The sequence below is a fragment of the Pinus tabuliformis genome, chromosome 9, assembly GCF_031772625.1.
Source record: "Pinus tabuliformis cultivar Carrire ecotype Pingquan chromosome 9, CPIR1, whole genome shotgun sequence".
NCBI classification, from domain to species: domain Eukaryota; kingdom Viridiplantae; phylum Streptophyta; class Pinopsida; order Pinales; family Pinaceae; genus Pinus; species Pinus tabuliformis.
The window spans coordinates 524,347,212-524,491,390 of record NC_142307.1 but is presented as its reverse complement, the minus strand read 5'-3'; the positions used below and the strand labels follow the sequence as shown (position 1 = coordinate 524,491,390).

Here is a 144,179-nt window from a genome sequence, read left to right as displayed (position 1 = left end):
TATTCCGAGGATGAAATGATGCTTTTGATCCTGCAAAAGAACTTAATTCAACCATTTAACCGAATCCTACAACAAGAAATCATTAATAATAAATGTAGAAATAGAAAAAATACAAGAGAAAGAGATGCATGTGAATAAGAAGTGAAAAGAAGAAAAGAAAATGATACAAAAGAGCTCTGAGGCTCCTGGATGGCCAAGCCTAAGGAAACTCAGATTCCTATGGAGGAGACCAAGATTTAGAAGCTGAACATGGCACAAATCTTCATTATTTTCATCAATACAATTACATCCCTGCAAGAAATGACAATGGAGCTGCAAAAATACGAGTTCTCTCCACAAGAAGACTAATAAAAATCAACCCCTAGAGGAAAATTCGACTTGGTACTTATAAAAAATTATTAGGAATCATTCCCCATGAAAGGAGGAAGCTTTCCCCACCAAAATCCCTTGATTAGTGGATCTGGTTGCGAATACTAGGAATATACATTAAATGGCAGGGAACACATTCCTAGATTTTCTCAATCATTGGAGCTCCAAAATCCGTGCCACAATTCCACAATATCTTGTTGATTTATTATTTTATATTGATCATCTTGTAGTAGGGAGCATGTCCCTAGATTATATCCTCCTCCAAATCTCCATAATCTGCCCATTATTCTCATAATATTCCACAAAAATAAATAATATTAGGCACAAATATGAAATTATCCATAAACCTTCCTAATGAACATATTAAATTTAAAAATACATTATCTAATGCAAAAAGAGATGTTTAATGTGCTGAAGGATGGTCAGGTGGGACTTAATTTATGTTTAATTTAGAGGCATGGGCCTTAATTTATGTCTAATTTAGAGGCCCATTAGTCATGTAAGTCGAAAAGTCACAAGAAGTAAAACAGTCATGAGGGAAGTTGAAGAGTCACAAGGGTCAGTTATCCCCCCTTGGCTATATATACCCCCTCATTGTATGAGCAAAGGACTTTTGACCTTGGCTCCTCCCACGTGGCCTTGAGAGTCTATAGTTTGTTCTTTAAGGAGCACGGAGTGGCTCCAATGTCCCACTACTGGGGCTAGTGATGTATGGTGTACATATGTGTCTTAGAACTTTTTATTAATTCAGAAGTCTGTCTCACGCCAACACATTTTCACATATGTTTTGTGTCCATTTGTAAGACTATTCTTTAAACGTTTGTAATGCATGTTTTCTTAAGCTATACTAAGATAGTTGAACTACTTCGGTTATTTTAGTACTTACATTGTTGAATATGTGTTGTATTGTTTATCGTTGTTGTCTCGTCCATGTGGACTACTCCGTCAGACATTAGACATACCATCTTTGTGATTTCTTGGTTATAACAACCGTCACCCCCGTGTGGACTATTCTATTGAACGATGTACGTGTTTTCCCTTATACTTTGGTCTTAACGACTGTCGCATCTGTCATGGACTATTCCACTGGATGCTAGATAGATCCTTGTTGTTTTCACATGTGTCTCTCCCTAGGTGGTACTACTACCTCTCATCTAGAGGCTCACTTTTACCCTCTCCCTTACAATAAGAGAACCCAGACACAAAGTTACATTACGCACTCACCAAGCATACTCACCTCGCTTTCTTGAAGTTACAAGCATAACAATCTCATGTGTTGAACAACAAGAGCTAAGGAAAATCTCTAAGATAATGGAAACCGGGCCATCATACTAGATGGGACTCCTACACCAAATAGTGTGAGGTCTAGTTGGGACTTCATACCGGGGAGATCCCCTAAATGTTGGCGGATCCAGCACCATCAACACTACCATATAACAAAATTAAGTTAACCTATAACGTACTCGTAAACAACATATAACATAATCATCAATTTATCTAACTTAAAACAACAATAGCAATGCATACAGCCACATGTTACTATCATTCATGACTATTCGACACATGTGCATATGACTACACTAATCAACTAACATCTATCATGTATGTAACCATAACATCAATAGACGTACATAAACCTAATGTATGTAAACCTAATGCATATAACAATCCATTAACTAACATACTTGCACGCCCAACATCCAAACCTGTATGACGACATGCTCTTGCCTCGAGGCCCAACGCTGCAACTTTACTTTAATGGTTTATATCTCCTCCTCTATCTCAGCCAACACATCAACATCATAATAACCAACAGCATCATGGTGACCTAATTTTATACAATGACTTCACAATGCATGGATGGCCTACCATACATTCATAACCATAACCATGACAATGCATGCATATAGACACCGACACGCATAATAATGCATATACACCCATACAATCATGATGAAAAATCCCACATCAACACCATCAAACTTCACATGGATACATCACTACAACCATGATTAACACCATTCAAATGCACCAAGCACGTGGACTACCAGCATAAGGAACACATATGAAACCAACATGAATGCATGACCAACACACAACCCATCTAGTTCAAGGGGTGAGCCATGCTCTGATACCACTCTGTAACACCCTCCTCCCACATCTACCCAAGAAATCGACTAGCCGGTGTAAGCATGTGACGAGAGGCCACTATGATATGATTCGATCTCCTATGTAACGTTAAGGAAGTGGAACTGATGGAAACGCACCATACAAACATTCAACATTAGCATTAGAACCCTCAGGAACTAATACAACCTTTCAAGAAACCAGCCCCTGGGTCCCACTAAAAGTTTTGGACAACTTGACCTCAGGACGCTCTCATGCTATGGGAATTCCAACGTCCAGGGACCTCTGGATGCTCTCACAGACCTGCAAGCCAATTTCTAGGGACCATTTTTCTTAGTTATGTGCTAGCGTCCCTGGGATTTATACCACATTTTTAGGCTTAGAGCCCAGGTCACTGCCCATAATTGAATGAAACCTTCAGAACAATAAGATAACATGGAAATAACAATACTAATGCATTTACTTGAATAAAACTTTGACTAGATCCCTACTAGCCATGATAGGAATTTTGTCAAACATATCATGAATATGTAATCTACAAGTGTCAATAACAAATCTGAGCATAGGGGTCTCATACTTATCTGAGATTCACTATGAGGCATTGTTTCCTTGTCACTTTAGTTGTAGTTTCATCCATTAGGCCATAGGTAAATTGTTCATTCATATACAAGTAGAAACATGATGAGAGACATACATAGCTACTATCATAAAACATAATCATAACCAGCATAATAACAACATAAATACCAAGGAAATCACAGCCATATAGTCCACATATAAACTAGTATAATAGTCATAGAAATACAGTTAGAAATAACCTCATATTGGTGATGCAAAAGAAAAGCCTGAGATGGGACTTCCATGTTCCACCCAACTGTAGAATGGTTGAGAAAAATCTCTCTTCAACCATTCACCCTCATGCCATATTCCAAGCATGAATGTGAGATCTCATGGAACACGTCAATCCAAAACCATCAGGGGATTCTAGAGGCCAATCACCTTAACCCATCAAACAGTGATTCCACCTCATGGTCAGACATCACAAAACCATCATTAGATCGGTCTCTATCCAAGCCTTCCAGGGCTCTAGAGCATTTGTCCAACCAAGACTCCAGGACTAGTAACTCAACCCACAACTTTTACCAGGCTCCAGAGCATTTGTCCAACCAGGGCTCCAGGACTAGTAACTCAACCCACAACTATTACCGATCTCCAGAGTGTTTGTCCAACCAAGGCTCCAGGACTAGTAACTCAACCCATCAAGGGCTCTAGAGCATTTGTCCAACCAAGGCTACTGGACTAGTAACTCAACTCAAGCTAGTACATGGCTCCAGAGTGTTTGTCCAACGAAGGCTCTGGGACGAATAACTCAACCTAAGCTAAGGAAACATGAGAACCAACCAAAATAAAGCAATGAAAATAAACCCACAATCTCCTATCCAGGAAATGGAAAGGCTAGGCAATCCACTGTAAATCCTATCTACCCTCCATTCCAATGACATATCCCAACCAAAAAACCACATGCATATGCCATGCATGCCAGAACTAGTGAGGAAGACATACATGCAACTCGGTGCTTGCAAGAAATTCCTGATGTAGCTGCTGATCCTGATGTCTTCTTGCACTTTCCTACTCTTCCTTTGCCTTCTTACTATAATAATCCAAGTATGCCACACCCTCCAAGAGTGCTCCAAGAAAACTCTAAGTCTCCAAGAATATGAGAGAGAGAGAATAGAAGAGAGCTCCACCAAAACTGGACTGACCAAGCTTACCCACTGATCCTCAGAAGACTTTTTATTAATGAGGCCTCTATTTTCTTCATTTTCCATTATTTTCCTTCAATTTCCTCCTCACATGCAACTTGTGACCTTTCACCTTCATTTTCTCCTAATTTCCTTTATTTTCATAAATAAAATGCCAATTAATGCCTCATGCCTTTCCAAAGCCTTTGTCATTTCCTTTGTCAATTTCCTTTAGCCATAATAACTGAATGAACACCCACTAGGATGTTTTCCTCACCATTCATCTTGGAATACGTGTCCCATCATTGTGGTCTTATATATTTTTACATGGATTTTTAACCAAGGTTGTTACACATACTACATTTTGTTCTTTCACTATCCCATAATAGATTGATTATAGGTAGGTATACTAGATTTGGCATGCATTGAGAGACCAAGAGGAGCCTATCCAAGGTAACAAAAGCTTAATTTTATTCAATAGCATGATCAATGGATGACTTCTCAAATTGCCATAATTATGGGCACCATAAATTAATTGAAACATTAGGCTTATGTCCTGAAAGTTGAATGTAACATGTTACACAAAATTACCATTCATGTGTCAAAAAGAGAAGAGTATCTAACTATTAGAATTATAGCAAGAAAAGGATCCATTGGACTTATGCCTTAGTCAAATGGAGAAATTCTATTTTTCCATGTCAGCAGGATGACTTGGATTGGAGTTAGTTGCAGTGACATGATTTTGTCTCCTAGTTAAATTAGAAAATTCGATTTTGTAAGCTTGTAGTAGATTTGTGCATGGGTTGATTGCTATAATATAGAAATATAGTGGAGTTGTTATTAGTTAAACTTAGTTAACTAAGCTCTAGTCACTAGTTGATTCATTAGGAGTTTAATTGAGTAGTAATGATTGTTGTCAACTCACTAATATCTCAGTTAACTAAACAATTTAATAAAAATAGTCCCAGTCATGCATGGAATTCAAATTTCCTAGTTGGAGTGGAGGAAAAGGCACATTATAATTATCAAATGTATACTAGTTGAGTGTACAGGTTTTGCATTAGAGCGGATGGTCAATTCCTCTAACAATTGTGTAAGGAACTAGGGAATTTCCCTATCTTTTAGGAGATAATTTTCCTCAAGGATTTGACAAGGAAATAGGATGAAGGTTGAGGCATATTTTGGCTAAGTGTTGGTCAGAGAAGGTCAATGAGCAGAAGATCAGAATTGCAGTGTAGGGTGTTCTTAAGGATTGAAGAAAGACGTTGTAATTGATCCATAATCTCATATGAATTAATGCAAAGAAGTGAAGGGGTTTTTCCCAATGGGATTCCCTTATAAAATTAATGTGTTCCTTGTGTTTTTATGGTTTCTTGTTCTTGTATGTGTTTCTATTGTGTGTTTTCCTTTCCACAAAATTGTAGAAGAATTTTTTGTCTCTTGTTTTTCCTTCAAATTCAACAGCAGTAAATTTATTTCCATTTCTACATGGTATCATATCCTTGAAAACTACATAGAAATGAACTTCTTGGTCTTCTCTCTTAGAAATTTCGAATTGCATAGATTGTGAAGCAAAGTTTCTTGAGTGCAGGAAAAATGTCTTTCAATGGATTGAAACTTGAGTATGTCTTGGAGTGAAGCTTGAATTTCATAGCTTGGAAGGAGAAGATGGAAGTTGTGTTGGATGACAATGGAGTACTAGAATATACAAAAATTGATATTGTAAAACCTCCAGAATCTGGCGCATAACAATTGGCCCAGTGGAAGAAAGATACTGCAAACATCAGGAGGATAATCCTAGAGGGTGTACGGGACCATATATTTTCAAATTTACATGGCAAGGAGATTTATTTTTTTATGTGGAAGACCCTCATATACCTATTCGAAAGTAGCAATGAGGCCAAGAAATTGGCATTGAGAGACAAGCTCAGGAACATTCTAATGAAAAAAATGAAACTATTGTTCAACACCTCTCCAGATTCACTAAGGTTAGATATGAACTTGGAGGAGATGGATAAAATGTTCGACCATCAAAACTTGTGAGTTTAGCACTCATTTTCCTTCTGAAGTTCAGGCATAGATATCAATATTCAATTAATGGAAGAGACAAGCTACGAAATTGGGAGATACTTTGGTATGATTTGGTGTAAGAGGAGATCAGAAGAAGCACTAGAGATGGTGTCACATTTTGAGTTGAGGAGGAAGAAAATTTTTCCTTGGTTGGAAAGGGAAGGAAAGTCAAGGGAAAGAAGGCCCAAGGCAAGGCAGAATCTAGCCATAACAATGGCAAGAAGAAAGACCTCAACAAAATAAAAAAATTTCACTGCCATGAGTATGGATAATACGCAACCATGTATTTGCTCAACAAATCCACTAAGAAGGCTGCATGAGGAGCAATAGGTGATTCTCTCACATCACAATTTGAATTAGATTTCACCCTCATTGCATGCATGGCAATACTGTACGAGGCAGTGTATGGTACTTGGACTCTGGAGCCTCAATATTTCATATGATAGGAAGCAAAAAGCTATTCAACGGCCTAGAGGAGAAGAATCTCCAATTACACATAGAACTTGGATATGATGGGAGGTATAGTACCAAAGGGATTGGTACTATCAACTTTAAAAGGGAGTCAGGATCCCATCTTCACCTGAAAAATGTAATATATATGCCTGGTCTGAAGAATTTATTTATTTATGTAGCTGTATCGGAGTACAGAGGATATGATGTGGTGTTCAGTAAGGGGAAAGCTTTTCTAAAGCATGTTTCTACTGGAAAAGTGAAACAAATTGGTGTTAGAGTGAAAAATATCTACAATCTAGAGGTGGATGCTTGCACTGCATTGAGTAGCATGGAAAAAAAAATTCAGAGTCGAGATGTTGGAGCACTATAGCATAGGTGCATGGGTCACCTACACAATGGAGCCTTGAAAATAATGCAATAGATCACCAAAGGACTTCCAAAATTCACCCTTGACCAACATGATTTTTTCAAGGGAAACACTCTTGGAAAATATGTCAAATCCACCTTCCAGAACCGAGATAGTAGAGTTGGAGCGATCTTGGAGTGAGTTCAATCTGATGCATGTGGACCATTTTCTACAATCTCAATTGCACAGAACATGTACTATGTGATTTTTGTAGATGAATTTTCTCGCAAATTCTGGATCTACTTCATGAGAAAGAAGGATGGAGTTTATTCTAAATTTGTTGAATTTAAAGATATATTTCAAAAGGAGACTAGTTAGAAAATAAAAGCCCTGAGAAGTGATAATGGAGGATAATTTATATGTAATGCCTTCAAGGAATTTTGTGCCAATGAGGGTATTAGAAGAGAACTAATTGCACCCCACAACCCACAACAAAATGGGGTAGAAGAGAGGAAAAACATAAGAATTGTAGGAGATGTAAGAGAAATGTTTCATGATCAAGGATTGTCATTACATCTATGGGCAGAAGCATGCAATACTACAGTTTATTTGTAGAATAGGAGTCCTCACAAAATTCTTGGCATGATCACACCCGAAGAATATTTCTTTGGGAGGAATCAAGATGTATCCTATTTTTGAATTTTTGGAGCTACATTCTATTGCCATGTCTCCAAGGATAACAGGAAAATTTTGGAGCCTACAACTGAGATTGCGATATTTGTAGGATACACAAAGATTCCTCATAATTACTGGTTGTATTTTCCCTCACTTAGGATGAATATGATGAGGAGAGATTGCTGAAAATACAATAAGAAAAACCTAATTTAATTTTTCCCTTGAATTAAATTAGGAATAAAATTGTAATTCCACATCACAAGACAACTTGTACTAGTTAACCAAGTTAAATTGACTTAGTTGGTTCAATTAATTTGAGTTGAGGATCTAACTAGAGTCATGTAGAGTGTATCCTACATTATAGGAGCCCTCATTGAGTTTATTTTGAGTGGTAATTAATTAATTCAGTTTAACTGAGTTAAAGTTAGTCAAACTAGTTCCAACTGACAGAGGAACTAGTAGGAGGCCAAACAGTGGGGTGATGCTTCATGTGTACAACCAGTTAACTGATGATTCACTCATAATAACTCATGCATGTCATATCTGAGAGTTACCTAGTTGATATTGGAGTTTAGGGATAGTGTATTATTATTTGTATAATCATCCAAATTGTATAGGTGGTGCATGCAGTCAGAGGAAGGCATATGAGGATTGTACAATTCATATTTAGGAATTTCCCTAATTAATAGGGGGTTAATTCCCAAGGAAACAATGCAATGAAATAGGGACTTGGGAAAGCCAAAATTTGGTTAAGGGCTTGTCTAGGAAGCGGAGAGACAAAAAAAGATAGTGCAAAGGATGTTAGGGCTTGAACAAGGCATTGTAATCTTCTCATATTTTCCGACTAATGCAATATAAAGATAACAAGGGTTTTTAGTTGTGGATTTCCCCAAGAAATCATTGTGTAATGCATTGATTGAATTATTTCTCTTGTATGCTTTAGGATTTCGCGATCATTTAATTGTTTTTATTGATGAGTAGAGTATATTTAAGTATATTGTTTTAGTAAATTACAATGATTTGTTTGAATCTACAGGGAATTTCTACATGGTATCAGAGCATAAATTACTTGAGAAGAGGAGAATACAAGTTTGTCTTTTGCAGGTGAAATTGAATTTGCAGTATCATTCTTCAGAACTAACAGGATATCGTTCTACAGATTGAGACTTGAATATGCCCTTAAGGGTAGTTTGAACTATATTGCTTAGAAGGACATGATGGAGGCAGTGTTGGAAGACAACGGGTTGAAGGAAATCATAGACAAAGATATTCCTAAGCCTCCAACAACTGATGCTAAAGATTTGGTGAAGTGGAAGAAATGTGTTGCAAAGGTAAGAAGGATCATACTAGAAGGAGTTCGAGATCATATTGTCTTGAACCTCCATGGGAAGGAGACTCCATATGATATGTAGAAGGCCTTGACAAACCTTTTTCAGAATAGTAGTGACCACGGGAAGCTAGAACTGAAGGACAAGCTTCGAAAAATCAAGATGGAGAAGGGTGACACAATACCACAGTAATTGAGGAAGTTCACCCAATGTCGGCATGAGCTTGGGGGTGTTGGTATTGCAGTTTTTGAAGATGAACTCATCAGCCTAACACTTCTAGGCCTTCCTAAGAGCTAGCACAACTACCAGGATTTGGTAGATGGGAGGGAGAAGCTACCAGAGTGGGAGAGTTTGTGGTCTTACTTGGTGCAAGAAGAGATAAGGCAGAGCACTAGAGATGGAACCTCATCTAAGCATGATGATGAGGAGAACTGTATCTTAGCTAGAAAGGTGAAGAAAGGGAAAGGAAAAAAATTTCAATCCAAAGGCAATTCCAGTCATGGCGGCAAGAAGGACTTTTTGAAGATTAAATGTTTTCACTGTCATGAGTTCGGACACTATGCCGCGAAGTGTCTGCATAAGAAGGGTGGAAATAAGCCCTTAGAGGGAGCAGCAGGTGAAGTTATTGCTTCACAATTCGAGTTGGATTTCACCCTCATTGCTTGCATGGTGACATCAATGATGGGTAGTGTGTGGTATCTAGATAGTGGAGCCCCATTCCATATGACCAGAAACAAAGAATTCTTCAGTGACTTGGAGGAGAAGAACCTCTAGATCCACATCAAAATGGGAGATAATTGAAGGTATAGTGCAATCGACATCGGTACAGTTACTTTTCAGAGGGAGTATGGTTCTCCTCTCACATTAAAATATGTCATGTATGTTCTAGGTCTGAAGAAGAATTTGGTTTCAGTTGCTATGTTGGAGGATTGTGGCTACAATGTGATATTTAGAAAAGGAAAGGCTTTCCTTCATCACATAGCCTCAGGACAAGTGAAGTGTATCATGGTTCGGGTGAAGAACCTATACAAATTGGATGTAGAAGATTGTGCTGCTTTGAGCAAAAAAGAAGAGAAGGTGCTTAGATGAGACATCAATGAATTATGGCATAGAAGATTGGGCCATCTTCAGCATGGATCTTTGAATATCATGCAATAGATTTCTACAGAACTTCCCAAGGAACATAGTTACTGATCAAACGGGTACTTTAGCCCAAAAATCCCAAAAGAACATGAAAAAACAACCCAAAAATAAAAAGTGTTGATTCTGCATCACCATTTTTTTTTTCACGGTAACATTTCAATCTTTTTTAAAAATAACAGTTAAAAACAATTAAAGCCATTTTGTTTGGTGCAGAAAACACCTTGAAATCGAGAAGTGTTGATGCTAGAATAACGTCTTTTTTTTCAGGGTACATTTTCAACATCTTTTAATAATGATGTTAAAAATAAAATATCATGACTTTGAAAAACTTTAAATTTCCAACAATTTTCAAGCATGGCATTAATGATAAAATATCACGTCTTTGAAAAGCCTTAAAATTCCAACGATTTTTATGCATAACATTAAATTTAAAATATCATTGTTTTGAAAAACCTTAAAATTCCAACAATTTTCGAGCATGGTGCTAAGAAAAAATATTTATAACTATTTTCAACCATAACATTAAAGATAAAATATCACGATTTAGAAAAACATTAAAATCTTGACAATTTTTCAACCATGGAATTAAAACCAAAGATTATGACTACAAAACAATCTTAAATTTTTAAAATATTTCAAGCATGACATTATGGAAAAAATTTATGACTAAAAAACTTTAAAAATGAACACCTGAATGAAAGAGTTATTATACCAAGAGTAATTTTTTTTTAAATGTTAAATGTATAGCGATTTTAAAATCTTAGCCTAAGGCAACTTGGTATGTTGCAAAAAAAAATTAAAAATCAACTATCAAATTGCACATACTGGGATTGGGTTGCTAGACAAGCACTGACACTGACCCTATATATATATATATATATATAAGAAAGATACATAAGAAAACAAAAATTCAAATATTGAAAAAAAAAAAAAAAGTAATAATAATAACAAGTAATAAAACATTAAAAAAATGACAAAAAAATCAAATATAAAAAATATATAGTAATGACAAAAAAAACACTATAAAATGTAAAAAAATTTAACCATACCATGTGAAATTAAAAAAAGAAAAAGAATCAAAGAATAAAATAAAATAAAAACCAAATAAAAAAAAAAATAAAAATAAAAAAACATTTACAAAAATAAAATACAACATTAAAAAAAATTAAAACTTATAAAAAATAATAAATAAAAAAAATCCCCAACCACCCTGAGGCCCAACCGACCAGAGGTGGCAAGGGGATGATTCATGACAAAAAAAAATAAAAAAATCATAAAATATATAAAAGAAAATTAAAAAAAACAAAAAAAACCATAAAAATGTAAAAAAAAAAAACCAAAATTAACTTGTAAAAATGAAAAATTTAAATAAAAAATAAATAAATAAAACAAAAGATAAATAAAAAAATTTTAAAAAGTCACAAAAATTTAAAATATATATATAATTTAAGAAAAAACAAATAAACATTAAAAAAAAACCATTAAAAAAAACATATAAAAAAACAATTGAAAAGGAAAAATTCATATTAAAAAAAATGATTAAAATAAATAAATAAATCGTATTAAAAAAAAAAACAATAATTTATCCTCCGCTCACCACCTCTCCCTCTCCGCCTCCTCCGCTCACCACCCGACCTTGCCCCTCCCTCCGCTCTCCCTCGCCCGCACCCCTGGCCCTCTCCTCCCCCTCCTCCCTTCCCTTCCACCCCAACCCTCCCCTCTCCTCTCCACCCTGCCCCTCGACGCCACCCTCCTCCCTCACCTCCCCTCCCCTCCCCACGCGGCCAACCCTGCCCCCTTGGGCCACTGGGGCCCGGGCGGGTGGGGAAGGCCGCATGGGGAGGGGAGGGGAGGTGAGGGAGGGGGGTGAGGGTGAGGTCGGGGGGAGGGGGGAAGAGGGGAGAGGGGAGGGCCGGAGGGGTTAGGAAGGGGTCGGGTGGGGAAGGGAGAACGGGGAGGAGAGGGTCGGGTGTGGGGGGGTAGAAAGAGCAAGGGGGCGGGCGAGGTGGGGTGGTGAGCAGAGGAGGGGGAGCGATATTTTTATTATTGTTTTTTTTAATATGTTTTTTTTTCAAATGTTTTTTTTAATACAAACTTTTTTTATTGTTTTTATTTTTTATTTTTATTTTTAATTGTTTTTTTAATATGTTTTTATTAATATTTTTTTAAATGTTTTTTTAATTGTTTTTTTTAATGTTTTTTTCTTTAATTTTTATATTTAAATTTTTTTAATTTTAATTTTTTTTAAATGTTTTGAATTTTTATTTTATTTTATTTTATTTATTATTATTTTTTTTTTTTGTTATTAAATTCTTTGAATTTTTATTTTTTAATAGTTTTGAAAATTTTTATTTTGTTTTTTAATTTTTATATTTTTTTTTGGTTTGTTTGTTATTTTATTTTATGTTATTTCTTTATTTTTATAATTTTAATTTAAAAAAATAATTCTTAAATTTTTATTTTATTTCATTTTTAATTTTGTTTATTTAAATTTTTTAATTTAAATATTTTTTATTTTTTTGTAAGTTTTGGTAGGACCCTCTCATTTTCGAGTTTTTACATGTCCGTTATTCACCCCATTTCCGGGGAGGGTAGCACAAGAATCGAGCCCAAGATCTCCGGTTCGATGAGACTTCATTTCCACAACCATCGCCACTTGAGCTACCCCTTGCGGACAATAATATTTTTTTTTTTTTTTTTTTAATTGATTCTTTTTTTAATTTCAATTTTTTTTCTTAATTTTTTTTGGTAAAAGTGTTTTTTTTTTTTTTTTTTTAATGAGGGTTTTTTATTATTTGTTTTTTTAACTTAAAAAAATTGTTTTTAGATATTTTTTTGGTTTAATTTTTTTCCTTTAAATTATATATGTTTTTTGAAAAAATTTCATTTTTTTATTTATTTTTTATATTTATTTATTTATTTTTCCATTAATTTTTTATTCAATTTTTGTATTTTTACTAGTTAATTTTGGTTTTTCTTTCATTTTTATAGGTTTTTTTTTTTCTTTTTTTTTCTTATATATATATATATTAATTACTAACATGAAAATCACCAACTTTTAAAAAAAAATATCCACACTTAATTCATTAGAAAATTTAAAGTGTAGAAACTAAGCCCTTTAAACAAAAAGGGTTGACGCTCATCAGCACTTTTCAAAATCAAGATGAAAATCACTAACAAAAACAAAAATGTTCACACTTGATACATTAAAAAATTAAAAGTGTAAAAGAAAGCCCTCTAAAAAAATGGGTTGATGCTGCATCAACACTTTTCAAAATCAGCATGAAAATCACTAACATTTAAAAAAATTGTCCATATTTGATACATAGAAAAATTTAAAGTGGCAAAAATATGCTCCAAAAAGAAAGGTGTATTCTGAATCACCATTTTTCAAAATCGAGTGATTTTTTGCTACCTCAAAAACATGGGTACTAAGTCATTTTCTCGTTTGATTGGTAACTATGTTAAGGGTGCACTAGAGAAGAGAGATACATGCAAAGGGTGTACATTGGGGAAGTACACCAAAGCCACTTTTCATGATAATGACAGTCGAGCGCATTGGAGCAAGAAAAGCAAAGAAGGCAAGAGGAAGCAAACATCAAGCAGGGAAAGGCAGGATCAAGCAGCTACATAGGATTCATTGCAAGTATCGATTGACATGTGTATTTTCCTTGCTAGATTTGGCATGCATGGTATTGCATGTGGTTATTTTATATCATGGCATGTGTTTTTCCAGGTGTAACAATGTTTTCAGCCTAGCCTTTCCATTTCTGGATAGTCAAGGTGTGATGGGGTTCTCATGTTTTGGTTGAGCTAGATTGTCAAATGGATTCAAAGCTGAGTGGGGTGAATCTCTTAATGATAGAGCACATGGCCTAATGGTCCCTGAACTAGACTGTCGATCACAGTAAAGCCACTCGTCTAGTGACCCCTGAACCAGACTGTGAGTTGCAGTAAAACCAAAATTGTGTTGCCTCGGTGGGCCTAGGAATCCTTGTCAGTGAATGACAAAAAACACGGTAAAGCTAATAGGTGGTTTTCTCTCTATTGGGCCTAGTAATCTTGGGTTTGGGATATGCAGTAAAGTCTTGAGAGTGGGTCCGGTTTAGAGCCTAGTGATATGGGTTTGGATTGTGGTAAATCTTAAGAGATTAGGAGATAGAAAAATTCCTCACGATGTAAGTGGAGAAATCCAGTGGCATCCATGCTTGTTTAGCCTAGTGATTGGGTGGAGATTACGGTAAATCTTTTTATGATGTGTTCATTATGTTGGCTTAGTGATCCAGGATGGATTATGGTAAAGCCTGGTTTCTATTAATGAGGGTGAGGTGGTTTAGCCTCGGTATGCTCTGGTTGGTTCTTTGGTTTGAGTCCCACATTCATGTTTGGAATATGGCATGAGGGTGAATGGCTAAAGGGAGATTTGGCTCGGTCATTCTATGGTCAGGTGGAACGTGGTAGTCTCATCTCTAGTTGGTTTATTTCATTCATTAATAAGAATTCATTCCCTTATTTTCATGTGTAAATGTACTGATGTATATGTGGATTTTATGGTTGATATGCTTATGATATTTATGTTCCTATTATGTTGGTTATATGTATGTTTTATGATAGCAGCTATGTATGGCTCTCAACATGTTTTTACTTGTAAATGAATGGATAATGTATCTATGGCCTAATAGATGATAATGCAACAAATGACATGAGGGAACAATGGTTCATAGTGATTCTCAGATAAGTATGAGATCCCTACACTTAATTATGTTGTTTACACCTGTAGGTTACATGTTGATGATATATTTGACGAAATGCCTGGCATGGCTAGTAGGGGTTTGATTAAGGTCTTGTTTAACTTATTTCTTTTGCATCATTGTTTCCCTGTTCTTTGACTAATCTTAAGCTATCATTCCATTCTGGGTAATGACTTTGGCTCTGGGCCTAAAAAAGTGGCTCGAATCCAAGGGTCATTGGCATGGCACTGACAAATTTAGTCTCTTGTTGCTAGCAGGAAAGCATGTGAGAGTGACTTTGGGTTTCGGGGTGCTCTCCTACCTATAGCATGCGAGCGACTGAGGCTTAAGATGTTCAGAACATCAGTGGGACCCAGGGATAGGATGTCTGAATGGATGACATGTCTTCTGAGGTTTCTGTTTCTGATGTGGATAGGTTGGTTGATGTGTTCCATCTATTCCACTTCCTTAAGGTCACATAGGAGGTTGAACCCAATCATAGGAGCCTCTCATCGCATGCTTACCCCGGTTGGATGGTTACTTGGGCAGATGTGTGAGGAGGGTGTTACAAAGTGGGATCAGAGCATGGTTCACCACTCAGATTGGATGAGCAGTGTGTGTTGGTCATGCATGCATGTTAGTTGCATGTGTGTCTCTTACACTTGTATTCCATGTGCTTGTTGCATTTGCTTGATGTTGATCATGATGGTAGTAAGGTTATCATGATGAACTTGATGATTGAGTTTGTGGAATGCATCATCATGAGTATATGAATGGTTGCATATGGTAATATGTTGCTTGACTACATCCTTGTATATCAGGTTCATTCTTGTGTATTTTGATTACATGTATTAATCTTGTAGGTTGATTACAAGTATTGATCACTTATGCTCGACTACATGCATTTATGTGTATGCGTATTTGATTAGGAATTTATTATGCATGTTGATGATTACATGTGGTAATGTGTACAATGGAGTAATGGTTGTTGTCATGCATGAGGTCATAGCATGAATTGTTGATATGGCCTTGAATTGATGAGTGGAACCTAACTAGAGTGATGTTTATGTGTTGATGCATTTAATTGTGTATGTCTATATGTTGTTATGTTTATGTTATACATGTATCATGTATCATGTTGATCTTGCAGAAAAGGTATCCTCCCCGAATTATGCTAAGGTACATTGATTATTGTGATTTGGTTTATCTGAAATATTATGCATTGCAGGAAAGAGACCAAATGGCTAGCAAGGTGGTAGACTACATACAATCTCCCTATGAATCAGATGTGTTGCGTGGTGTGGGGCACTCTTATGATTTGGTAGACACATTGAAAAGCTTGAAGGAAGAGATAAGAAGTTGTAAGGCAGATAATGACCGGATCATACAAGCACAAGAGAAACAATCAGAAGTTAATGATATACTTCTTCAGAGTTTGACAGACTTGCAACGACAAGGGTCACTTTGGATCAACCATGGACATGAATGTAGAACTAATGGGGCATATGGAAATAGGTCTCTTGGTAGATATAGGTCAGATAGATTTGACACGGTGAGAGATGTCAGGTTGTTGGAAACTCCGGATAGGAGGGGTGATGAGGACAGGTACTATTCTATTTCCAATTCTGATAGACATCATGATCGTCATCGCTATCATCCTTACAAGAGGAATGGTAGGGGATACTTTCCAGATGAGTTTAAGAAAGCGAGGCCACCTACTTTTGATGGATCTGATGTGAAGAAGTTAGAAGATGCAGAGGATTGGATACTTGGGCTGAACAAATTCTTTGAGTTGCATCAGTACAAAGATAACATGAAGGCCAGAGTAGTGATCTTCAGCTTGAAAGGTAAAGCAAACATTTGGTGGGAAGATGTTAAGCGGGTCAAAGACATCAGGACAAATGATTTGAGTTGGTGGGAGTTAAGCAGACTTTTCAGGAAGAAGTACTTGTCAGAGAGGTACTACAACAATAAGGCAAAAGAATTTTATGAGCTAAAGATGGGATCAATGATAAATAAAGAGCACACGACCAAGTTTCTAGAGCTATTGAGGTATGTACCATATCTTACTGATCAGATGGCTAAAGTTTAGTTATTTTTCAGTGGTTTTCCATTAGAATTTAGAGATCGGATTGAGTATGATGAGCCTTGGTCACTTGAGGAACTTGTTGGGAAATTGAAGCATTTATATGAACAATAAAAGTGTAGAAATGAATCTCAGCAAGGATGGAAGGGAAAAGACAAAGGTAAAGGTAAATGGAAGCCTAAGAGGACAAGGCCTCGGCATGTAGATGAGAAAGAGAATGTGGCATCGCAAGAGAGATTTAATGCAACTGGGTAGGGACATGAGTCATAGTAGCAACATAGAGGTGTTGGTACTAGTCGGTTGGAGTGTTAGACATGTGGCAAGGAACACCTTAAGGGAGATTGTCCACAGAATCAGGGCGGTAGGCCTCAGATATACAGTGTGCAAGAGGCACAAACTGTTGGGGATGTTGGGCAGATAATTCCTCGTATCTATACAACATTGGACAACAGACAGGCATAACACCAGGCATCTATCATTGAGATGGACGGTAAGCTTTGTGATCAAGTTATTTCTATTTTGATTGATCCTGGATCTAATTATAGCTATGTTAGTCCTGACTTGGTGGATAAGTGTGGTTCGAGTAAGGAATTGCATGCAGAGTCTTGGTTTGTGCAGTTGGATACAGGTACAAACAAGTGAGTTCATCATTAGGTAAGAGTTTTTGAAGTTGATTTAAATGGTATGCCTACCACAACACATTTGAATGTATTACCATTAGGATCATATAGTATGTTGTCGAGCATGGATTGGTTGTATCTTCATAGAACCAAGGTAGACGAATATGACAAAGTCATTGAGTGTGTTGATGACAATGAAGAAGCAAGACTCTTGCGGGGTAAGAAGAAAGCCACATCAGTTAGGATGGTGACAACTATGCAAGCAAAGCGTAGCCGCAAGAAAGGGTGTATGTTATTTGAAGCACACATTTTTGGTGATAAGCGCAAGGAGGTTGAGGATGCAAATGTTTTGAATAGGTACCCAATTTTGCATCAGTTTTAGGATGTATTTCTTGAGGACATTATAGAGTTGCCACCTCACAAGGAGGTAGAATTTTTTATTGAGTTAATGCCAGGGGAAGCTCCAGCATCAAAAGCACCTTATAGGATGAGTACACCTGAGTTGGTCGAGTTAAAGTTGCAGTTGAAGGAAATGTTGGACAAGGGATACATTAGGCCAAGTGTATCACCTTGGGGCACACCGGTATTGTTTGTGAAGAAGAAAGATTGTACTCTTAGGTTATGCATTGACTACAAGCAATTGAACAAAGTGACCATAAGAACAGGTACCCTTTGACAAGGATTAGTGACTTGTTCAATCAGGTGAAGGGAGTAGAAGTGTTCTCTAAGATCGACTTGAGATCTGGATACCATCGGGTATGTATCAAAGAGGAGGACATTTACAAGTTTGCATTCAGGACCAGGTATGGGAATTATGAGTTTGATGTTGTTCCATTTGGCTAAACTAATGCTCCAGCTACATTTATGTGTTTGATGAATATTGTGTTGTGTCCTTATTTGGATAATTTTGTTATTGTGTCTATTGATGATATATTGTTATATTTTAAAAATGAAGAAGAGCATGTCGAGCATTTAGCAACGATATTGAGGTTGTTGAGAGAACATGAGTTGTATGCTAAGCTCAACAAGTGTAGTTTCTTTCAGATTGAGGTACATTACTTGGTACATGTGGTCTCCAACGAGGGAATTGTAGTAGATCCATAAAATATAAGAGCCATCATGGAATGGGTAGCTCCAAAGAATGTGGATGAGGTGAGATCTTTCATGGGTTTGGCAAGTTATTATAGGAGTTTCATCGGGAACTTCTCATAGATTGTTTATCCTATCACGTCATTGCAGAGGAAAGGTAAGAAGTTCAAATGGACAGAGAAGTTTGAGGCTAGCTTTGAGTAGCTAAAGAAGTTATTGACACATGCACCAATGCTACAGATTGCAGATCCGGACAAAGAGTTTGTAGTATGAACATATGCTTGCAAGAGAGGACTTGGTGGAGTCCTTATGCAAGATGGACAGGTGGTATGCTATGAGTCGCAAAAACTAAACAAGCATGAGCAGAACTACCTGACACATGATCTTGAGTTAGCAGCAATCATACATGCACTGAAGATGTGGAGACACTATCTTCTTGGTAGGAGGTTTGTACTTATGAGTGATCATATTGGGTTGAGATATTTGTTTGACCAGCCAAATTTGAACACTAGGTAGGCTAGATGGTTGGTCACGATCAGTGAGTTTGATTTCGAGATCAGATACATCAAAGGTAAAGAGAACAGGGTGGAAGATGCTCTCAGCAGGCAGATACAGGTAAATCACTTGGAAGCTATGAGTTCCTATTGGACAAATCTATAGGATAGGATCTTGTAGGAAGTTAAGTAAGATGTCAGGTATATGGAGATTGTGCACAGGTTCCGCAGGGTACTAGTATAGGTACAAGTGGTAGTACAGGTACATGTACAAGTGTATGTACAGGTACAGGTAGTGGTACATGAACAGGTACATGTACATGTGCACAAGGTATGGATTATTGTCTTACAATGGATGGATTGGTCAAATTCAGAGACAAGATATATGTGTTGGATAGCAACAAGATCAAGAAGATGATCTTGAGAGAGTTTCATGTGAAACCTTATTCAAGTCACCCAGGTTATTAGAAGACATTAATTGTAGAGAAGAAATTCTATTATTGGTCGAATTTGAAGAAGGATGCAACGGAATTTATCACTAGGTGTTTTGATTGTCAGTGTGTGAAGGCGGAGTGTAAGCACCCAGGTAGTCTGCTACAACCAATTGCAATTCCATAGTGGAAATGAGAGGTCATTTCCATGGACTTCATTACAGGGTTTCCTAAGACAGTGAGACAGCATGATTCCATCATAGTTATTGTGGACAGGTTAACAAAGGTTGCACATTTCATTCTGATGAAGTCCAAATTCTTAGCTAGCAATGTGGCATAGGTATTCATCAGAGATGTGGTCAGATTGCATTGTGTTCCAAAGAAGATTGTGTCAGAAAGGGATGTGAAGTTCACTTCCAAGCTTTGGAAGGAGTTATTTGTAGGTTAGGACATAGATTTGGCCTTCAACACGACTTATCATCCACAAATAGATGGACATACATAAAGGGTCAACAGGATATTGGAGGACATGTTGAGGATGTTTTTGATGCATCAACAATAGAAGTGAGAAGAGTATCTCCCCTTGGTACAGTTTGCATACAAAAATGCTTATCAGGATTCATTGAGGATGAGTCCTTTTGAGTAATTTTATGCATGGAGTTGTAACACTCCCATCAGTTGGAGTGATCCAGTTAACAGCGTGTTGATTGGACCAGAGATGTTGGCAGACATGGAAAAGGAAATGCAGGTTATAAAGGAAAATCTAAAGGCAACACAGGATAGGTAGAAAAGCTATGCAGATCAGAACGGGTTGTTCAAGGAGTTCTAGGTTGGGGAACAGGTATACTTGCACATAAAAAATAAGAAGATCTCCTTGTGGATTGGATCATGTGCCAAGCTGGCACCACGGTTTTATGGACCCTTCAGTATTTGAGAGGATTGGTCCAGTAGCCTATCGACTTGCACTGGCTCCGACAGTGAAAGTCCATGATGTTTTCCATGTATCATTGCTTAAGAAGTATGTTAAGGATGTTGATCATGTGATTGTCTGGTTTGTATTGCACATGGAACCCGACAGAGAATTCCAGCCATAGCCTTAGTGTATATTGCAGAAAAAGGCGCTTATGCTCTGGAACTGAGAAATTGAGCAAGTTAAAGTGCATTGGATTCACTTTGGGCCCGATGAAGCTACATGGGAGATGACATATCAGAAACAGGCTATGTATCCTTCCTTGTTTTCCAATTGAGGAAAAGTAGTTTTGATTTGGTGTTTTGGTGTGATTTTGGTATATGCTTTGGTATATGTTTTAGTGATGTTTCTATATGTACACATGTATATGGATGTAAATACTGCCATGAGATAAGCTATAAATCTCCAATAAGCGGTATGGGTGTCATGTTATTACTTTGTCATGTTGTTATGTTGTCATGATGGTTTGCTTTGAGCAAGGTGATCATTGTAAATACTGCATTGATTTATGTTATAAATCTCCATGGGCAGTATGTTTTCTTTTCAATGGTTTTGCTGAGGTCTTGGTGTGTTCTAACACTGAGGACGATGTTCCCCAAGGGGGAGGGTTCTGTAATAACCTTGGTGAAAATTCCATGTAATAAAAGTTAATAAAGGAAAAAATAATAACCACGGTTGATGGGACACTTATTCCAAGATGAATGTTGGGCAAGACATCCTAGGGGGCATTCATTTGGTTGTTTATGGCTAAGGAATTTGGAAAAGGCAATGGCTAAGGCTTTGGAAAGGAAAAATGGCATTTTTGGTACATTTATTTATGAAAATAATGGAAATTAGGAGAAAAGGGAGGTGAAAAGTCACAGGTTGCATGTGAGGAGGAAATTGAAGGAAAATAATGGAAAATGAAGAAAATAGAGGCCTCATTCATAAAAAGGCTTCTGAGGATTAGTTGGTAACCTTTTGGTCAGTTGAGTTTTGGAGCTCTCTCATTATTCTCTCTCACTCACTCACTCTTGGACACTTAGAGTTTTCTTGGAGCAATTTTGGCATTCAAGCAAGAAAGGAAAAGAAGGAAAGAGGAAGCAAAGATCAAGCAGGGAAAGGCAGGATCAAGTAGCTACAATAGGATTCATTGCAGGTATCAATTTTCATGTGTATTTTCCTTGCTAGATTTGGCATGCATGTTATTGCATGTGGTTCGTTTCTATCATGGCATGGGGTTTTCTAGGTGTAACAATGTTTTTAGCCTAGCCTTTCCATTTCCGGATAGCCATGGTGTGATGGGGTTCTCATGTTTTGGTTGATTTGGAATGTCGAATGGATTTGAAGCTCAGTGGGATGGATCTCTGAATGATAGAGCACATGGCCTAATGGTCCCTGAATCAGATTGTGGATCATAGTAAAACCACTAGCCTAGTGACCCCTGAGCTAGATTGTGGGTCGCGATAAAGCTAGGATTGTGTTGCCTCAGTGGGCCTAGGAATCCTTGTCGGTGAATGACAGGATATACAATAAATCCAAGAGGTGGTTTGCGCTCTGTTGGGCCTAGTAATCCTGGGTTTGGAATATATGGTAAATCCTAGAGAGTGGACCTCGATTTAGGGCCTAGTCATCCAGGTTTGGATTGCGGTAAAGCCTGAGAGACTAGGAGACAGGAAAAATCCTCATGGTGTAGATGGAGAAATCCGGTGGCATCCATGGTTGTTTGGCCTAGTGATCGGGTGGAGATCACGGTAAAGCCTACTATGATGTGTTCATTGTGTTGTCCTAGTGATCCAGGATGGATTATGGTAAAACCTGGTTTATATTGTTGAGGGTGAGTTGGTTTAGCCTCAGTATGCCCTAGTTGGCTATTTGGTTTGAATCCCACATTCATGCTTGGAATATGGCACGGGGGTGAATGGATGAAGAGAGATTTGGCTCAACCATTCCATGGTCAGGTGGAACGCGGTAGTCCCTTTTCTGGTTGGTTTATTGCATTCACTAATGAGAAAATCATTCCCTTGATTTTCATGTGTAAATGTATTGATGTATATGTGGATTTTATGGTTGATATGCTTATGATATTTATGTTCCTATTATGTTGGTTATATGCATGTTTTATGACAACATCTATGTATGTCTCTCAACATGTTTCTACTTCTAAATGAATGGATAATGTATCTATGGCCTAATAGATGATAATGCAGCAAATGACATGAGGGAACAATGGTTCATAGCGATTCTCAAATAAGTATGAGATCCATACACTTAATTATGTTGTTTACACCTGTAGCTTACATGTTGATGATATCTTTGATGAAATGCCTAGCATGGTTAGTAGAGGTGTGATTAAGGTCTTGTTTAACTTATTGTTTTTGCTTCATTGTTTCCCTATTCTTTGACTGATATTAAGTTATCATTCCATTCTGGGTAGTGACCTGGGCTCTGGGCCTGAAAAAGTGGCTCAAATCTCAGGGTCATTGGCATAGCACTGACAAATTTAGTCTATGGTCGTCGGCAAGCAATCCTGTGAGAGTGACTTTGGATTTCTGGACCCTCTCTTTCCTGTAGCATGGGAGCGACTGAGGCTTAAGATGTCCAGAACATCAGTGGTACGCAGGGACATGATGCCTGAATGGTTGACATGTCTCCTGAGGTTTCTGTTGTTGATGTGGATAGGTTGGCTTATGTGTTTTTATCAATTCCACTTCCTTAAGGTTAGATAGGAGGTCGAATCCAATCATAGTAGCCTCTCGTCGCATCTTTACCCTTGATGATTGGTTACTTGGGTAGATGTGTGAGGAGGGTGATAGAATTTTTACTGTAATGTCACCAAGGATGTAAGGAAAAAGCTAGAACCAATAGCTAAGTTGGGCATATTTTTTGGGTACACCGATACACCTCACAACTATTGGGTGTACCTTCCATCTCACAGGATGACAGTGGTTCGTAGATATGTGAATTTCGATGAGGAGAAGGCCATGAGATGTTCCCTTGAGAGGGAGCTTCAATTACATCAAAATGAGGAGCTTTTAACTCCAAAGGAAGAACCTCAGGATGATGTGGAGTAGCCACATGAAGAGGAGCAGAGAGTGAAAGCACCCACTCATGAAAAGACTTCCAGAGATGGGAGGAAGAACACCATAGAGGCTGATCGATTGATTCATGATGATAGAGAGAATGTGGGATCACCCACATCACAGCGTATACAGAGGAGGTCACCAGATCGGTACACTAGCTACATGGCTCTAATGAGCGAGAGTGTAGAGATTAAGCCATCCTCATTCGAGGAAGTAGTGCAACAACCAATATGGGTTGATGTCATGGTAGAGGATTATGACTCCATTATCAGAATCAGTGTTTGGGAAGTGGTCCCAAGACCAACAGACAAGCCATTGGTGAGTTCCAGATGGCTTTCTAAGGTAAAGCAAGAAGAAAATGTAATGTGGAGAAACATAAGGCCGAATAAGTGGCCAGTGGGTTCTCTCAGATGGAGGGAATTGATTACGAGGAGACCTTTGCTCCAGTAGCAAGGTAATGTTCAATAATATATATTATATCACTTTCAGCACAGATGGGATGGAAGATACATCAGATGGATGTGAAGATGACCTTCCTCAATAAATTGATTGAGGAAGAGGTGTACGTTGAGCAGTCGGAAGGATTTGAGACCTTCAATAGAGAGTCACATGTGTGAAAACTCAAGTGAGCATTGTATAGATTGAAATAAGCACCTCGTTCTTGGTACACTAGGATTGAAAACTATTTCACTGGGTTGGGCTTGAAGTAGATGTGAACCTTTAACATATTGTGGTTGAAGGTAAATTGTTTATTATAGTATTATATGCCAATGATTTAATTCTAACAAGTGATGAGAGGCTGGTAAAATCTTGTAAAGAGGATCTTGCAAGAGAATTCGAGATCAAGGACCTGGGGCTCATGCATTATTTCCTTGGTATGGAAGTATGGCAAGGAGATGAGGAATTTCTTGTCTCTCAGGGAAAGTATGTCAATGATATATTAAAGAAGTTCCACATGGAGAGTAGAAAACCAACAGAGACTCCTCTAGTAGGAAACTAGAGGAAGGAGAATGCTACATTGAGTAAAGTAGTGGAGACTACTATTTACAAGAAGCTTATGGATTCACTTATGTATTTGGTGAACACACGACCAAACATATGTTTTGCAGTTAACCAACTTAGTCAAGCAATGGTTAAGCCAAACAAACTCTATTGGAAGGCAGCTAAACATGTGTTGATATACCTCATAGGCACCACTCAGTTTGGTCTTTGGTATAGATGGATAGAGGGAGTGAAGCTACAAGTTCATAGATGCATATTGGGAAGTGAATCCATATGATAGGAAGAGAACATTAGGGCAAATATTCAATATTGGGTCAACAACAATTTCTTGGTACAGTAGGAAGCAAAGATTAGTTGCACTCAGTTTGGCAGAAGCAAAGTACATGGCTGCTAGTCAAGAATCTTATGAGGCTATCTGGATGAGGAAGATCCTTGTTGGGTTATTAAGTCAGCAGATGGACCCTACAGCGATTTACAGCGAAAATCAAAGTTGTATCAAACTCTCTGAGAATCTAGTTTTTCATGATTGGCCCAAGCATATTGACATCTGGTATCACCATCTATGACATTGTGTGAATAGGAGAATCATGTTATTGGAGTACATTCCTACAGAGGAACTGGATGCAAACATCTTGACTAAGGCATTTTCAAGAGGAAAATTCGAGTTCCACAGAGGCAATATTGGAGTATCTAATAATCCCTTTCTTGTCGAGAGGGAGTGTTGAAAATGAAACAAGAAAATCCTAATTTAATTTTGTCCTTAAATTAAATTATGAATAAAATTGTAATTCCACATCACAAGACAACTTGTACGAATTAAATAAGTTATATTGACTTAGTTGGCTCAATTAATTCGAGTTGAGGGTCTAACTAGAGTCATGTAAAGTGTCTCCTACATTATAGCAGCCCTAGTTGAGTTTATTTTGAGTTGTAATTAATTAATTCAGTTTAACTAAGTTAAAGCCTATTAAACTAGTTCCAACTGATGGAGGAACTAGTAGGAGGTTAGGAAATCGGGTTTTTCTTCATGTGTTCAACCAGTTAACTGATGATTCACTCATAAATAACTCATGCATTTCATATCTAAGAGTTACCCAGTTGAGATTAGATTTCAAGGAAAATGTACTATCAGTTGTATAATCATCTGAATTGTACAGATGGTGCATGTAGTCAGAGGAAGGCCTATGAGGATTGCGTAATTCATATTGAGGAATTTCCCTAATTAATAGGGGGCTAATTCCCAAGGAAAAAATGAAAGAAAATAGGGACTTGGGAAAGCCAAATTTGTTTAAGTATTGGCCTGATCTTGTCTATGAAGTAGTGAGACAGATAGAGATAGTGCAAAGGTTGCTCGGGCTTGAGAAAATCATTGTAATATCCTAATATTTTTTTACTAATGCAATATACATGTAGCAGGGGTTTTTAGTTGTGGCTTTCCCTAGAAAATCATTGTGTAATGTGTTGATTGAATTATTTCTCTTGTATGCTTCATGATTTTGCAATTGTGTAATTTTTTCCGCTGATGAGTAGAGTAGATTCAAGTCTATTGTTTTTATAAATTACAATTAGCTTTGAATCTACAAGGAATTTCTATAGAGATGTCATATTTGATGACGAGAAGTATATGAGAATCTCTCTAAAGCGAGAGTTGAATATTCCACTAGAGGAGGAGCCTCACTTAGATACTCAGGATGTTGTGGAGAAGCCACATGTGTAGGAGCAAAGAGGAGGCCGAGTCAAGGCACCCACTTAACCAAAATATTCCAAAGAGGGGAGGAAGAGAACCAAAGAGGCTAATAGGTTGGTGCAGGATGCAAAGGAGCATGTGGGCACTCCTACATCCTTCCGCAGGGAGAGGATATCGCCAAACAAATATACTTGTTATATGGCACTCATGAGAGAACTCATTGATTCTAATCCTTCTCCATATTAGGAGGAAGCTTCCCAACTAGTGTGGGTAGTTTCCATTGTGGAGAAGTATGACTCCATCATGAAGAACAATGTATGGGAGGTGGTGCCAAGACTAGAGAACAAGTCAGTGGTTGGTTCTATATGGATATACAAAGTGAAACATGCAGCTGATGGTAGTATTGAGAAGTACAAGGCCAGATTTGTGACCAAAGGTTTCTCACATGTAGAGGGAGTTGATCATGAGAGGACATTTTCTCCTGTGGCAAGATACTCCTCCATCAGAACCATTCTAGTATTAGTTGTGTAGTTGGGGTGAGAGATCCACCAAATGGATGTGAAGATTGCCTTCCTCAATGGAGTGGTTGGGGAAGATATCTACATAGAGTAGCATGAGGGGTTTGAGATATTTGACAGGGAGACACATGTGTGTAGACTCAAAAGAGCCCTTTATGGTCTCAAGTAGGCACCTTGTTCTTGGTACACTCGTATAAACTCCTATCTAAGTGGACTTGGCTTCACTAAGAGTGAAGCAAATGCCAATCTCTACTACATTGTGTTAGATGGAAAATTGCTTATCTTAGTCCTATATGTAGATGACTTGATACTGAAAGGTGATAATAAGCTAATCTAGTCTTGCAAGAGAGTTTGAGATGAAAGACATGGGCTTGATGCGCCTCTTCCTTGGTTTGGAGGTGTGGCAGGGAGATGGCAAGTTGTTTGTGGGTCACAGGAAGTATACATCTGACATACTTTAGATATTCCATATGCAAGACTATAAGCATATGGACACTCCTCTAGCTACCAATTGGTAGAAGGAGGATGCTTCTTCAAGAGGCCGTAGATGCCACCATCTATAGACAACTTGTGGGGTCCTTGATGTTTTTGGTGAACACAATACTTGATATATGTTTGTAGTTAATAAACTTAGTCAATTTATGGTGAAGCCTACCAAGCTTCATTAGAAAGCTACAAAACATGTGCTCAGATACCTCAGAGGCACAACAAATTTTGGTTTATGTGTTGAAAATATCAACAAGAAATGATAAAAATAGAATCCAGAATATTCCAATTTTAATTTGTCCTTGAATTAAAATTGTGAATTAAATTTGAATTTAGTCTCACCAGCTGCTTGGAAATAATTAATTAATTCATTATGGATTAATTAGTTGGAGAAATTCAAGTTAGAATTCTTTCTGAAGTCGTGCAAGAGTTATCCCTTAAATTAAGGAGATTATCCCTTAATTAAGGAGATAAGATTGAGTTATATTTGAGTTGTAATTAGTTAGCTCAGTTTACTGAGTTAAGTCTAGTTAAATTAGTTCCAAACTGTTTGAGGAACTAATTGTGAGTCATCAGTCAATTGATGCATGCATGCACTCAACCAGCGTACTCGAGATAGCTGAAGATTCCCTCATCAGAAACTCATGCATGTTTGTTCAGAGAAAGACCCAGTTGAGCTAAATGTCAAGGAAAGTGTACTATCAATTGCATGTGTTTTCCTATAAAGGAAACTCATGCATGCAGAAGGATCAAAGTTCCTTGAGGAATGCGCAGTTCTGACAGGGTGTAGGATCAGTGTGAGTGATCAGTCTTCCACTTGGTAATAGGAGGATCACCCAGAGAAACCGCGCAAGGAAATAGGAGCTTGGAGGGCAGAGGAGAAGGCTTGTGAGAAGCTTTGATTGCCTGTTGAGAGTTGGCTAGTTGTAAGAGCTAAGGATTTGTATAATTCTGATGTATTTCCACCTTGTATGATAATACAGATAGTGGGGTTTTTAGCTGAGGCTTTCCCCAAAGTATTTGCATGTGTATTGTGCATTGATTCTTCTTCTTCTGGTTATATGTGTTCAACTCGATCTTTCTCGATCTTTAAGCTTCCGCAAATTGATAGTAGAGCTAGGTTATAGTATTTTTCTTTGGTTATATTGCATTATCGGGTTAACCTACAGTCATATTTTCTACAGAGGTCTCAGAGCGAGATTTGTAGAAAATTTGAAGAATTTCTACATGGTATCAGAGCCAAGTTTATCGAAGCCAAGTTTATCAGAGCTGTGAACAGTATACAGAGAAGAGAATTTGAAGTTTGAAGTTTGGGGTTGCAGGTGCAAATCGAATTCATATCATACTTCAAACGAGATGGGACATTATACGACTAATTGCCCATCGAAAAAGTCCAAGAAGGGATCCTCGGAAGGATCAGAAGGTGAGGCATTAGCCTCTCAGTTCAAAATGGACTTTACCCTCATCGCATGCATGGTGTCATCGATGATGGGTTGTGTCTAGTATATTGACAGTGGAGCCTCATTCCACATGACCGGTGAAAATTTTTTATTCAGTGCCTTGGAGGAGAAAGACCTCAATATGCGCATAGAGATGGGTGACGACGGAAAGTATAGTGTTTCAGAAGTGGGCACGGTTGCTTTTCAGAGGGAGCATGGAGCTCCTATCACCTTGACAGATGTGAAGTATGTGCCTGAACTGAAGAAGAACTTGGTATCGGTCGCGATGTTGGAGGACAAAGGCTACAATGTTGTCTTTTGTAAGGGAAAGGTTTTCCTTAGACACATCACCATGAGACAGGTGAAACAGATTGGTTCACGAGTTAAGAACCTGTATGCTCTTGAGGTTCAAGATGCATGCAAAACCTTGAGGAGCAAGGCAAATGTTAGAGACTTGGTGTTTGAGAGGGAGAGTAAATTACCTCTCAACATGCAGTCCCAGAAGAAGTCTCAGACAATTGTGGAGGAGCCACAATTAGAGTCAGCAGAGGGATCACATGCAGCCATACCTCCAGGTGTGAGGTGGGGCGATGTGAAGTGATAGTCTCAAGAAGGCTGAAATTGGGCAGGGTCCATTGAGAGGTTTTATCTCATGGATTGTACCTTGCTATGGGAGCACAAAGTATGTAGTAGCGGGAGGAATCAGTGGGATTGATGCAGCCAGAGGTCAAAGTGACAGGCTAGATCAATCAGATACTGAAGAGCGCAAAGAAGGATTGAAAACATTGCAGAAAGGATGAGTCAACAGAAATGCAAAGTTTTCAGTTGATAGAGGCAATCGCAGTCAGAGACTTTGATGACAGATGCATCATACTAATTTAGGTTGGATGTTTTTTTTGTTCCTGGAGTTGCTGGAGAAACAACACTAGAGAGAAGTGTTGCATGCAGAACATTCCAAAGGTTCAGGATTGGGATCGAGTTGAATTCCTTTCTTGTTGAGAGGGAGTGTTGAAAATAGCAACAAGAAATGATAAAAATAGAATCTAGAATATTCCAATTTTAATTTTTCCTTGAATTAAAATTGTGAATTAAATTCGAATTTAGTCTCACCAGCTGCTTGGAAATAAATAATTAATTCATTATGGAATAATTAGTTGGAGAAATTCAAGTTAGAAGTCTTTCTGAAGTCATGCAAGAGTTATCCCTTAAATTAAGGATATTATCCCTTAATTAAGGAGATAAGATTGAGTTATATTTGAGTTGTAATTAGTTAGCTCAGTTTACTGAGTTAAGTCCAGTTAAATTAGTTCCAAACTATTTGAGGAACTAATTGTGAGTTATCAATTAGTTGATGCATGCATGCACTCAACTAGTGTACTCCAGATAACTGAAGATTCCCTCATCATAAACTCCTGCATGTCTGTTCAGAGAAAGACCCAGTTGAGCTAAATTTCAAGGGAAGTGTACTATCAGTTGCATGTGTTTTCCTATAAAGGAAACTCATGCATACAGAAGGATCAAGGTTCCTTGAGGATTGCACAGTTCTGACAGGGTGTAGGATCAGTGTGAGTGATCAGTCTTCCACTTGGTAATAAGAGGATCACCAAGAGAAACTGCGTAAGGAAATAGGAGCTTGGAGGCCAGAGGAGAAGGCTTGTGAGAAGCTTTGATTGCCTATGAGCATCCAGGAGGATTGTACTGAGAGCTGGCTAGCTGTGAGAGCTAAGGCTTTATATAATTCTGATGTATTTCCACCTTGTATGATAATACAGATAGTGAGGTTTTTCGCTGAGGCTTTCCCCAAAGTATTTTCATGTGTATTGTGCATTGATTCTTCTTCTTCTGGTTATATGTGTTCAACTCGATCTTGCTCGATCTTTAAGCTTCCATAAATTGATAGTAGAAGTAGGTTATAGTATTTTGCTTTGGTTATATTGCATTATCGGGTTAACCTACAGTCAGATTTTCTACAGAGGTCTTAGAGCGAGATTTATAGAATTTCTACATTATGGTATAGGAGGACTAATGGTGTGAAGCTTTAAGGCTTCACTGATGCATATTGGGCAGGGAGTCCATCAGACAGGAAGAGCACTTTAGGAGCTATCTTTAGTGTTGGGTCAGCAATTATTTCTTGGTATAGTAGGAAACAGATATCTGTAGCACTCAAATCAACTAATGCTAAGTATTTGGTTGCTAGTCAAGTAACACACAAGGTCATTTGGATGAGGAAAATTCTTGTTAGTCTCTTCAGTCACGAGATTCATCCTACTATGATTTACTATGATAATCAGAGTTGTATCAAACTCTTTAAAAATCCAATATTTCATGACATGTCCAAGCACATTGATAACATGTACCATCACTTAAGAGATTGTGTGCATAAGTGAATCATGATGTTGTAGTACATTCCCACAAAGGAGCATGTTGCAGATATTTTGACAAAGGCATTGTCAAGAGGCAAATTCAAGTTCCATATGAGAAAGATAGGGGTGATGCAGAACCCTTTTCTTGCTAAGAGGGAGTGTTAGAATTGTAGCAAGAAAATACTCCATTTGACTTGTGCCTTAGCCAAATGGAGAAATTTGATTTTCCACATCAACAGGATGACTTGGATTGCAGTTAGTTGGTTTGTCTCCTTATCTTTTAGGAGCTAATTTTCCTCAAGGATTTCACAAGGAAATGGGAGGAAGGTTGAGGCCTATTTTGGCTAACTATTGGTCAGAGCAGGTCAGTGAGTAGGATATCAGAATTGCAGTGCAGGGTGTTCTTCAGGATTGAAGCAAGACATTGTAATTGATCCATATTCTCATCTGAATTAATGAAAAGCAGTGGAGGGGTTTTTCCTAGTGAGGTTCCCCTGTAAAACAATTTTGTTCCTTGTGTTTCGATGGTTGCATGTTATGGCATGTGTTTATATTATGTGTTTTCCTTTCTGCATAATTGTAGAAGAAATTGGTGTCTCTTGTTTTTAGTTTGAATTCAGAAAATTTCTTGCCATTTCTACTCTAAAGTGGTGTAATCCATCAATGAAAAGTGTGGAAATCTTGTGGAAAAGGACACAATCCATCAAATTTCAATGAAAGCTGAAATTGTCAAAGTGTGTTATGAAGCAATCTACCTAAAAATACTCTATCTACCTACTTCAAAATTTTAGTCTATTTCTAAACGTTTTCTAATAACTAATCTATAGTTATAGATTAGTTGGCTATATATTTAAAAAAACACATAAATAATAATCAAAATAAAACAACGGCAATGTCTTTGATATATGACTATTTGCACACACCAAAAACACTAATGAGTTTCTATTACTTAGCGGCTTGTGCATAAACATATGATCTAATTAATAATATAATAATAATTAAAATCTTCATAGGACAATTGATTGTGACATGGTAGCATCTAAAGCATAAGTTCAAATTAATAATACCATATTATTTAAAAGTAAATTATTTTCATTGAATTCTAACCAACAAATTCAAAAGGTTAGTGATTGATGATGAAAAGTCATAAATTTAAATTAAAAATTCGGTAAAACTAACTCAATGGAGTGCAGCAAAATATTCATTGCACCGAGAGGCACTCTACAACCAAGTATAGGGGAGATGTGTAAGCATTAGATGTTAGAAGTAATATAAGTATGCCAACATTTTTTAAATTTTGGCTTTGTTACATATCCCATATGGTAGAGATACACATAGAAAAATATACAGTCGGTCAAATAATAAGAGTTTGAAACCATAAGGATATAGATATTTGTTAATACAAACGACTAAATAATTATCCCAGCCAATGTTATTAATGTTTCTATATCAATATCTCGGCTATAGCTAAGTTAATATATGTGATAACTAGGTTGGTTATATATTATAAGTTGATATTGTAGCACATAAGATCCATATGGTTAACAATGAGCATAATCTATTGAAAAAACACAGAGAGAATGTGAAGATGTTATAATTGTAGCAAGAAAAGGCTCCATTTGACTTGTGCCTTAGTCAAATGGAGAAATTTGATTTTCCATGTCAGTAGGATGACTTGGATTGCAGTTAGCTGGAGTGACATGACTTTGTATCCTAGTTAAATTAATGAGTTGTAAACTAGAAGTAGAGTTGTGCATGTAATTAGTAGAGTCGGTAGGAGTTCAGCTAAGTACTAATGACTGTTGTCAACTTGCTGATATCTCAGTTAACTGAACAATTTACTAAAAATAGTCACAGTCATGCATGGAATTTGAATTTCCTTGTTTGAGTGGAGGAAAAGGCACATTGTAATTATCAGTTGTATACTAGTTGAGTGTACATGTTTTGCATTGGAGTGGGTTGTCAATTCCTCTAGCAATCGCTCAAGGAAATAGGGAATTTCCCTATATTTTAGGAGCTAATTTCTTCAAGGATTGCACAAGGAGAACGTTGGGGCCTTTTTTAGCTAATTATTAGTCAGAGGAGGTCAGTGAGTAGGAGATCAAAATTGCAATGCAGAGTGTTCTTCAAGATTTAAGCAAGACATTGTAATTGATCCATATTCTCATATGAATTAATGCAAAGTAGTGGAGGGGTTTTTCCTAGTGCAGTTCCCTTGTAAAATCATTATGTTCATTGTGTTTCGATGGTTGCATATTATTGCATGTGTTATTGTGTGTTTTCCTTTCTACATAATTGTAGAAGAAATTTGTGTCTCTTGTTTTCAGTTCAAATTCAACAACAATAGAAGATTTCTTGCCATTTCTACACTAACTTGGTGTAATCCATCAATTAAAAGTGTGGAAATCTTGTGGAAAAATGCACAATCCATCAAATTTCAATGAAAGTTGAAATTGTCAAAGTGAGCTCATATTCACCCATAGCTTATAAAGTAGTTAGATATATTGAATTTTATTGTACCAAAATATACTTAAAGTTGTTATTTAAGTTTTACTTGGCTATAGCTATAGATTAGTAGAATTTTATATCCTTATCCTTTTTCTTTTTCTTTTTTGTTTAATCTTTTTGAAACAAACTCTTGATATAATTTTATACAAAATTAAGTATAATGTTTGCTTAATATAAATCATTCCCAATTATATATATATATATATATATATATATATATATATATATATATATATATATATATATATATATATATATATATAATTTGTATTTTTGTCTTAGTGAAACAACAATCATTAACTTTTAGAAGCTAGATAAAAAGAATAAAGATGATAAACATTTATAATAGTATATAAATAAATTTGATAAATTTGATTATAAATTCTATATATATATATATATATATATATATATATATATATATATATATTAAATTTTTTATTTAATAAAATAATTATTAAAATAATAAAAAAATAGCTAATGAAGTATGTAAATAGAGGATTGTTAGGTGGATTGCTTCATAACAACAATCCCCTATCTACCTACATCATGAGCTATTTAAAAAACTTTTATTATTTCACTAATTATTTTATCATATTTTATAATTATAAAAGGTTTTTAGATAGTTCATGAAGTAGGTAGATAGAGAATTGTTAGGTAGATTGCTTCATAACACCACAATCCCTTATCTACTTAATTCATGAGCTTTTAATTTTTTTTATTATTTCACTAATTATTTTATCATATTTTATGCCATTATATAGATATAATAGTCTATTTCTGAAAGTTCTGTTTTTTTTCAACAAAGCTACCATTTAACCAGGTTTAAAATAACATAACACTTTCTTCTAAACTGAAATTACAAAAGGACAATGAATAAATAAATGAGCAATAGACTTCCCATTATTAGGCATAGAACATAAAATATACGGAACCAACTCATCAACAACCAAAGGAACAACATGCATTTAAGAGGGCTTTGTCTTTTCCAAACTAATTTGTGCCACCCTTTTGAAGAAGCAACAAGGTTGTCTTGAATTAGCCTGTCATATCTAGATCTAGTTGTTATAAATCCACTTTATTTATTCTTAGACCACTTGATGATGACTTCTTTCTCCTCCTTAATTACAATGCTAGCTTTACCCAAATTTAATACAAAAGAGTTCTATTCACCTGAAAAAACATGAGAAATGCCTAAATCTTGAGCTAAAAACCACTCTTGACTATCTAAATCTGAACAACAACATCAGAGATAGCAATATAACCCGACTGATTTAAAAATTCCACCAACTTATTAGAAAGTTTATGATAATCATTACATCTTATACATAATTCGACCCAAACAAATTTTATCCCCTCTCCCCATCTTCCAAAAAACCATTTCTCCAATTTTCCAAATCTTGCAAACTACTTACCAAATTCTTTCAAATCATAAAACATCCTAACTTTAGGCTCTTTCCTAAACCAATCTATTCTTTCAAATCATAAAACATCCTAACTTTAGGCTCTTTCCTAAACCAATCTATTTTACAGTGCAGGACAATTGTTCTGACTTCAACAATGCTTCCTTTCTTTGGTCTTTGGAACCCCTGACGAAGAGTTCTATCAATCCCTTGGCTTCATCTTCCATACTGCCACTGCATGACGACACAATTTTTCTTCCACTTGTTGTGATTGTCTTTCCTTCTTCATCCATCAAAATCATCCATGGATTTTCATTATTCCAACACTGAAATATCTTTTTCATTACACTTATTTGCTCCGTGTCACGGTTGTGCATTTCAGGCATCTCTTTCTCCAAAAGGGCAATGCGCCGCCAAAATCTGAAAGCATCATGCTGCGATGGATTTAACAAAAGCATGCCCTCCATCTCAGCCTGTGCCAATGTGGACATTTCCAAGGGTTGATAATACCAGGTTATGGTATCTGTCACTTTGTAAGTTTCTTTAGCTTTCAACTTAAAACGGGGAATATAGATGATGTGGATGTTGTCCTTTACACTTATAAACGCATTCCGTATTAAAGCTGTAAACTCTTTCATGGTATTCTCGGACTCACTCCCGCCGTACAAGCATACCACTTTTTGATGAAGCATCATCTCTTTCACCTTTTCAACATCAAATAACAAAAGTGGAGATTGAACGAATCGGTTAGAAAACCATTTATACATCATTTTCCCTTTTAACTGCGTCAAGGACCTAGAGACTGTAATGTAACATATATCAGAGATGCATATTAGCCTTTAAAATAATAATAAACTAGCATACAGCCATTTAGGATTTCTCAATTAAAAAGATTTGTAATAGCATACCCGAAAAAATATAAGACACTTACCTGATCTGAAACACTTTCCAACCCATTGAAAAGAAATTCCAAGGTAGGCATTGTCTCCATTTGATTCCATTCTTCTTTTTCTAATTCTTCAATTTTCTGGAGTGTAAAAGGGTAAGCTTTTGCCCCCCACCTATCCAGCAAACCCATTACAGGCTTAGAAGCTGTAAATATTCTACCATTAGATTCTATTATCTTGATCTCGCTTGGAGACTCTGATTCTCGTTCATGCTTTGCTAACAGGGTAAACAGAAAATACTTGACTGCACTTGGTATCGCCCATGGATTTTGGATGACCAGCCACGGAATGTCTCTTGAAAAGTTTTCAAAGACATCTAATGTTGAGCTGCTACTTCGGTGCACAATTGGAATCGATATAATTTCTAAATTAAATGTCTCTTTCTTTGTATTATATAGTTGAATCAAAGACGCATGGCGGAGATCACAGCCCTCGTTCAGAGCCCTGATTTCTAATAAAATAGTTTTTCCTTTCAAATCTTCTGCTGTACAACTCAAAGCTGGTTTCAAACTTCCACTTGGACCCTGTATTTTTATTCCGACATAATAAGTGACAATCGATAAAATGAAACCGAACATTGTTACACAGATAGAGATAGTTTGTTTCACAAATAAAATAAAACAAAAGTGAAAAATTGAATACCTTCAGGAATGTGAAGGTTTGGTCCTCTCCTGCTGCAAACAATTCTCTTAACAATTCTGTACTGCTTTCTTGACTCGTTTCTGCAAGTTGCTTTAATTGGAGGTATTTCCTACAGTTACATAGCAGGAATTCTTCCATTTCACCTTTTCTCATATGTTTCCAACAAGGACGGCATTTGCCAGTACCACCTCCTCCATCTTCCACCATACTTAATTGAATAAAGAAGACACTGTAATTCAGTTGACCTAGTACTTGCCTCATGTTAATCTCCATACGGAGCACCTCTGGTTTCTCAGGATTGTCAACATGTCCCACAATGATGTTCTTAGCTTTTGGAGTCAATTTATCAAAATGACGGCCGATATAAAGCATTTCAAAATTTATTGGGATGTCATCTATAGTCTCCTCAATTAAAGGCCACGGGAAATTATCATCGAAATCCGTCTGTTCATCGAATACGACAAAAAGGACGGGGGCTGATGGATGGAATGGCTTTTCTCGTCCTTCACTGAACAGAAACTCCAACTGGGACAGCATCTTCCTTTCGATATTTTCCCTGTCAATAGTCTGTATAGATATTTATAAAGTCAGCGGAACAATGATATGGCTTATTTTTTTTATACGAGGTTTAATAAAATACAATTAATGCTAAATATAAAAATTAATAAAAGTAAATAATAAAAATATGAGTATGATAAATATGGATGGATGAATGTTATGATCACCTGCCCTGTGACCACCACCTCTTGAAAAGAAGATGATTCATCACTTTCTCTTTGGATTTCCGCCCATCTATCCACCAACATTCCGCTTCCTTCGATTTCCACATTCTTTAATGTTTTAATTTTTAACACACTGTCCATCGATTTTCCTTCCAACATGTCGCAATAACATAGAATCAAATTTTGCAATGAGGGAAGACAACGGAAATCTTCAGGGAGCTTCTCTAAACTTACGCACCCACTCAAATTTAGGAACTGCAATGATGCGAGGCAATGGAAGTCATTACATAACTCTTCAAGGCTTGTGCAACCCTGCATGGCTAAACCCTCCAAACACCTAAGTTGACCAAAGCTTTCTGGAAGCCTCTCTAGGCTACTGCATCTATAGAGGAACAACCATCTTAAACTTGCTAATTCCCCAAATCGAGTTGGAAGCCTATGCAAACTCGTGCACCTTAGTAACTGAAGGTGGGTGATAAAGGAAAGGTTGCAAAACCCATCTGGTAATTCAGTTAAACTTGAACAATCTGCCATGTCCATAAAGGGGCCCGTGAGCTTCAGTTGTCCAATAGAGTCTGGAATACTTCTTAGTTTACGACACTCGCGAAAATATAATGCAACAACTGATGATAAATTTCCCAAGCCACGAGGAAGATCCTCTAAGTTTTCACAATGAGATAAATTCAATGATCTCAAGGATGAAAGTTTTTCAAAAGTACTAGGAAGTGAAGTCAAGCCTGTGCATCCTTCTAAATTAAGTTCTTGCAGAGAATTCAATGATCCAAAATCTTCTCCTAGTTGCCTCAAGTTCAAACAACCCTGCAAATTAAGCTCTTGTAAAGATTTCAGTGATCCAAAATCTTTTGCCAATTGCCCCAGATTCGAACAGTAATCCATTCTCAATAATCTTAAAGATTGAAGACTTGAAATTGATGTCGGTAGTTCCTTTAGTGATTTACAATGTGAAAGAGAGAGTTCTTGCAAAACTTTTACTTGATCGCCTATACGTTCAGGCAATTTTTTCAACTCTTTGAATTTGATCAATCTCAATATCCGCAAATTCTGAAGTTGTTGAAGACAGGTGGGAAAGATTTGGAGAGCAGGAGACTGTAATCTTCCATCAAATTCCATGTGCCTGAGGCTTGACGGCATCTACAAATCATGCAATTAATATGCAACCACAATGAAATGAGATTCAAGATTTTCTAGAAAAATGAATGAAAAACACGAGGTTTCGAATATTGTGATGGAGACTTACCTTAGGTAGAGTCAAATCTTGGGGTTCATATTTCAAGTATCTTAACTTCTTTATTTTTGACACATCAAATGGAAGCTGGGTAATTCCACCTTGAAAATAAACCAAATTCTCAAATATTTTATTACATTGACCTTCCACTTTTGTTAAGTTTCCAAGGTCAACAACTCTCAATGACTTGCACATTGAGTCTAGTTTTGATGATGATATGCTGCATGGATCTTTATTTTCACCGAACCATATACCTTTGATGTCCTGCACCCCATTATTCAGTAAAATTGAGTCAATCATGAGAGTCAAGACAATCATTGCATGAAACAAGATTGTATATGACAGATTTGGTACCTTCACTTCATTGTGATGGAGAAACTAGTCAGAATTGAGTTAGTGATGAGAAGCAAGACAATTATTGCATGAAACAAAAATGCAAATGATTTCTTTAAGTTATGGATTTGATACCTTTTCTTCATCCTGATAGAGAAACTCTTCGAATTGACTTGCGCTGGTGAATTTGAATCTGGTTCCCTCTGCCTTTTGGTGACCAATTGTCAAAATGACGTCATGTACTGATGCAGCGCTATCAATACCTTTGGTGACGAGTGCTCTCTTTTGTAGTATATCCAACTCATCCTCTCCAACAATATCTGCCACTGTGTCCCACTTCCATCCTTTGAAAAACAAACAGACATCAAGAAATGGATCTTTGCATTCATCAGGGAGAGAGTCATATGCAAAGAAATATTCCTCCTTAACCCCCCTATATGTTAGAGCCTCCACATTCTGTTTGTGCTGCATAACCATATTGTAAGCCTTTTGCTTGTCCTCTTCGGAACTCAATACTTTCGCTACTAAGGTTAACATTAGTGGAACTCCACCACATATATGTATTAAGTCGTGGACTTGGCTAGAATTTAGTTTTTCCTTCATGTCATCTAACACTTCCCTTTCTAAAAAACTCTTTGCAGTGCTATTTGAAATTGTTTTCATATCATAAATTTTACGGGACGTTTTTCCTGGTAACGCTCTACTCACATCTTGGTCACGAGCAGTGAAAAGCAGCCTCAGCTTCTTTGCTTTTTTCACATCCTTGGGCAAAAGCTGTTCAAACTCCTTTCCACCCAACACATTATCGATATAAAGAAAGGCTGGCACCTTTGCTAAAATGTCACCCAATTCTCGCTGGCCATCCTCATACTTTCTGATCTCTGGAACTGTCTCTTCATGTTCCATTAAATCCTTTAATATGCATTTCTGAAGCTCTATGATATCCGGTGGTGATTTTATATCCTTAAATAGTTGAACCTCCGAATATTTACAACCTTCAAAATTAGCTCGTGAAAACACAGCATCTCCAAGGGTAGTCTTCCCTATTCCTCCAAAACCATGTAGCATAACAGCCACCGCTTTTTCTTCACTTTCCCAATCCAAAAGTTCAAGAACTTTTTTCACATGCTCCTCCATCCCAACTGTTTCCACAATATCAAACGTCACCCCCATGTTTATGTTAATAAACAACAAGAACAACGGTTTCCACAATATGAAACATCACACCCATGTTTATGCGACTTAGCAATAAAAACAACAACATTAATCTGAAAATATATATTCACCTGCGTGTTCCGGATATCCTCGAGAAAGTCGTGGCTTCTTAGGTACATTGACATCATAAAGACTCATACCCATTTGGGCATTCATATGCGTGTACATGTCCCTCAACTTTTGTCGAAATTTGGATAGGTCTTCCTTGTCTACTGACGTTGCCAAGAACCTAGTGCATTCAATAATAGGCCTTAATCCACCCCTCACACATAAGAGACCTCTCCTATAAAACTATAAATGCATGAATAAACAATTACACCTTCAAACAAATAAGATTGGAGTTTTCAGTGCTCACTTGGAAAATCTTGAAGACTTCATTTGAGTACAACATAGAATGGAGCCTTCCACTATCAATTCAGTGGCTTCTTTAACGACACCAATTATTATTCCATTAGTTCCCATCAACTGAGGACGTTCTTGAAACTCCTTAACCAATTGGACCAAAAAAATCATTTCCTTAAGAAGACTGATGCACTCATCTTTGTTGTCCCCAACATCGCCAATTCTTTCCAAGATGCTGGCGACCACAACGAAGGGTGTAGTAATCAAGTCTGCAGCAACCATGCCCTGTAAGACAACGTTAACAGCTGTCTTGATCGCCTCGCCCGGAATAACATCTTTCTGAAAGCCATAACATAATACAAAAGATAAATCATAATTTAGGCAATCATGAAAATATATTTGTAAAAGCCATACAATAAAATGAAGAGCAATGATCATTTAGACAAACATTATAACAAATTAAATGATTGGAAAATTATGAAAAAGCTTTGATAAGCACAGTGACATTTACTGCTTCAAAGAGGAACATTTTTAATTTGGAGAAGATTTTTGAAGTGGTGGGGAAATAATCTTCAGCCAGGCGTTGCAGCTGCGATGATGAAGTCTTCGTCTGTTAAAAGAAAAACAATTAAAAAACATTCATTTCACTAGCTGTTTTTTTATCACTTGAATATTGCTTTTGAAATAACATGTTAAAAAACATACTTAAAACATATAAGATATAATATTGTTTAAGGAAATAATTTCTTAAAATCTGTTTCGTCATATAACTAATCACTATGGGTTAAGTGTGAAGATTTGCAGCAGTATGGACAGGTTAGCTAAAGATGGAGGACTGCTTGTCAACAACCTCGTTTTGTTATTTATGTACTGAACAGTCAAGTCTAGGATATGTAATCAACACCATGGAGGCTTAGTAGACTTCATTCTTCTAGAGGCTTGGACACCATAACTGGAGAATCTAATCGAGCCCAAGTTCGATGTTTTCCACAATGAATACCTTCTACATCCTCATCGAAACAGGTCCATGCCAATATTGGGATTTGTTAGAATCTGTTGTGTCAATGTTATGAAACTAGCTCACAAAAAGTTAGAAAAGATAGATCAACGCCTTAGAATTCAGCCTCTTTGAGGGGGAAACCTCCTTTACATTACACAAATGAACAATTCTTGGATGATACAAATGACAAGACCTCCTTTCTGTATATAGGAGTCTAAGGGGTCATAATATAATCATAGTTGACATAACAATAATAATGTAAGGGCACAATAATAACAATAGTGGGCTTCTATGGGGCACAATAATAACAATATGGGGACTACATGGGCACAAATATAATAAGGGGGTTGTACTAATAACAATAAGGGGTTACACTAGTAGTATAGGGACCTAACATGCCCCTCTCCTTCAAAAAGTGTTGTCCTAAATGCTTGAGTAGTTCTTGATACTTCTGTATAAATTCTTGTCCTCCCATGTGGAATCTTTCGTAGGTAAGTTCTTTCACTTGATGAGATACTCTGAAATTGATCTATTTCGTAGCTTTCGATTTCTCGGTTCTGTGACTACTTTAGGTTCCAATATGATTTTTCCTTCCTTGCTAAGTTCTCGCAATATTGTTTGAACTGGGATCTTTTGCAACTTTTGAATGAGTTCCCACTCATTTGGGCATATGGACATATGTAAGGCCTGATGTTTGGAGGAACACTTCGTGGAATCAAATGAATAGCATGATCATGATCACAAATAGGTGGGAGGCCTTTGGGAGTCTCAAATACCTTGGAATGATTTTCCAAAATGTTTTGGAGATCTGGAGAAATACATGATTTCGATGTGGGATCCTCTAGTGAACATAATTGTGCAATTACACCCCATTGTTCTTTATTTAGAAGCTTTGTCATGTTGTTGGAGTTGATTATATTTCCAGGTTTTCCTTCGATACCCCTCAATTCAACTTGCTTTCCTTCCCAAAATAATTTCAAGAAAAGTTCTTGAAAATTAAAAGCTATCATACCCAAATATTGTAGCCAGTAAAACATCAGCACCACCCATTGGAATGGAAAGCATTGGGCTATTCAATACATATTCTCCCATGGATAGCTTGATATTATGGCACTTTCCAGAGCAATTTATGGTTACTCCACTTGCAACCATCACTTGACACTCTGGTGCTGGATATACGAAGTAGTTCAATTCCTTGGCTATCATACAATCAATAAAATTATGGGTACTGCCCGAATCAATCAACACTCTTACCTTTTTCTTCTTGATATGTCCTTCTATCTTGATAGTTTGAGGAGTGGTAATTTCTTCCAATGCATTACAAGATATGGTTGGATTGATTTCTTGAGACTCGATGTGATCTTTCAATTCTTGAACATTTTTCTTCATGATATGTCCTTCAATATTGATAGTTTGAGAAGTGGTAATTCCATCCAACGCATTACAAGATATGGTCAGATTCATTTCTTCTTTCTCAATGTGATCTTTCACTTCTTGAACCTTTTTCTTCTTGATATGTCCTTCTATCTTGAGACTTTTAGGAGTGGTAATTCTTTCTAATGCTTTACAAGATATGGTCGGATTCATTTCTTCTTTCTCTGGGGTTGGTTCCTAGTGTATATACACTTCTTTTGACGTTTCTTGATCCTTTTCTTCCTCCTCTCCACAATCAATGTAAAATAATTTCTTCTCAGCACACTTATGACCTTTAATGTATTTGTTATCACAATTGTAACAAAGCCCTTTTTTTCTTTTTTCTTCCAATTTTTGTGGTGTAACCCTTGTAGGTTGTGGAAGGCTAGGAGAAACAACACTTCCATATTTATAGTTGTGAGGGGTAGACTTCCTTGTTGCCATAATCTTGCTTTCCACTTTTTAACAAAGCCATTTTTGTCTTTTTTCTTCCAATTGTTGTGGTGTTGCTCTAAAGAAGGTGTTGCTCTTTGTATCCTCATAATGTGCTATTATTTCCTCCATGAAAATTGACCACGTAACAAGTTGTTTATGAGAACAAAGCCCTTTATACCATAAAAAATGATCCAGTTCTAAATAGGAAGATGCAATACATACCTTTTTTAATAGTGGTACACCATGTAGATGAAAATATTGCTCCATCTGTAGTATCCAATTTATTGGATCCTTTCCATCAATCTTCCTCTTATCGCATTTTCTTGATTCTAAGAGCTCGTTCTTGAAATGATTGTAACTTTGTACTTTCAGATCTCAAAGTTCTGAAATTGTCTCTTGGAGTAGCCGTCTCAGTCGTCTTTCTAACCCCGCAAGTCTGATCAGAATTTGATTCTCCAAGAAAGAGTTATGCCCAATGTCCTAAAATGACCTGATTATATAATGTTTCAGTAGAGCGAACTTGTACGACGTGCCACGTGTCACTCTTTCAACCTTCAGTTTTGAAAACTATGCATAGAAAACTACAATTTGTCCTCTTTTTGTAACTTCTTACTAAATTTCACTTTGTTGCTCAGAGAGAAAGTTATGATGATTTTCCCAAGGTCACCTGTTTAGGATGTAATTCGGGAGTCTGCAAAAACCCTAAATTCCTCAGATCATATATCTGAAAATATAGTGAGACAAGATCTGCGATTCGGACCCACGATTCAGAAAGATTTCTTATCAAATGGGTTTTTTCTTTAGCTTCTGAAACTTCGTAGCGAAAATGTTATAGAAAAAATACCACGATGACTTGTTTCAGATGAAATTCTAGAGCTTGCAAAAACCCTAACTTCCTCATATCATTTCTCCTAAAATATAGTTATAAAAGATCTGAAATTTGGACGCGTGGTTTAGCGAGATTTCTTCTCAAATGGGTTTTTTTTTAGCTTCTGAAACATCACAAAAATAATGTTATAGCAAAAATACCATGATGACCAGTTTGGAGTAGCGAAACCCTAGAATCCAAAGCTCTGATTCCAAATGTTATGAAGCCAACTCACAAAAAGATAGAAAAGATAGATCAATGCCTTAGAAATAAGCCCCTTCGAGGGGGCAACCTCCTTTACATTACACAAATGAACAATTCTTAGATGATACAAATGACAAGACCTCCTTTCTATATATAGGAGTCTAAGGGGTCATAATATAATCAGAGCCGACATAACAATAATAATGTAAGGGCACAATAATAACAATACGGGGACTACATGGGCACAACAATATAATAAGGGGGTTGTACTAATAACAATAAGGGGTTACACTAGTAGTATAGGGACCTAACAGTCAAGGAAAAGGTTGTTCCAGCAATCAGATCTTAAAATCTAATTTAGTCAATTCGTTGAATTTGCCATGTATGGTTTATTGTTGTTCTAAACATGAATTGATGCCTATAAAGGCTAGTATTGTAATGAGTTAGTGGCTGAGAAGGTTGTTATTGCAAACTATTGAGTTACCAAGTATTGTTCATACATTATTATTCATAATCGAAGACTCTGTTATGGTTATGCATTGAGATTGAATAATTTCGAATATTGGTTTACTGTGAGTTTTTGATTTAAATTTTTTAAGATTTTCTTTCCTGCAAGTAGTCTAAGCTTACCCAGGTGTGGCGAGGCCCACCATTAGCTGGGAATAGGCTTCATTGTTAGTCTATAGGAGTATAATTGCGTGTTAATTCATTTCAGTTGTTTTTATCGAATTCTAGTGTGAGTTAGTTGAAGTTTCTTGTACAAATGCATGAGGAATTTCATTAATTTTCGATTAATCTTAAGTGTGATAACCTTGCATTCATTGCTAGACACCTCAATTAGGAATTCTGAGTGCGTAGATCCTTATGTGTCATAGAGACTGTGCGTAGATCCTTGACATAGAGTTATGCTTTGTTCTTCATAAATGTTGAGTTGTGTTCGATATTAAACCATGCTCTGTTATGTCATTTAAAAGCACATTCATTTATATTTGTGATCGGAATACCTGTGATAAGTAAATCAAATTCATTTTTGGAATTACTTAACATGATCTTTGTGTGTCTAAATCGATGTGTCGATCTCTTTAATGAGGTTTATGATAAACGATAAATCGCGTGGATTGCTTTGTGTATAACAGAGAGTTTCATGGTATGGTTTGGATTTTGTTTTCAAATGAATATTAATTAGTCACAATAAGAATTGCATTGTCTATTTCCACCATTGAGTTGTTTGATTTCTTTTGGACATTTCAATTCAGTTTTCACAGTGTGATTTATCATAAAGCATTTCTTTACAGAGCATTGATTGGAGTAGTTAAATTATCTTAGGATAATTTAATTTCATTCTCATATAATATATTAAAGATTGATTTCCACTTTATTTAATGTAGAATATAGGTTTATTTCAAGCATAGATTTGAGTGACTCATGTTTCCAATGTGATTCTATCTTTTACATTGCTTTGAGTTGTTTGAATATAGTTATAGACTAGGTTTTCATTTTAATACAATAGCTTATGATTTGATAGCACCAGACTTAGATACTTCTATCGAGATTCCATTCATGTAGCATTAGTTTCTATAGTCATTTAAAGTACAGTTTAGAAAGTGTTTCATTTTCAATTAAAGGCAATTTGATATGAGTAGATTGAAGATTGAAGATAGAAGAATAGGATTTTATTTTAGAATTATAGTTTAGTTTCCTTGTCATGTTTTGTTACAAGTAAAATAGGTGTTTGATTTCTTTCAATAGCTAAAAGTTTGAATCCTCATTTAAGATCTGTAGTTGGAGTGAATTTCATTTGGTTTTCATTTTCAGTAAGTTTGTCCTTTGATTCTAGAGAATTAGAATAAAGAGCATAGTGGATTGAGTTAAGTAGAATTCTTTCAGATTTCTTATGCTTTTTAGGAATGAGATGAGTACTTAATTAGTATTGTTTCTTTTACATCATTCTGTACTTAACGATCAAAGGAAAATCACATACTATAAATTTAATCTTGAACCAAAGATATAGTACAAATCGTGCTTACGAGTCCTGATTGACAATTAATAGTAAGAGATTTAATCACTAATTAAAACTCCTTATAGAGTTTGAAAGGTATTGTAGGCAGCCAGAGCGCGGAGAAAGTATGGTAAGACGTGAGTGAAGAGCCACGCATCCACTATTGTGGGGTTGCTCCAAAGTCTGATCGTCTTTGCTTATCTTTGAACTTTTATTTCCTTTTCTTTATGCGTAGAAGTAGAAGTAGACCTAGGGATAGTCAAGGCAGATTTATTGCTAGTTCAAAATTTCCTACAACTTTTGGTCCAGCAAACACACCAATCACTAATCCTACTAATCAGTATGTAGGAATAAAGCAAGAAGAAGGAGGTGTTGACAGCAAAGTGGCTTTGGAAAGGGAGATCCTGAATCAAGACGAGGAAACAGTTGAACATATCATTTTTGGAAGTACGGAAGGAATTGTATTTGAAGATCTAGAATCAACTAATATTAAGGACCACCCTTCAGTACCTCTTGTTGACCAGGTAATCATCAGAGGCCTCTTCAAGAACCTATAGCAGACATGGCCAATTAGGAAGGTGAGAATAGAAACAACAAAGAACGTTTGGGACAAGGAGAAGGTCAACAGTGTAACATATTAGGACAGAACAATGAGGAACATCAGGGGGAAGGAGAAGGCCCACATCACAACATATTTGGAGGAAACCATGAAGGACCGAGGGGAGGACTGGAAGAAGAAGAGGAAGAAGAAACCACTTTTGGGTTTCCTATTCTAAATGTAACCAGGAATATCACTATGAAAAACATACCGATGGCATCATTTCCGCTCTTCGAAGACCTCTGAAGACCTAGATGCCTTCTTATTTGAATTTGACATTCTATGTAGGAGTTATAATTATTATGAGGATGCACATAAGCTCAAGCTATTCCCAGCCACCCTGAAAGATGCAGCCCTTAGATGGTTTATGAGCCTAGGTGAACACACCATCTACTCCTGGGATGATATGAAGTCTGTCTTTCTCAAGAAATACCAAGACTTTTGCAAAAGTAGGGATGTGAACGATATTCTTAGGATGCAACAATTAGAAGATGAGACCCTAGAAGAATATCTTGAACATTTCTTTTATAATTTCCATAAATCCCAGGGGGCACATCTAGATGAGAAGACTGTTAGGACTATATTTTTAAAGGGGCTAAGGGATGAATGTATCAAAACCTTAAATATTCTAAGCAGTGGGTATATTTATAAAAAAAACTTTTTCTAAAGTGGCTAAACTATGTTGCACTTACTCATGAAGTCAGGCTAAAGTAGGCAAAAAGCTTTGTGACAACTCCCGAGATTATGTGTCAAGAAATCAGAAATTTGTACCTAATGTTGTCACTAGGGTGGAATTAGGAAATCTATTGGAAAAATTCAAAACGGATATCCTAAACACTATTGGTAACCAACTTGACACAATAAAACTTAAAAAGAAACAAGAAGATGAGAGGGCTTCCATGGCAATCTTTTGTCCTAAATGCAGAAACAAGCATGCTGAGAGAGAGTGTCCCATTAATGTTCTTGAGGTTTGTGGGATCTATGCTTTAGAACATGCAACCGAGAAGTGTCCATATCTTCCCAGTTTAAAGGATATCTACAAGGGTAATGCCAAAACAAATGATTCATCACAAACAAGCAAGAAACCCTCTTGGAGAAGCTCAAATCAAAATATGTTTCAAGATCCTAGCTCTCAAGCCTATGGTTAGAACCAACCTTGGAATTTCCAGCCATCTTATCCTCCTTGGTTTAATCCTCAATCTCAAAACACTCCTTGGAATCAGTATTGGAGGGGAAATCCTTATGGAAACACTTTCCAACCCCAAAACCAATCCTATCCTCCATACTCAAACATGCCTAGTATGTCCTACAATCCAAACATTCAACCTTATCAGTAGGGGTACAACCCAAATCATTATCAACAACCCTCGCTACCTCTTCCTCCTTTCCACCAGCTTTTACCTACACCATCTAACCCATCACCTTCGCAGGCACCACCATCATTGAACCTACCTCGTCCTACTTTGTTGCCTGCGCAACCCATAGCTAATCCCAACCATAATAAACAACCTCAGCCTGTACAAAACATAGAAGCACAACCTTTTCCTACCTATATGATCACTGTTGTCCCAATAAATGAGATTCAACTACGATCTGGGAAAACAGTCAATAAAGGAAAATTGGTTGTCATTATTCAGGAAGAGGACCCTCAAGAACAAAGTGAAAATCAAAAACAAAAAGAAGAACCAAATGAACCTCCTTACTTGGGAAGATTACTTGTTAAGAAGGAAGAGATTCCAATTGAATATGTTTTACAATCATAATTAAGGAATGTTTGTATTAAAATTCCACTACTACAAGACATTAAAGACATTCCTATCTACACTAAAATCATTAAAGACATCTTTATTAAGAAACCGGGAAGGAAAAGACACAAGAATCAAAATGAAAAAGTCATGAGTGAAATGTCCAAGATGATCTCAGATTTATTGTTAAAATATAACGACCCAGGAAATCCCATAGTGGCTATTGAAATCAATGGATTACTTCTACCAAACACCCTTGTAGACTTAGGAGTAGCAATTAATTCCATGAATTTTAAAACCATGACATCTTTACAATTGCAAGGGATCAAACCTACACCTATTATTTTAGAATTGACAGATAAATCCATTATCAAACCCATGGGAACCCTAGAAGACATAGTGGTCACCATTTCTTCCTGGCAATATCCCATCGATTTCATTGTCATTTCTCCTAAAAAACCAGGACACCCTGTAGTACTAGGATGCCCTTGGTTAGCTACTGCAGATGCTGTGATAGGGTGCTAAAGTGGAGAAATGGTCATTTCCAATGGATTATATAATCAAACCTTGTCAAATTTCCCCCTTGCTCAAACTGCTATTGAAGTACCATTATGGCTAGAGAGTCCTTACAGAGATGGGGATTTTATGTTTCCTTTGTTATCATTAGAACAATCTAGAGGACTCCATGAATAATCAAAAGATCATATTTTGCAAAAAAATTATCTGATCATTCGTATATTGATTATCCTATTTCTTTTACTGGTTATCAGCATGTTTTCAGTGATGAGTTTCATGAAGCTTTTCATCCAACTATATTTTCCTCATTCATAGCAATAGAGGACAACAATAAGCTCACTACTGAACCAATTGAAATCAGAAAAGGAAAATTTTTGTACATTGGCAATGAACTAAACAAAGAATAGAGGCAGCAATTGTTGAGCATGGTTCAAGAGCAATCCAGAGCTTTCGCCTGGGACTATTTGGACATGAAGGGCATACACCTAGATACATGCATCCACCACATTTACACCAATGAAGAAATGAGACCAATCTAGCAGCCACAGAGATGCATGAACCCAACCTTGAAAGAAATTGTAAAAGAGGAGTTGCAAAAGTTATTGGTTGCAGATTTTATCTATCCTATTTCAGATAGTAGATGGGTGTCACCTTTGGTGGTGGTTCCGAAGAAGAATGGTAAGTGGCACATATGTGTTGATTACAGGGAGTTAAATAAAGCTACCCTATGAGATTACTTTCTGCTACCATTTATCGATCAGGTACTTGACACACTCTCTGGTAAGAAGTATTTTTCTTTTCTAGACGGGTACAATGGGTATAACCAGATTCAAATAGCTGAGGAAGACCAAGAGAATACCACTTTCACTTTCCCTTGGGGTACCTATGCCTATCGAGTCCTCCCTTTTGGCCTTTGCAATGCCCCAGCTACCTTTCAGCGAGCTGTCCTAGCCATATTTTTTGACTTGATCCATGACTATGTAGAAGTCTATATGGATGACTTCACCGTATATGGAGATGATTTTTCCCAAGCTCTGGCAAATCTAGAAAAAGTATTGATTCGATGTCAAGAAGCCAACCTAGCCCTTAGCAGTAGCAAATGAAAAATGATGCAAACTAAGGGGATATTTTTGGGCCATCATGTTTCATTTGAAGGAATTAAAGTCGATCCAACCAAGATTGAGGTAATCTCGCATATTTCCATTCCTAGTTCACAAAAAGAGGTAAGAAGTTTCCTAGGACATGTAGGTTACTATCATTGATTTATTGAAAATTTTACAAGAATTGCAACACCTTTATTTAAATTATTAACTAAGGACGCTGACTTTGTTTGGAATGATGATTGTCAACATGCTTTTTAGGTATTAAAAGACAGGTTGTCCACCGCTCCAGTATTGAGGGGACCAAATTGGTCCTTTCCATTCCACATTTGCACCGATGCTTCAGATACCACACTTGGAGAAGTTTTAGGACAAAGGGAATATCACTCACCTTATGATATTTATTTGTTAGCAAGAATATTTCCACTGCTAAACTAAATTATACCATTACTGAAAAGGAATTGTTAGTAGTTTTTCATGCTATTAGAAAATTTAGACATTACTTAACCGATTATGAGACTTTCGTCCATACTGATCATTCTGCCATTAGATTCTTGATGAACAAACCTATCACTAATGGTAGGATCACTAGATGGTTGTTGCTTTTGAAAGAATTTAATATAACTATGATTGATAGGCCTGGGCGAGATAATTTGGCAGTTGACTTCTTGTCTCGAATGAATGTCATGTAGGGAAATGTACCAGATCCAGTACTAGATGATTTTTTGGATGAGGAATTGTTTGTTATATCTACCATTACTCCTTAGTTTGTTGATGTTTCCAACTACTTGATGTCGAGGAAATTGCCTCAGAATCTGTCTACCAGGGAGAAGCATAACATCATACAATGAAGTGCCAACTACTCCTGGATCGATGGGGACTTGTTCTACACTGGACCCGACTTGATCATGAGGATATGTGTGCAAGAAAATGATATATTTGATGTGTTTAAGGTCTGCCACAGTGAGCCTTATGGGGGACATTTTGCAGACAAAAGGACATCATACAAAGTCCTTCGTACTGGGTACTATTGGCCCTCGCTTTTCAAAAATGTTAAAATTTTTGTATCTAGTTGTGACGCTTGTCAGAGGATGGGGAGACCAGTTCCTTTAGATGAGATGCCCCTTCAGACACAAATATCCATCGAACCTTTTGAGAAATGGGCATTAGATTTCGTGGGACCTATCTCCCCCATGTCAAAGAAGAAGAAGTATATTTTAGTTTGCACCAACTATGTTACGAAGTGGGTGGAAGCCAAAGCTTTGTATGCTACAACCGAGAAAGAAGTAGTGGAATTCCTTTTCGAAGACATCTTCATTAAATTTGGAGTATCCCGAGAGATTGTCACCGAGAAAGGCACACAATTCACATCAAAATTGGTCAAGGCTCTCACTGAAAAGTACTGAATTAAACATTGAAAATCTACTCACCACCCCCAAGAAAATAGGCAGGTGGAGTCCACAAACAAATTTTTAGAATCCATCTTAACCAAGACCATTCAGTTGCATCACAGAGATTGGGCTGACAAGTTGTTGGAGGCATTATGGGCTTACCACATCACTTGGAGGAATGTGATAGGGCACACCCCATATGAGTCAGTTTATGGTAAACAGGTGCTACTGCCCATCGAGTTCCAAGTGAAAACATTTCAGACTACCATTTAACTTGGGATGAATCTTAATGAAGCCTAAGAGAAAAGGTTAATACAGCTGAATGAGCTGGATGAAATTAGATAAGATGCATTCCATCGAACTATGTTGGTGCAAGATCAGAGAGCTCGTTGGCATGATAAGTTTATTAAGAAGAAGATTTTCCGTCCGGGAGATTGGGCCTTGCTTTATGACAGTAAGTTCAAACACTTTAAAGGAAAATTCTCCACTCGGTGGTTAGGTCCCTATGAGGTGGATGAGGTTTTTGACAATGGTTCAGTTCACATTAAAACTATTGATGGCAGTCATACCTCCTTTGTAGTAAATGGCCACCATCTCAAGATTTATCACCAACCACTCTCCCGACAATAATTTTTGCAGGAGGTAAGAAGAGATCCAGAGATGGAGCTGGTTCATGAAAATGACCAACCTCTTGCTGGTTCATCTGGTTGATGTATATATATATATATATATATATATATATATATATATATATATACTAATACTCAGTGGGCTATCATTTGTATATATCTTAAGGTGTTTCTCCCCACAACCCATGTAGAATAAAGGAGAAATTTGTCTTGGGTAGGCTTATTCCTTTAACCAGATTTGACAGATTAATATGGAAAAGGAGCCTTTTGGAGTCTTCTTTGGATGTTTTCAGACTCTCAAAAATTGAAACTCCCAAGCAGTAACTAATCCAGGCTCGTAAAATTACATGGGACAGTGGTAGCCTAGGGATTCCTTAAGTACAGATTTATTCTTTTCCGGCTTTAAGGAAATATTTATGGAAAAGAAGCCCCTTGGAGTCTTCTTTGGGTGGTTCAGACTTTCTAAATATGACAACCTCTAGAAATGACTACTTTAGGCTCATTAAAATAATAGAGTAGCAGTAATTAGGGATCTGTTGGGCATAGAATTATTCTTTTCTGAGCTCAGCAGAATAATTACAGAAAATAAATCCCCCTAGAGATTTCTTTTTGGTCATTTCAAACTCTCTAAATAAGAAATTTCGCAGGCAATCATCATCCCAGGCTTGATTAAAAACCCATGGGGTGATAAACAGGTTTTACTTATCTTCTGAAGAGAAATAATCGACACATTACATGGCATTGAGTAAAGGAATTTCTAAATTTTGTATTCCACACTCTGTATCTAGCAGATTCTATACTATACTATGTAAAAATTGCAAGTCTACTATTACAGATGTATTTTGGAAACAACATTTTTGGGAGCATGATTGGTATTATGTTTCATTTGTATGAGGATTGCTTTCATTTCTACTATCATCCAAGGATGGTCATCTCCACAACTTAGTAATCTATATGGCACTATGCAAAGAAATATTTACAGGTTCTGTACTCCACTTCTGTACTTAACCTTGTAAAAATTAAAAGTTCTGTCATTAAAATTTATTTCCAGAATAGCGGTCATAGAGCACATTTGTAGCTTCAGCACCATCCCTATCAACATTATTTTTCTATTCAGTACCTTGTCGCTACTTCAAAGTTGGGTGATCTCCACAAAATTATTATCCTATATCATTATAAGTGGCTCAAGTATGTACTTAAAATTTCTTGAATTTGATCATTAATAGTTAAAATGTACGCTATATGTGATGCACCTCTAACTATCCCTTATTTTAAATTATGCTCATAATTCCATCCTATACTCCTATAACTCTTCCATCCCCTAATCCTATATTTCCTATATTCCTTCCACCCTGCATAATTATACACTCCTTCATCCTCTCCTCACTACCACCTCATGATATCTCTGAGTAATCATGATCGTTCATGCCAACTCTCATTCAGCCTTAACATTATCATTCCACATCAGTTGCATATGGGTCATTTTTATCATTGCGCCTCAAGTCTCATGCTTCCTTTAATCATAATGATTGACTCTATGTTGTCATTTGGCCAAGTTTTGAAGTGTTGGGGACGGCTTAAATCGAGACTGCAGAGTTATTGAGTAACAGAGAGGCAAATTTTGTCTTAATCTTGCAAGGGTGCATTTGTAATTGAATTGGGGTGCCAATCGACATGGGATTCGATCGTCATGAGCCCACATTTGGCCAGTTTGCGTGCAGTCCTGAATACCAACAGTGCAAAGGAATTGTGGAGGAGCGAGGATGGATGACATTTCTACAAAAATTCCAGGGCTATAATGATAAGGTCGCTCTATCGTTTGCTCAAAATTTCGATGGGGAACACGTTAAGGTTGGGGATTTGAGTTTCAAAGTTATTGAAGAATCACTGAGCAGAGCTATAGGGTTTCCCACAGAGGGCGAACCATTCTTCAAAGGTGGGCAGTTAAATATCCCAAATTTCACTATGTTTTTGAAGTCAGCTTACCGATCACTCAGTTGGGAAAAAGGTGTATTACGGAGCAGTATAGAAGAACAGTGGCACCCTCTGATCACGATGCTGCAACACTTCCTTACCTGTGAAGGAAGGTATGTGGTTGTTTTTCTTTACCATATTCGCTTATTAACTTATTTCACTGAGGACAACCAGATAAACATCCTGCATTTCTTGAGGTTGAGCTTACATAAGATGGACAGAGGTGTATAGTCTGAGAGTAGGAAGCCTGAAACAATGTTGTATCATCACAACCTTATCAAGATTTTAATAGTTGCTAAGCTTCGAAGGTGAAAGAAATCATGGGAGGATTTCTTAGTGGAGAACTTCCTTTGGGAAGAACCTCAGGTGAAAGGGCGACAACGATTGTTGAGTAGATCATTGAGACAAAAAGATGAGACTCCCATGCCTAACTCCCAAGCAATCCCTGCCTCTCCTACTGATTCTACCGTTCCTACCCATGAAACCCCCCAGGAAGCAGGTCATTCTTCAAAAGTTGGAGAAGATGTCATTTCTGTGAAAAACCAAGTAGGCACGAAACAAAAAGGCAAAAGAAATAGGGCCACGATAGATCAAACTTGATCTGGATTTAAACATGAATGCAACAAATTACAGAGATAACCACAGAGATGCAGTGGAAGTATTACTTCATTCATTAATGTGAAATACTGAAATATGCTTACAAACAGAAATGGAAATAAACCAACTAGGGCGATGGTAGCTTATATTTGAGAAGAGATGTGGTGGCTACATGCCTCTGAACTGTGTTACAATGAGGCTCGAAGGCCTATTTATTGTTGAGAAACAATGGAAAACCCTAAACATCCAAAAACCTAACCCTAGAAGATGAAACGCCAAACTGTGGGCCCCATTTGGGTAAATTGGTACATCAACTTCCTGGGGTCGTAACTTTGGCATATGATCTCCGTTTGACGTGCACAATATCTCGTTAGAAAGATCTATCTAAGAACTACAACTTTGGGAAGAGCAACATCAATCCATGGACCCATGTTGCTCCCAGTTTTCCCAAAAAACATCGTTTAGGGCCTCAAAATGGCTTCGGAAGTTCAGGACCCGAAAAACTGCTAAAAATAGTAAATTGTGCTACAATTAAGGAAACTAAAAAGTTGAGAGAAACAATGGTGGGGGTCCAAGTGGACTTGGCAGGTGGCCACCAATATCCACCAGGATTATTCCTACCCCCTTAGGAAGCAATGGTCCCCATTACGTTGAGTTCCTCCATGAGATGATGAAACTTCTGCTAAACTTGGTCCTTGGTAAGCCACTTGCCCTGGGGAAGGAGTTGGCCTACTTTGACAACTCGATACAGTTGGATATTTTGTTGGAAAGTGTGCTTGATCTATGTGTCCATGATCTGATCAGATGCAGCTTGTTCCATGCAATCTGGATTCAATTTTGTGGGTGTGAGATGTTCTGCAATGCGGATGTGTCTAGTAATGGTGAAAAGTATGGCCGAAGGCTATCCACATTGAACACTGGGTGCAGGCCAAGGAATGGGGGAACGCTGAGCTCAAATGCATTGTCTCCCACAACCTTGGTAATGGTGTGAGGACCATATCGGAGTAGTCTCAGTTTCCGATAGGCTCCACTAAGGCATTCCTTTTGCAAATGTAGCCAAACTTTGTCGCGCACCTGAAACTTGTGTGGCACCCGATGTTGATCATGTCGTTGCTTGTACTTAGCATTTGATTTCTCCAAAATGTCATGGACTTACTGGCAAATATGTTGGATGTGCTCAATGAAGTTGGTTGCCTTATCTGTTTCGAACTGGACATGAGCCGAATCTGCATGAGTAGCTGCAAATGGCATGGCCACATCAATGGGACATAGTGACTAGAATCCCAAGCCCACCTGAAAAGGGCTATGGCCAGTCGAGCTGTGAATAGATCGGTTGTAGCTATGCTGAACATAGGGGAGGATCTTGTCCCATGTGCGTGGATTATTTGAGTTGTACATGCACATAATGTGTACAATCATCTTGTTGACAACCTCTGTCTGGCCATCAGTTTGAGGATGGAAGGCTATGGACTTAGTGAGTTTGGTGTCTAGCATCGACAAGAGACTGGACAAAAATGCACTGAGGAACCGACTGTCCCGATCTAAGATGATAGAATGTGGGATCCCAAAGTGCACCCACACTCGTTCAAAGAAGAGTTTAGCAGTGGCTTCTGTTGTGATATTCTTTTTGCAGGCCGCCATAATGGCCATCTTCGAGAACCTATCGACGACCATAAAAACACAGTCGTTTCCATGCTTAGTGGAAGGAAGGCCTAACATGTAATCCATGGAGATGGATTCCCAAGGTCGAATAGGGGTAGGTATCTGGGTATAGAGGCCTTGCCTCTTGATGGTCAGTTTGGCAATGGCGCAGTCAGTGCATGATCTGATGTACTTCTCGACATCCTGTCGAAGATTCGGCCAATAGAAATAATTTTGCAGTACTACCACCATTTTCTCGACCCTGAAATGCCCAACAACCCGATCGTAGTGTGCTTCCCAAATCATCTTGGAATGCTCGCTTGAAGGAACACAAAGGGGACCCAGGTGGCATAACAGGGCATCCTGGAGGTGAAAGTCTAGAACATGCTGACCCTCCAAGAGTGTCTGGTATGTGTGGCCAAATTCTGGGTCGCTTTTGTAGAGAAGTGGCCAATTAGAAGTCTCGTGCCCACAAGAGTTGAGCACGGTAGTTAACGCCATGATTGGTGGTCGACTGAGGCAATCTGAAACATTATTGGTGCTGCCCTTCTTATATTTGATATTAAAATGGAACTGTTGTAGGTATGTGGACCACTTCTGATGGCGATCATTCTGCAATTTCCCTCGGGTCTGTATGAACTGTAGGGGTCGGTGGTCAGTGTGGATGACCATTTCCTTCCCCAAAATGTAATGCTTCCATTGTCAGCATGCCTGCACAATGGAATACATCTCTTTGTCATAAGTGGGATACTTGTAGACTGTGTCTGAAAGTGTCTCACTGTGATATGCCACTGGATGCCCATGTTGAGTAAGGACTGCCCCAATATCATAATCAAAGGCATCTGTCTCGACCTCAAATGGTTGTTGCAAATCTGGTAATGCGAGCACTGGTGCTGTGCAGAGGCTATCTTTCTACTCTGTGAATGCCTTCTATTGAGATTCAGACCAAAATAATTTTGCTTTTGCTCCTCCCTTAGTGACTTGACTCAAGGGCCAAGTGATATGAGAAAATCCCAACACAAACCTGTGGTAGAAGTTGGCAAGACCTAGAAAGTTGTGGAGCTCTGTCAGAGTGGTTGGAGATGGCCAATCCTGAATGCCTTGGATCTTGGCTGGATCCACATGCACCCCCTGTTCGTCAATAATATATCCCAGATACTGAACCTGGGTCATGCCAAAAGTGCATTTCTCCAAATTGGCACATATCTTGTGTTGTCGCAGTGTTTAGAGAACCTGTTGGATGTGGTGGAGGTGCTCTTCCCAACTTTGGCTAAAGATCAGGATGTCATCCAAGTATACCAGTAGAAATGAGTTGGTGAATGGTTGCAAGATTTCATCCATTAGCCTCATGAAGGTTGCAGGAGCATTCGTCAATTCGAAAGGCATAACCAACCATTCGAAAAGGCCCTCTTTGGCTTTGAAGGCAGTCTTCCACACATCAGAGGGTTCCATTAGTACCTGGTGATATCCTCACTTTAGATCAATCTTGCTGAAATATTTTCCCCCTTCAGTTGGTCTAGGAAGTCATCAATCCGCAGGATCGGGTACCTATTACAGACAGTGATCTTGTTCAACGCCCAATAGTCAATACAGAGTCTCCAAGTCCCATCCTTCTTTTGTACCAACACGATCGGGCTCCCACAGGGCGATGAACTCGGATGGATGTGACCTTTCTATAGTAGCTCTTGTATCTACCTCTTGATTTCATCATTCTCCATAATAGAACACCGATAGATTGGTTCATTGGGCAGCGGCGCACCTGGGGTCAGATCGATGGAGTGCTTGACCTGACAGTCTAGAGGAACCCTGCGGGGGAAGTGAATATGTCCCCGTACTCCTCCACGACCTTGTCCATCTATAGTTTTCATGCGGAGGAGCCATGTTTAGAGGTCGTGGCCACCGTCTTCTTCTTTCCTTGAGGGCGTATCATCAGGAAAACAAATTTCCCGGTTTTGGAAATGAACTTAATGCATTGTTTTGTAGTAACCAAAGAGATGGCGATAGGTGGTGCTACCTTTGGTATCCTGTACAACTTATTTCCCAATGTAACAATAACAACACGGGGCCTTGATTGATACACAGCATGTCGCTTCCACAAGTATGGCTGTCCTAATAATACATCACAAAATTAAAGGGGAGCAATGTCACACAATACCTCATTCGTGAAGGGCTTGATTTTGTATGGAAGGCGACATTGCTGGCTCACGCAAAGATCCCGTCCTTGGTGAAGCCACTCGATGGTGTACGGTTGTGGATGTGATGTGGTCGGTAAGCCCAACTGCTTCATGACCTCTGCCGAAATGAGGTTCTTTTGGCTCCCGCTATCGACAATGAACTGTAGCGGGGAACCCTTTACCCACATCTACGAGTGGAAGAGACACTCCTCCTCCTCTGGATCTTCAGGTTCCTCCTTCTATATCTTCATGGTGGCGACGGTGGTGTTGGGCTTTGTATCGATAATCTACTTCCCTTTGTCATTCCCCTTGTCGAGTTCTGACTCAAAGTCGGAACATGCATCTGATTCTGAAACCTTTAGCTCGGCCACCAATGACTGCTTGGCCCAACACTCACTTGTGTTGTGAGTGGAGCTCTTATGGAACTCACACCACTTTCCCGTGTCCTTTTTCAGCTTCACAACGTTGTTCTTTGCTTGCAGCTTTGGCGGGTTGTCTTGGGTCGTCCTGCCTAAGTTAGCTTTGTCCTTTGTTTTGCGGCTTGGGGGCACCTTTCCCTTGCTTCAAATTCACAGATCCAAAGTCTCGATTCTTCTGTTTAAACTTTTGCTCGACCTTGATGGCATATCGGTATGTCGTGCCAAGTGATGGGATGTTCAGGAATTCTATTTCTTCCTAGATGTATTTGTGCAGGCAACCATGGTATTTGAGTACCAAATGCTGCTTCGAATCTTTGATACCCAACTTTGTGCGAAAGGTATGGAAAATATTGGTAAACTCCAGCATGTCTTGGTCCCTTCCCTGCAGCAGCGTGGTCCACTTTATGTATTGATCCTCATAGCTTCCGACAGGGTAGTACTGCTCCTTGATGGCATCCTAGAATGAATCCCAAGTGGGTGCGACTGAAAATAGCGAGCTTGTACTTTCATCCTTCAGCTTGCAGTAGGTTTCCTACTAGTCCTTGACATGGGGGGCTGCTTTGAGAGGAGCGAAAATAATATTTTCCCGACTGGAAAAATCATGAACAGAAAAATAACCCTCTAGCAGATTTAACCATTTATCTACGGCATCTGCGTCTATTTGACCCTCGAAGATGGGATTTCCAAATTAACTTGTATTTTAAAGGGCATGGCGTTTCCAAAGTAGCTGCTGGAAGCCGATGCGTCACCTCTGGGTAGCCGATGAAGGATCTAGGCAAAGTTTTCCGTCATCGCGTTCCTTTGTTGCTCGAGGGCTTCTTTGAGCAAGATTTTGATAGGATCTCCTGCCCCCTTGTCTTTCTTTTCATCCACCATGGGAGGCCTTTGGGATTTGCGAGGCTGGTCTTGCAAATGTTCGATCAGTTTAAGCCATAACTCCTTATATCACGATCTCATTGGGGACATGCAAAGAAAAACAGAGAAAGAAAGCAGAACTACTTTGATACCACTGATCCGGATTTAAACAGGAACGCCACAAATTAAAGAGATAACCACAGAGATGTAGTGGAAATAATACTTCATTTCATTAATGTGAAATAGTGAAATAGGCTTACAAACAGAAATGGAAATAAACTATCTAGGGCGATGGTAGCTTATCTCTAAGAAGAGATGTGGTGGCTACATGCCTCTGAACTATGTTACAATGAGGCTCGAAGGCCTATTTATTGTTGAGAAACAATGGAAAACCCTAAACATCCAAAAACGTAACCCTACAAGATGAAACGCCAAACTGTGGGCCTTGTTTGGGTAAATTGGTACATCAACTTCCCAGGGTCGTAATTTTGGCATATGATCTCCGTTTGACGTGCACAATATCTCGTTAGAAAGATTCCGTCATCCCATAATTCTGATGCAAAGAAGTTAAATGTGTCTTTTGAAAAAGTACCCATGCCCACATCTGAAGCAGAAATCCCTGTGGATATTGCACATGACTTGGAAACATTATCCCCTGTTCGGCCATCATTAAGTAGGAGTGCTACTAAGGCAAGCCAACATGTTTCTTCACCAAAGGGAAGCATCGGTAAAGCACCTAGAGGCAGTGCATCTCAACAATCGACAACACCTGCAAAGACTCCAACTTTTGATGAAGAAGAGAACCTGAAGATTCGACTGGTCAAGTTGCAGAAGAAGATTGTTAAACTCCGAGAACAAGCCAACAAATACAAGGTCTTGTTCCATTATGTAAGAGAGGTCAATCACCAGGTTAGGGACTCTAATCTAAGACTATATGCCCATAATGATGATCTGAAAAGGAAGAATAGACAGTTATTGCGTTGGAAGGCATCAAGGTTTAGGCCCACTAAAAAGTTAAGTGCACAAGGACTAGCCCTTCAGTTTAATAAATGTTCTACTCTGGTTAAGCATGGGATTGAAGTTTTGGTCAAGACTACTAGTCTTTGACCAGGGTTCCTTTTATTTTTCAACCTCTTCTTTTTGGCGGACGGTAGCAGATACATGAGGAAATGCATTTAAATTGGCATGGGGGGATGTTAGTGCCTTGTTTTTTCCCTAGTTTTACCATTTACCACCTCCATTTTTGCCCATTTTTGTCAAATAAAGTGCTCCTTCACCTATCTTTCCATCACCATCACTGTCCTAAACTTGCCAAGACCCTGACATGAGGTAAAAGCATTTCATTAGTGTCATTTTTCTATTTTTGGTTAGGTTTGAGTAAGTTTGAGTTATATTCCTAATGAGCTAACTAATCACTATGGGTTAAGTGTGAAGATTTGCAGCAGTATGGATAGGTCAGTTAAAGATGGAGGGAGTACTTTTCAACAACCTCTTTTTGTTATTTATGTACTCAACAACCCAATGCAGGATCTGTACTCAACACCGTGGAGGCTTAGTAGACTTTGTGCTTCTAGAGGCTTAGACACCACAGCTGGAGAATCTGATCGAGCCCAATTTCAGTGTTTTCCACAATGAAGATCTTCTACATCCTCATCGAAACAGGTCCATGCCAATATTGGGATTTGTTAGAATCTGTTGTGTCAAGGAGAGTAAGGCCATTCCAATGATCGAATCTTAAAATCTAATTTAGTCAATTCGTTGAATTTTCCATGTATGGTTTATTGTTGTTCTGAACATGAATCGATGCCTATAAAGGCCAATATTGTAATGAGTTAGTTATTGAGAAGGTTGTTATTGCAAACTATTGAGTTACCAATTATTGTTCAAACATTATTATTCATAATCGAAGACTCTGTTATGGCTATGCGTTGAGCTTGAATCATTTCGAGTATTGGTTTACTGTGAGTTTTTGATTTAAATGTTTTAATATTTTCTTTCCTGCAAGTAGTCTAAGCTTACCCAGGTGTGGCAAGGCCCACCATCATCTGGGAATAGGCTTCATTGTTAGTCTGTAGGAGTATCATTGCGTGTTAATTCATTTCAGTTGTTTTTATCCAATTTTAGTGTGAGTTCGTTGAAGTTTCTTGTACAAATGCATGAGGAATTTCATTAATTTTGGATTGATCTTAAGTGTGATAACCTTGCATTCATTGCTAGACACCTCGATTAGGAATTTTGAGTGCGTAGATCCTTATGTGTCACAGACACTGTGCATAGATCCTTGACAAAGAGTTATGCTCTATTCATCATAAATGTTGAGTTGTGTTCGATATTAAACCATGCTCTATTCTATCACTTAAAATCACATTCATTTATATTTGTGATCGGAATACCTATGATAATTAAATCAAATGCATTTTGGAATTACTTAACGTGATCTCTATGTGTTTAAATCGATGTGTTGATCTCTTTAATGAGGTTTATAATAAACGATAAATCGTGCAGATTGTTCTGTGTATAACAAAGAGTTTGATTTATGGTATGCGTTTGAATTTTGTTTTCAAATGAATCTCAATTAGTCACAATAAGAATTGCATTGTCTATTTCCACCATTGAGTTGTTCGATTTCTTTCAGACATTTTGATTCAGTTTTCATAGTGTGATTTATCATAAAGAATTTCTTTACAGAGCATTGATTGGAGTAGTTAAATTATCATAGGATAATTTAATTTCATTCTCGTATAATAGATTAAAGATTGATTTCCATTTTCTTTAATGTAGAATATAGGTTGATTTCAAGCATTGAATTGAGTGACTTATGTTTCCAGTGTGATTCGATCTTTTACATTGCTTTGAGTTGTTTGAATATAGTCATAGACTAGGTTTTCATTTTAATGCAGTAGCTCACGATTTGATAGCACTAGACTTAGATACTTCTGTCGAGATTCCATTCCTGTAGCATAGTTTCTATAGTCATTTACAGTAGAGTTTAGAAAGTGTTTCATTTTCAAATAAAGGCAGTTTGATCTAAGTAGATTAAAGACAGTAGAATAGGATTTGATTTTAGAATTATAATCTAGTTTCCTTGTCATGTTTTGTTACAAGTAAAATAGGTGTTTGATTTCTTTCAATAGCTAGAAGTTTGAATCCTCATTTAAGATTTGCAGTTGGAGTGAATTTCATTTAGTTTTCAGTTTTAGTAAGTTTGTCCTTTGATTCTAGAGAATTAGAATAAAGAGCAGAGTGGATTAAGTTAAGTAAAATTCTTTCAGATTGCTTATGCTTTCTAGGAATGAGATGAGTGCTTAATTAGTATTGCTTCTTTTCCATCATTTTGTACTTAACGATCAAAGGAAATCACATACTCAAAATTTAATCTTGAACCAAAGATGCAATACAACGCATGCTTACGAGTCTTGGTTGATAATTAATAGTAAGAGGTTTAATCACTAATTAAAACTCCCAATAGAAACCTTTAGCTAAAACAAGGCTTTATGTAGGTTTCCTAAAAGATATGAAAATATGAAATATTTTTCACTAGTATTTCAAACATAGGAAAACTAAGCAAAGTATGGGAAATGGAAAGAGATGATAGAGCAAATGCCAAAACTATTAATGATTTAGTTTCTATAAAGGTTTCACATTTTGAAAGCCTCTACAAGGAATAGGAAAGGGGTAATATAGCCACAAAATTGTTACAATGGTCTCTTATTTACCTATCATTGTTGATGAGGAAGAAAATGCAAGATTTATGGAAAAATTATCCAAAGAATAATTCAATACAATATTGAATTTATTTTGAAGCATAAAAGTCTAGGGCTTTATCACTATACCAATAAATTATTATTGGGATTCTCTAATTTCATTGAGAAAGACTTTCTTATAAGGGTTGTGAAAGAACCTAAATGTGTAGGGAAGGTCATATTTTTAACACAACATCCCTAGATCTAATCCAAAAGGACAATCCTAGTTCATTCAATGAGTTTAGACCCATGTCACTGTGTAACCTTATATACAAGATCAATGCCAAAATAATTTCTTTAAGGATAAAGAAAATCTTTTTCAAGACCATGTCAAATGAAAAGTATGGCTTCCATCATGGACAAAAAATGCATAATGCCACTAGGGTTTCTCAAAAGGTTTAAACTTAAACAAAATTAAGAAACAACTAGTTATCTTATTAAAATTAGATTTATCCAGGGCCCATGATAGAGAAAAAAATGATGTATTTGAGATTAATACTAGTTCACAATGGTTTTTATTTAAATAGGCTAAACAAGTTTATGGAACCTCTGTAGTGTTAATTGTGGTTTAATGATGCAGGAGAATCCTAAAAATAATCCCCAAGAGGGAAAAATCCTTGTAGATATTTATGGCAGAAGAATCTGTTTGATTTTCTTATGTGTCTTTTATGGGATAGTTATACCTCGTTACTTAGTTGAGTTCTAGAAATGTCCATATATAACCTCAGGAGAGGCATTGTTGGAAAGCGACCTCCCTTTCAGTTACATGATAGAGTGATTAATTCTTGAGATATCATCCGACTATGTAATATTTCTTGGTAATGAAATCAATGTTTCTCTCTTTGGTTCTTATTTTCCATTTCCTTTTGAAATTGTTTGTATCTATTAGGATTTGAAAATTTTGTCCTCTAGTTCTTTTTTAATTGGAACCAGAGTGCGGATAAATACAATCTATAAAGTTTTGGGTTTAAGTTATGTACCCCACCATTTCTAATCCCAATCTGACACAAGGAATAAAATTGCACAGGAGGATGATAATTTGATGTTTTGTGGCTTGAAACCACCAAATCTTGGAAATTGCATCTACATTAAAGACATTGAAATTAGAGCTTGAGTCTATGAGGTTAAGGAAAAAATGCCAAAGGCATGATGAGAGAGAGAGAGAGAGAGAGAGAGAGAGAGAGAGAGAGAGATTTTGGGTCCCGAAATTAGTTCAACACCACAAAGTGCTACTATAGCATTGGCCTAATTAGAGTTGTCAATATTTGTGAAGATAAGGATTGTTTATACCATTACACACCCCACCCCCCTGTTTCCTACTTACATATGGGTTACCCCTCCTCCCACAATACTGGGGTCTCAGTGAACCACCACCACCTTTTAGTCAAAGTGGTATCAAAGCCCAAGGCTCGATCAAAATTTTTAAGGAGATCAACTGAACAGTTATAGAAAATATGCCACCCATAGAAGGAGGCTAAGAGAGAAATATAGCAACTGATGAATTATGACTGGAGCTTAGGCATATCTAAGAAAGAATAGAAGATATGGAGACAACTTAAATAACAGAACTTGATGTGGGAGACATTAGTGAGATTGAGCATATAGATCTGAAGAGGAAATATAGGGAGCACAAGGGGAAGGGTCAACAGAGGAGAAGCTAATAAGGCTGGTTACAAAGTTGGGATTTGGACCAAAAATGGAAGTTACTAGCTATGATTGTAATATGAACATGGATGATTTTCTCGATTAGGTCCATGCAATGGAAAAATACTTCAACAGTAAGATGACCGAAAGGTCAAGTACACAATGACCATATTCAAGGGTCATGCATCCTTATGGTGGTATGGGCTATAGGCTAAAGGAAAAGAAAGGGGAAGGAAAAAAATCAAAATTTGGTATAGGATGGTGACCAAGTTTAAAGGAAAATTTATGCCCAAGGATTATCGACTGAATTTATTCAAACAACTACAAAATTTAAGGCAAAAAATCATGACAAGAAAGGAATACACCAAATAATTCTATGGGCTAAACATCTAAGTAGGCCACATAGAGGAAGATGTTGAGAAGGTGACAAGATATATAAATGGCCTAATATATTATATCCAAGATGAGATTGGTATATTTCCCTTGAATTTATTGGAAGATGCCTACTACGAAAGTTTAAGAGCGGAGGATAAATTGGCTTGGAAATAAAGCCAAAGAGGTAGAGTGTAGAATTTTCTCTACAAATCAGCTAGCTCACTAATATCATGTAGAAATTTCACCTGCAAATCAAACTGATATATGCAATGTACTAAAGCATAATACTAAATCTACATCTACCATAAACTTTTCGGAAGCTTAATTGAACATGAGCAACATCAAGCATAAACATATATAATTGAGAATGAGAAGTAATCAACCATAACACAGAAGATATAACCTGGGGAAAGCACCAACCTAAAACCCCATCTCTGTATTATCAATGAAGTGGAAATCCTCAACAACATACAAAAAGAATCGGCTCAAAAGCTATCCTGCTCTCTCTGTACTCTGATGATGTAGCTCATGGACTACCTAGGCCTGAATATATAGGCTACACAAGTCCTCCAAGCTCCTATTTCCTTGCACAGTTTTGATTGGGGTCCAATGTCATAACTTGTCTGAATTGGCCACATCATACCTGTTGTAACCTTAGTTCCAACTATGCAATCCATAAGGAATAACATTCCTTCTACATGCAAGGAATATACACAAGGAATATCCTAGCAATTGATAGTACATTGTCCCTCCATCTGATCTCAACTGGGTCTCTATCTGAACTAACATGCATGAGTTATCCATGAGTGAATACTCAGTTATTTGGAATACAATACTTACATGCATGCAATCATTAACTAACTAAACTCTCATTAATTTAACAAACTCTTAAATTAATCTAACTGGACTTGACTAAGTTAAAGTAAGTCAACTGATCATACTCAATATAGAACTCATCCTTATCTCTTTAACTAAAGGATAAATTCCTCAATTAATAGATAAAATGTTGCATGTCCTCACATAGACTTCAAGTTTGTTTTTCCTTAACTAATTAACTCAAACTAAAATAATCAATTTACAAACTGCTGTTAATATCAAATTCAAATTTTACTTCCTATTTTAGTCCCGGGACTGACTAAAAATAGGAATCCACATTGAACTACTAAAAATAGAACTTCTATTTTTAACACTTCCATTTTTTATTCCCTGTTGCCCAATCCAGCACTACTACCCAAACTACTATTTTTAGTAGTGCTATTTTTAGCACTTCTATTTTTAGCAATTTCTTGTTGCCATTTTTCAACACTCCCTCTCAACAAGAAAGGCTTCTTCTCGAACCCGATCTTGTACCTTCAGAATGTTCTGCATGCAACACTTCTACCAAGTGTGGTTGCTCCAGCAACTCTTGGAACAAAAAAAACTCCCAACTGACCTCTCTGTTGGGCTAGAAACATACTCTGATGCTAAAGCTCTACCTGCTACTGACAAGTGTCCCCTCTCTGATCTCTTCGCTATTGCAATATCTCCATGCATCTCACACCGTTGCACACCTCTCTGTGCTACCCTGCATTGTTCAACACACTTGTGCCTCTCGCATTACTATAGCCTGCTAACTCTGCGTTGTCTTGGGATTCCCTGCACTGTAGCTTTCTTTGCTGCTCCATCTGCATCTGTCTCTACCCAATCAGTCAATTCTGCTACTTCTCATCGTGGCTCCTATAGCGAAGTCGAATCAAAGAGGTTGGGTACCTCAAGGATCCTGCCCCTATTCCTTGGGGTGATCACTCCACATCACCCCACCTCCTACTTGGAGGTATGGCTGCATGTGATCCCTCTACCCACCTGGCTTGAATTTTCCCCCTACTGGAGGTCTCTGCATGAGTAGATGTCTCTACTTGATCTCCTCTCAGTTTCCTTTGTTGTGGCTGCTCCACGACCTCCTGAAGTTGTGGCACCAATCGTGGCTCCTCCACAATTGTCTGAGACTTCTTCTAGCGTTGCATGTTGAGAGGTAATATACTCTCCCTCTCAACCACCAAGTCTCCATCAGTTGCCTTGCTACTTAAGGCTTTGCATGCATCTTGAACCTCAAGAGCATACTGGTTCTTGACCCATGAACCAATCTACTTCACCTATCTAGTGATGATTTGTCTAAGGAAAACCTTTGCCTTACTGAAGACTACATCATAGCCTTTGTCTTCCAACGTCACGATTGACACCAAGTTTCTCTTCAGTCTTGGTACATAGTTGACATCAGTTAAGGTAAGGCGAACTCCATGCTCACTCTGAAAAATAACCTTGCCTACACCTGAGACACTATATTTTTCATCATTACCCATCCCTATGAGTATCTGGAGATTTTTCTCCTCCAAAGTACTCAACAAACTCTTGTTTCTGGTCATGTGAAAAGAAGCTCCACTGTCAAGAAACCAACCACTTCCAACCATGGATGAAACCATGCATGCGAAGAGTGTGAAATCCAGCTCGAACTGTGAAGCAAGTGCCTCACCCTCAGATCCTTCCTCGGATCCCTTCTTGGATTTCCTCAACGGACAATTTGTAAAAAAATGGCCCACCTCATGACAATGAAAGCATTTCACTTTAAATTTATCAAACTTCTTCCCACCATGGGAAGAACTGGATTCAGAAAGAGAAACCTTCTCCTTCCCCTTCTTCGCCTTACTCGCTAAGGCATAGTTTTCTTCATCCTCCATAGATGAAGAACCATCTCTGGTGCTTCTTCTTATGTCCTCCTACATCAAATATGACCAAAGTCGTTCCCAATATGGTAGTTTCTCTCTTCCATTAACCGAGTCCTGGTAGCTATGCCAGCTCTTAGGAAGACTGAGGAGTGCAAGACTCATCATGTCATCATCAGATGTCACAATGCCTACACTTCCAATCTCATCCCTGCATGAGGTGAGCTTGTTTAGATACATAGAGATCGTGTCACCCTTTTCACACTTGATCTTTTGAAGTTTGTCCTTCAGTGCCAGCTTCCTCTTATCACTGCTATTTTGATAAATATCTTTCAATGTTTTCCACATCGAAAAAGAGTCTCCTTCCCATGGAGGCTTGAGACAATGTGATCTCGAACTCCCTTCAGGAGGATTCTCCTAGCTCTAGCCACAGACTTCTTCTATTCCGCCAGTTGAGTAGCATCAGTTGGCTCTTGGACTTCTTGATCAATGAAGTCATTTAGACCATTATCTTCTAATACTGCCTCCATGTGATCCTTCCAGGCTATATAATTTGAACTGCCATCAAGGGCACATTCGAGTCTCAAACCATAAAACGCCATCGGTGAAATAGATGTGCTAAGAACTCAATTCAATATTCAAAAACCACAAACTTCAACTTCTCCCTTCTTGTATACTATTCTTCCTTGATCACCTGTGCTCTAATACCATGTAGAATTTTCTCTACAAATCAGCTAGCTCACTGATACCATGTAGAAATTTCACTTGCAGATCAAACTGATATATGCAATGTATTAAAGCATAATACTAGATCTATATCTACCATAAACTTTGCAGAAGCTTAATTGAACATGAGCAACATCAAGCATGAACATATATAAATGAGAATGAGAAGTAATCAACCATAACACAGAAGATATAACCTAGGGAAAGCACCAGCCTAAGACCCCATATTTGTATTATCAATAAAGTTGAAATCTTCAACAACATACAAAAAGAATCATCTCACAAGCTATCATGCTCTCTCTGTACTCTGATGATGTAGCTCATAGACTAACTAGGCCTGAATATATAGGCTACACAAGTCCTCCAAGCTCCTATTTCCCTGCGCAGTTTTGATTGGGGTCCAATGTCATAACATGTGTGAATTGGCCACATCATACCTGCTGTAACCTCAAGTCCAACTACGCAATCCATAAGGAATAATATTCCTTCTGGATGCAAGGAATATTCACAAGGAATATCCTAGCAACTGATAGTACATTGTCCCTCAATCTAATCTCAACTGGGTCTCTGTCTGAACTGACATGCATGAGTTATCCATGAGTGAATACTCAGTTATCTAAAATACAATAGTTACATGCATGCAAGCATTAACTAACTGAACTCTCATTAATTTAACAAACTATTAAATTAATCTAAGTGGACTTGGCTAAGTTAAACTAATTCAATTGATCATACTCAATATAGAACTCATCATTATCTCTTTAACTGAAGGATAAATTCCCAATTAATAGATAAACTGTTGCATGTCCTCACATATGTCCTCACATAGACTTCAAGTTTGTTTTTCTTTAACTAATTAACTCAAACTGAATTAATTAATTTATAAACCGCTATTAATATCAAATTCAAATTTTACTTCCTATTTTAGTCCAGGGACTGACTAAAAATAGGAATCCACACTGAACTGCTAAAAATAAAACTTTTATTTTAGGTACTTCCATTTTTCATTCCCTGTTGCCCAATCCAACATTGGTACCCAAACTACTATTTTTAGCAATTTTTTGTTTCCATTTTTCAACATAGAGGAAGGAATCTAGGGAAGGGAAAAGGGTCTTTCAGTTGAGGAAGATTCCATACTCCAAAATAAGAAGGAAGCTCTAGTAGCAAATAACCTAGAGGAGGAGAGATAAGGGGCATGATAGTCTTCCCAAGAGGCAAAGGTAGGGGAAGATAAATAAGATGTTACATGTGTGGGAATACATGACATATGTCATGGCACTATCCTAGGAACAAGTCACCAAATCAAAGAGGATAATATATTGTAGAAGCTAACGATGAGACAACAAAGACAAAAGTAAACAAAAATATTCTTGATATGGGTGAGTCATTAATGTTGAAGAGAGTCTTGGTTAAAGCTGAGAAAGAAATTCATGAACCAGCATAGAGGAGAAGCCTATTTAGGAAAATGTGTAATCTAAAGGGGAATGTTCTAAAATGTTTATTGACAATGGTAGTATTGATAATATAGTCTCTACATAGATGGTGGAAAAATTTGGATTGCAAAGGATGGCATATCCTACCCCCTATTGTATGTCATGTCTATAGTTGGTACATCATATTTTGGTAAGTGAGGAAAGTAATGTAGAATTCTGGATTGGTAGTTACAAATATATAATGCTCTATGATATTATGCCTATGGATGTCTATAACATTATTTTGGGTAGACCATGTTAGTATGATAGGAGAGTTATCCACAATGGAAGAAGGAATACCTACACACTTGAAAGGATCATCGTAAGCATGTGGCGTTACTGTTAAATGATGAAGGGGCAAAGGAAGAAGCAGGTACAAGCATGATGATGATGAGTGGGAAAGAGCTATTGCATGAAATCATAATGAAAAATGAAGTAGAATTTTCTCTAATCAGCAAGACCACTGTAGTTCTTACTAATATATAATTAGATTATTTATCTAATGAAATACAAAAGATGATGAGTGAATTTTCTAACATTATTATTGATGAATTTCCTAATACCTTACCATCTATGAGAATTATTACTATTCATATTGATTTGATTCCAAGAGAAAGTATACCAAATAAAGTAGCTTATAAAATGACACCCCAGGAAAATGAGGAAATCAGAAAACAAGTCCAAGAGTTGTTGGACAAGGGATTAATCTAAGAAGGCTTAAGTCCTTGTGTTGTACCAACAATATTGGTCCCAAAGAAAGATGAAGGGTGGATAATGTGCACAAACTCGAGAGTAATAAACAAGATATCAATTAGATACAGATTTCCCCTACCTCATATGGATGATATAATGGATTGTTTAAGCAGTGCAAGATATATATATATATATATATATATATATATGTATATATCTAAAAATTGGGCATCATTAGATTAGAATGAAAGAGGGTGATGAGTGGAAAACAACCTTAAAAACTAATGGTGGGTAGTATGAGTGGTTTGGTTATGCCTTTTGGATTGACTAATGCCTGCGATACCTTAATGAGGCTCATGAATGAGGTCCTCAAATATTTAATTGATAAATTTGTAATCATATATTTAGATGATATCCTTGTGTACAAAATAACTAGAGAAGATAATTTCATATTTTATAGTTTTGTGATAAGAAAGCTACAACAAGAAAAAAAATTAATAAATATGAGAAAATGTGATTTTTTTAAAAACGAACTGGCCTATTTGAGGTTTATAATTTCTCCATAAGGTATGAGGATGGACCCGGAGAAGGTAAAATCCATTAAATATTAGCCTTCTTCAAAAAATATACATGAGCTATGAAGCTTTCATGGATTGGCCATTTTTTATTGAAAGTTGATTCAAAACTTTAGCCTTGTTTGTGCATTGATGGTGGAAACCATTAAAAGGGAACTTCAACTCTTTAAATGGAAAACAAAAAATGAGTGAATATTCACATTGTTGAACGAGAAAATAAAAAACAACTAGTCTTAAATACTACCTGATTTTCACAATCCTTTTCAAGTGAAAGGTGATGCCAATGGAATGGATATAGGAATTGTTCTATTGCCTATTTCAGTGAAACATTGAATGAAACCAACTAGAAAAATTTTATCTATGAAAAGGAATTTTATGTGGTAATTCAATATTTAAAGAAGTGGAGGCATTATCGTATGCCCAAATAATGTGTTCTATACACTGACAATTATGAATTACAGTTAATAACTAGGTTGGAGAAGTTGAATGAGAGACATGTGAAATGGGTAGAATATATGCAATTTTTGTCTTTTGTTTATGTTAAAATATTAGTGAGAGTGTTAATAAAGTTCCATTCTCTTTGAGAAGAAGATGTTTGGTTTTGCAGGAATTTCAAGTCAACACTTTTGGATATGAACACCTTCTAGAAATGTGCAAGGAGGATCCAAACTTTAAAGAAATTTATGAATCTTGTTAAAATCCCATAATCAAGGGACAAAGCCCTTAGATCAAATACATGATATAAGAATGGTTTTTGTTCAAATGAAACCAACTGTGCATTCTAAGGGTTCGATGAGAGACAATTTGTTGAAGGAAAAACACAATGGAGAATTAATTAGTCATTTTGGAAATGATAAAAAATATGCTTAGCAAAGATTTTTTTTATTTATGGCCATGTATGAGGTCTAATGTTAATAATTTTGTGGAAAAATGTATAATTTGTTAGTATGTTGATATATATCAACCATTTCCCATACCCAACAAAGCATGGGATGCCATTAGTATGGATTTTGTTCTAGTCTTACCTAGGATAAAAAGAAAAAGTGATTCAACTTTTGTAGAAGTGAAAAAATTCTAAAAAATTGTACACTTTATACCATGTTCAAACAATAATGATGCCACACACATTACAAATTTATTTTTCAAAGAAATTGTGAGGCCACATGGGCTACCTAGAAGCATAGTCTTAGACCAAGACATAAAATTTGTTGGGAACTTTTGGGGGAAACTACAGAAGAAGATTGGTACCAATCATTCTTTCAACTCAACATATCATCCTCATTCTTTCACACTTGATCTTTTGAAATTAGAGCTTGAGTCTATGAGGTTAAGGAAAAAATGCCAAAGGCATGATGAGAGAGAGAGAGAGAGAGATTTTGGGTCGCGAAATTAGTTCAACAGCTCAAAGTGCTACTATAGCATTGGCCTAATTAGAGTTGTCAATATTTGTGAAGATAAGGATTGTTTATACCATTACACACCCCACCCCCCTGTTTCCTACTTACATATGGGTTACCGCTCCTCCCACAATACTGGGGTCTCAGTGAACCACCACCACCTTTGAGTCAAAGTGGTATCAAAGCCCAAGGCTCGATCAAAATTTTTAAGGAGATCAACTGAACTGTTATAGAAAATATGCCACCCATAGAACGAGGCTGAGAGAGAAATATAGCAATTGATGAATTATGACTGGAGCTTAGGCATATCTAAGAAAGAATAGAAGATATGGAGACAACTTAATTAACAGAACTTGATGTGGGAGACATTAGTGAGATTGAGAATATAGATCTGAAGAGGAAATATAGGGAGCACAAGGGGAAGGGTCAACAGAGGAGAAGCTAATAAGGCTGGTTACAAAGTTGGGATTTGGACCAAAAAGGAAGTTACTAGCTATGATTGCAATATGAACATGGATGATTTTCTCGATTAGGTCCATGCAATGGAAAAATACTTCAACAGTAAGATGACCGAAAGGTCAAATACACAACGACCATATTCAAGGGTCATGCATCCTTATGGTGGTATGGGCTATAGGCTAAAGGAAAAGAAAGGGGAAGGAAAAAAATCAAAATCTGGTATAGGATGGTGACCAAGTTTAAAGGAAAATTTATGCCCAAGGATTATTGACTGAATTTATTCAAACAACTACAAAATTTAAGGCAAAAAATCATGACAAGAAAGGAATACGCCAAATAATTCTATGGGCTAAACATCTAAGTAGGCCACATAGAGGAAGATGTTGAGAAGGTGACAATATATATAAATGGCCTAATATATTATATCCAAGATGAGATTGGTATATTTCCCTTGAATTTATTGGAAGATGCCTACTACGAAAGTTTAAGAGCGGAGGATAAATTGGCTTGGAAATAAAGCCAAAGAGGTAGAGTGTAGAATTTTCTCTACAAATCAGCTAGCTCACTAATATCATGTAGAAATTTCACCTGCAAATCAAACTGATATATGCAATGTACTAAAGCATAATACTAAATCTACATCTATAATAAACTTTGCGGAAGCTTAATTGAACATGAGCGACATCAAGCACAAACAGATATAATTGAGAATGAGAAGTAGTCAACCATAACACAGAAGATATAACGTGGGGAAAGCACCAACCTAAAACCCCATCTCTGTATTATCAATGAAGTGGAAATCCTCAACAACATACAAAAAGAATCAGCTCAAAAGCTATCCTGCTCTCTCTGTACTCTGATGATGTAGCTCATGGACTACCTAGGCTTGAATATATAGGCTACACAAGTCCTCCAAGCTCCTATTTCCTTGCACAGTTTTGATTGGGGTCCAATGTCATAACATGTGTGAATTGGACACATCATACCTAATGTAACCTTAGTTCCAACTACGCAATCCATAAGGAATAATATTCCTTCTACATGCAAGGAATATTCACAAGGAATATCCTAGCAATTGATAGTACACTGTCCCTCCATCTGATCTCAACTGGGTCTCTATCTGAACTAACATGCATGAGTTATCCATGAGTGAATACTTAGTTATCTGAAATACAATAGTTACATGCATGCAATCATTAACTAACTAAACTCTCATTAATTTAACAAACTGTTAAATTAATCTAACTGGACTTGACTAAGTTAAAGTAAGTCAACTGATCATACTCAATATAGAACTCATCCTTATCTCTTTAACTAAAGGATAAATTCCTCAATTAATAGATAAAATGTTGCATGTCCTCACATAGACTTCAAGTTTGTTTTTCCTTAACTAATTAACTCAAACTAAAATAATTAATTTACAAACTGCTGTTAATATCAAATACGAATTTTACTTCCTATTTTAGTCCCGGGACTGACTAAAAATAGGAATCCACACTGAACTACTAAAAATAGAACTTCTATTTTTAACACTTCCATTTTTTATTCCCTGTTGCCCAATCCAGCACTACTACCCAAACTGCTATTTTTAGTAGTGTTATTTTTAGCACTTCTATTTTTAGCAATTTCTTGTTGCCATTTTTCAACACCCCCTCTCAACAAGAAAGGCTTCTTCTTGAACCCGATCTTGTACCTTCAGAATGTTCTGAATGCAACACTTCTACCAAGTGTGGTTGCTCTAGCAACTCTCGGAACAAAAAAAACTCGCAACTGACCTCTCTGTTGGGCTAGAAACATACTCTGATGCTAAAGCTCTACCTGCTACTGACAAGTGTCCCCTCTCTGATCTCTTCGCTATTGCAATATCACCATGCATCTCACACCGTTGCACACCTCTCTGTGCTACCCTGCATTGTGCAACACACTTGTGCCTCTCGCATTACTATAGCCTGCTAACTCTGCGTTGTCCTGGTATTCCCTGCACTGTAGCTTTCTTTGCTGCTCCATCTGCATCTGTCTCTACCCAATCAGTCAATTCTGCTACTTCTCATCGTGGCTCCTATAGCGAAGTCGAATCAAAGAGGTCGGGTACCTCAAGGATCCTGCCCCTATTCCTTGGGACGATCACTCCACATCACCCCACCTCCTACTTGGAGGTATGGCTGCATGTGATCCCTCTACCCACCTGGATTGAAGTTACCCCTTACTGTAGGTCTCCGCATGAGTAGATGTCTCTACTCGATCTCCTCTCAGCTTCCTTTGTTGTGGCTGCTCCACAACCTCCTGAAGCTGTGGCACCAATTGTGGCTCCTCCACAATTGTCTGAGACTTCTTCTAGCGCTGCATGTTGAGAGGTAATATACTCTCCCTCTCAACCACCAAGTCTCCATCAGTTGCCTTGCTACTTAAGGCTTTGCATGCATCTTGAACCTCAAGAGCATACTGGTTCTTGACCCATGAACCAATCTACTTCACCTGTCTAGTGATGATTTGTCTAAGGAAAACCTTTGCCTTACTGAAGACTACATCATAGCCTCTGTCTTCCAACGTCATGATTGACACCAAGTTTCTCTTCAGTCTTGGTACATAGTTGACATCAGTTAAGGTAAGGTGAGCTCCATGCTCACTCTGAAAAGTAACCATGCCTACACCTGAGACACTATATTTTTCATCATTACCCATCCCTATGAGTATCTGGAGATTTTTCTCCTCCAAAGTACTCAACAAACTCTTGTTTCTGGTCATGTGAAAAGAAGCTCCACTGTCAAGAAACCAACCACTTCCAACCATGGATGAAACCATGCATGCGAAGAGTGTGAAATCCAACTCGAACTATGAAGCAAGTGCGTCACCCTCAGATCCTTCCCCGGATCCCTTCTTGGATTTCCTCAACGGACAATTTGTAAAAAAATGGCCCACCTCATGACAATGAAAGCATTTCACTTTAAATTTGTCAAACTTCTTCCCACCATGCGAAGAAGTGGATTCAGAAAGAGAAACCTTCTCCTTCCCCTTCTTCGCCTTACTCGCTAAGGCATAGTTTTCTTCATCCTCCATAGATGAAGAACCATCTCTGGTGCTTCTTCTTATGTCCTCCTGCATCAAATCTGACCAAAGTCATTCCCAATCTGGTAGTTTCTCTCTTCCATTAACCGAGTCCTGGTAGCTATGCCAGCTCTTAGGAAGACCGAGGAGTGCAAGACTCATCATGTCATCATCAGATGTCACAATGCCTACACTTCCAATCTCATCCCTGCATGAGGTGAGCTTGTTTAGATACATAGAGATTGTGTCACCCTTTTCACACTTGATCTTTTGAAGTTTGTCCTTCAGTGCCAGCTTCCTCTTATCACTGCTATTTTGATAAATATCTTTCAATGTTTTCCACATCGAAAAAGAGTCTCCTTCCCATGGAGGTTTGAGACAATGTGATCTCGAACTCCCTTCAGGAGGATTCTCCTAGCTCTAGCCACAGACTTCTTCCATTCCACCAGTTGAGTAGCATCAGTTGGCTCCTGGACTTCTTGATCAATGAAGTCATTTAGACCATTATCTTCTAATACTGCCTCCATGCGATCCTTCCAAGCTATATAATTTGAACTGCCATCAAGGGCACATTCGAGTCTCAAACCATAAAACGCCATCGGTGAAATAGATGTGCTAATAACTCAATTCAATATTCAAAAACCACAAACTTCAACTTCTCCCTTCTTGTATACTATTCTTCCTTGATCACCTGTGCTCAAATACCATGTAGAATTTTCTCTACAAATCAGCTAGCTCACTGATACCATGTAGAAATTTCACTTGCAGATCAAACTGATATATGCAATGTATTAAAGCATAATACTAGATCTATATCTACCATAAACTTTGCAGAAGCTTAATTGAACACGAGCAACATCAAGCATGAACATATATAAATGAGAATGAGAAGTAATCAACCATAACACAGAAGATATAACCTAGGGAAAGCACCAGCCTAAGACCCCATATTTGTATTATCAATAAAGTGGAAATATTCAACAACATACAAAAAGAATCATCTCAAAAGCTATCTTGCTCTCTCTGTACTCTGATGATGTAGCTCATGGACTACCTAGGCCTGAATATATAGGCTACACAAGTCCTCCAAGCTCCTATTTCCTTGCACAGTTTTGATTAGGGTCCAATGTCATAACATGTGTGAATTGGCCACATCATACCTGCTGTAACCTCAAGTCGAACTACGCAATCCATAAGGAATAATATTCCTTCTGCATGCAAGGAATATTCACAAGGAATATCCTAGAAACTGATAATACACTATCCCTCAATCTAATCTCAACTGGGTCTCTGTCTGAACTGACATGCATGAGTTATCCATGAGTGAATACTCAGTTATCTAAAATACAATAGTTACATGCATGCAAGCATTAACTAACTAAACTCTCATTAATTTAACAAACTGTTAAATTAATCTAAGTGGACTTGACTAAGTTAAACTAAGTCAACTGATCATACTCAATATAGAACTCATCCTTATCTCTTTAACTGAAGGATAAATTCCCAATTAATAGATAAACTGTTGCATGTCCTCACATATGTCCTCACATAGACTTCAAGTTTGTTTTTCCTTAACTAATTAACTCAAACTGAATTAATTAATTTTTAAACCGCTATTAATATCAAATTCAAATTTTACTTCCTATTTTAGTCCAGGGACTGACTAAAAGTAGGAATCCACACTGAACTGCTAAAAATAGAACTTTTATTTTAGGTACTTCCATTTTTCACTCCCTGTTGCCCAATCCAACATTGGTACCCAAACTACTATTTTTAGCAATTTCTTGTTGCCATTTTTCAACATAGAGGAAGGAATCTAGGGAAGGGAAAAGGGTCTTTCAATTGAGGAAGATTCCATACTCCAAAATAAGAAGGAAGCTCTAGTAGCCAATAACCTAGAGGAGGAGAGATAAGGGGCATGATAGTCTTCCCAACAGGCAAAGGTAGGGGAAGATAAATAAGATGTTACATGTGTGGGAATACATGACATATGTCATGGCACTATCCTAGGAACAAGTCACCAAATCAAAGAGGATAATATATTGTAGAAGCTAACGATGAGACAACAAAGACAAAAGTAAACAAAAAAATTCTTGATATGGGTGAGTCATTAATGTTGAAGAGAGTCTTGGTTAAAGCTGAGAAAGAAATTCATGAACCAGCATAGAGGAGAAGCCTATTTAGGAAAATGTGTAATCTAAAGGGGAATGTTCTAAAATGTTTATTGACAATGGTAGTATTGATAATATAGTCTCTACATAGATGGTGGAAAAATTTGGATTGCAAAGTATGGCATATCCTACCCCATATTGTACGTCATGTCTATAGTTGGTACATCATATTTTGGTAAGTGAGGAAAGTAATGTAGAATTCTGGATTGGTAGTTACAAATATATAATGCTCTATGATATTATGCCTATGGATGTCTATAACATTATTTTTGGTAGACCATGTTAGTATGATAGGAGAGTTATCCACAATGGAAGAAGGAATACCTACACACTTGAAAGGATCATCGTAAGCATGTGGCGTTACCTTAAATGATGAAGGGGCAAAGGAAGAAGCAGGTACAAGCATGATGATGATGAGTGGGAAAGAGCTATTGCATGAAATCATAATGAAAAATGAAGTAGAATTTTCTGTAATCAGCAAGACCAAGGTAGTTCTTACTAATATATAATTAGATTATTTATCTAATGAAATACAAAAGATGATGAGTGAATTTTCTAACATTATTATTGATGAATTTCCTAATACCTTACCATCTATGAGAATTATTACTATTCATATTGATTTGATTCCAAGAGAAAGTATACCAAATAAAGTAGCTTATAAAATGACACCCCAGGAAAATGAGGAAATCAGAAAACAAGTCCAAGAGTTGTTGGACAAGGGATTAATCTAAGAAGGCTTAAGTCCTTGTGTTGTACCAACAATATTGATCCCAAAGAAAGATGAAGGGTGGAGAATGTGCACAAACTCGAGAGTAATAAACAAGATATCAATTAGATACAGGTTTCCCCTACCTCATATGGATGATATAATGGATTGTTTAAGCAGTGCAAGATATATATATATATATATATATATATATATATATATATATATATATATATATATATATATATATATAAAGTCGGCATCATTAGATTAGAATGAAAGAGGGTGATGAGTGGAAAACAACCTTAAAAACTAATGGTGGGTAGTATGAGTGGTTTGGTTATGCCTTTTGGATTGACTAATGCCTGCGATACCTTAATGAGGCTCATGAATGAGGTCCTCAAATATTTAATTGATAAATTTGTAATCATATATTTAGATGATATCCTTGTGTACAAAATAACTAGAGAAGATAATTTCATATTTTATAGTTTTGTGATAAGAAAGCTACAACAAGAAAAAAATTAATAAATATGAGAAAATGTGATTTTTTTAAAAACGAACTGGCCTATTTGAGGTTTATAATTTCTCCATAAGGTATGAGGATGGACCCGGAGAAGGTAAAATCCATTAAATATTAGCCTTCTTCAAACAATATACATGACCTATGAAGCTTTCATGGATTGGCCACTTTTTATCGAAAGTTGATTCAAAACTTTAGCCTTATTTGTGCATTGATGGTGGAAACCATTAAAAGGGAACTTCAACTCTTTAAATGGAAAACAAAAAATGAGCGAATATTCACATTGTTGAACGAGAAAATAAAAAACCAACTAGTCCTATATACTACCTGATTTTCACAATCCTTTTCAAGTGAAAGGTGATGCCAATGGAATGGATATAGGAATTGTTCTATTGCCTATTTCAGTGAAACATTTAATGAAACCAACTAGAAAAATTTTATCTATGAAAAGGAATTTTATGTGGTAATTCAATATTTAAAGAAGTGGAGGCATTATCGTATGCCCAAATAATGTGTTCTATACACTGACAATTATGAATTACAGTTAATAACTAGGTTGGAGAAGTTGAATGAGAGACATGTGAAATGGGTAGAATATATGCAATTTTTGTCTTTTGTTTCTGTTAAAATATTAGTGAGAGTGTTAATAAAGTTCCATTCTCTTTGAGAAGAAGATGTTTGGTTTTGCAGGAATTTCAAGTCAACACTTTTGGATATGAACACCTTCTAGAAATGTGCAAGGAGGATCCAAACTTTAAAGAAATTTATGAATCTTGTTAAAATCCCATAATCAAGGGACAAAGCCCTTAGATCAAATACATGATATAAGAATGGTTTTTGTTCAAAGGAAACCAACTGTGCATTCTAAGGGTTCGATGAGAGACAATTTGTTGAAGGAAAAACACAATGGAGAATTAACTAGTCATTTTGGACATGATAAAAAATATGCTCAGCAAAGATTTTTTTTATTTATGGCCATGTATGAGGTCTAATATTAATAATTTTGTGGAAAAATGTATAATTTGTTAGTATGTTGATATATATCAACCATTTCCCATACCCAACAAAGCATGGGATGCCATTAGTATAGATTTTGTTCTAGTCTTACCTAGGATAAATAGAAAAAATGATTCAACTTTTGTAGCAGTGAAAAAATTCTAAAAAGTTGTACACTTTATACCATGTTCAAACAATAATGATGCCACACAAATTACAAATTTATTTTTCAAAGAAATTGTGAGGCCATATGGGCTACCTTGAAGCATAGTCTTAGACCAAGACATAAAATTTGTTGGGAACTTTTGGGGGAAACTACAGAAGAAGATTGGTACCAATCATTCTTTCAACTCAACATATCATCCTCATTCTTTCACACTTGATCTTTTGAAATTAGAGCTTGAGTCTATGAGGTTAATGAAAAAATGCCAAAGGCATGATGAGAGAGAGAGAGAGAGAGAGATTTTGGGTCGTGAAATTAGTTCAACACCTCAAAGTGCTACAATAGCATTGGCCTAATTAGAGTTGTCAATATTTGAGAAGATAAGGATTGTTTATACCATTACACACCCCACCCCCCTGTTTCCTACTTACATATGGGTTACCCCTCCTCCCACAATACTGGGGTCTCAGTGAACCACCACCACCTTTGAGTCAAAGTGGTATCAAATCCCAAGGCTCGATCAAAATTTTTAAGGAGATCAACTGAACAGTTATAGAAAATATGCCACCCATAGAAGGAGGCTGAGAGAGAAATATAGCAACTGATGAATTATGACTGGAGCTTAGGCATATCTAAGAAAGAATAGAAGATATGGAGACAACTTAAATAACAGAACTTGATGTGGGAGACATTAGTGAGATTGAGCATATAGATCTGAAGAGGAAATATAGGGAGCACAAGGGGAAGGGTCAACAGAGGAGAAGCTAATAAGGCTGGTTACAAAGTTGGGATTTGGACCAAAAATGGAAGTTAATAGCTATGATTGCAATATGAACATGGATGATTTTCTCGATTAGGTCCATGCAATGGAAAAATACTTCAACAGTAAGATGACCGAAAGGTCAAGTACACAATGACCATATTCAAGGGTCATGCATCCTTATGGTGGTATGGGCTATAGGCTAAAGGAAAAGAAAGGGGAAGGAAAAAAATCAAAATCTGGTATAGGATGGTGACCAAGTTTAAAGGAAAATTTATGCCCAAGGATTATCGACTGAATCTATTCAAACAACTACAAAATTTAAGGCAAAAAATCATGACAAGAAAGGAATACATCAAATAATTCTATGGGCTAAACATCTAAGTAGGCCACATAGAGGAAGATGTTGAGAAGGTGACAAGATATATAAATGGCCTAATATATTATATCCAAGATGAGATTGGTATATTTCCCTTGAATTTATTGGAAGATGCCTACTACGAAAGTTTAAGAGCGGAGGATAAATTGGCTTGGAAATAAAGCCAAAGAGGTAGAGTGTAGAATTTTCTCTACAAATCAGCTAGCTCACTAATATCATGTAGAAATTTCACCTACAAATCAAACTGATATATGCAATGTACTAAAGCATAATACTAAATCTACATCTACCATAAACTTTGCGGAAGCTTAATTGAACATGAGCAACATCAAGCATAAACAGATATAATTGAGAATGAGAAGTAATCAACCATAACACAGAAGATATAACCTGGGGAAAGCACCAACCTAAAACCCCATCTCTGTATTATCAATCAAGTGGAGATCCTCAACAACATACAAAAAGAATCGGCTCAAAAGCTATCCTGCTCTCTATGTACTCTGATGATGTAGCTCATGGACTACCTAGGCCTGAATATATAGGCTACACAAGTCCTCCAAGCTCCTATTTCCTTGCACAGTTTTGATTGGGGTCCAATGTCATAACATGTGTGAATTGGCCACATCATACCTGCTGTAACCTCAAGTCCAACTACGCAATCCATAAGGAATAATATTCCTTCTGCATGCAAGGAATATTCACAAGGAATATCCTAGAAACTGATAGTACACTATCCCTCAATCTAATCTCAACTGGGTCTCTGTCTGAACTGACATGCATGAGTTATCCATGAGTGAATACTCAGTTATCTAAAATACAATAGTTACATGCATGCAAGCATTAACTAACTAAACTCTCATTAATTTAACAAACTGTTAAATTAATCTAAGTGGACTTGACTAAGTTAAACTAAGTCAACTGATCATACTCAATATAGAACTCATCCTTATCTTTTTAACTAAAGGATAAATTCCTCAATTAATAGATAAAATGTTGCATGTCCTCACATAGACTTCAAGTTTGTTTTTCCTTAACTAATTAACTCAAACTAAAATAATTAATTTACAAACTGCTGTTAATATCAAATTCGAATTTTACTTCCTATTTTAGTCCCGGGACTGACTAAAAATAGGAATCCACATTGAACTACTAAAAATAGAACTTCTATTTTTAACACTTCCATTTTTTATTCCCTGTTGCCCAATCCAGCACTACTACCCAAACTACTATTTTTAGTACTGCTATTTTTAGCACTTCTATTTTTAGCAATTTCTTGTTGCCATTTTTCAACACTCCCTCTCAACAAGAAAGGCTTCTTCTCGAACCCGATCTTGTACCTTCAGAATGCTCTACATACAACACTTCTACCAAGTGTGGTTTCTCCAGCAACTCTCAGAACAATAAAAACTCCCAACTGACCTCTCTGTTGGGCTAGAAACATACTCTGATACTGAAGCTCTACCTGCTACTGACAAGTGTCCCCTCTCTGATCTCTTCGCTATTGAAATATCTCCATGCATCTCACACCGTTGCACACCTCTCTGTGCTACCCTGCATTGTGCAACACACTTGTGCCTCTCGCATTATTATAGCCTGCTAACTCTGCGATGTCTTGGGATTCCCTGCACTGTAGCTTTGTTTGCTGCTCCATCTGCATCTGTCTCTACCCAATCAGTCAATTCTACTACTTCTCATCGTGGCTCCTATAGCGAAGTCGAATCAAAGAGGTTGGGTACCTCAATGATCCTGCCCCTATTCCTTGGGACGATCACTCCACATCACCCCACCTCCTACTTGGAGGTATGGCTGCATGTGATCCCTCTACCCACCTGGCTTGAAGTTTCCCCCTACTGGAGGTCTCTACATGAGTAGATATCTCTACTCGATCTCCTCTCAGCTTCCTTTGTTGTGGCTACTCCACAACCTCCTGAAGCTGTGGCACCAATCGTGGCTCCTCCACAATTGTCTGAGACTTCTTCTAGCGCTGCATGTTTAGAGGTAATATACTCTCCCTCTCAACCACCAAGTCTCCATCAGTTGCCTTACTACTTAAGGCTTTGCATGCATCTTGAACCTCAAGAGCATACCGGTTCTCGACCCATGAACCAATCTACTTCACCTGTCTAGTGATGATTTGTCTAAGGAAAACCTTTGCCTTACTGAAGACTACATCATAGCCTCTGTCTTCCAACGTCACGATTGACACCAAGTTTCTCTTCAGTCTTGGTACATAGTTGACATCAGTTAAGGTAAGGCGAGCTCCATGCTCACTCTGAAAAATAACCGTGCCTACACCTGAGACACTATATTTTTCGTCATTACCCATCCCTATGAGTATCTGGAGATTTTTCTCCTCCAAAGTACTCAACAAACTCTTGTTTCTGGTCATGTGAAAAGAAGCTCCACTGTCAAGAAACCAACCACTTCCAACCATGGATGAAACCATGCATGCGAAGAGTGTGAAATCCAGCTCGAACTGTGAAGCAAGTGCCTCACCCTCAGATCCTTCCCCGGATCCCTTCTTGGATTTCCTCAATGGACAATTTGTAAAAAAATGGCCCACCTCATGACAATGAAAGCATTGCACTTTCAATTTGTCAAACTTCTTCCCACCATTGGAAGAATTGGATTCAGAAAGAGAAACCTTCTCCTTCCCCTTCTTCGCCTTACTCGCTAAGGCATAGTTTTCTTCATCCTCCATAGATGAAGAACCATCTCTGGTGCTTCTTCTTATGTCCTCTTGCATCAAATCTGACCAAAGTCGTTCCCAATCTGGTAGATTCTCTCTTCCATTAACCGAGTCCTGGTAGCTATGCCAGCTCTTACGAAGACCGAGGAGTGCAAGACTCATCATGTCATCATCAGATGTCACAATGCCTACACTTCCAATCTCATCCCTGCATGAGGTGAGCTTGTTTAGATACATAGAGATCATGTCACCCTTTTCACACTTGATCTTTTGAAGTTTGTCCTTCAGTGCCAGCTTCCTCTTATCGCTGCTATTTTGATAAATATCTTTCAATGTTTTCCACATCGAAAAAGAGTCTCCTTCCCATGGAGGCTTGAGACAATGTGATCTCTAACTCCCTCCAGGAGGATTCTCCTAGCTCTAGCCACAGACTTCTTCCATTCCGCCAGTTGAGTAGCATCAGTTGGCTTCTGGACTTCTTGATCAATGAAGTCATTTAGACCATTATCTTCTGATACTGCCTCCATGCGATCCTTCCAGGCTATATAATTTGAACTGCCATCAAGGGCACATTCGAGTCTCAAACCATAAAATGCCATCGGTAAAATAGATGTGCTAAGAACTCAATTCAATATTCAAAAACCACAAACTTCAACTTCTCCCTTCTTGTATACTATTCTTCCTTGATCACCCGTGCTCTAATACCATGTAGAATTTTCTCTACAAATCAGCTAGCTCACTGATACCATGTAGAAATTTCACTTGCAGATCAAACTGATATATGCAATGTATTAAAGCATAATACTAGATCTATATCTACCATAAACTTTGCAGAAGATTAATTGAACATGAGCAACATCAAGCATGAACATATATAAATGAGAATGAGAAGTAATCAACCATAACACAGAAGATATAACCTAGGGAAAGCACCAGCCTAAGACCCCATATTTGTATTATCAATAAAGTGTAAATCTTCAACAACATACAAAAAGAATCATCTCAAAAGCTATCCTGCTCTCTCTGTACTCTGATGATGTAGCTCATGGACTACCTAGGCCTGAATATATAGGCTACACAAGTCCTCCAAGCTCCTATTTCCTTGCGCAGTTTTGATTGGGGTCCAATGTCATAACATGTGTGAATTGGCCACATCATACCTGCTGTAACCTCAAGTCCAACTACGCAATCCATAAGGAATAATATTCCTTCTGCATGCAAGGAATATTCACAAGGAATATCCTAGCAACTGATAGTACACTGTCCCTCAATATAATCTCAACTGGGTCTCTGTCTGAAATGACATGCATGAGTTATCCATGAGTGAATACTTAGTTATCTAAAATAAAATAGTTACATGCATGCAAGCATTAACTAACTGAACTCTCATTAGTTTAACAAACTGTTAAATTAGTCTAAGTGGACTTGACTAAGTTAAACTAAGTCAACTGATCATACTCAATATAGAACTCATCCTTATCTCTTTAACTGAAGGATAAATTCCCAATTAATAGATAAACTGTTGCATGTCCTCACATATGTCCTCACATAGACTTCAAGTTTGTTTTTCCTTAACTAATTAACTCAAACTGAATTAATTAATTTATAAACCGCTATTAATATCAAATTCAAATTTTACTTACTATTTTAGTCCAGGGACTGACTAAAAATAGGAATCCAATCTGAACTGCTAAAAATAGAACTTTTATTTTAGGTACTTCCATTTTTCATTCCCTGTTGCCCAATCCAACATTGGTACCCAAACTACTATTTTTAGCAATTTCTTGTTCCCATTTTTCAACATAGAGGAAGGAATCTAGGGAAGGGAAAAGGGTCTTTCACTTGAGGAAGATTCCATACTCCAAAATAAGAAGGAAGCTCTAGTAGCCAATAACCTAGAGGAGGAGAGATAAGGGGCATGATAGTCTTCCCAAGAGGGAAAGGTAGGGGAAGATAAATAAGATGTTACATGTGTGGGAATACATGACATATGTCATGGCACTATCCTAGGAACAAGTCACCAAATCAAAGAGGATAATAAAGACAACAAAGACAAAAGTAAACAAAAATATTCTTGATATGGGTGAGTCATTAATGTTGAAGAGAGTCTTGGTTAAAGCTGAGAAAGAAATTCATGAACTAGCATAGAGGAGAAGCCTGTTTAGGAAAATGTGTAAATCTAAAGGGGAATGTTCTAAAATGTTTATTGACAATGGTAGTATTGATAATATAGTCTCTACATAGATGGTGGAAAAATCTGGATTGCAAAGGATGGCATATCCTACCCCCTATTGTATGTCATGTCTATAGTTGGTACATCATATTTTGGTAAGTGAGGAAAGTAATGTAGAATTCTGGATTGGTAGTTACAAATATATAATGCTCTATGATATAATGCCTATGGATGTCTATAACATTATTTTGGGTAGACCATGTTAGTATGATAGGAGAGTTATCCACAATGGAAGAAGGAATACCTACACACTTGAAAGGATCATCGTAAGCATGTGGCGTTACCGTTAAATGATGAAGGGGCAAAGGAAGAAGCAGGTACAAGCATGATGATGATGAGTGGGAAAGAGCTATTGCATGAAATCATAATGAAAAATGAAGTAGAATTTTCTCTAATCAGCAAGACCAAGGTAGTTCTTACTAATATATAATTAGATTATTTATCTAATGAAATACAAAAGATGATGAGTGAATTTTCTAACATTATTATTGATGAATTTCCTAATACCTTACCATCTATTAGAATTATTACTATTCATATTGATTTGATTCCAAGAGAAAGTATACCAAATAAAGTAGCTTATAAAATGACACCCCAGGAAAATGAGGAAATCAGAAAACAAGTCCAAGAGTTGTTGGACAAGGGATTAATCTAAGAATGCTTAAGTCCTTGCGTTGTACCAACAATCTTGATCCCAAAGAAAGATGAAGGGTGGATAATGTGCACAAACTCGAGAGTAATAAACAAGATATCAATTAGATACAGGTTTCCCCTACCTTATATGGATGATATAATGGATTGTTTAAGCAGTGCAAGATTAATATATATATATATATATATATATATATATATATATATATATATATATATATATATATATATATATATATATATATATATATATATATATATATATATATATATATATATATATATATATATATATATATATATATATATATATATATATATATATATATATATATATATATATATATATATATATATATATATATATAAAGTGGGCATCATTAGATTAGAATGAAAGAGGGTGATGAATGGAAAACAACCTTAAAAACTAATGGTGGGTAGTATGAGTGGTTTGGTTATGCCTTTTGGATTGACTAATGCCCGGATACCTTAATGAGGCTCATGAATGAGGTCCTCAAATATTTAATTGATAAATTTGTAATCATATATTTAGATGATATCCTTGTGTACAAAATAACTAGAGAAGATAATTTCATATTTTATAGTTTTGTGATAAGAAAGCTACAACAAGAAAAAATTTAATAAATATGAGAAAATGTGATTTTTTTAAAAACGAACTGGCCTATTTGAGGTTTATAATTTCTTCATAAGGTATGAGGATGGACCCGGAGAAGGTAAAATCCATTAAATATTAGCCTTCTTCAAACAATATACATGAGCTATGAAGCTTTCATGGATTGGCCATTTTTTATCGAAAGTTGATTCAAAACTTTAGCCTTATTTGTGCATTGATGGTGGAAACCATTAAAAGGGAAATTCAACTCTTTAAATGGAAAACAAAAAATGAGCGAATATTCACATTGTTGAACGAGAAAATAAAAAAACAACTAGTCCTAAATACTACCTGATTTTCACAATCCTTTTCAAGTGAAAGGTGATGCCAATGGAATGGATATAGGAATTGTTCTATTGCCTATTTCAGTGAAACATTGAATGAAACCAACTAGAAAATTTTTATCTATGAAAAGGAATTTTATGTGGTAATTCAATATTTAAAGAAGTGGAGGCATTATCGTATGCCCAAATAATGTGTTCTATACACTGACAATTATGAATTACAGTTAATAACTAGGTTGGAGAAGTTGAATGAGAGACATGTGAAATGGGTAGAATATATGCAATTTTTGTCTTTTGTTTCTATTAAAATATTAGTGAGAGTGTTAATAAAGTTGCATTCTCTTTGAGAAGAAGATGTTTGGTTTTGCAGGAATTTCAAGTCAACACTTTTGGATATGAACACCTTCTAGAAATGTGCAAGGAGGATCCAAACTTTAAAGAAATTTATGAATCTTGTTAAAATACCATAATCAAGGGACAAAGCCCTTAGATCAAATACATGACATAAGAATGGTTTTTGTTCAAAGGAAACCAACTGTGCATTCTAAGGGTTCGATGAGAGACAATTTGTTGAAGGAAAAACACAATGGAGAATTAACTAGTCATTTTGGACATGATAAAAAATATGCTCAACAAAGATTTTTTTTATTTATGGCCATGTATGAGGTCTAATATTAATAATTTTGTGGAAAAATGTATAATTTGTTAGTATGTTGATATATATCAACCATTTCCCATACCCAACAAAGCATGGGATGCCATTAGTATGGATTTTGTTCTAGTCTTACCTAGGATAAAAAGAAAAAGTGATTCAACTTTTGTAGCAGTGAAAAAATTCTAAAAAATTGTACACTTTATACCATGTTCAAACAATAATGATGCCACACACATTACAAATTTATTTTTCAAAGAAATTGTGAGGCCACATGGGCTACCTAGAAGCATAGTCTTAGACCAAGACATAAAATTTGTTGGGAACTTTTGGGGGAAACTACAGAAGAAGATTGGTATCAATCATTCTTTCAACTCAACATATCATCCTCAAACTCACGGAAAAAATGAAGTGGTAAACAAAAGGATGAGAAACTTGTTGAGAAGTTTGGTAAATGAACACAAAATTCATTAGGATCAAGTTCTTCTCTAGGTTGGATTTTCCTACAATGATTCACCTAACAAAAGCACAAGCAGAAGTAAGTTATAGTTTGTATATGGTATGTGCCCCATAGGCATCTTGGAGCTTAGAAACTTGAGAAAGAACATATCTAGAGTGCTAATGCAAAAATAATTCGCTACAACCATGTAGATGCTACATGAGAAAACTAAACGGTAGCAATAAAAATGTAGCCAGAAATGCAAACAAAGAGAATACCTTAAGAAAAGGAAAGTTAATTTTGAAGTAGGATACCTAGTCTTAGCACACTTAAGAAAAAAAATATTTCCAAAACAAGAATATAAGAAGATGAAGCTAAAGAAGATTAGACCTTGAAAAATATTAAGAAAGGTTTTAGCTAATGCATATAAAATTGATCTACACCTTGATATAGGGATTCCCACCATCATTAATGTAGCATATTTGTACCCCTACAAGGAATTTGAAGATGAGAAGGAGAATGATAAAGAGAAGTTTTAGTGGAAGAACCATCTACCTACGACCCAAAAGCTATAGGTGGAAAAGATCCTTGACAACAAGATTGTCAAAAAAACCAGGGAGAAGGACTACTATGAGTACTTAGTTAAATGGAAGAGGATCCCAAGAGAAGATGAAACCTATATGAATGTTGCAAAGATCTAGAAGCATGGTCAAACTATGGAAGATCTCATGTACAGGAATCCATGCAAACTTTTTTTCTAGGGGATCCTGATGCAAGAGCTTCTTGTTGATGGGGAAAAATGTATAGGCAATAGCAAGGGGATCTCCCTAGTGTAAAGTACCAATTAAACCTCACACTATTTGGGATAGGAGTCCCATCCCATATATGGGCCCAGCTTCCACCATATGTGTTTCCTATTGGCATTCAAATGAAGTGATGTTCATGTGAGGATAAGAATGAGAAGGAAATCAACCCATGATTGATAACTTGCAATGTGAGATACAAGAATATAACAAAAAGTAAATAACAAGAAGTATGCCTCAAGAGGTGTCATTACCTAAAAGAATATGAAATACACAGGACTAAGAAATTACTAGAAGTTAATTTCAAATCAATTTACTATAGGTTGCTAGCATTAGCGTGGAATAAAAGAGATGAGATTCAATCAAACACATAAGCGATAAGCTATAAATTAATTCATCAACATATAGCCCATATGAGAGCACACATGCACACACAACATAAGTACCAGATAGCCATCACAACCACCATGAATATGTACAGGAATCGATGTGAATGTTAAGTGCTTCTCATTGATAGTTCTTCCATTTCAAGTACAAGTGTTGCAAGTCCATCAAAATCCAATAGTGGAAGGTGGGCTAATCATATTCATCTCCAACATAAGCTCCTTGCCTCACCACAACTCAGCCTAAAGTTTTCCAAGAGCACAAGTGCCCAAAGCTACCTAAGTGAAAACAACTATCTCACAATGGTAGTAGAACTCAAGTGCTAAAAGGCTGTGTTATCTTAGAGGCATGATGATACATTTATACAAATGGGTAGGTGGTTCTTAAACTTCCCCTTGACTCTTTGACTTCCTCATGGGTCTTCATATCTTATTGACTCTCTTAGCATTTACTATTGTCCATAAACACGACAAAAAGAATATTTACAATATGGTAAGAGTAAATTCATGAAGTTTTCAAGTATGCTTTGATCTAAGCTTCTTGTCACTCCTTGGAGAGACAAAGATTGTTGTTAGAAATTTTCATATTGTATGGGTTGTCGAACAAGGATGATGTCATCTTAATGGAGGTCTATTTACTTTCTGTTACATTGGTTGCTAAATAAATTGGTCTTAATACGAAGCATAAACTTGAGGTTGAGACACCTAAGAATATGGTTCCTTCAGTGCAAGCTTGCTTAAGGAAATTTGCAACATACCATCTTGATCATCCACCTTACCCCCTATCTTTATACTCTGTGGATAACCTCATGGAACTTCCTTGTAATATTTTGCTCAGTAAAATCATTTTCCTCCCCCTAATTTTAATTAGATTTTCTCATAGCACCATGGCTCTTATGGGGGAAAATTCCCTTGTCATATAATTTTGTCATTTCCTCAACATACTTTCGAAGCTTCTCACCAAATATATTGTATTCACCTTAGAGAAACAATCAATTGATCATATATTTGCTAAACCCTTTATTTCAAGTAGAGGCCTTCCAAATCAAAGAAGAATGAAAATTAAGACGGTATTTTGGGATGTTTCCACAAGTTTTAAGTGCCCTAAAAAGATCCTTCTCAGCACCAAAATTTTTGATAGTTGATGCAATAGATTTTTCAATATTTGTAAGGTTTCGAACATGAGATATCAAATGAGCTCCCACCATTTCACCAATTAAACTTGCAAATTTTGCCGTAGTATCTCACATTTTGACACAGGGCAAGAATGAAGCTACTTTCAATATTATCAAAGTTCTGTAACCCTTTATGCACACTGCTTAATGTTTATTAATTCAATTGGAGAGAGGTTTTAAGCATGGAAGCCCTAAAAGCTTCAATAATATCCTTATATTTGTCTTTATCATCGGTCATGTAGGACAATCCTGGCATCTAATATGGTGTCTACTACACCACCTTTCTTTAGCTTGCTCAATCTCAAGAGGCTAGAAATTGTCTGATGATCTTATCAAAAACTTCAACAACAACAACTTCTACTCTAATATGAAGATCTGGTTCAACAAGTATGAATATCCAAACATATCATCCTCTTATGAAGTAGGATTTTTCAATGTTGTCTTTGTGAAATTTGTCATTAGGTCATCCTTTAGAAAAAAATGTTATCATTGGGAAAGTCAATATAGAGTAATAATTGCATATACATTGGAACATTCTTTTGTGAACTAAGTGGGACAAAAGTTTGGGCCAATTGGGATTTTCTACTTAGTTCTAGAAGCCATGGTAGTTGAAAATTAAAATACATGAATCTCTTACTCTATTTTCAAATAATGTTCCATTTGAAATCCTCTTTTTGGATAGATTTCACATGACATTGGAAAGAGAATCCTTCAAAATTTTGAAAATTAATTCCTCATCAAGGATGCCAATAGGCATACTTAAATGAAAAATGTAGTAAATGTCTATTTGTATGATGAGCCTTAATTGGTTACTGTAACATGACATCAACTACAACATTCATTCAATTTCCAACCTTCATTATTCCCATTTTAACACAACCTTGATGGGTCAACACACCTCCTCATGCCTTTTGCACATCCTCAATCACTATGATGCTTGCCTCGTGTTTTCCCTTTCCATGGGCTTGTACAAGACTCACTCTTGCAGGTTGGTTACCTCCACCTTCTTATGACAAAAACAAGGCTAGTATTGGATCTGTTGTATACCAACTTAGATCCATTACATTTTAAATTTTGATGGACTTCTTGTCTAAGAGGCGCATAGTGCCAGTCTTGAAAACAATGATAGAATTTTTCAAATATGGGGAGAGAACATATCATCTCTATTACTAACCCATATATTAAGAAAACCACCGGTTATAAAATCAACAACATTTCCTTTAAATTCTCTCAACATTGTACCAGTCCCAGTCTCGTGATCGCTGTAAGTAACTAAGAGTTTTTTCCAGAAGATAAATCTATCAATTTACCTATGGATGTGCAGATCACATCGGACATCTAAAGGTTGTAGCACCTCCAAAATATATTTTCTCCTTTCCTGTGCGTTGTTACGAAGTATGTTCCAAGACGACTACTAGACAAAGCTTTCAGTCTAGTATCCAAGTCGGAAGACTACTTCTAATTTGATTCATCTGGATCATCCTAATAAACTTTTGTGCCAGTGTTAGAATGAACACAAATCGATCTTGTCTTTTTTCGCCTGTTATTCATTGCTGTAAATCTACCCCCAAGGATATAGGCCTTTGTTTATGAAAACATATACTCATTTGGCACTTTCATAAGGTCTTGAGAAATTTTAACAGAAGATACATGAGCTTTATTTAGCTTCCATCCATTCTTTTTAGTTTTTGTTGCTCGTGCTCCTCGGATTCTTCTTTTGTGATATAAGTCATTGCATGTGTGTATCCTTCTATACAACATCAGGCCAAAAGACAAGCCTGATCTTTAACAACCTCGATATTTTTTTCATCTATAAACTCACAACAATCAACAAGTGAGATGTCTATGTGTACCTGATTGAATGTTACTACCTATTAGCAGGTCCCTTGATCGTTCTTATATGTATCATCACAGTCGTGTTGTCTTTTTTCAAGCACTGAATCCCTTGGATATAGGTTTTCAACTAAGGGTGTTGCTAAAAGATTAACGATTGTAGAAGTTGTGCTATTTTAAAATGTCATATGTGAGTCGTGTTATGGCGCGAGGGATACGGATAGACAAGAAAATTGATTAGGGATGCGCTTAAGCAAGGGAAGTGAGTATTTCCATTGAAAAATGAGGTCACGATTAGGTGAATTGAGTCACAAAACTTCTTGGGACATCGCAACTTAACTTCCTATTTACGATAGTCGCATTCAAGTTTGTTGGTTTGTGATTAGTCACTATCTACCTTGCTTATTAGCGATTATATCACATTTCGTTTTCCTCGTATGATATCGAGTCACACCTATCTTTTCTAGTCTATGATATAGTCACTACTTGCTTCCCTTCTTAGTGCTATAGTCACATTTTGTTTCCTTTTTCTATGATTGGGTTGCAATTTGACTCCCTAGTTTGTGATTGATCACAATTTTCCTCCCTTGCTCATGATTGAGCATAGATAGCCTCTATTCTCCTCTTTGCAATTGAACTTAGACCAGTATAGATGATTCATTTAAGTATGGATCTAACATCAGTGTAGAAGGATTAAATTTCTTCACGTGGAAACCTTTTAGAGTGAAAAATACAATGTGTTAATTTTCATTGTTTAAATTGTATTTTAGAGTATATATAGTACTATATAAATTTAATTTTTTTATGATATATATATAGATATATATATTAAATGATATATAATATATATGTAATTGACATTAAAATATTTTACATGACATGTACATTGAGAATTTTTATTACAAAACTTAAAATGGTATATAGCCGACATTATTTTTCAAATTAGAACATAATTTATTTTTATTTTTTTTATGTTAAAGGGGATGGACGGACGAACATACTTACACATCCCCTGATATTGGGTTGTAGAATGAGCCTCTCAGCTCAATAACATCTCCTCTTTTCAATGTATCACTACTGCTCCCAACAAATACATCAAAGGCTTGAATTCAAGCCACTTTGGTGGGAAACAAAAGCATCCCCAAGATTGAAATATTTAAGATGACATCATGACTAGATCACAAGCTTGGAGTGCTTGACCGACAAACTATCTTACATCAACATCAAGTTCTTCATTAAGATCTACAAGGCAAAGGAAAATGGATGTCTCTATAAATGAGTGATAAACAATTAGAATTGGGGACTGAAGGACCTTTGCACCATTGAATTTAATGTTCAAAACCCTATCCTTTGAGTTACATTGTTTCGTATGTGATTTCTCATACCATGTATTAGATTCCTTTGATAGGAATCAAGCTAATAGCCTCTTACTACTTATTTTTTAGAATCTCTGCATGTCAATATAGCCTATTGATCAATGTATGTCAATAACTAAAGTTTTTCATGTCAAAAGAGTCATTAGTGTTATGAGGCTAATCAATCCAAAGTTGGGAAGGCTTTTTTCCTATAATGTTTGGCTCAGATGATCTTGTAGGTGAAACCATCAGATGGAGCTATGAATTAACTTTCTAGTGGTATGTGGAACTCCCCAAAGGGACCTTGGAGTCAAACGTTAGAGAAGTTTGAAGTTCCTATTTGAAAAGCAAAAAACAAAGAGAAAATTTGCCTAAGTATGAATCCCAGATCCCGCATATCAGAGGTTTGGAGAGAGCAAGCAGTGGAGGTCAGAAGGAATCAGCGATCGCTGATATCGCATACTGCAGATCAAAGGTTCCAAAATCTCAAATCTCGTAGATCAGAGGTTCCAAAATACCGGATCCTGCATATCAGAGGTCCATGGTCATATTGACAGTCGAGGGTTTAGAGCGCATCACAAATCGCATATCAAAGCATAGAGAAATATCGGCAATTGATGATCGGAGGGTCGTGACACATAACATATCAGCGTTCGACGATCGATGATTTGCAAAGGAGGCAGGGTGATCACATTTTAAAAGCTCCGATATGCGGGATTGTCACATAAAAATGCCACTAGTATTAAAGTGTCAGTAAGGGCCTAAAGAAAATTAACAAAGGATTTGTTTGACAAACCAAGACAGGCCAAGCCTTTTTCTCTCTCCTCCAAAGGGACGGGTGGCAGCAAAATACTGGATTTGGTAAAGGACACAAAGAAGACAATGATTGGATTTGATAAGGGATGCATGGCAGACAACAGATGGTTCCGATAAAGGCCACGTGGCTGCTTACGTCATCATGACATGGCAATACGATGGACGCATGGCAGGTAGATTCAAAATTTCAGGGGTCATTAGTGGCCAAAAAAGGGTGGCACAAGTCACCAATCATAAGGTGACATGTGGCAGTGATGACATCACATATCGGAGATTGGTGATCAGAGGTTGAGGCATGTTATGCATCTAAGTGAAATCACTGATTGAAAACCTCTGATTAAGGGGCTCTGATATGGAGGCTAACCTACGATCACGAGAGGAGCCACAAGACCATGGGATAAACATAGAAGGTGATCAACGATCGACAATCAGCAAAATTAAAGTGTTGCGCACCAAGGTTACACCTCCAATTGGAAATTGCTAATAGAAGGGCTTCGATATAAGGGCTAACCCATGGTTACGAAGAAGGAAAGGCGCGAGTGTAACAACCCTGGTGAAAATTCCATGTAAAAATATATAAATACCATAGATGATGGGACACGTATTCCAAGTTGAACGTTGGGCAAGACATCCTAGGGGGCGTTCATTTGGTTGTTTATGGCTAAGGAAATTGACAAAGGCAATAGCTAAGGTTTTGGAAAGGCATGAGGCATTAATTGGCATTTTATTTATGAAAATAAAAGAAATTAGGAGAAAAGGAAGGCAAAAGGTCACAGGTTGCATATGAGGAGAAAAATCAAGGAAAATAATGGAAAATGAAGAAAATAGAGGCCTCATTAATAAAAAAACCTTCTCAAGATCAGTTGGCAAGATTCTTCCTTTGAGTGTGAACCTTTGGTCAGTTCAATGTTGGAACTCTCCCATTATTCTCTCCCTCTCTCTCATATTATTGGAGACTTAGAGTTTCCTTGGAGTACTCTTGGAGGGTGTGGCATATCTGGATTCTAGAAGCAAGAAAGCAAAGGAAGAGTAGTAAAGTGCAAGAAGGCATCGGGATCGACAACTACATAATATTTTCTTGGAGGTACCGAGTTGCATTTATGTTTTCCTCACTAGTTTTGGCATGCATGGCACATGTATGTGGTTTCTTGGTTTTGATCTATCATTGGCATGGAGGATGGCCGAGATTGATAGTGGATTTCTTAGCCTTTCCATTTCCTGGATAGCCATGGTGATTATGGGTTTACTTTCACTGTTTTATTTTGGTTGGCTCTCATGTTTCCTTAGCTTGGGTTGAGTTATTAGTCCTGGAAGCCCTAGTTGAAAAAACAATCTGGAAGCCCTGTAACAACTTGGGTTGAGTTACTAGTCATGGAAGCCCTAGTTGGACAAATGCTCTGGAAGCCCTTGGTGGGTTGAGTTACTAGTCCTGGGAGCCTTGGTTGGAAAAATGCTCTGGAATCCCTATATAAGTTTTGGGTTGAGTTACCAGTTATGGAAGCCTTGGTTGGACAAATGCTCTAGAAGCCCTGGAAGGCTTGGATGGAGACCAATCTGATGATGATTTTTGGTGATGTCTGACCATGAGGTGGAATCACTATTTGATGGGTTGAGGTGGATGGCCTCTGGAAGCCCTGAATGAGTTTTGATTGATGTGTTCTATGAGATCCCACATTCATGCTTGGAATATGGCACAGGGGTGAATGGTTGAAGAGAGATTTGGCTCAGCCATTCTACGGTCAGGTGGAACGTGGTAGTTCCATCTCCAGTTGGTTCATTGAATTCATTAATGAGAAATCCATCCCCTTGATTTTCATGTGTAAAGAGACTGATGTATTTATGGGTTTTGATGGTTGATATGTTTATTGTATTTATGTTCCTATTATGTTGGTTATATGCACATTTTATGACAGCAACTATGTATGGATCTCAATATGATTTTACTTATATATGAATGGATAATGTGTCTATGACCTAATAGATGAATATGCAGCAAATGATATCGTGGGAACAATGGTTCATAGTGATTCTTAGATAAGTATGAGATCCCTACACTTAATTCTATCATTTACACCTGTAGTTTACATGACAATGATATGTTTGACGAAATGCCTATCATGGCTAGTAGGGGTCTGGTTATGGTCTTGTTCAGTTTATTGTTTTTTCATCCTTGCTTCCTTGTATTCTTACCAATTTTAAGTGATCATCCCATTTTGGGTAGTGTCCCGAGCTCTGGGCCGGAAAAGGTGGCCCAATTCCTAGAATGCTAGCAAACAGAGCGTTAGTTTAGAGACTAACTTTCCTGGGCAATGTCTGGGGAGCATTATAACTCGCCCTAGAAGTGTCTAGGGAGCGTTATAACTCACCTAGGTAGTCTCTGAGGAGCATTACTCTTCCCTAAGTTTCTCAAATAATAGTAGGACCCAGGGATAGGCTGTCTGAGTGGTTTACTTGTCTTCTGAAGATTCTGTGGATGATGTTGGATGACTGTGTGTGATGTTCCATCCTTTCCATTTTCTTAAAGTCACCAAGGAGGTTGAATCTCATCCGATAATTGCCTCTCATTGCATGTTTACCTCGACTGGCTGGTTGCTTGGGTAGATGTGAGAGGAGGGTGTTACAGTGGGGCTAAGAACCAAGGGCAATCCCACATATTAGCGATTGCAAGCATAACATAATGAAATTTTACAAAGGAGCATATCAGGGTTTTCCTCTTATATACATATAAAGGAAACACTCGATATTGGAAGCTCAAAGTGATGTGGACAGATGACACAAGGTAAGCGGGTGATAGTAAATTATGTTTATTATGTTAAAATCAAAGGTTTTCCCCCTTTTTTAGAGTTAAGAAACGTAAGAATACATCAAAGCACCCCGAAAACGATTGTCATGCAGTTGCAATACAACATAGAAGGGGGCCAATTTTTCTTCTTTTTCATCCCAAAGGTAGAGGAACCTGATCAGCTTGAAGGGGTCTGATAAAGGAGAAGATGAAAGAACCAAGGAATTCGAAGTATTTTGGGCCATTTTTAGCAGGATATTGGCCATGGAGGCAGACAGTTGAAATTATCCAGAAGTCTATTTTTATTGTTGTGTCTAATTTTTTATGTAAAACATTAAGTTTCTGTTTTCTTGAGTTTCCATCTGTTTTGAATGGATAACTCATTCATTGAATCTGGTCATAGGATATTTCATGATGTAAGCCTATTTAAGCTTATGAGAGGCAATGTAGAAAGGGTTGGTTGGTTGTTGGTTGTTTTGTGCAAGAATCAAAGACTTGTATTCTGTATTTTCAAGTATTTTTTAAGTGAATAGAAGTATGCCGAGGTTGTTTTTCCATGGATTCTCTTTTTAGATATCTCTTGTTATGTATATTATATTTGTTATTTTTGTTTCTTATGTTTCCATGGTATTAAAATAATTCTTCATGCTCAACTAAGAGAATTTGGAGAATTCACTTTGTGCTTTTCTTTTTATCTGCTTAACATTTATGTGTTTCCTTTATTCTAATGGAAGTTTGAATTCATCCATAGTTTGATGCTCATATTGTCACTTTTGATGTTGCATTCATCCACTTACTACAACTAAGATTCTTAATTACCAACAAAGCTGCCTATCCTATCCCTGCTCAAAATATCATCATTATCCCTTATTCGTTTAAATCATTTAATAAGATGAGCCTTTTGGAATTGGGTCTTCCCTCTTTCATCTATGTTCAAGTCACAACTTAAACTTATCTTTTTTATCCTCATAACTAGCCTGAAATCCAAAATACTCAGTCAAATCATTCACTGAAAATCATATAGAGAGAGCCCTCTCTAAAGCTAGAAGGGCTAGATTCTAGCTTACAAGTGGTTTTTGGTTACCTTTGGGATCCCTTTCCCTAGCCTAAAGGGATTTACGGAGTGCTAACATTCTAGTGTTGTTTTCAAGGAACGAAAGCCAAATTTTCCTTGGGAAGATATATTGTTTTGAAAGTTTCATCCTAGACTTGTAGGTAACAGATTGCTAGGTATTCATAGGCCGAAACCTTGAAGATCACCCAAATTTGTGTTGAAATTGGTTGCATGCAAACCTGTGTAAGAAAATTTGGCTTCTAAGAGGCATACTAGACGAAATCTTGATCCAAATCCTCCTGTGATTGTGAATGATCCTAAAAGACTTCTCAGGAAGGAAAAAACATTTGTGGAGAGTCAAGGAAGTAATATCCCTTTTGAGAGATCTGTTTCTTTGCCAGAAATTTCGACCATAGTTGATAAATCACATCTTTATTTTAAACCTCCTCTACCCAGAACTAGATCTGATTCTTGTATTCCCGAAGATCTGGTGGACCAATCCATTATCAATCTCCACATCCCACTTTTGGAATCAAATTTTACTAGAAATATATTACAGGAGTTCAGTAAACTCATAGGTCTAGTCAGTAGAGTACAACAAACTACTGAGAAAGCAGTCCTTTCTCAAAAAATAGTCCATTCACAAGCTACAACCCCTGTTACATTTGCAAATCCAACTAGCTTAAGTTTCAATGCAGTTGTTACACCTTCTATTGTTCCTACATCATCTGCCTTAGCATCCATCCACCAAACTATTCCATCATCCTCTGTTTCATTTACATCATCAGCAAGCTCCTCAACTACCCAAGTAGTAGCTATGGCAACAAGATATGCCCCTCTGGTTCTACCTGCTTAGTTGCATGATCTACCTCAGAATTATGGCCAGAGACTTCCCCAATATGATGGTACAAGAGAGATTACTACTCAACAACATGTGGATAAGGTGAATGATTTTGCGGACCTGGAGGAAGTAGATGATGAAGATGTTAGAATGAGATTATTTGCTCAAATTTTCTTTGGTGAGGTTAAGAAGTGGTTCAAAACTATTCGTGCTGGAACTCTTGCCAGCTATCAAGAAATGGAGGATGCCTTCCCTGCTAGATGGGGTGAGAAAAAGAATCCCTTGCAAATCCTTGTTCAGTATGATAATCTGAAAAGACAGCCTGATGAAACAGTCCAGGATTTCTCATAATGTTTTAATAAGGTGTACAATTCCATACCTGCAGACATAAGGTCTCCTCTTGGACTAGCCTTTCTCCATTATCCCAATGGTTTTGATCCTGAGATGGAATACCAACTTAGGGAGAGAAATCCACCGCAATTAGAAGACATGCAAGACAATCCAATCAATGTAGAGGCCAATTTATTGGTGAAGAAGTCCAAAATGAAGTCAGAAAGAAAGGTAACTATAAAAGAAGAGCCTGCCACTTCCTTTGATGCAAAATTTGACACCTTGGTCAAAACAATGGAGAAGATGATGGAAAATATGACATTCACTGATAGAGCTACTATTAGAGAGGGTCAAACTGGTCATCAGATCCAGAATCCTAGTTTTCAAAGACAACCACAAATGCAAAACAAGCAAAGGGAACAGAAAGGTCCAGAGAAATCATAGTAGCAAGTAAGACCATCTTTTCAGTAGATTATGCCCAATAACAGGGTGAGGAGGATGAGTAATCACCAAAGGATCATATTCTTTTCTTTAGGGATGGGCAACAGATTGTGTATCTGACCAAGGAGGAATAAGAACTAGATTAGTTTGAAAATTTTATGACAGAAGAGGAAGGATTGTTGCTCGCTCAATCCCAAAATGACATGATGATGGTTGAATATGAAGAGTATAGAAAGGGGTATCAAAATTCCATCATGTAGGTCCAAAGATAGTACAATCTAAGGATTAGAAATGTGGGAAGTAGTGCAAAGAAAGATGTGGGAAATAATGCAACAAAGAAAGATGTGCCATCTAATAATCCAAAGAAAGATGTGGGAAACAATGCAACAAAGAAAGATGTGCCATCTAATAATCCAAAGAAAGATGTGGGAAACAATGCAACAAAGAAAGATGTGCCATCTAATAATCCAAAGAAAGATGTGCCAATCAGCAGTAGCCAAAAGAAAGAGCCTCTGATCAAAATTTTGCAGAGGAAAGAGGATCCTTCAAAGGATACTACAGATAAGAGAGATGTTGTTCCTAAGGAGGCAGAGAAAGCACCAAATCCTTTTAATTTTGAGACTGAGCTTGCAAAGTTGAAAATCTCCATTCCCCTTGGTGAATTGTTGAGAAATGATCAATACAAAGCTCAAATTTTAAAGGCACTGAGAATTGACAAAGCTTCTGATACTATCAACATAGCTGATGACCATCTAGCTATCATTTTTGGGCCGAGGATTGATGACAAAAGCCAGGATGGGGATGTGCCTCCTTTTTATGTTAGTTTGAATGTGCATGATCAAATATTGCACAATGCTATGTTGGATTCTGGGGCTTCACACAATTTGATGCCGAAAGTGATTATGGAGAGGTTGGGACTTGATATCACCAGACCTTACAAGGACTTGTACTCTTTTGATTCCAATAAAGTGAAGTGCCTAGGATTGATCAAGGATTTAACAATCTCATTAACTCAGATTCCTTCCAAAAGTATGGTGATGGACATCATTGTAGCAGACATACCTCCTAAATTTGGTATGCTCTTATCAAGGTCATGGATGGTGAAGCTACACGGTGCAATGCAGACTGATATGTCTTACATCACCGTCTCAGTCTTTGGTGGTCAGACAAGGAGGTTGTACAAAGAACCACTCATGAAATATATGATCAAAGGTAAGGAGAAGCCTACAAATCATCCGATTAATGTTGTTCATTCTAATTTAGATTCTTTTCTTTTATTTAATTCCAGTTGTTTCGATGAATAGGAGAAAAATACAATTGAAATAAAAGAGGAAGAAAGTGTAGAACATACCAACAAGCAAATTGAAGAGTGGAGAAAAATAGCTCAGGAAGAAGTTGAAAACGTGGAGGAAGAAGAACCAAAACAACACCTTTGAACCATACATTTTAATGGAACAGCGAGTAAAGAAGGTGGTGGTGCAGGTGTATGGATAGTCATCCTGGTAGTCGGAAAAAATGGGCTCTATTCATATAAGTTGGTTTTTTATTGTACCAACAATGTGGCAGAGTATGAAGCACTCCTTTTGGGTTTGCAAGTCTTGAATAAATTAGGAGCCAAAAGGATAGTTGTCTATGGAGATTTAGAGTTGGTCATCAGGCAAGTTAGAGGTGAGTACCAAATGAAACATCCTCAGATGCGTGCTTACTACAATGTTGTTCTAGATTGCTTGCAATTTTTTTTTGAGTATAGTTTTTCAGTTGTTCCTAGAAAAGAAAATGTTGTTGCAGATGCCTTAGCCACATCGACCTCTAATTTTGAGAGTTCTAGAAGTGTTAGAGGTAAGTATAAGGTTGAAGTGAAACATAAGCCTACTTTCCCATATGATTTGAATTAGTTGCCGATTTTTTATAATGATAAATAGTTGGAAAATTTCCTACTGCTGAAAGAGGAATTTTCCAAATTAAGGATTGAAAATGAATCTGAGATAGGGAGATATGAAAATCGGAGTTACATAAATCAAATTAAGGAAGAGTTGGACAGACAAGGGACATAATTGAAGGTGTTGCAACTGAAATACAATGTTATACCAAGAGGGATGGTATCATTGGAGGAGCTTTTTGACCAGAATGATGTAGCCAAGAGGCGAAAATTAATGCCTACTGAAGTTGGAGTGGAGGAATGTAAAATAGGCATAGTTGACCAGCCAAAGATGATCAATTTGTCCAAGACCTTAAGTCCAGAAATGAAACAGAAGTATTTGGACCTATTGAAAGAGTTTTCTGATGTCTTTGCCTGGGGATATCAGGATTTGAAGGTATATGACAAGAACATCATCCAACACATAATACCAATCAAGGAAGATCAGAGGCCATTTAAACAAACGTTGCGGAGGACACATCTTACCATGCTTCCCTTGACCAAAAAGGAGGTGAGAAAATTATTTGATGTTGGTATCATTGTACCCCTTAGGTTTTCTAAATGGTTATCTAACTTAGTTCCAGTCAGGAAGAAGATAGGGGAAATCAGATTGTGTGTAGATTTCAGGAATTTGAACAAGGTGTCTCTCAAGGAAAACTACCCGTTGCTGAAGATGGATCATATCCTTCAGAAAGTGGTGGGTGCAAGGCGAATGTCACTGTTGGATGGATTTTTGGGTACAATCAAATTTTGGTTCACCCGGAAGATCAAGATAAGATTGCATTCACTACACCTTGGGGAACCTTCAAATATGCAAAAATACCTTTTAGTTTGATGAACACAGGCGCAAATTTTCAGCGAGCTATGGACTTAGCTTTTGTAGATGAGAAGGACAAGTTCCTGGTGATATATCTAGATGATATCACTATTTATTCCCAGTCAGATGAGGAGCATTTGCAACACCTGAAGGCAATTTTTATAAAGTGCAAAAAGTATGGCATATCACTCAACCCCAAAAAATCTTTGTTTGGGCTGGAAGAAGGGAAATTGTTAGGCCATATTATTTCCAAAGATGGCATTAAAATTGATCCGAACAGAATTGCATCCATTCAAAAGATGGACATTCCCAGAAACAAGAAAGAGATTCAGTCTTTTATGGGTAGAATAAATTTCTTGAGAAGGTTTATTCCTAATCTAGCTGAACTCTTGAGGAAAATCATAGACATGCGGAAACGGGACATCGAAGTAAAATGGGACGAGGAGAGAAGAAAATCCTTTAATGAAGTTAAATCTGTGATGTCCCATGCCCTAGTGCTTGTTAGTTTGGATTACACATGTGATTTTATTATTTTTTCTTTAGCCTCGAAGCATAGTATTGCAGTTGTTTTGATGTAGAAGAATCAGCAGGGTGAGGAGCAACCCATAGCATTTTTCAGTAGAACACTCAGGGATGTTGCTCTCAAATATAATATTATGGAGAAATAAGAATTTTCTCTAGTGAAGGCTTTGAAGGACTTCCAAGTGTATATTTTACATTCACATGTTGTTTCTTACGTGCCAAGTGTTGTTGTCAAAGACATTCTTACACAGAATGATCCAGAAGGTCAGTGTGGAAAGTGGATCGCTTCCATACTTGAGTATGATATTGAAATCAAGCCCACAAAGTTGATCAAGGGACAAGGGCTGGTGAAAATGATGGTAGAATCAAATATGCATGCTCTGGAGATAAATTTCTTCACTTCCTTGTCGAAAGAAGATGAGTTGAGACCAGTTCAACAGGTTGCAGAGAGTTTTTTTGTCTCTCCATGGTATGCAAACATCCTGTATGTATTGCAACACTTACAAGCACCCCTAGGTTTGACTAAAACCAAAGCTAGATTTTTGAAGTTAAAAGCAGTCAAGTTTTGTATTGTAGATCAGTTTTTGTATTGGAAGGATCCTGGTGGAATTTTGTTAAATTGTCTATTGGAAGATGAAGCTCAGAAGACTATGGAATAATTTCATAAGGGACATTGTGGTGGGCATTTGTTCTGGAAAACTACAACAAACAAGATTGTGAGGATCAAGTTTTATTAGCCGAATTTGTTTGTTGATGTGTATAAAAGAGTTTCTAGTTGTCGGGAATGCCAAGTATTCAAAGGAAGGAAGAAATTACTCCCACTTCCCTTGAAACCCATAGTAGTCAAGTCACCATTTCAACAATGGGGACTTGATTTTATCAGAGAAATCCATCCTACTTCTTCAAGACAACACAAGTGGATATTGACAGCAACTGACTACTTCACCAAATGGATCGAGGAAGTTCTGACCAGATAGGCTACAAACTTGGTGATCATTCAGTTTTTGGAAGCTAATATTTTGTCCAGGTTTGGTTTCCCACAGAAAATCATTACAGACAATGCAACTGCTTTTAGATCAAAGAAGATGGTATATTTCTGTCATAAGTACAATATTTTTCTTGGCCACTCAACAACTTATTATCCTCAGGGTAATGGCTTGGTTGAATCTTCCAATAAGAGCCTGGTTAATATTATCAAAAAACTGTTGCAAGAGAACAAAATGAATTGGCACAAGAAACTAGTAAATGCATTGTGGGCTGATTGGGTGAGCACCAAAAAGTCAATAGGCATGTCTCCTTTTCAACTTGTTTATGGCACTGATGCAATTTTTCCCTCTTCACTAGGAGTTCTTGTGATGAAATTGTTGCAAGAGGCGGAAGTGGAGCCAAATGACATACAAAGGAGAATCAATCAGATGATCCAACTTCAACAGTCAAGAGAAGAAGTATTTGGAAATACTTAGCTGATACAGGACCGAATCAAGAAAATTTATGACAAAAGAACCAAAGCAACTGATTTCCAGATTGAAGATTTGGTGCTGAAATGGGATGCCCGAAATGAGGAGAAAGGAAAACATGGGAAGTTTGATAGCTTGTGGAAAGGTCCTTTTAAAGTTGTGCATTTCATGGGAATAATGCTTATCTACTGAAATATTTGTCAGGAGAGTTACTTGGAGGAGGGCCTATCAATGGCAGGTTATTGAAACATTTTCTTGTTTAAATTACAGCTGATCCAACATTCCATTATATATACCATTTTATTTTTCAATACTGCAAGTGTGGGTGATTGTCATTAGGATTTGAAGCTCGAAGTGAATGCCCTAAAATCCTGATGGTCTGTTTCTATAACTAAGTTTAGTCAGTCATTTGGCTCAGATGATCTTTCCTATAAGTAAGTTGGGAAGGAATTTTTCCTATAATATTTGGCTCAGATGATCTTTCAGGTGAAACCATCAGATGGAGTGAATTATCTTTCCAGCGGTATGTGGAACTCCCGAAAGGGACTCTACAGTCAAAATTTAGAGTAGTTTGAAGTTCTCCTTTGGAAAGCAGAAAACAAAGAGAAAATTTGCCTAAGTATGAATCCTGGATCCTTGATATCAGAGGTTTGGAGAGATAAAGTAGCAAAGGTGAGAGAAAATCAACAATCAATGATTGTCGATATCACATACTATAGATCAGAAGTTCCAAAATCCCATATCCCGCAGATCAGAGGTTTAAAATCTTGGATCCTGTATATTGAAGGTTCATGGTCATATCAGTACTTGGGGGTTCAGAGTGCATCACAAATAGCATATCAGAGCATAGAGAAATATTAAAATCGGCGACTGGAGGGTCATGACACATAACATATCGGCTTTCGACGATTGACAATTTTCAAAGGAGGAAGGGTGATCACATTTTAAAAGCTCTGATATACGAGATTGTGACATAAACATGTGTTAGTGTTAAAGAGCTAGGAAGGGCCTGAAGAAAATTAACAAAGGATTTGTTTGAAAAACCAGGGCAAACTGGGCCTTTTTCTCTCTCCTCCAAAGGGATGCGGGGCAACAAAATATTGGATCCGATAAATGTCACATGGTAGAAAATAGTTGGATCCGATAAGGGACGCATGACAGACAACAATTGGTTCTGATAAAAGTCACGTGGCGAATGACATCATCATGATGTGGAAGTACAGAGGAAACGTGGTAGGCGGATTTGGCATTTTAAGGGGTCATAAGTGGCCAAAAAAGGGTGACACGTGTCACCACTCACAAGGTGAAATATGGCAGTGATGACATCACATATCGGAGATTGATGATAGGAGGTTGAGGCATGTTTTGAATCTAAGTGAAATCGTAGATTGAAAACCTACGATTAAGGGGCTATGATATGAAGGCTAGCCTACAATCACAAGAGGAGCCACAGGACCAGGAGATAAACATAGAAGGTAATCAATGGTCGATAATCTATGAAGTTAAAGTGTTTCGCACCAAGTTTACACCTTCAATTAGAAATCTTCGATAGAGGGGCTCCGATATGGGGGCTAACCCATGGTCACGAAGAAGGAAAGATGTGGGGATAAGAACCAAGGGCGATCCCGCATATCAACAGTCACAAGCATAACATATTGGTTTTTTACAAAGGAGGATATCAGGGTTTTCCTCCGATATACATATAAAGGAAACACCCGATATTAGAAGCTCAAAGTGATGTGGACATATGGCACAAGGTAAGTGGGAGACAATAAATTATGCTTATTATGTTAATGTCAAAGGTTTCACCCCTTTTTCAGAGTTAATAAAGGCATAAATACATCAAAGCACGCCGAAAAGGATTGTCACACAGTTACAGTGCAACACATAAGGTGGCCAATTTTTCTTCTTTTTCATCCCAAAGATAGAGGAACTTGATAAACTCAATTAGAGGAACCCGATAAGCTTGAAAGTGGTCGATAAAGTAGAAGATGAAAGAACCAAGGCATGCAAAGGATTTTAGGCTATTTTTAGCAATATATTGGCCATCGAGGTAGACAATTGAGATTATCCAGATGTCTATTTTTATTGTTATGTCTAATTTTTTATGTAAAACATTAAGCTTATGTTTTCTTGAGTTTCCATCTGTTCTGAATGGATGACTCATTCATTGAATCTGGTCATACGATATTTCATGATGTAAGCTTACTTAAGTTTATGAGAGGAAATGTAGAAAGGGTTGGTTGGTTGTTGGTTGTTTTGTGCAAGAAGAAAAGACTTGTATTTTTTATTTTCAGGTACTTTTAAAGTGAATAGAAGAAGGCCGAGGGATTTTTTCCAGGGATTCACATGTCAAATATCTGTTGGTATGTGTATTATCTCTCTTATTGGTGTTTCTTTTGTTTCCATGGTATTAAAACAATTATTCATGCTTAACTAAGAGAATTTGCAGAAATCACTCTGTGCTTTGCTTTGTATCTGCTAAACATTTATGTGTTTCCTTTCTTTTAATGGAAATTTGAATTCATACGTTGTTTTATGCTCATATTCTCACCTTTGATGTTGCATTCATCCACTTACTACAACAAAAATTATTAATTACCAACAGGGCTACCTATCTTGCCCCTGCTCAAAATATCATCATTATCCCTTATTCACTTAAATTAATTAATAACATTAGCCTATCCTTATTTCACCTAACTTCAAGGCACAAATTAAAATTAGCTTTTTGATCGTCATAACTCTAAGCATGAAATCTAAAATACTCAACCAAATCATTGACTGAAAATCATATAGAGAGAGCCCTCTCTAAAGCTAGAAGGCCTAGATTCTAGCTTACATGTGGTTTGTAGTTACCTTTGGTTTCCTCAGCCTAAAGGGATTTATGGAGTTCCAACACCATGACTGGAGGTACAAGTGACATAGCATTTAAAATTATCATGCAATACAAGTAGTGAGAATTATTTTTATTTTCCAGGTCCTATGGAACAATATGTTGTATTGCCTATTCTGTACTAAATTCTTCAACATGTCACTTCAAGTTATTTGGAAGCCACTTCACTCATTGAAAACACCTAGTCACCTAGCCAATACATGCATAGTGAACCTATTTATCATAAAAAGATTCACCCCAAGCTAACTAGCAAGAAAAGGAATGCATTCTATGATTCCAAGTCAAACTCTCAAATGCTTCTCTTTTGTAGGCTCAAAAACTGTTAGATTGAGATATCAAATCAATTCCAATCATCTAATTCAGTTGATCAAGATTTCTTATGATGTTATTTTGAACATCATGGAATTCATCTTTTGGAAGTCTCTCATCAGTTCATGCCGCTGATGAGCCCAAATTTTTGGTACAATTTGGGCTCATTTTGGCCTACCAACCTTGTTCAACCATTCATATTTTATCACTTATGCATTCATTTCTTAGTATATTCGTGTTGTTTGTAGGAAGAAGGGCAGGCATTATATCTATGTGGCTAATACATGGTGATTTCAGGTTTTTGGCATTAAAGAGAGCAAAAGACCACGTAAATGGAGACAAGGAGACAGCAAAGGTGACGTTGCAGGTTTATAGGGAGGTTGTCTACAGCCTTAAATGACTTCCCTTGTAATTGTCACCTTAACTCCGAGCTCCAACAGCTCTCCCCACCAAGCTCAAAGGCAGCCAACATGTTCTACAGGATCAGCAGTTTTACAGCAGTTTGACTTCAGTTGGACAGCCAAGCCCCACGAATGGAGGAAGCCAGCCTGATCTTCATTGTGTATAAATATGCAGGCCGTAGCCTATGTTAGGAGCTTTTTGAACTTTTGGATTACTCTTGTAATTTCTGAGCACGAGTTACCAGCTCGGTGTTTGTTTTTGTGTAAGCCAGTTTTGGCATGACATTAGACTTTTGATTATGAATAAAGGCAAGCAAATTTGGATCTAGTTCTGAGCTTTTAAGGGAGCTATAGCTCTCAGGTTAGGGCCCAACCTGAGAGCAATAGACCTCCTCTTCTTGTAGTGTTATTTGCCTTTCTTTCCAGCACTTTGTTTCCTTGTTTTAACATGCATTTCAAGAGCACAGTTTGATGATTTGATTTCTTTAATGAGATTGAGTAGGTTTAGCATATGGTTAAATCAATTTTCGTTGTTTAGATTAGAATAGGAGAGTGGTAATTCATTGGAGCTCCCAAAAAAGGTTGAGAGAGTCTTCACTGCCATCTCTGTTTGGAGATTGGGGTGCAGTCTACACCAACCACCAAAAAACGCAGTCTTTTACTTTATGCAAGCTGCAACACAGTCGGTTTCATTATAGATCCTTCCATGCACGTTGATCTTGAGCCATACTCTTTCATCACAACTCCATGCACAACTTCTTTCCACAGTTTACATTACTGTTCATAGATTTAATAGCACAGGTAGCACAGGTTAATGAATTCTCGTTTTTGGTGCAAGACCTAAGCAATTTGTTTTATTTACACTGCTCCATATCATTCCATTTCCTTCTTCTTCGTCTTGACCACGCCTAAAGCCACATCCTTGACCTCTGCTCAGCTCAGGTATCTTCCAACTCTTCCATTTCCCACGTAGCTTCATTTTCTTGACCTTTCGTTGTTCTAGCCTTCCATCCACCAACCAACTTCGTGCACTCGTTCTCCATCCTATTCCTCTACTCCTGAGCCATCACCAGCTCCATCTCCATCTTACCTGTGTCCCCATACCACTCCATCACTTCGCCATCACCCAAAACGCCCACGGTAGGACATCCTGTAGAAGTTAATAGACTTCCTGTAGGATTCCTGGGTTTCCTGTAGGATCCCCTGCAGACATCCTGTAGGAGCCCACTCACTCGGTTGCTGAGCATCTGAACGTGAGGAACTTCTGTGGGATGATGTTAGAAATCCCCTGGGACCTCTCCTAGCCCCCCTGACCTTTCCCAAGCTTTCCTTCCCTTCGCACCACCTCTGCACAACCAAACCCTAATAAGAACAAAATCATAATCACTCCATCCACTTAAGCAAAAATACAAAAACAATGTTCTTTTTAATGGAAGTAGTTTGAGTTCATGCATTTCACATCACTAGAAGTAATGGCATCATTTTTAGACATTTGCACTCTCACTATTGCATCATAGAGGTTAAACTAGTCAGATTAGGGTTTACTAGGGTTTCCATGTTTTGGTTGGCTTTCAGTTCATTTTTGCCAAGTAGATTAGTTTCCTTTGAGATAGCTTTCGTCCATCATTTAGCAAGCTTCTTCTGAGAGCATATAGAAGTTGGCTTGAGCCCTAGCGGACTTGTGCCAGCTGACCAAGTGACAGCTGCGACAAGAGCTAGTACTTGTGCATACAGCACCGTCGCTTCCAAGTTTGTACGAACTACCGAGTTGATAAAATTAGAGACAGGAAGCCCCAAGAGTTGTAGCATTATTGCTACAATACTGGAGCTCACCATCTTTTTGGCGCCGTTGCCGGGGAAGCGTCAGAGTATTAGTAATTGTTGCTTTTCTTCTACTTTCTTACTCTTGCCTTCTGCTAAGTAGTTTACTTCATTTCCATTCTGCAAAAGTAGCATAGACATTTCCTGCTTTCATAGATTAGCATTTCCTGCTTTCATAGATTAGTATTTCCTGCTTTCATAGATTAACATTTCCTGCTTTCATAGATTAGTATTTCCTGCTTTCATAGATTAGCATGTCCTGCTTTCATAGATTAGTATTTCCTGCTTTCATAGATTAGCATTTCCTGCTTTCCTAGAATAGCCTTTCAATTCCGCAATTTCAATTCTGCAAGCGTAGATTAGCATTTCCATTCCTGCAATTTCATTTGAGCAAAGTAGATTAGTTCTTTCCTATTTTCAATTTAATTCTGCATCTTTATAGTTAGTTGTAGATCAATCTGTTTCAGTTTTGCAGGTACCAAGAAAAAGCAAAAGCAATAAAAAAAAAGAAGTCTTTCTCATTTCATGCCTCGTAGGAACCGAGATAAATCAGGCAAATTCCTACCCAACACCCCCACCACATCACTGAGTCACCCTTCTCTCTTCTTTGGTGACAGTGACCCAGAAGAACCTATAAGTGAACATCCTGAGATATACAAAGATCCTATAGAAGAAGAAGAGTTAGAGACCACTCCATCTGAAGCTATGGCTGACAATAGAGGAGAAGATGAAAGAATAGAAGGTGCCTTCCCCATCCGAGAGACCAATGGAGAGATGAAAATGAAGAACATTAGCCCCTCTGCTTTACCTCACTTCCATGGACTGACTACTGAAGACCCTGATACCTTCCTGTTTGAGTTTTCTGTCCTTTGTAGAACCTATGACTATACTGAAGATGAGCAAAAGCTGAAACTCTTCCCTTCAACTCTTAAGGATGCAGCACTACGCTGGTTCATGGGCTTACCTGGGAATAGTATCACTACTTGGGCTCAAATGCAGCAAGCTTTCAATACCAAGTACCAGGATTACTGTAGGTCCAAGGAAACCAAGGGAGAAATCTTTCGGATGACTATGGGAAATGATGAGTCCTTAGAAGATTATGAGGAGAGGTTCCAACTCAGCTATAAGCGGGCCAGGTGCACACTTGACCCTGAATCCCTCAAGTTGGTCCTGCTCCGAGGAGTCCCTGAAGACCTCTTATATACCCTTCACATGTTAGCTGAGGGGGACATTTACCAACTGCCTTATGAGGACATCAAGACTGTGTTTAGAAATCACTCCAGGGTAGCTAGGAAACGAGGTAGAGGAAACCTCCTCTCAACTGGTGTCCCTTTCTCCAAACATGAGTTTACAAACCAATTAGAAGATCTTAAGAGTGAGGTGAGACAGACCATTGCCATGCAGCTGGACACCTTCAGGATCCAGCAGAAGAAAGAAGAAGATGAGAGAGCCTTGGCTGTCTTTTGCCCTAGGTGCACAAGGAGACACCCTAAGAACGAATGCCCATTGCATTCGGTTGAAGTATGTTTCGTTTGTGAGGAGGACCATCCCACAAATCAGTGTCCAACCTTACCTGGGTTTAAAGCCATGTACCAAGGGACAGAAGCCCCCACTGAACCTCTCTATTTCATCAACCAAAGGAGGCCACAAGGATCTAGACCTTATCAGCAGGGAATGCAAGGGGCACCTCAAGCTTATTACAGCCCCAACCAATCAACTCCTATGCCTTCCTGGGGTCCCCCTGATCATCCTTCCTGGTCCATGCCTCCTCCATGGTCTTATCCACCTCAGTACCCTACTCAACCTACTTCTCACTCATATCATTCGCATACCCAGTCACAGCCTCAGTGGAGTGCACCTCAGTCGGGGTGGAGACCCCAGTACAACACTCCTCCTGCCATTTTGCCTCCACCACCAGTTCAACCTCAGCCTTTACCTCCTGCTCCTCCAAGACAACCTCAAATGCCTGCTCAACCGAACCCCAACCCCAACAATAGACAGGCCCAGCAGGTATACACCGGGGAGACATCATGTCCTACCTATGCTGTGGAGATCCAAGAGATCAATCTTCGATCTGGAAAGACCCTTCCGGATCGCCAACCTCCTCCCCGAGAGGATGAGGAAGATAAACAGGAAAGTGAACCAAAGGCTATTCCACCCTTTCCTGAGAGACTAACAGCCACACAACCCAACCCAGAAGAGGATGAGCTTCTGGGAGAGCTCAAGCAGTTGTGTGTGAAAATACCACTTCTCCAAGCCATCAAGGATGTGCCGATATACAACAAACTGGTTAAGGAAAAGTGCTTCAAACACCCAGGTAGGCGGAAGAAAGATGCCTCAACCATCAACGTCATCAGACAACTGTCTGACCTTATGTTAGGACAAGTCATCTACCCAAAGTACCTAGATCCTGGAAGTCCTGTAGTAGATGTCCACATCAATGGCACCATCATACCTCACACCTTGATTGATCTAGGGGCTGCCATTAATGTGATGACCAGGGATACCAGGCTCAAACTCAATCTTCAGGGTTCCTTGAGGAAGACCTCGACCGTACTGCAACTAGCAGATCGCTCCACCGTGACTCCCGAAGGGATTGTGGAGGATGTCTTGGTCTCTATTGACTCTTGGGAATACCCTGCAGACTTCCTGGTTCTGCAACCAAAGGCAAAACTTACTGGATATCCTCTCATTTTGGGAAGGCCTTGGTTAGCCACTGCAGATGCTTACATAAGTTGCCGTGCAGGAAATATGACCATAAAAAATGGTCCTATGTCCAAGCAACTTGTCCTATACCCTCCTGCCCAACCCTCCTTAGAACATGACTTACCACTCTGGTTGGAAGAAGGAGAGGAAGACGAGGTGTACTCAGCACCTCTGTGCACCCTAGATACCACTAGAAGAGACCCCCCAACCGAGGATGACTTGATCGAGACCCTGATCCAGAATCCACCTTCCAATGCACTATCCTTAGAGAAATTGGTGGAGGATGCCCAAGCTAGCACCTTAGTGGATCTTTGTACAACCAACCCTGTCACTCCCAGAGTCAAGAATGTGGAGTTCGGCCCTGAAAGAGCGTTAAAGATCAGCTCCTCCCTGTCTCCTTCTCAGGAAAAGGAGCTGTGTAGCCTGTTGGCCAGCCACCTAGATGCTTTTTCTTGGAGCTATAAGGAGATGAAAGGAGTCCATCCTTCGGTCTGTACCCATCACATATACATCAAAGAGGATTGTAAACTGGTTAGGCAACCCCAGAGGAGAATTGCAAAAACTGTTGGATGCCGGATTCATCTACCCCATCTCAGATAGTGAATGGGTGTCCCCTCTAGTGTTGGTTCCCAAGAAAAATGAGAAATGGAGAATCTGTGTGGACTACCGAGAACTGAACAAAGCTACCAAGAAAGACCATTTCCCTCTACCTTTCATAGATCAAGTGTTGGATGGACTGGCAGGAAAGAAGTTCTTCTCTTTCCTGGATGGGTTTAGCGGGTACAACCAAATCCAAATCAGCCCGGAAGACCAAGATAAGACCACCTTCACTTGTCCTTGGGGTACCTTTGCCTACCGAGTCCTTCCCTTTGGGCTATGCAATGCTCCTGCTACCTTCCAGAGAGCTGTCTTAAGCATCTTCTCGGAGCTGGTCCATGATGCAGTGGAAATCTACATGGATGACTTCACTCCTTATGGGGCCAACTTCCAGGAAGCATTGTCCAATCTGGGAAAAGTCCTAACCAAATGCATTGAGATGAACTTGTCCCTTAGTCCTGAAAAATGTGAATTCCTAATGACTGAAGGGACCGTGCTAGGCCATACCATCTCTTGTCAAGGGTTACAGGTGGATCCTAACAAAATTGCTCTCATCAAGAAGGTTCCACCTCCTCAAAAAGTAAGGGATGTTAGGAGTTTCTTGGGATTAGCAGGATATTACCGGAGATTCATTAAAGACTTCAGCAAGCTAGCCTCGCCATTGTTTGGCCTGTTGGCAAAAGATGTGGAGTTTAATTGGACTGACGATTGTCAGAGGGCTTTGAATGAATTGAAGGACAAGTTGGTGTCAGCCCCAATCCTGAGAGGTCCAAACTGGGCCCTACCTTTCCACATCCACACTGATGCCTCGAACAAAGCCATAGGTGCAGCTTTAGGACAAGTTGAGCAGAAACTTCCATATGCCATCTACTTTGTTAGCAAAAACTTGTCCAAAGCTGAGTTGAATTACACTGTAACCGAGAAAGAATTCTTAGCTGTGGTCCATGCACTAAACAAGTTCTGACACTATATCACTGGCTATCAAACCTTTGTACATACAGACCATGCTGCAATCAGATATTTAATGAACAAACCAGATGTGAATGCTCGTATTATTAGATGGTTACTTTTATTGCAGCAGTTTGATTTGACCATTGTTGACAAACCAGGTAGAGAAAATGTTGTTGCTGACTTTTTATCTAGATTGGATTTGTCTGCAGATGAGGATGGAACAGTGGATGACCAGATGCCCGATGAACATCTGTTTGCTATTTCAGTACTCTCTCCATGGTTTGCTGATATAGCAAACTACCTTGTTTCAGCACAGTTCCCTCCGCACCTATCTTCGAGAGAGAAGAGCAGAATCATCAGAAAAAGTGCCTCATTTACTTGGATCGGGGGCAATCTGTTCAAGCTTGGCCCCGATCAGATCTTAAGGCGTTGTGTAAGGGAGGAGGAAGTCTTTGATATCCTCCTCACCTGTCATGATGGGCCTTGTGGAGGACATTTTGCAGCAAAGAGAACTGCCTTCAAAATCCTGCAGGCAGGCTACTATTGGCCCACACTTCATCAAGATGTCAGAACATATGTCAGCCAGTGCGACCAATGCCAAATAATGGGGAAACCGACCCAAAGGGATGAGATGCCTCTCCAACCTCAGGTGACTCTTGAGCCATTTGAGAAGTGGGGTATGGACTTTGTGGGCCCAATCAACCCTCCTTCGAGGCAAAGGTCTTACATCATTGTGTGCACTGACTACCTGACAAAGTGGGCAGAGACCAAAGCAATCAAAGCAGCAACAGAAGAAAAGGTGGCCGAGTTCTTAAGTGAAAACATCTTCTATAAGTTTGGCTATCCAAGAGAGCTGGTCACCGATCAAGGGAGCCAGTTCACCTCCAACCTGGTTGAAGATCTACTAGCTCATCACAAGATCAAGCATAGGACTTCCACCCCCTATCACCCTCAAGCAAATGGGCAGGTGGAAGTCACCAATAGAGCATTAGAAGGGATCTTGACTAAGGTGGTGAGCAGCAGCAGAAAGGACTGGGCAGATCGCCTGGTTGAAGCCACATGGGCTTACAACACCACTTGGAAGACCACCACCGGCTTCACACCTTATGAGCTGGTCTATGGGAAGAAAGCTTTGCTGTCCATTGAGTTTGAATACAACACTTTAAGGATGGCAGCTCAGCTGGATCTAGATCTCAGCCATGCACAACAAGAAAGGCTCTTGCAGCTGAATGGACTGGATGAGCACCGAATGCAGGCCCTCCTTCACTCAGAAGTGGTTCAACTTCAGAGAAAGGTGTGGCATGACCAACATCTCCATGACAAGCAGTTTCAACCGGGAGATTGGGCTTTGTTGTATGACTCCAGATACAAATATTTCAAGGGGAAGCTGAGAACCAGATGGCTAGGGCCATATTTTGTGGAAAAATGTCATGACAATGGATCTGTTCTTATTCGCACCATTGATGAGGAAGCCATCCCCATGCTTGTCAATGGGCATCGATTGAAGATCTACAAGAAGCCTCTCTCAAGACAAGAGTTCATCAAGACTGTGGAGAAGGCAGTGTTGGTCATAGAGAAGGGTTCTGCCCCTGTTTTGGGCATACCCTGAAAAATCTAAAAAAAAAAAAAAATAATAAATAATAAAGATCCTTGGGTGAAAACCTTTCTGAGGCGCCCAAGGCAGGTGATAGGGGTGAAAACCTCATTGAGGCGCCCCTATTGTCTTTCAAAAAAAAAAAGAGAGAGAGATTGGAAAAGATCCTTGAGTGAAAACCTCTTTGAGGCGCTTAAGGCAGATGGCAAGGGTGAAAACCTCACTGAGGTGCCCTTGCTATCTTTCAAAAAAAGAGAAAAAACAAAAGAAAAAAATGAAGTCAGCAAGTTTATCATGTGAAAATTGCATGCAGGTTGCAGGTGTTCTATGGAGGAGAGGAAGCCTCTCAACTCAAAGCCAAGGGTCCTTATCATGCAGTCAGGACACCTCACCAAGCACCTCCTCCAAGAATGCTCATTTTCTCCAAGGTATGTGCAATTTTATTACAGCTTGAGTCTTCTACAGGAAGACGCAGATTTTCTACAGGAAGATGCATATTTTCTACAGGAAGGTGCAGACTTTCTACAGGAAAGCGCAGCCTTTCTACAGGAAGCTCTGTATTTCTACAGGAAACTTCCTGTAGAAGCTCAGAACGGCCCAGAATTCATTTCATGAGGAAATCTAACAGCTAAGGATCGGTTTGGATGCATGCAAACCACTGTTGACACCCTTGCACATTGTTGTTATCTTGTTCCACCATCCTTGTCGACATGCAACAAGATTACCTGCACCAGCAAAGCAGATCGATGAGTTCTCAAGAAAAAGCAAATGGTAAATAAAAAAAGCTAGAGATCTCACACCATATTCATCACAGTCATCCAGAAGCTCCGGGAGCGTGATCATGAGGCCATCCATCGTCGTGCAGCATGCACCCAAGGAGGAAGAACTGTTCCAAGATGCCCGCGGGAGTCCTGTAACAGTTAAGCCTGCTAGAGTGGATACCATTCATAGCGCTGGCCATATGCAATGAAGTGTGGGCGCATGCAACCAAAGCGTCCAATCCATCGGGCAGCCTGCAAACATGAACCTCCGGGATTGTGTAAGTGCACCAGTAGCAGGTAAAGCGATTCATCAGCGTCCAAAGAACCGAAACATCGTGTGCAGCCACGCAGGTAAGTGTCTCGACCCTTCCTTCCATCAGATTGCATGAATATTACTTTGATTGATTGCTAAGTGTAAAGGTGAATGGGTTGAGCGGCCGTATGGCCATTTGGCCGGCCACGTCGGCCAGTTAATGGTCCAGTTGGACGTTTGGGTGGCGGCCGTGACAAAGAGAATGGGAAGCATGCACGTGAGAGAAATCCCGTCGGGGAAAGAACGATTAACAAAAGAGGCGGCGGCAGATCCGCGGGAATTGATGCGGCAGCAAGTGAACGCGCAGTTGAATGATGGGGACGATGTCACCCAACGGTCCGGCGGGGACATCTCATCCCCGCGCCACAGATTCCGCCGATTCAAAATCTAATCGGCTAGATTGCCCGCATGCATTTATCAACCACCGTTTTGAACTCGAGCGGCTATCCAGATCTTTCTGCAGTTCGATACGCCGAGCCTTTGGCTATCAGAACGCTTGTGAAGCACGCTCAGAGTGCAGTCCAACTGCAGTCATCCCGAAAATCGCGCACTGCATTCTACAGGAACGCTGTCATTCTACAGGAACGCAGTTTCTATAGGAAAGCGGGTGCCTCACTTAAAAAGGTGGCAAATTACAAAGGTAACCCTCAACTCTTCATGCAACTGGTTATTAAAGGTGGCAAAATCGTTGTCCACGATCTGGTCATAGAAAAGTGGTGAAATTATTGTCTGTTGCACCTATGCTGTCATTCTACAGGATGTCAGGGTAATTAGACTGTGTTAAGTTCCTCAGGGATAAATTTTGTGGGTTATGTGCATAATTCTACGCTCTGTAGACCAAATTTCTTCCACAATCACCACCTCGGGTTAAGGGAGCTGTGTTATCATGCCGGGTGGGTTTATTAGACGAGAACCCACTGATTCAGCCAAGTTAAGGAGAAATCAGGAGGTGGTGGAGCTCTTCACACGAGCACAATGGATATCCTTTTGTGATAAGCTGCAGGGTTACGACGATGAAGTGGCCGAGGAATTCTTGCAGGCCCTGAGGCCGAAATCCAAGACACTGGCCACAGTGAATTTCAGGGGCCTAAGCCTCAAGCTCACCCCGCAATATATCAGTAGAATCACTGAACTTCCAATGGGTCTGTCGTGGGATAAGGAAGAACGGAAGTTGAGCCAGCAGGCCAAGAAAGAATTCTTTCCACCTGAGGAGGAATTCTCGGAGGACAAAAATGGGGTGCGAAGAACGAGTTTGTTGCCACCATGGAACGAAGTCAGCCTGCAAATCATGAAGTATATAACCTGTGAAGGTCGTTATAGCATCGTGTATGCGTATCACTTTCGGTTGCTCACTGAATTAAGGCACCAGATTGATCTTCCTGTAGAACAGAAACTGAGCATCCCTTATTTCCTGCTACAGTCTCTAATTGAGTGTGCCACAAAGCTCAAAGAAGGCATACCAGATCAGGTAGCCCACCATGGGTTGATCAAGCTTCTTGTGGAGGATGCGCTCCATTCATATAAGGTTCCCCTCTCATGGGAATCATTCAGAAATTTAACAAGAGATGGAGACATAAGGATGCTGGCTAAAGAAGGTGGTTCCTCTAGCAGTGAGGAAGAAGAATCAGAGGCCGAGGGAAAGAAGGAAACTAGCCCGAGGACCCCGACTACAGTGCAGAAGCAAAAGCGGGAGAAGAAGCAAAAGGAAAAAGATGCTGAGGAGAAAGCTGACTCACCCATCTTGTCAGCAAGGGAGAAAAGGTTGCAGAGCAGAATGAACAAAGCTAGAGAGGTCCACGTCAGCCCAAGTACCTCATCAGCACCCGCAACCAAACCAAAAGATAAAACCCCTGCAGCAAAACAAGCCAAAGTGGCGACACCTGTACCTACAGGAACGCAGAAATAGGCTTCTACAGGAAGCCCGAGAGCAGTGTCTACAGGAAAACAGAAGCAGGCTTCTACAGGAAGCCCGAGAACAGCGTCTACAGGAAAGCAGAAACAGGCTTCTACAGGAAGCCCAAAAATAGAGACGCAGGCTTCTACAGGAAGCCCAAAAACAGAGAAAGGGTCTTCCACAGGAAGCCCGACATTGGTCAAAACAGGGTCTTCTACAGGAAGCCCAAAATTAGTAAAGAAAGGGTCTTCTACAGGAGGGCCGAAAGTGGATAAAGCAGGGTCTTCTACAGGAAGCCCGAAATCAGAAAGGAAGGGGCCCTCTACAGGGAGCCCTGGGAAAGTAAAAAGCAAGAAAGAGAAGGCTGGCATTCTCGAAAAGGAGGCAGCAGCTGCGCTGGCCGCCCTCAGTACACCTGCAAAGCCAAAGGAGAAGAGAGAGAGGGAGATCCCTCTACCGTTTGAAGCCAGGAGAAGTCAGAGAATAAAAACAGGCAATCCGCAGTCTCCACCCAGCAGCCAAACCACTTTAGGGAGTGTCCCTACTTCACCCAGTGAGAAATTTCCCTCTAAAACATCAGCCACCCCCGAGAAGGGAAGCCCAAAAGTAACTTCCTGGACACGAAAGATAGGCCAATCGGCTTCCGAAGCCTAGCTCAAGGAAACGGGAAAGAGGGAAGAAGTTCCACCCTCGTCACCACCAGGGGCAGAAAAGGCAGGGCCACCAAAAACAGGAAAGGAAGAGCATGTTCCGGTCCCTAGTTCTCGGCCAAGGACAAGGAGCAGGAGCAAAGTTGCTCAAGGATGAGCAAATGTTTTAGCTGGGGGGTGATGATGAGCCCCAATTTTTGGTACAATTTGGGCTCATTTTGGCCTACCAACCTTGTTCAACCATTCATCTTTTATCACTTATGCATTCATTTCTTAGTATATTCGTGTTGTTTGTAGGAAGAAGGGCAGGCATTATATCTATGTGGCTAATACATGGTGATTTCAGGTTTTTGGCATTAAAGAGAGCAAAAGACCACGTAAATGGAGACAAGGAGACAGCAAAGGTGACGTTGCAGGTTTATAGGGAGGTTGTCTACAGCCTTAAATGACTTCCCTCGTAATTGTCACCTTAACTCCGAGCTCCAACAGCTCTCCCCACCGAGCTCAAAGGCAGCCAACATGTTCTACAGGATCAGCAGGATCAATATGTTATTATTTTAGATAAAATATGATAGAAATAAATATAATAATAACACACAAAGCAACAATATATTCATATCATATATATCGTGATTTATCTGGAAAACCACTACTAGGAAAAACCAGCCAATTATAGATATATTATTGTCCTTGGCTAAAACAATGGATATGTTTATACACAATGTCTACGGACAATAATATATCTATAATTGGCTGGTTTTTCCTAGTAGTGGTTTTCCAGATAAATCACGATATATATGATATGAATATATTGTTGCTTTGTGTGTTATTATTATATTTATTTCTATCATATTTTATCTAAAATAATAACATATTGTAAGTTGAGGATTCAATATTCTACAAACTTTTGCACCTTTCAAGGAGCAACTCTAGGCAAATGGCCTCACAAAGTTCATATAATTGATTTCCATTTTATAATGAAATCACCACGACTTATCATTTATAGGAAGTTGGGAAAGGTGAAAACATAATGCAAACACCAACTTCATATCATTATATGTGGATTACTCTCTACCTCTCTCATCTATCCATGTCTGATCAAATCTTATGATGTTGAAACTATAACTAGCCATGAACTAGATATGAAACTTTCTCTAATGCAATGGTCAAGGTCCCACATAGCATCCAAATTAAAATTAGTTTGGTTTGTGAATTTTCCCAAGTTGCATATCGTTGGAGGGATTTCGAGAGATGAGGTGCACTTAGTTCCATTCAATGCAATCTCCTACAATTCTCTAACTCATTATTGAATCTACTGTCCATCTTGAGCCTTGGTATGCTTCATCTTAGAAATTTGTAATCCAAGTAGCCAAAAGCCTCAAAAGTATAGGTTGGAACAAAAAACTAATAGAGCAGTATTAGTTGAAGCAAGATCTTGAATAAGCATGCCTCCAACAGATACATGACTACAATCTTAGTAAAGTCTCTATCATGCAAATTCGATTGTGGTCATGGAATTATTGTTTAAGTAAGTTATGACAAGATTGACTCAAGGGTCTCATCTAGTGTTTATTAGGATATTTTAGAGAGTTGTTCTAAGTCACATAACAAGGATGTCCATTAAAACTTGAAAAGGAGTGGGGGCCCAAAAGTTTGAATATGTAATGTGAAAATTTTGGGGTTTGTTGTAGCCACTACAACACATCCCAATAAATAGATCTCTTCTCCCCATGAGGGAAAAATCCTTGTAGATATTTAAGCCAGAAGAATTTTTAGTTTTGCTTACATGTATAGAAGTACCTAGTTAGTTAGTTGAGTTCTAGAAATGTACATATGTAGCATTGTTGGCAAATGACCTCCCTTTTCAATTACAAGATATTTTTTCTCATTTGTAAATATATATGTAAATTAGAGACTCCTGCAAGCAAGAAAATAGATAAAGTGGTCAATTCTACAAACATCATTTGAATTTTCAATATTTCCAAATAATGAAATAAATGTTTCTCTCTTCGATTCTTACTATACATTTCCCTTTGAAATAGTTTATATATGTTGGGCTTGGAAAATTTTGTCATCTAGTTCTTGTTTAATTGAATCAAAGCACAAATAGAAAACTCTATAGAGTTTGGGGCTTAAGTCCTGGACCACCCCCCCGTTTCTGCTTTCAACATAGGTAATAGAATTTCGCATCAGGACGACACTTTAGGGTTTCATGGCTTAAAACCACTAAATATTGGTGATTACACCTACAATGTGAGACATCAAAATCAAGGTTTGACTTTGCAAGGTCAAGAAATGAACACCAAAGGTGAAACGAGAGAGAGATTTGGGTACAAAACTGGTTCAACACCATGAAATGTGAGCACAACATTGGTCTGATCAAACTCATCAATCTCTGTGAAGATCTTGAATGTGCAAATAATTCCCCCCTTCAACCTTGCAATACTAGTGTTTGTGCAAACCACCACCACCTATGTGTCATTTAGCTTCTAGTTTCTTCAAACATACAAGAATATTAAGATAGGGATATCCATTATCCCACTTTCCCTTTTTATTTCCATTGAAGGCCTAAATAGGTTAAAATTCCAAAGGAAAAAATAATTGGTGCTCTTAAATAAATAAATTTGGGAAGATCATTTTTTTACATGTTTATTTTTTGTAGATGATGTAATATTGTTCTGTAATGGTTCCTAGAGAGATGCAAACAAGCTAAAATACATTATTTCTCTGTACTATATAGCAACAAGGATGATGGTTAATATTCAAAAGTCCTTTGTTTCTTTATCTAGGTTAGATTAGGAACTGGTAAGGAAAATTACTCAAGTTTTCCCTTTTCAAAGTATTGATCTTCAAATAGGTTTCAACTATTTAGGGTTTTTCACAAAGCCTAATTATTATGGAAAGAATGATGAAAATGGATTATAGAAAAGGATGAAAATATAATTTGTTTAGGTGTGGAGGTTAACCTTGTAAAATCATTGTTGGAAGCAATTCTTGTGCACTTGGTGTCACTAGCCTATATCACAAGAATATTTCCAACAATGATATGGAAGATTTTTTTTTTTTTTTTTTTCAATTGGTAGAATGGAGAGAGATGGAATTTCTTTAATTAAATGGTAGCCTATAGCCAAACAAAAGGACATATGGGGTTATGGATTGACAAATGTCCATCACTTTAGTAAGGCATTGATGGCCATGGGATTATAAATGGATATTGGTATCAAAAGAGAGACCCTCGAAATAGGCAATTACCAAGAAGTACATTGAACCTTAAACAATCAAAGATTAGATCATAAACTCAAAAATATCTATCCACAATGTATTTATATAATTGAGACAACTATTGCATTTCCCTTTCCATTAATAGGGAACTCAATGACTTGGGAGGTAGGTAATGGTGACTCGGTTTAGACTAGGGGCTAACTCTTGGATGAGCTATGGAGATGTTTTTAGATTACTAGAGAATATGATAGCCTCCCTCCAAGATAAATTGATATGTAATTTAGGTAGGGATCCTTACCCTAAATATACCCTAAGTATATCATAGTAAGGATGGAAACATTATTTGATTGGTATATAAGGAATCGAAAGAGAGTTGTGGAAAGCATAGATGAGGTAGTTCAAGTTAAGCCATGTTTGAATAAGAGAACTTAAAGATGAATTGGTTTGGTCCAAGAATCTAGCCTTTGGTATATACATTTTCAAGTAGTATTATTAAGTGGTGCTTAAATGAGAATCAAGGAATCTAACCTTTGGTATATGCATTGTTAGGACATATTATTAAGCAATATTCTTAAATGAGAATCAAGGAATCTAGCCTTTTGTATTTACACTACTAGGTTGGGTTATTAAGTAATTTTCTTAAATGAGAAACATGGAGATGATATAGAGCACTGCAATATTTTATAGAAGATAAGGGTACCATTGGAGAGAAGGGTATTTATGTGGTTGGTCATAAAAAACAAGGCATTAGCATGGGAGGTACTTCAAAAAATGATTAGACATGATCCAAGCACATGTACTTTATGCACAATAGAGATAATATATAAATAAACTCTCAATATTTTGTATATATTCTTCCAAAGTTTGGGAAAAAATGGAAGCTATAGGGGTAGAGAGATCTTGCAATAGTAAATGGTAGGCCAAGATTTTAAAAATTTGTAGCAAAAGAAAGAGTGAAAAGATTATAGTTTTTTTCTCATGATTGTTTCTTGAGGTATATGGCTTGCAATATATGTAGAACTTTTCAAAGATATAGATATATTTCTCCTTTCAAATGTGCATCTTAAAGTAAGATAATATTGGAAAGTTTCAAATGATCTCCAAATATCCAAATTTTCTTTGGATTGTTTCTTCAAGTATATGGCTTTCAAAATTTGTAGGAAAAGAAAGAGTGAAATAGTTTTTTTCTAATGATTATTTCCTGAGTTATATGGCTTGCAATATATGTAAAACTTTTCAAAGATATTGATATATTTCTCCTTTCAAATGTGCATCTTAAAGTAAGATAATATTGGAAAGTTTCAAATGATCTCCAAATATCCATCTTTTCTTTGGATTGTTTCTTCAAGTATATGGCTTTCAATAGATGTAGAAATCTTCTAAGATTTAGATATATTCCTCTTTCCAATGTGAATCTAAAAGTAGGATAATATTGGAGAGTTTCAAATGATCTCCAAATATCTAAGTACAAAGGCATTAAAATAGACAAAACAAGAGCATATGGTTACTTTGATAGTGGTAGTCAGCAAGATGTGGGGCAGAAGACATTATCTTATTGAATGATGCTCATTAATAGAGTATAAAATACAGTTGAGAGAAAGTACAAATACTATTGAGAAATCATTGACCTTAAAGTTGTTAATACTTGCAGTAGATAATTGGAGTTTCAAAAAGCAAGATGTCTAGAGACTCTTTAGCATCATGTTTACATACAATTAAATATAAAAACTCATTAGATGCCCGAACAAGACATCCTAACCACTGAGAATCATTAGGTGGATGAAAAGTGAAAGAAGATATTACTATTCAAATCTATGACATCTTAGTGAGCCTACATAATTTGTTTATTTCTCATAATTATCCAAATCAAACCATTTGTAGTTGTGGCCACCTTCCTTAATATATAGAATCTTAATTATTATTATTATTTTTTATAAAACAATACACTCTCCATATATATAAATACATTTAGCTATAATAAATAGGATTATTGAATATAACCTATTATAAAAATAAATTTAATCCCTTTTGAGATTGTAAGAAGCTGCATAAATTTCATTTATAAATGGATAGGAAATGTAGATGATCCTAATATTCAAAGCTATAAGACACTGAATGTAATTCATTTTCAAGTCAAATCGAAATTTAAACATATTTAAAATGTGTAAACTAAATAATTTATATATTTAAAAAATATATATAATAAATTAGTCCAAAAAATGACTTTAAGACCTATGGCTGTGAGATACCTTGAAGGATACTAACCATCGGCTAAGTAAGTCTCCTCGATGCCTGTGTGGAAATACGAGATGAAACAAAATATGAAAGATAGGCATCCCTCTTACCTCGATGATGTCAAGAAGCTGTGATATATGGTTCATCAGCCCATCTAGATCTACACTTTCTCCATCGACATCTTTGACTACCTGGCTACTAAGATCTGGCACCGTCTGAAATGTAGCATCATCATTCCTTGAAGAAGAGGAGCCACCTTCTCCAACCTTCTCATTACCAGATGCATCAGCTTCAGAAGTGGAGTGTCTGGAGGCAGAATCCAGTAGAATGTCATTTTTAGGCACCTCTGTTGGAACGGACGTACCTCCTCTTGCAGGCTCAATTTGGGCACATGGAGGAGGTGATGGAACTTGGGAAGGGGAGAATCCACCAACTGATGCACACTCAGGGAGTTGGGAGTCATAATGCTTTACAGGAGCTGGAATGCCAGAGGAGGAGGTACCTTCTTCATCTCTGGAAGAAGATAAAGCGGCTTGGGTATCCACTGTTGGAGAAGCAGCGTTTGGGGGAGCGGAGGATGGAGAAGCATGATGACTATTTGTAGCTGAGAAGCAAGAAAAACAGGAGAGGATGCAAGAACAGCAGCAGTTTTTCTTTGTCATTCTTACTGAAGAAGGCCGAGCTTAAACCTCACAATGAGAATAAGATAACTATGAACTGCTGGCTACACGGTTTACAACGCATAAAAAGTTCTGAACGATATTATTGGTTTATAGGAAAAACTCTCGCGCTATTTCTAAACTGAATGTGATCAGCGTTCAGGAATTCCAGTGACATGGCTAAAGATAAAGTAAAAGCGATGGGAATGCCCACAAAAATCCTCTTCCCAAGATATGCTGATGCTAAAGTGGAAGTAATCGTACCCACGAATTCTTCGCTGATGTTAAGGAAAGTTAAATGAAATAGCGAACATTTAGTTTTTAATAGTTAAACTATATCAAAATGTTGTTACGTTCATCAGTTAAGAATATCCATTTCAGTAAGTATAATATACCATAATGCTCAACAAGTAAAAGCAATGGGAATGCCCACACAAATCCTATTCCCAAGATATGCTGATGCTAAAGTAGAAGTAATCATACCCACGAATTCCGTTGATGTTATTAAAGTTAAGCTAAAGTAAAGTGAAATGAAATAGCGAATATTTAAAGTAAAAGGCCGAGCTTAAACCTGACAATGACAATAAGAAAAACAGAAGGTTGAAAATCGACGACTAGGAAGTTTGAACAGCAATACTGGCTGCACAGTTTACAACGCATAAAAAATTCTGAACAATGTTATTGGTTATATAGGAAACATTCTCGCGCTATCTCTAAAGTGAATGCGATAATACGTAATGATTGACCATATACAATCTTGTATGACTTACAGAGGCAATGCGTAATGTTTTATAAGGCTAGCTAAAAAAAACTTTATGTAAATTCAATCATAAGTTAGCTTAATAAATCTCCTTTGATTTCGGTAGGTTACTGAACTGAAAAATGTTTGTTTTGGTATGGATAATGTTTTCGAAATGGAGTAAAAGTCATTGGTATGGATAGGAGTTTGGAACGTTTGGGTCAAGAGAATTTAGATTAATATCATCAAAAACTAAAATTATAAGGTTTGACCCTTTTTATTTAAACATATAAAAATCCATGTCAGATATTTTTAAAATATAACCCAAATTTCCATAATTTTCCGAGTAAAAAACATAATCCTTAGACTACGTCCTTCTAAATATACGTTTTGTTTTTTAACATGTGCACAATTATTACACATTATCATGCCAAGATTAGAATTCAAGCCAAGGCTAGCCAAGCCAAAGGCCTTGCCCACTGCATGACAGCTCCGATAACACAGTAAAATGAGACCTCTTTCCGATCAATAAGATTACTATCGACTAACTAAATATTTTTATATTCTTGCCTGCCAATTCCTCGGAACATGAGGCTAATGGGTCACACAAACACAATCTCAAAACTTAGAAATATAGGTTTAATGCGTTATATAAACGCATGCTTAAAACTATGGTACGCTTTCACAGCACAAAACTTAATACCCAGAAAAGATCATCAGTACAATGGCAGTAAAGAGTAGCACAACATGATATATAACATACCAATCATGCAGTGGTAGATTTGTTTCTTTACGGTAATGAATTCAAAAAAGCTAAACCTAAGTAACATTGTTGAAATTTTTGATTTAACTGAAGAAAAAAAATCCCCTTTTTTAGGTTTTTGCAAACAAAACTCAATGCCCAGAAAAGATTATCAGTACAATGACAGCAAAGATTAACACAACATGATATAAAACATACCAATCATGTAGTGGCAGATTCGTTTCTTTTCGGTAATGAATTCAAAAAGCTAAAATGCTCGGTATGGGTATGAGTATGAGTAATATTGTTAGTTGAAATTTCTGATAAACACGGATAACACTGCATATTCAGCACAACAGTTTTAGAACAAAATTTAGTGGAATGGCAAGACAACGAGACACATCTGTCAGCAAGACAATAATATTGCTCATTGAAAGGCTCACTCACCACCAGAATGCCAAGAAGCAACAAATTTCCAATAGTCAGCAACAATTCACTTTAAAGTCTAAACAAAAGATCAGAAATAGAATAGACTTCCTATTACTTAGTTGTATTTTGAGAAATATATACATGTTTTTGGTAGATATTGTTTGTAATAATTTTTATTCAGATTTTTGTAAAAATTATTAGAGAATATTTTGTAAATCAATTCTTTTTTTTGGGATTTGATATTAGTTTAGAAGATCTGAGGATATTTTGTAAATTAATTTATAAATACTTCATCTTCAGAAGTATCAGGGGTTGGTTTTTGTAAAAAGAACACTATTGTATATTTTCTGAAGCATCAACACATTAACAGTTATACAGAAGCTCTTTCACAGGAGTCTTGTGTAAGTTGTTGGTGAATTGCATCTATCGTCTTATGTATTTATATTTCTCTGTTTATTGCACATATTTGTTTCCAAATCTGAATTATTCAATAGATAAATAAATGGCATAATTTTTTCAAATCCACACTCTACACCCGGCTACCACTAATTTCAATGTTTTCTTCTAATCTTTAAATATAGAATTCAGGTAACAATGCTCTATATTTAAAGTGAAACTTAAATCTGTTCTTCTTCTCCATTTCACAGACCTTAAAGAATCCATTCAGTTTGGCTACCCTGCCCTGTGAGATCTATCTGTAGATACTGTAGTCAATTTGTATTTTATGTAACAGACTCCATAGCCCAATGGAAATCTAGTTATCAACCAACCATTCAAATATAAATCAAACCCCAAACTTCATAACTAATGTAATATTGAATCAAACAAAGTTAAATGTTACAGAGAGCCGTCTCTAAAGCTAGCAGGGCTAGATTCTAGCTTCCAAAGTTGGTTTGTGGTTACCTTGGTGTTTTTCTTTTGTAACCTCAGAAAATTACTGAGTGCTAGCATGTTATACATGTATTACGATGATTTGTTGATCCTGCAGACAAGGTATCCTCCCCAAATTATGCTAAGGTACGTTGGTTTATTGTTATTTGGTTTAGCTGACATGATATGCCTTACAAGAAGAATATCAAAGATGACTAGCAAGATGGTAGACTATAGTTCCCGAGACTCTCCCTATGGATCAGATGAGAAATGTGGTGTTGGGAACTCTTATGATTTGACAGATACACTGAGAATATTAAAGGCATAAATAAGGAATTGTAAGGCAGACGATGACATAATCATACGTGCATAGGAGAAACAAGCAGATGTAAATGCAGTGATACTTCAAAGTTTGTCATAATTGCAGCGACAAGGACCCATTCGAATCATCCATGAGTAAGCGGACATAACTAATGGGGCATATGGCAGTAAGTCTCCTGGTGGGTATAGGTCATATAGAGATGACACGATTAGAGATGGTAGGTTCTTGGACACTCTAGATAGGAGATGCGATAGACACAAGTACTATTCTAGTTCTAGTTATGATAGGCATTATGATCTACATCGTTATCATCCTTACAGGAGGAGTGACAGGGGATATTTGCGAGACAAGTTTAAGAAATCAAAAACACCTACATTTTATGCAGAGATGAAGAAATCATAGGATGCAGAGGCATGGTTTCTTGGTATGAGGAAGTTATTTAGGTTGCATGATTATTTAGAGAACATGAAAGCCATAATAGAAATATTCAGTCTTAAAGGTAAAGCAGATATTGGTCAGAAGAGGTGAAGAATGTCAAAGACATTTATGAGGAGGTGTTAACTTGGAGTGAGTTTCAAACGTTATTCCGAAAGAGGTATCTATCAGAGAGATACTTTGATGATAGGGAAAAATAATTCTATGAGCTAAGGATGGGATCGATGAAAGATGAGGAGTACACTAGAAGATTCTTGGAGCTACTGAGGTATGTTCCTTACCTCAAGGAGGATAAGGCCAAGATTCAAATATTCATTAGTGGATTACCAATTGCATTCAAAGACATGATTAAGTTCGATGAGCCTAGATCATTGGAGGAGGCCATCCGAAAGCTAAAGCATTGCTATGAACAATCAAAGCGCATATCTGAGACTAATCCAAACTAGAAAGGTAATGCAAAGAACAAAGGAAATTGGGACAATAAGAAAGAAAGACCTCAGGGTACATGTAATAAAGAGAATGCAACACCATCTAAGAAGTTCAATGCATGTGACAAAGGACAGTGACTTCGATTTGAGAAGAAAAACAAAGATGAAGGTTAGAAGCCTTTACAATGTTGGACTTGTGGCAAAGATCATCGCAGGAGAGATTGTACACAGCATCAGGGTGGTAGACCATAGATCTATAGTGCTCAGGAGGTGCAGACAGTGGGAGATATTGGGAAGAGTATTCCCAGGATCTATGTAGTGCTGGATAATAGACAGGTAAGTCTCGAGGCATCTATTATCAAGATGGACGGTAAGCTTTGTGATTGAGTTGTTTCTATTTTGATTGACCATGGATCTACTTATAGTTATGTTATCCTTACCTGGTGGATAAGTGTGGTTTGAGTAAAGAAGTGCATGCAAAGTCTTGGTTAATGCAGTTGGTTGCAGGTAAAAAGAAGCAAGTTCATCATTGGGTAAGAGCTTGTGCATTTGATTTGAATGGTATGCCTACCTCAGCACATTTGAATGTATTGCCGTTGGGATCATACAATATATTGTTGGGCATGGATTGGTTGTAACTTCATAGAACCAAGGTGGATTGTTATGACAAAGCCATTGAGTGCTTGGATGACAATGAGGAACAAAGAGTCTTACAGGGTAAGAAGAAAGCAACGTCAGTTAGAATGGTGAAAACTATGCAGGGAAATTGTAGTCACAGGAAAGGGTGTGTGTTATTTGCAATGCACATTTCTAGTGGCAAAGGTAATGAAGTTGTGGATGAACATGTTTTGAGAAGGTACCTAGTTCTGTAGAAATTTGAAGATCTATTTCCTACATATATTTCAGAGTTGCCAACTCACAAGGAAGTAGACTTTTCTATTGAGTTGGTGCTGGGGTCAGCTCCGACATCAAATGCACCTTACAGGATGATCACTCTAGAGTTGGTAGATTTGAATTTGCAGTTGAAGGAAATGTTGGACAAGGGATACATTAGGCCAAGTGTATCACCATGGGTTGCATCGGTACTATTTTTGAAGAAGGATGGTACTCTCAGGTTGTGAATTGATTATAGGTAGTTAAACAAAGTGGCCATCAAGAACAAGTATCTGTTACCAAGGACTTGTTTGATCAGTTAAAGGGAGCAGCAGTGTTCTCGAAGATTGATATAAAATCTGGATATCATCAAGTACGCATTAAAGAAGAGGACATCTACAAGACAACTTTCCGGACCAGGTATGGGCATTATGAGTGTGTTGTAGTTCCATTTGGTTTAACTAATGATCCATCTTACTTTACGTGCTTGATGAATAATGTGTTGCATTTGTATTTGGAAAAGTTTTTTATTGTGTTCATTGATGATATATTAGTATATTCAAAAAATGAAGAAGAGCATGCTGAGAATTTAGCAACAATGTTGAGATTAGTGAGAGATCATCAATTTTATGCTAATGTCAACAAGTTCAATTTCTTTTGGACTGAGGTACACTACTTGGGACACGTGGTTTTCAAGGTTGGCATAGCATTGGACCCAGAAAATGTAAGAGTTATCATGGAGTGGGTAGCTCCCAGGAATGTGGATGAGGTGAGATATTTCATGGGGTTAGTAGTTCATTATAGGAGGTTCATCAGGAAATTCTTATAGATAACTTATCCTATCACATCATTGCAGAGGAAAGGTAAGAAGTTTGAATGTATAAAGGAGTTTGCAGCCAATTTTGAGGAGCTCAAGTAGTTGTTGACACATGCACCAATGTTAAAGATAGAAGATCCGGACAAAAAGTTTGTAGGATATACAGATGATTGCAAGAGAGGACTTGGTGGAGTCCTTATGCAGGAGGGACACGTGGCATGCTATGATTCATATAAATTGAATGAGCACGAGCAAAACTACCCGCCATATGATCTTGAGTTGGCAATGATCATACATGCATTGAATATGTGGAGGCACTATCTTCTTGGTAGGAGGTTTGTATTGATGAGTGATCATAGTGGTTTGTGGTATCTATTTGACCAAAAAAATTTGAATGACAGGTAGGTTCAGTGGTTGGCCACGATCAATGAGTTCGACTTTGAGATCAGGTATATCAAAGGTGAAGAGAACGTGGTGGCTGATGCTCTTAGCATCAAGATACAAGTAAATCACTTATTTGAATGTGGAATATTAGTTTTCTATGCTAAGATCCTCATTAGAATACAAAAATGTGCTTAAGGTTTGTACTCCAAAATAGCAAGTAAAAACATGAGTTTTTATGTGTGTTTTCTTAAGTTAATTTCATGAAAAACTTTAAACATGAAATCAAAACACTGAATGGAAGCATGAATCAATCAGTAATACACCAGCCATTATTAAAGGAGTTCAGCCCTCTTGGGCTACATATCCTTGGATCATCTCTAATGGCATGACCCCTTCTCATTATGCTCAATGTTTAGAAAAAAAGAGTACATAAAGTGCTGAGAAATGAAATGCTTAGTTTCTCCTTCAAAAAAACAAACCTCTGCAAGAGTTATCACTCCATATACATGTTAACCTATAGTCAAACATGTAAACTTTTAGCAAACAAAGGCATCTTACACCAAGACCCCATACTCCAACTTCAAAGAACATCAACAATACTACAATCCACTTGAAGTACATAAACAAGTCTCTTCTCCAAAACACATAGATAAAAGAGGAATAAAAGATAAAACACTAATGTAATAGCTATTGTAGAAAGCACATGGAGGCTGGAAAACCCCTATAACGTCATCTCCATCTTCAAACTCCTCCATAAACTAAATCAACACTCTAGTTGACCATGGCACCCATAGACTTAAATCTGAAGAAATCATATTTAGAAGTGATCCTTTGATTCTAAAACTTACTCTAATGAGTCCATAATGTCCAAAAATGGCTACCAGGCCTCTTTTTGCACCTAATTTTTTCGAAAACTGGAGAAGTTATGGACCTCTCCTAATTTTCCCACTATTCGCTCTACAATTTCCCAAAATTCCAGAACCGTCCTAAAGTTTTACCCCAAAAATCTGCTAACGAAGCGTCAAATTGCACAAAGTCAGATGAAATTGTAGGACACTTAATTTTTCCTCCGAGGCCTTAACTCTGAAAAATTGGGTCAAGTGGCGACATGGGATTAGGGTTGGGCTCTTAACTCCCACCCCACCCAATCTGCTAACGGTTACAACTCCACAGTTTCTAGGACTGGTCACATGGTGACATTAATTGTTACCTTGGCGATTTTGGTTTGGCAGGCGTTAACGACGTGGTTGTTAAACGTGTTCACATGGGAGGGCCACTAGCAGTTACGCTGGCAGTCTCCCCCCCCTCCAAATCTTCATCGGATCGCATTCAAATATATGTGGTCGACTATACATATTAAGGAACAAGGTGTGGTGTAATGGTAAGGCATTGTGTTGTGTGTTGGGAGGTTCCATTTTTTATTCATGTGGCCTTGAATCGGTCATTGAACCAACTTTTAGTGGCCTCCCGGGCTGCCATTTGGTGGCCTCCAGTTGGGCCATGTGGCAGCCTATGGTTGGCCATCAACCCACCAATAAAACACTTCCATTGTACACCAATCATGGAGTGACACTTGTCACCTTCTGATTCATTGGAGAAAATCCACTCAGTCAATGCCAAGTCAGTAGTACGAACTGTTGACTGGGCTATCCTTTCTTTTTAAATTCGACTATTTGGAAAAACGATCAAAACGTGATATCTTGAGCATATGATATTTGTATTCCATGAAACGGGTTGTGCGAGAATCAGGATGACAAGATCTACGCAGTCGTTCACATTCCACATCATTCTAACAACTTTGAATTTTTGGCAAATTTTGAGCTCCTGATCACTCTTCCCCACTGAAAACTTTTGGTCCCCAAAAGTTCACTTTCAATTGTTCAGCATTTGAAGGTACAGTTCCTTCACTTTTCCAAACTCGATCCAATCAATGATTGTAGTGCCTTGACTTGTACTTGTCTTGGCTCTTTCTCAAGTTGAACTTGAAATATAACCCGACCAAATAATTCAAGTTCAATGTTCTTCTCGGCTTGTCCATGTCACTATGACCATCCACAACAACATCCCTCCCAAGAAGAATTCCCATGGTGCTCTTCTGCAAAATCCTTATCAAGGATAAGATCCCAAAAAGACTTTGACAAATGAACCAAACAAGTTTCACATAGTGAATACTTGTATAATTAAGTGCTCAACACATTTGTAATATACTAAATGTGCAACTACTCATACAACGGTTTTAAAATGATTTCTTAAACTACAAATAGAAATGCATTTTACAATGTGGAATAAACTTGACTCCAAAATTTTCCATTCAAATTGACTATCAACAAGCCAAACTAGCATAACAATGCCAAAGAAAACATTGTTGCATATAAGTGATTTATTTATGAACATCACTTTTACAAATTGCCCAACTATGGGGATATGCAACTAGTGCAAAACAAATATTTACAAACTTCAGCTGGACAAATAGTCTGCCCATTTCTTACCCAACTAGGTAAATGAACCCTCTATTTGAAATTTTTCTTCTTTTGGAGTTGCTTTAGGGATGGTCGCATCTTGCGCCACTTTTTCTTGTATTACTTCCTCTTTTGGTGCTTGCATGATTTGCTTGCCCTTGCCAAGATGAAGTTCTAGAAATAGTTTCCAACACTTCTCGACCCAATGCCCATTGATATTGCAGTGAATGAAAAAGTTCTTTTGAGGTTCTCTTGGCTTACATGTCTTTAACCTTGGATGAGATTTTCCCTTTATCTCAATTCCACTAGACATAAACATCTTCTTGATGATTGATTTCCTTTTATAGCACTTATCTACACAATGATTAGATGAAAGGAAAAAGGAACATGGAAACATATTCCTCAACATGTTATTCATATCATCATTTTGTTTTCCATTATGAAAAGCATTTTAATTAATAGGACAATTATACCTCTTTTTGTTGTCCTTTGGCTTATGCTTCTTGTGTGAGGAACTTGCATGGAAAGAAGAACTTAGCTTCGTTTCTTCTTCTAAATTTTCAGTCCTCTTTGGAGATGTTTTTCACTTCAAGTCCTCCTTATACTTGAAGAAACAAATGAGTACCAATTCTAGATTCAAATCCCAACATCTTGCTTCATCATGTCCTCTTTTATGGCAAAAGGAACATGATACCTATGAGATGTCGCTAGAAGACCATTCTTATTTTGCAACATAGCCTAAGATTTCATATTTAGGTGTCTCCTTTGCCTCAACTGGATTTTTAATGCCTTGATGGTTCACTCCAAGGCCTCCTCCCTTGTAACCCATCTTGGTCAAGATCTTGGAATCAATGCCTTTACTATGTTTTTCAAAGGTTGCAAATGAATTTACATCAACACTTTCATGTAAAGAAGAAGCATGTAAATGCTTACCATTTGCCTCATCTTTTGATTGAGATACAAAGATGTTTTCAAACTCTCTTTTTATTCTAGATGTGTTCTATTGAACTCTTTGGCTCTCTTCTTTCAGCTCCTTGAATTTGGGTGTTGATAAAATCTCATCCTCCACATCACGTGGACAAAAAGTACAAACTTGTCCACCTTCTTTCTCTGAGGGAATTTATACACTAGCATCTTCCATAAGAGTTGTAGAAAAACATGAAGAATGTGGAGAAGATCGTGGTTTATCACCATTCGTGTTACCTTATTCCCTTAGAGAACATTCTCCTCTTGGAGGTCTAGAGCTTTCAATTTGAAATTTGGTATTCCTCTCTTCATAGAGGACTTTCACCATTTCTACCATGTCTAAGAAAGCCTTTCTAAAAGCCTTCACATCCTCTAACATTCTTGCAGGCTCTCCTATTTGGGACATGATTTTCTTTAAGCTTCTGCAACTTGAGGTAGAACTGGTGGTAGAGATTATAACAATCTTTCTCTCCTTTCCAAAACCTTCTCCTCACTTGAGCTTCAAAACACATTCACTTGCAAACAACAGTCAGTTCCTCCTTGCACAAAGAAAACATGTTCTTTGATACCAACTTGATCTGAATGTGGAATATTAGTTTTCTATGCTAAGATCATCATCAGAATACAAAAATGTGCTTGAGGTTTGTACTCCAAAATAGCAAGTAAAAACATGATTTTTTATGTGTGTTTTCTTAAGTTAATTTCATGAGAAACTTTAAACGAAATCAAAACACTGAATGGAAGCATGCATCAATCAGTAATACACCAACCATTGTTAAAGGAGTTCACCCCTCATGGGCTACACCTACTTGGATCAGCTCTAATGGCATGTCCCATTCTCATTATGCTCAATGTTTAGAAAAGAAGAGTACATAAAGTGTTGAGAAATGGAATAGTTAGTTTCTACTTCAAAGAAACAAATTTTTGCAAGAGTTGAACCTATAGTAAAATGTGTAAGCTCTCATCAAACAAAGGCATCTTTCTCCAAGACCCCATACTCCAACTTCAAAGAGTATCAACAATACTACAATCCACTTGAAGTACATAAACAAGTCCCTTATCCAAAACAAATAGAGAAAAGAGGAATAAAATCTACAACAATGATGTAATAGTTGTTGCAGAAAGTACATGGAGGTTGGAAAACCCCTGCAAGGTCATCTCCATCTTCAAAATCCTCCATAAATTAAATCAACACTTTGGTTGACCGTGGTACCCATAGACTTCAATCTGCAAAAAACTATTTAAAAGTACTCCTTTGATTCTGAAACCTACTCCAATGAGTCCAGAATATCCAAAAATGACTACCTAGCCTCTTTTTGCATCCAATTTGGTCGAAAACTGGAGAGGTTATGACCTCTCCTAATTTTCCCACTATTCGCTCTACAATTTCCCAAAATTCTGGAACCGTCCTACATTTTTGCCCTAAAAATCCGCTAACGGAGCGCCAAATTGCACAAAAGGAGGGCAAAATTGTAGGACACTTAATTTCACCTCCAAGGCCTTAACTCCGAAAAATCGGGTCACATGGCAGCATGGGACCGGGGCTAGGCTCTTAACTCCCACCCCGCCCAATCTGCTAATAGTTACAACTCCACGGTTTCTAGGACCGGTCACATGGTGACATTAATTGTTACCCCAACGGTTTCAGTTTGACAAACGTTAACTGCACGGTTGTCAAATGTGTTCACATGGGAGGGCCACCAGTGGTTATGCTAGTGGTCTCCCCCCCAAATCTCTGTCGGATCGTATTCAAATATATGTGGTTGGCTATACATGTTAAGGAACAAGGTGTGGTGTAATGGTAAGGCGTTGTGTTGTGTGTTGGGAGGTTCCAGTTTCAATTCCTGTGGCCTCCTCTTAGTCATTGAACCAACTTTTAGTGGCCTCTCGGGCTGCCACATGGCAGCCTCCGGTTGGGCCACGTGGCAGCCTGTGGTTGGCCATCAACCCACCAATAAAACACTGCCATTGTACACCAGTCATGGAGTGACACTTGTCACCTTCTGATTCACTGGAGAAAATCCACTGCCTAGTCAACCTGCCATGTCACCTATTTAGTCAGTGCCATGTCAGTGGTACGGATTTTTGATTGGGCTATACTTTTTTTTAAAAATTCGTCTGTTTGGAAAAATGATCATAACGTGATATCTTGAGAAAATGATATCGGTTTTCTGTGAAACGAGTTGCGCTAGAATCAAGACAAAGAGATCTAAGTGGTCATTCAGGTTCCACATCATTCTGACAACTTTGATTTTTTGGCAAATTGTGAGCTTCTGATCAATCACATAGCAGCTATGAGCTCCCATAGGATAGATTTACATGATAGGATCTTGCAAGCAAGTCAGTAGGATGACTGGATATGGAGATTGTGCACAGGTTGCAGTAGAGTACAGGTACAGGTATAGGTAGTGGTACAAGTAAAAGTACATGTAGTGGTATAGGTACATGTACATGTAGTGGTACAAGTATAGGTACATGTACAGGTAGTGGTATAGGTACAAGTACAAATGCAGATGCACATGGTGTGGAATATCGACTAACGGTAGATGGATTTATTATATTTAGGGACATAATATATGTGCCAAATAGTATTGAGCTCAAGAAACTGATCTTGAGGGAGTTTCATGTGAAACCATATTTAGATCACCCAGGTTATCAAAAGACACTGACAACAGTGAATAAATTCTATTATTAGCCAAATTTGAAGAAAGACGTAGCAAAGTTTATGGCTAGGTGCTTGGATTCTCAGCAGGTGAAGGAAGAATGTAAGCATCCAGGTGGACTGCTACTGTCAATTCTGATTCCATAGTGGAAATCAGAGGTCATTTCCATGGACTTTATCACAGGAATTCTGAGGATAGTGAGAAAACATGATTCTATAATGGTAGTGGTAAGAAAATTGACAAAGGTAGCGTACTTCATTCCAATGAAGTCTACATTCTCAGCGAGTGATGTAGCATAGGTATTCATTAGGGACATGGTGAGATTGCATGGGCTTCCGAAGAATATTGTGACACACAGGGATGCAAAGTTCACTTCCAAGTTTTTGGAGTTATTTGTAGCTTTGGGAATAGAGTTGGCCTTAAGTACATCTTATCATCCACAGATAGATGGACAGACAGAGAGGGTCAATAGGATATTGGAGGACATGTTGAGGATGTATTTGATGCATCAACAATGAAAGTAGGAAGAGTACCTTCCATCGGTATAGTTCGCTTACAACAATGGGTGCCAAGAGTCACTGAGGATGAGTCTGTTTGAGGCATTGTATGGGTGGAGTTGCAATACTCCCAGCAGTTGGAGTGATCTAGTTACCAAGGTGTTTATTGGATCATACATGTTGGCAGGCATGGAGTAAGAAATGCAAGTAATCAAGAAGAATTTGAAAGCAACACAGGATATGCAGAAAATCTATGCAAATCAGAATAGTTTGTTCAAGGAGTTCCATATTGGGGAATAGGTGTACTTGCACATCAAACTGAAGAAGATCTCCTTTCGGATTGGATCATGTGCCAAGATGGCACCCTAAATTTGTGGAACTTTCAAGATTATTGAGAGGATTGGAGCAATAACTTATCAACTTGCACTACGTCCAACAGTGAAATTCCATGATATTTTCCATGTGTAATTGCTTAAGAAGTATGTGAAAGATGTTGATCATGTGATTGACTGGTATGTATTTTAGGTGGAGCCAGAAGGATAATTCTAGTTGGAACTGCAGTGCATTTTGAAGAGAAATATGCTCATGCTCTAGAACCAAGCAATCAAGTAGGTTAAAGTGAAATGTAAGCACTTTGGGACTAATGAAGCCACATGGGAGATGGAATATTAGATGCAGGCTATGTATCCTTCCTTATTTGCTAGTTGAGAGGATGTTTTGGTATATGTCCTTGGTATATGATTTGGTACATGTTTTGGTGATGTTTGGTATATGTACATATGTATATGGATGTAAATACCACCATGAGCTATGTTATAAAGATCCAATAAGCAGTATGGGTGTCATGTTACTGTGATGTTATACTTCTTATGTTTTCATGTTGGTTTGATTCTCAACATAATGATCATTGTAAATACTCCAACGAGCTAAGTTATAAAGCTCCATGGGAAGTATTTTTTGTTTACAACAAACTTGTTTTTTATAGGTGTTGTTGAACACTGAGGATGGTGTTCCCCTAAGGGGGAGGGTTCTGTAACAACCCTAGTCAAAAATCCATGTAATAAAAGTTTATATAGGAAAAATAATAACCATAGTCATGGGACATGTATTCCAAGCTGAATGTTGGGAAATAGCTGTTGGGTTGTGTTATATTCTTTCCACGACTAACCTACGTAAAAAAAATTTGGACCCTATATTAGGTTGGGCGAACCTACCTATGGTTTTGTGCATGATTTTGGCACATGGTATTGGACGCGATGGTTTTTCGGTCCATGGTATTGGATGCTTCGGCATGTATAAATATGTATTGTAACATTGAAAGGAACAATAATGAAAAATCAAGCTGGTAGTCCCGGTTTTGGGATCCAGGGAAAAATCTCTGCGCATATGTGTTTTATGGGTTTTGCTCTCGTATTGTTTATTTTCTTTCTTTAAGAATTCGTATGCAGGTAATTTCTGTATAGGGTTAAAACCTACAATAGCATAGTGATAGATCACTGGTGATTGATTAATGGCTAAGGAAATTGGCAAAGGCAATGGAAAAGACTTTGTAATGGAAAAGTGGAATTTTGGCACATTTATTTATGATAATAATGGAAATTAGGAGAAAAGGGAGGTGAAAGGTCACAGGTTTCATGTGATGAGGAAAATGAAGGAAAATAATGAAAAATGAAGAAAATAGAAGCCTCCTAATAAAAAGGCTTCTGAGGATGAGTTCACATACTTTTGTCAATTTCGTTTTGGAGCTCTCTTTCTATTTCCTCTCTCTCTCATACTCTTGGACACTTAGATTTTTCTTGGGGAAACCTTGGAGGAGTGTGGCATACTTGAAGTTTTGGAGCAAGAAGGAAAAGGAAGAGCAGGAAAGTACAAGAAGACATTGGGATCAGTTGCTACAATGGGTTTTGCTTGCAGGTACCGAGTTTCATGTATGTTTTCCTCACTAGTTTTGATATGTATGGCATATTCATGTGGTTTATTGGTCATGATCTATCATTGGCATGGAGGATTGCTTGGATTGACAGTAGATTTTCCTAGCCTTGCCATTTCCGAGATAGCCATGGTGTTGTGGATTCCTTTCTTTATTTTTCTAGTTGTTTCTTATGTTTCCTTTAGCTTGAGTTGAGTTACTGTTACACTAAAAAATGTCACCATGGCTATTTACAGTTAGTATGGCTCTATCAACAGTCATGCTATCCTCCTGGGCAAGTCTTATGCCTCTGCTCTCCATGTCAAACTCCAAAAAGAGAGAAAGTCTTAGTAAATGTGTTTATCTCTGGGTACGCAGATTCTCTCGGCCTTACCTGCGTATACGCACCTAATGTTCACAAAAAAATGCGTACTTGTACGCTCTGTATGTAAAGGGGCAGGTGCGTACCCCTGTAAAGGTCAAAAGGCGCAAGTTTCACTCCAAAAAAGTTACTTGTGGTCATTTCTAGAGGCTTCTAGAAGTATGTTTGACGTGTATGAAGCGCCTCCAGATGGTTCATGTATCCCTACCAAAGAGGAACTTATCCCATCAATAAGGGAGCTATCCCATCCAAAGAGGGACTTATCCCATTGATGGTGGACCTGAATAACTTCCTCTAGAGCACTATAAATACAGGCATTGGGCCAGAAGGAGGAGAGGTTGAAAGCTAAACATTTCTAAGGGTAGATGATGCTGGAATTAGGACTCCCATTTAGAAGCTTGTGAGGAGAGATTACCATCTTTGCTTGTTCTATTTGGAAGTGGGTGAGCTTTGTCAAAGTAAAGGAGAACTCTTGATGGACCCTGGGAGGGACTTGCACAACACCAAGGCTCAGGTTGTAATTGTTCCTTTTGTTTCCAATTAATGCAAATGAGTCCATTCTTCTCAATAACTTGTTATTTATGAGTTGTTTCATGTACTCCTTGGTCTATATGTTAAATATGTTTTATTTTATGAGATTGTCAAGTGCTATTTAATCGTTTGATTGTTAGTGAATGCAGGTTTCGAAGTGAAGGAGGAGCTCATCCGGATCGGCGAGGCTGGACTGCTACAACAGCGTCAGACTACAAGTAGGATCTAAACACTTGATTTCTCGTATGGTAAATGCATGTTTAGAGAAGGATTGCTCTTGTTTGTCTTGTTTGTCACTAGAGAGTCTTAGGCTCCTAGGGAGGTTGGTTGTGTCCGCACTATCGACTCTTTCCACCTGACAAAATGGCGACTCCACTGGGGATGAAATCCAACATCGCAGAATTCAGTACAGAAGTAGGGGGCAATCTGTTACACTAAAAAATGTCACCATGGCTATTTACAGTTAGTATGGCTCTATCAACAGTCATGCTATCCTCCTGGGCAAGTCTTATGCCTCTGCTCTCCATGTCAAACTCCAAAAAGAGAGAAAGTCTTAGTAAATGTGTTTATCTCTGGGTATGCAGATTCTCTCGGCCTTACCTGTGTATACGCACCTAATGTTCACAAAAATTGCGTACTTGTACGCTCTGTATGTAAAGGGGCAGGTGCGTACCCTTGTAAAGGTCAAAAGGCGCAAGTTTCACTCCAAAAAAGTTACTTGTGGTCATTTCTAGAGGCTTTTAGAAGTATGTTTGACGTGTATGAAGCGCCTCCAGATGGCTCATGTATCCCTACCAAAGAGGAACTTATCCCATCAATAAGGGAGCTATCCCATCCAAAGAGGGACTTATCCCATTGATGGTGGACCTGAATAACTTCCTCTAGAGCCCTATAAATACAGGCA

General features: G+C 37.7%; 1 protein-coding gene across 1 annotated transcript; it reads right to left on the bottom strand.

Moving 5' to 3' along the window:
- Positions 1-35,195: 35,195 nt before the first annotated feature.
- On the bottom strand, positions 35,196-127,895 carry LOC149149523 (uncharacterized). The gene is made up of 10 exons (XM_089440837.1): positions 127,281-127,895; positions 41,100-41,198; positions 40,602-40,927; positions 40,318-40,475; positions 39,167-40,173; positions 38,711-38,962; positions 37,456-38,604; positions 36,731-37,297; positions 36,073-36,612; positions 35,196-35,845 (listed from the first exon to the last, which is right to left on the bottom strand). The coding sequence occupies exons 1-10, from the start codon at positions 127,830-127,832 to the stop codon at positions 35,261-35,263; spliced, it is 5,235 nt and encodes a 1,744-aa protein (XP_089296963.1). The 5' UTR covers positions 127,833-127,895; the 3' UTR covers positions 35,196-35,260.
- Between the last annotated feature and the right edge of the window lie 16,284 nt (positions 127,896-144,179).

Coding starts and splice junctions, on each gene's coding strand:
- LOC149149523 (XM_089440837.1), bottom strand. CDS start 127,832: ATGACAAAGAAAAACTGCTGCTGTTCTTGCATCCTCTCCTGTTTTTCT. Junction 38,605..38,710: donor AAGATTTGACTCTACCTAAG/GTAAGTCTCCAT, acceptor CATGATTTGTAG/ATGCCGTCAAGCCTCAGGCA. Junction 36,613..36,730: donor AAACCTTCACATTCCTGAAG/GTATTCAATTTT, acceptor ATAAAAATACAG/GGTCCAAGTGGAAGTTTGAA.